Raw genomic sequence first — 144,179 nt, forward strand, 5'->3', positions numbered from 1 at the left:
TGCCAGAACGCAACGGTGACAACTATAAACAAGTGTGGAAGCAAGAAAAAACTTAGGATAAAATAACTTGCCCTCACTAAAATCACATTGTGGCAAGAGACACTTGCAATAAGAGGGTGAAATCGAAAGTTTGGTTAAAATTTTTTGGAGCCAAATCGCCAGCAATAAACTTTGCTTAAAATTGCTTAAACACTGAAAATTTACGGTCAACAGAAGAACTAATAGCTGGTCAACGCTCGATTGAACGCTATAGTCCCTGCTATCCCGGAGGCAGGGACTAATAATGGCTTTCAACTTTAATACATTGCTCCATTTGTTATATATATTTGACCCATATTTAATAATAGCCAAAGAATTTAATAGATGGTTATTTAAACCATAATTTTAATAATAGTATTTTTGCTATTATTTATTTATTATTATTTTTATTTTAATATCTTTGTTTTGTCTTTTGTGCAGGGCTAGGAGGCCATTGTTGGAGTGCCACGTGTCAGTGACTTATTGGTCAATCAGTTACCACATAAGCATAATGGGCCTTATTTCCCTGTGTAACTTGCAAACTTCCGACGACGATATGTTGCTCATACAGATTCGGATTTGAGTACTGTCGACGCCACCAGATTCAGAATGACGAGATATAGAACTTAAAATTAGTTTCGTTGATATTTGAAGACCAATTTTTTAGCCTCTCTAGAGTGACTTTTCATTCTGGGTCTTTTTGGAGCCACCTGGATTAGTAGTTGCAAGGAGCAGTGTGAGATCAATGAGACAAAATGGTTGAAATTCCAAGCCCACCTGAAAGACATTGTTTATAGTTGAGCTATGCAAAGTTATATTGTCATCATTTAGAAATGTTAGTCGTAAACTTTCAATTCCACACCTATAAACAATGCACCAACACATATCTTGTACGCTCAGTTGCAAGCGAAGTGATAGTTCTGTGAATCAACCTGATTTCATTTCTTTGAAGCCAGATTCAATCTATTTCAAATGTTATTTTTTGACTAAATAGTTTGAGACTTATTTCTATTATGTTGTGCGTATATGAAAATGCAACATGGAAATGGATAGTGTTATTCAGCCATAGTTTTGTGGTAATGTTCATAGAAAACTGGTTTTTGGCAATGCAATGATCCTACAAGTTTTCCGAATGTTGAAAGTTTTGTTAGATTATTGTAGAGTTTACAATCAAAGCTTTTGTTGTACAAAAAAACTCATAATGGTTTTGGAATGTTAGTTTTTAGCTTAACGCAAAAATATAGAAACCATACGAACTTATAAATTGTTACATAATTTACTTATTTAAGTGAACATAGCTTATTTAATATCTAGATAACGTGATAAAGGAAAAAATGCATTCAAGTCATAAATTGACATCTAGGATCTCAAATTATTTTTGCAAAGTAAAAGTCCACCAATAACAAGACAAATCTACATAGGAAATGTGTTGAATATGCGTTAATTCAGTGAATAATTGTGGAAAAGATTTTTATTTATTGGAAAAAGAGATTTAGTTAATGAAAATAGGATGTGGTTTACGATATTAATAAAATAGTATACTGATATTGATTTTTAAAGCATGTAAGATGGATTAATCATGAAACATAATCATGTCAATTGGATTATGTTAAATTGGAATTTAAGTAAAACGTATATGTTTTAAAGTAACAGATTTCACAAAAATCTTTTCTGATTCAAGATCAGACAAATCAGTGCTATGCACATTAATCAATAATATATATTCGTTTCAGACCTTAGATGTCAATTCATGATTTAGCTGACTTATTGCCTCTGACGCATTATATATACACATGTTTCCTGTAAAAGCAATTTGTTACTATTCATTTTATCCTAGACTTGTTAGTAAGTTATAGGAATTTGACTTTCTTTGTTTTTATGAAATTGTTAAGTGTTTTAAGGCTTTGCTTCATAATTTGTCTATTGTATTTTTCATTTGTTACTAACAACAAAGAAATGACCCAAAGAAACAATGACTAGAGCACAAAGAAGAGGTACATGTAGGGAGCCAAGATATCTTAATGCTTAATAAAGATATTTTAATGCTAATGGATAAAATACTAGAACTTCAACAAATGCTTAGGTGTCTCGAAGATGGACTAGATGTTGTAGGAATGTTGTCAGAAGAACTCTTTCAAAACACGAACATATGAATCAGTTCTATATTCTGGCAGCATAATGAAGTAGAAGAGTTGATGTCCAAAAACAATGGTTAATTAGTAAAGAAATCGTTATCAATTTTGACTATTTTGCTGAACCAATTTTGAAATTCAGTATATGCTAAAGGTTGTGTATTGTAATATTCTTGATAGAGTTAAAGCAAAAAAACATATTAGACTATTTTGGATTACAGATATATGTATAATTGCAATATGTTTTATAAGTTATATCATAATCTTGGTTATTAGATTTATAAATTCATTTCAACTTTGTATGACAACAAATTATTTAGATATTTGTTTAAATATTTTATGGAATAACTGTTTAAATAGAAAAATATACTAGACTGGTCGAGACTATAAACAAATAAAACCATGATTTTAAAGTCATGTCACTGAAAACTACACCATAACTAACTTGTAATATTACTTGAGTAATTATAGAACTTGCAATTTTGATAAATTAAGAAAAGAATGTAATAAATTAGACTACAAGAAAGCAAAAAACGACATAGCATAGTACAAAACATAGAGCCAGAACAAAAATAGTTCATCATATTACGTTTTTGTACAATGTCATACTAGTATTTGCATTGGTAGAAGAAATAGTCTTGTTTTCCCTGATGATTACATTGATAATATTGTTCCCATGAGTATCAGATCCCAGATATCGAGTAAAATGAACGAGTCATTAAAAAAAAAAACAATTCTTGAACAAAAAACTTGGAGGCAATGTTAGGATTCTTGGCAATGCAAATAGCGATTATTGTACCATTACCAAATTTTTTAACAACGTAAACAAAGAAACTTGTCATTGTATACATACATCTACATTTTGATGGTATGTCGTAAATGTGCCATTCGTCTCGTAGTTGGTCAATATTTCAATAACATTTGTTTTTTCTACACAGTATTGGTCATAGGAATTTTGTCATTGTGTAGGTAATACTCTTTCCAATTCGACGCCCCTCAGAATACATTGTATTTCAGTCCCATCACTTGCATGTGTGATGCAGTTTAAGCGATGAAAATAAAGAAAGCGAGAGACCTGCTTGCAAGCGCTGCAATAAAGCATAGTTTTGTTCATAGTTCTAACAATTGTAATTGGAGTACTTCATCTAGCTCATACAGTCTCGAATGGATTCATGTATACGCTAATCACTCTTAGGTATCCTTGGAAATACTATAAAATTAATATAGCAAATATATGCTTAGTAACATAAAATCAAATGGCTTTTTTATTTCTTATTCTTTATCTATGTTTATTTAAACAATATGATATATAGCTTACCGTGCATATTCATTGGGTGTTGCCTAGTGCCCAAAATTTTAAAGCCCCGAAAGTTAGTTCAATTGGTCGAGTTCCCATTACTAAAATACCTCGGCAATGGGAGGTCACGTATTCAATTCTCCTCGACACCCTCAAGCTTAGGCCCTGCTAGTAAGATAATGAGATATGATCCCTTGGGATAATATACTGAGATTTTCCTCAAGAAAAATAAATTATAATTAACAATGTTTATTTATTTATAAATCTAGTTCCAAAACATAAATTTAAATATACTTTTAAAGTAAACTTATATCTTTTCACTTTTAAGTTTATTTGTAATTTTTTTAAACAAAAATATATTATTATTATTATTGACATATAGTATAATTAACAATGTTTTTTATTTATAATTCTAATTACAAAACATAAATTTAAATATACTTTAAAGTAAACTTATATTTTTTCACTTTTAAATTTATTTGTAATTTTTTTAAAGTAAATTTTTGTTATTCTTATTGATATATGGTAAAATTAACAATATTTGTAATTCTAACTCCAAAACATAAATTTAAATATATTTTAAAGTAGATTTATATTTCTTCACTTTTAAATTTTTATTATTCTTATTAACATATCGTAAAATTAACCATATTTTAATTTTTTCAAGTACATTTTTGTTACTATTATTAACCTATAATAAAATTAACAATACTTTTATGTTTAATTCCAATTCAAATAACATAAATTAAAATTAAATTAAATTAAAATCTTTTTTATTTTTCAATTTTTAATATCTCCCATGTCAAGATGGAAAACACCTTTCAATCCAATAGGGAAAAAAGTAATGAATATTTTTTTATATTTTTGAATTATTAATGTAATTATATAATTGTTTTTTATTAGATGACAAATAACAAAAAAATATTACTCTATTCACAGTTGACTCGCTCACTAAGGAGATTTATAACACATGGAAATGTTATCACGGGACAATAAAAAATAATAATTACATATGCAAATATCTATATGACCAAAAAAATTATTAAACAAAAAATCACCATATTTGAAAAACAAATCGATCTATCAAGCATAGAGAGGGATCAAATTTATTAAGGGGTTATTTTTTTTTATCATTTAATATGAAGGGATTAATACAAGACATAGAATTTAATGATTAAAAAGTTACACATTGAGAAATTTGATTTCTCTTAGTGTTGATAGATATGTGTTTAAGATGAATCTATGCTATTAAACTATCAAAATCTTAACATACAGTTGTATCCTTATGTATATGGTTATTTGAAACAAATTTCATATTTTAAAGGGGGTAGAATTTCACTTTTGTGAAAAGTCTTTATATCTTAAATTGTAGTGTATATTCTTAGTCAATCAAAAGTAATATAAATTTACACTCAAGGACCAAAATGTGGTTTTAAGATAAATAATATCGCTAAAAACCCATCAATTATAATTATTGTTAAAATTGTGCTTAAATGGTGGGGGAGACAGGAGTGGGAGGGGCCTTATTTAACCCTGATAAAGAAATTGTGTTTAAATAAGCCTGGGTCTTGGTTCAGTGACCAATAACCAATCTGAGTTTCTCATCAAGTGGAAGGATCTGGAAATAACTATATTAAATAAATTTGACAAATTATTGGTTTGTGGTGATTCTTTGATGTCATAAAGCAAGTTATTAAGGAAAAAAAATTGGTGTGCTATGAGGATTCTCCCATTCTACAAAGGAACTCATTATTAGTTACCCAATTCGATCACCTGGAATTCATATGTGTGTATAGACACTTAAACATAGTGGTGAATAGGTTGGCCAAAAATGTATCCTCTCTTGGCCAAGGTATTATAGAAATAAATCAAAGATCAGCTAAATATGTTCTTATTCCCTAAGTATGTGTTGAAAATAGCAACAAGAAATGATAAAAATAGAATCCAGAATATTCCAATTTTAATTTGTCCTTGAATTAAAATTGTGAATTAAATTCGAATTTAGTCTCATCGATTGCTTGAAAAATAATTAATTAATTCATCTTGAGTTAATTAGTTGGAGAAATTCAAGTTAGAAGTCTTTGTGAAGTCATGCAACAGTTATCCCTTAAATTAAGGAGATTATCCCTTAATTAAGGAGATAAGATTGAGTTGTAATTAGTTAGCTCAGTTTACTGAGTTAAGTCCAGTTAAATTAGTTCCAAACTATTTGAGGAACTAATTGTGAGTTCAGTCAGTTAATGCATGCATGCATCCAACTAGTGTACTCTAGATAACTGAAGATTCTCTCATCAAAAACTCATGCATGTCTATTTAGAGAAAGACCCAGTTGAGCTAAATGTCAAGGACAGGTTACTATCAGTTGCATGAGTTTTCCTATAAAGGAAACTCATCCATGTAGAAGGAATAAGGTTCCTTAAGGATTGCACAATTTTGCAGGGTGTGAGATCAGTGTTACACTTGGTAATAGTAGGATCACCCGGGAGAAACAACGCAAGGAAATAGGAGGCTTGGAGGGCAGAGGAGAAGGTTTGTGAGAAGCCTTGTTTTCCTGTGAGCATCCAGGAGGATTGTACTGAGGGCTGGCTAGCCGTGAGAGCTAAGGCTTTGTGTAATCTTGATGTATTTCCACCTTGTATAATAATACAAATAGTGGGGTTTTTAGCTGAGGCTTTCCCCTGAGTATTCTTTTGTGTTTCATGTGCATTTATTCTTCTTCTGGTTATATGTGTTCAGCTCGATCTTTAAGCTTCCACAAGTTTGATAGTAGAAGTAGATTATTGTATTTTGCTTTGGTATATTGCATTATCGAGTTAATCTACAGTCAGATTTTCTACATAGATCTCAGAGGTAGATTTGTAGAGAATTTGCAGGAAATTATACATGGTATCGGAGCCAAGTTTATCAGAGCTGTGGATAGTATACTGAGAAGAGAATTTGAAGTTTGAAGTTCGGGGTTGCAGGTGAAAATCGAATTCATCTCATACTTCAAGGTTGGTCAATGGCGTTCTATGGCTTGAGACTCGAGTATTCCTTAGATGGAAAATCAAATTACATAGCATGGAATGATCGCATGGAGGCTGTATAAGAAGACAACGGCTTGAAGGATTTCATTGATCAAGATATCCCAAAGCTAGGTTCAACTAATGCACAAGAGTTGGCTGAATGGAATAAGTGTGTGGCGAGGGCGAGACTGATCATCCTTGAGGAAGTTCGAGACCATATTGTCTCGAGTCTCCATGGGAAGGATACTCCATATTCAATGTGGAAGACATTGAAGGACCTCTATCAGAACAGTAGTGACCAGAGGAAATTGGCGCTCAAGGACAAGCTTCGAATAATCAAGATGGAGAATGACGATACTATTTCCACATATCTGAACAAGCTCACCACTTGAAGAGATGAGCTTAGCATTGTGGGAATAACTACTGCCGATGATGATATGGTGAGCCTCACTCTCCTTGGCCTTCTAAAGAGCTGGAATAGCTACCAGGACTCTGTGAATGGAAGGGAGAAACTACCAGATTGGGAACAACTGTGGTCGAATCTCATGTAGGAGGAGATCAAGAGGAGAATTCGAGATGGTTCTTCATCCAAGGATGATGATGAAGAAAATTTGGTCTTAGTAAGTAAGGCAAGGAAAGGGAAGGGGAAGGATTCCCATTCCGAATTGAATTCTTCTCCTGGAGGGAAGAAGGGTGACAAGTCTAAAGTGAGATGCTTTAATTGTCACGAGATGGGACATTATGCAATTAATTGCCCATCAAAGAAGTCCAAGAAGGGATCCTCGGAAGGATCGGAAGATGAGGCATTAGCCTCTCAGTTCGAAATGGACTTCACCCTCATCGCATGCATGGTGTCATTGATGATGGGTTGTGGTTGGTATCTTGACAGTGTAGCCTCATTCCACATGACCGGTGATAAAAGTTTATTCAGTGCCTTAGAGGAGAAAGACCTCAATATGCGCATAGAGACGGGTGACGACGAAAGGTATAGTGTTTCAGGAGTGGGCACAGTTGCTTTTCAGAGGGAGCATGGAGCTCCTATCACCTTGACAGATGTGAAGTATGTGCCTAGACTGAAGAAGAACTTGGTATCGGTCGCGATGTTGGAGGACAAAGGCTACGATGTTGTTTTTAGTAAGGGAAAGGTTTTCTTTAGACACATAACCATGAGACAAGTGAAACAGATCAGTTCACGAGTCAAGAACCTGTATTCTCTTAAGGTTCAAGATGCATGCAAAGCCTTGAGGAGCAAGGCAAATGTTAGAGACTTGGTGGTTGAGAGGGAGAGTAAATTACCTCTCAACATGTAGTCCTAGAAGAAGTCTCAGACAATTGTGGAGGAGCCACAATTGGAGAAGCGGGTAGAGGGATCACATGTAGCCATACCTCCAGGTGGGAGGTGGGGCGATGTGAAGTGATAGTCCCAAGAAGGCTGAAATTGGGCAGGGTCCATTGAGAGGTTTTATCTTATGGATCGTACCTTGATACGGGAGCCCAAAGTACATAGGAGCGGGAGGAATCAGTGGGATTGATATAGTCAAAGATCAAAGTGACAGAGGCTAGAGCAGTCAGATACTGAAGAGCATAGAGAAGGATTGAAAACAGTGCAGAAATGCAGAGTCAATAGAAGCATAGAGTTTTTAGTCGACAGAGGCAATAGTAATAAGAGACTTTGATGACAGAGGTATCATTCTGATTTAGGTTGGATGTTTCTTTTCTATTTTTGGAGTTGTTGGAGCAGAAACACTAGAGAGAAGTGTTGCATGCATAACATTCCAAAGGTTCACGATTTGGATTGAGTTGAATTCCTTTCTTGTTGAGAGGGAGTGTTGAAAATAGCAATAAGAAATGATAAAAATAGAATCCAGAATATTTCAATTTTAATTTGTCCTTATATTAAAATTGTGAATTAAATTCAAATTCAGTCTCACCAACTACTTGAAAAATAATTAATTAATTCATCTTGAGTTAATTAGTTGGAGAAATTCAAGTTAGAAGTCTTTCTGAAGTCATGCAACAGTTATCCCTTAAATTAAGGAGATTATCCCTTAATTAAGGAGATAAGATTGAGTTGTAATTAGTTAGCGCAGTTTACTGAGTTAAGTCCAGTTAAATTAGTTCCAAATTATTTGAGGAACTAATTGTGAGTTCAGTCAGTTAATGCATGCATGCATCCAACTAGTGTACTCCAGATAATTGAAGATTCTCTCATCAGAAACTCATGCATGTCTATTTAGAGAAAGACCTAGTTGAGCTAAATTTCAAGGATAGGTTACTATCAATTGCATGAGTTTTCCTATAAAGGGAACTCATCCATGCAGAAGGAATAAGGTTCCTAGAGGATTGCACAGTTTTACAGGGTGTGAGATCAGTGTGAGTGACTAGTGTTACACTTGGTAATAGTAGGATCACCCAAGAGAAACAATGCAAGGAAATAGGAGGCTTGGAGGGCAGAGGAGAAGGTTTGTGATAAGCCTTGTTTGCTTGTGAGCATCCAACAGGATTGTATTGAGAGATGGCTAGCTGTGAGAGCTAAGGCTTTGTGTAATCTTGATGTATTTCCACCTTGTATGATAATACAGATAGTGGGATTTTTAGCTAAGGCTTTCCCCTGAGTATTCTTCTGTGTTTCATGTCTATTGATTCTTCTTCTTTTTATATGTGTTCAACTCGATCTTTAAGCTTCCGCAAGTTTGATAGTAGAAGTAGATTATTGTATTTTTCTTTGGTATATTGCATTATCGAGTTAATCTACAATCATATTTTCTACATAGATCTCAGAGGTAGATTTGTAGAGAATTTGCAGGAAATTCTATAGTATGTTCAATATTTCAAAGTGGATCACAGTCTATCTAGAAATTTAATTCACCACAGATTGAGGTTGCTCACATAACACTTTTATCATCTTCTGGTACATATATTGAGATTGATGGACATGGTGGTTCGGAAGTCTCTCTCTCTTCGGCCTTGAAAATTGAAATTCCCTCTTAGCTGGCACATTCCTTACAAAAAGTGGAAGACTCTCATGAAATTTTGTTGTTTGAGATGGTACTTGTATTGAATTTGTCTGTTGCAAGAGTTAGTGGTTTCTAATGTGGAAAATATGGTATTGTTATCGAGGAGAGGGATGAAATTATTAACGTCATCATGCATCCCCCATCAACAATCTTCTCACCACCCTTCTGAAGACTATAGTTTGATTATGGATTAATTGATTTTGTCTGGTGTATGGAACTACTTCTAGTTGTATTATATAATCGATGAGTGAGCTATTATGGGCTACTATGGGATATTGTACCTTCTCAGTGAATGGTTTACTTTGGTTGGTTCTTTTTCTAATTTCTCTCTGTGGTTTTTTTTGGAAATGGTCGAGCCTCCACACCCCTTAATGTTGGACAATGACAAATCGATGCTAGACAAAATTTTGGATGTGACAAAAGCTTTGCTGGAGGCTAGGTAAAGGCATGACGACATGATGGAAAAGAAACATCAATTATTCCAACTTCTTTGGGAAGAAAAGCTCTTTATTCACCTTAGTAACATGGAACAAAATTTGAATAACATGGAGAAAAAATTGAATGGGTTACATAGGAGATTCTTTCACTCAATGCTTGGGTAACAATGCTAGAAAATTTCATCACTGGAAGTTTTCATCTTGGTTCAGGTGGTGACGGCCCCAGTGCTACTTCTACGTAGAAAAATTCTCATCACCTATGTGAAGATGGTCCTCTGGGAAATGGTTGCAATTGATGGCTTCTTTTTTTGGTTCTTGGAAATCCTCTTTTCATTTTATGTTCCCCTTCAAATGTTGTTTGATCCTTGGAACTCTTTGCCACGTTTATAGCTGTAATGTTTTTTTTAATAGCTTGAATGAAAGTGCTAGTGATGGCTTTTTGAATGCTTGGATTGCCAAACATATCATAAATCAAGTCTCATAATGCTAGGTAAGAGTTTTGGCCCATAAAAAATTGTGCTTAAATAGTATCCTAAAAAAACATCACATAATTATTGCTAAAATTATGCTTAATGGGGTTATGTGTTTTTTAAAGTAACATTTAACCATAATTTTATACATGAAACCAAATATCACATAATTGTAATTTAACATCTTACTTAGAAAAATATTATTATCTTTAAAACAACATAAAAAATATATCTCTACAAATATCGTCTTTATAATTACCAAAATTATGCTTAATAGAGTTATGTGCTTTTGCACTAAGAAACACATTCCAAAATTATGCTTAATAGAGTTATGTGCTTTTGCACTAAGAAACACATTCTGCAGCGTAGTATGAGGAAGATGTGTTATTTCTTTTATGCTCAACGTCGAGTTGACACATGCCCATTTTAAAATAAAAATAAATTATTCTGTAAATAAAAATATTATGTCGGCTATAATAAAAAAATAAAAATAAATATACATGTTTGATTACTTTTAATTAAAATCATTATAAAACATCAATAATCATATTCTCACTATCCTCATTAGACTCATTATTGATATTACAACCTAGTACTAAGGAGATATAAAAATATTTCACTGTTTCTCTCAACCATAAAGAAAATATTTCTATATCCATATGAAGTCACATAATTTTATATCAGATTTAAAGAGAGATAAAGTAATTTAAAGTAAAAAAAAAGTCTTTTATTTTCACTTTTGCGTGTTAAAAATGTATAATATTAAATGTTTCAGGAGTTAAACAAATTATTTGAATATTAATTTCAACTAATTTATTACGCATAGAGGCACATTTTATATACCATTACGAGGGAGATGTGTATTTCCTTCTGTGTTCAACCTCGAGTTGGTACATGTTCATTTTAAAATAAAACTAAAATATTCTCTTAGAAATAAAAATACTATGTCGACTATAGCCAATATAGATCCATCTTAACCACGGATCAAGCAATTGTTGATAAGGATCAAATTTCTTGAAGTGCAAACCACTTTTATAGTACAAAAATTGAAAAAAGGTTTGCACCTTGAGAGTTTTGATCCCTCTTGATGCTTGATAGATCTATGGTTAAGATGGATCTTTAGTGGTAATAAATTAAAACTCTTGCTAAATCTACGGATCTATCGATATAATAACTCTTCATTAATTGTAAATAAACCTTGGATTATAAACTAATTTTGATTTTGTTAGGGTGACTGTTGTGATGAAGAAAATATCATGTGGTCAAGACGTTTGGGGAAGAGGTGGCACCTGGTCGAAGGAGAAGTGCATGAGATTCATATCATCTAAAAAAATTTTAGGTCAAAGAGTCCACACAATGACAAAATTTATAAAAATGTCTCTAAATTTTGCAAAACTCAAGAAAATATGAATCATAAGCCATGGTGTATGTTGTCAGTATAGATCCATAATAACTACATATTTATCAGGCACCGAGAGGGATCAAATCTCTCAAAGTGAATTTTTTCTTTCAATTTTTACACTCTAAAAGTGGGTTTCACCCCGAGAATTTTGATCCCTCTTGAAACTTGCTAGATCTATGATTAGGATGGATCCATTCTGGTTTGATAATAATTGTATACAAAAACCAAATACCATCAATTATGATTTAACCTCTTAATTTTTTTTTATTAATTAAAACACACACACACACACACACATATATAGATATATATTTATAATTTATAATTATCTTAACTTTTATATAGTTTTCATGCATTCTAAAATGTATACTTGATTATATTTATGCACATGGTGCTTTTGTGCATAACTTGCAAGTAATGCTTCCATCCGTATTATAGATTGTTAATTGTTGTGAATTTCTAGGTTAGCTATTTTTAGTAAATCAAATTCACTTCTATTAGATCTAGTTGGTGATCTATTCATATATATGTAACCATTGTTTGATCAATAAAATTGAGCATGATTTGTATTTGTTGTGTAATTATGTTTGCTCTCTCATTTTCTAAGTTGGTATTAGAGTTGGTTCAACCCTGACTCTCTCTCGAGAGGGGTTGTGATCTTGCCGATTTCACAAGTTTAAATCCTCTATATACATAGGGTAGGGGAGTGGTTTATGTATTGTTTATGTGAAAGATTGTGTATTTTTATATAGTTGAATTGAAGAAGGAATCATTGTCTTATTGTGACCTATTATGGATAGTGTGAAGTTGTTGCGAGTGACGAATCTATGTATGGAACTACTCAGCGTGTTTCTTTTGTTGTTGTGGGTGTTGAGCATATCATATCAGATAGCCAGAGAGAATTATGGAAAAATGGGTTGGTTATTTTGCAACACTGAGGTCTTTGTGTGGCTCTTGCAGCATTGGGATATGCGTAGATTTGTTTTTTGGAGTATGTATATGAAGTTGTATGAAATCTCAGTGTAAAGGTGTGACATATCTTATTTATTACATATATGATATGATCTAATAAAACTTTTTGGTATGGGTTTGTCATTTATTATGTGGTTTGGGTTGCAGTTTTCTTATGTTGTAGTATGCTATTATTATTATTGAAGTGTGAAAAGATCAAATGAAGAACCATCGAATGAACATAGTAATATAATTAAACTAGTGGTTCTTGATGTTCTTCGGTGTCGAAACAACACTTCATTGGTTTGTTATACAACCTATTATATGTCGGTGGTACTTGTTGTTCTTAATTGCTTCAAGAACATCTATTATAGATTATCCTTATGTGTTTGTAAGTGTGTATATGAAAAATGATCAAGTTGTATGATTGACTTCTAAATACGCTCATAACCTAAACCACCCACCTATATAACTGTCAAAATTGTAGATCAATCCATTTTGATAAATGGAAGTAAGTCCATAGGGTAATTCAGTGTCGAGACTATTTTTCAGGGTGGTCAAGAATATTCGATCCTATAAATACACCAATGATGATTAGAAGCAGTTGTGTCTTAAATGGATCAAGTAGTAGCTCAAAGTTGGTGGGTGAAGAAAGAGCATTGTCTATGAGATTCCAAAGTGGGTGTAAGTGCTAATGAAGACCAACCAGACAAATATAAATATTTCTGTTATAGTTTGTGAGTTTAATATCTAACATGTAAGAACTAAGGGAGGGGCTTAGAAGTAATGTTTCCATGTGTGTTACATGTATATTACATGCTAGTAATTGTTGTTAATTTCTAGGTTACCTCTTTTTAGTAATCAAATCCACTTTTATTGGATCTAGTTAGTGATATATTCCTACATATGTAACCATTGTTTGATCAGTAAAATTGAGTGCGATTTGTGTTTGGTGTGTAACTATGTTTTCTCTCTCATTTTCTAAGTGCATATGTCTATGACTTCCATGCATTCTAAAATGTATGGTTGATTATATTTATGCACATCGTGCATTAGTGCATATGTGTATGACGTTCAATCACATTTGAGAATTTTCTATATGAAGAAGTTTATTTGTTTTCAACTTCTTTCATCATAATACAAATACATATATCTTAGGGAGTTATGGACTTGATTTCAAAAGTGAATAATTTAGGAAAGTTGAAGTGTTTAGGGTTTATGGTTTAGGAAAATCATCTAATTCCAAGAAAAGTTGATAGGATGTAAATGATTCTTCATTTATGAAATGTCTAACTTTATTAAATTGATTGAATTAAATTTTTGTCACTTTTTCAAAGGGGTATCTTTATCTTGAATGCAAATTTTGGGAATATCTTGGAATTTGACCGACAGGGAGCAAAATCAATTGTTTAACCTTGCTCATGTTTATCAAAATTTAGAATATTCTCAGAATATGTAGTGAATATAAATCAAGTACTTTAAAAATGTAACAACTATGAGCAAAAAGAATTAGTTTTTACTTACCCGTTGAAAATAAAATTAAAATGAAGTACTATAATCTATGAAAGAAATCTATTAAAATGAAGTACTATCATCCACGATAGAAATCTACAATGAACTAGTGAAATTTTGAAGAGCCATTAATGCTGAAATTGCTTAGAAATTAAGATTTTATATATAAATTAACGTTAAAGCTAAATAGAAAATATGACCATTTAAAAAAAAACATTATTTCATCAATAAATATATTTAAAAATTATAAAATTTATTAATACTTTCATAAAATTTTATACTAGCTCAGAGACTTGATCGATTCTTAGTAAAGGAATCCTCGACATAAGCCATACCTTATTCATACAATGGGTTGGGACATGATGTATATCTGATCATCACCCTGTCTATTTGGAGATGACTGGCAACATTAACAAGCCAAAGGCTCCCTTTAAGTTTAATGTGAGTTGGTTGAAGGAGGAGGAGTTCTGAGAATTGGTTCGGGATACATGGCAATCGTGCTCCTTTGAGGGAGAGCTTTTAGCAGCCAAGAAATTCGTTGAAAAGTTCCGATGGCTCAAGAGGAAGACTATAGAGTGGGTAAGGCATAAGAAGATGAAGGGTGAGGAATCACTTAAACAAATCAAAACAAAATTGGAGCTTTTAAAATAGCCTGATGATGGATGTTACGATTTTGTTGAAGTTAAACTTTAGGTTATGCGATTGGAAGTGGCAAGAATAATACTATTAGAAGTTAGAGAGGAAGCATGGAGGCTTAAGAGCAAAGCGATTTGGTTACAGACTGGAGATGATAATATTTTTTTTTTCAAGAATATGCCAAGGGTAGGAAGCCCATTAACACCATCTGGTCGTTGGAAGATTAAAATGGTGATCATATTTCTAAGTATAAGGACCTAGCTGATTTGGGGACTTGGCATTTTATATCAGTCTTCTCGACCCCTTGACATTCCACATTAGCTAAAATCATGCGTGTTACTAGACTCTTCCCCCATTTTTTTTAATGATGATAACAATAGAGAGCTTATGGCTCAGATCACTTTGGGATAATTGGAAGGGACTCTATGATGGTTTAAGAAAGACAAAATTCTTGGGCCGAATGGTTGGCTAGTTGAATTTACTTGGGTTTCTATGAGCTGATTAGGCGAGATTTATTGAAGGTCATTTAGTAATGTAAAACCTCAAGGAGAATGTATGATGCTTTCAACACAACCTTCATTGTCTTCACACCTAAGACTGATGACCCAAAATCATTCAATGAATTCATTTTTGGTATGTAATTGTATTTACAAAATCATAGCTAAAACCATTACCGACAGGATTCAAACCATCCTCTCCTATCACATTACTTATGAGAAATTTGCCTTCTTGAATAACAGACAAATACATGAGGCAATTAGAGTTTCACAAGAAGGATTACATAGCTTGAAATAAAAAAATGGAAAGGTATGATACTAAATATTGAATTATCGAAAGCTTTCAATAAGGAAAATTGGTTGTATATCCGGATGTTGCTCATGCACTTGGGATTCAACATTAATTTTATCAGCTGGATTATGTGTTGTATCTCTTCCATCACTTTTGCATTATTAATCAATAGTGCAACATCATATTTCTTCCATACTACATGAGGTTTATGTCAAGGATGTCCTCTCTCACCTCTACTCTTTCTCTTGATCATGGAAGGACTTAGAAAAATGGTTAGGGAGGCCAAGAGGAGGAGGAAGATGAATGGTGCTCTGGTGGCACATAACATCAATTTAACTCACCCGCTCTTTGTTGACAACGTCCTCATATTATTGGATGGCTCTTGTGATGATATTGATGCGTTACAAGGGATCCTTGATTTATTTTTTAAATCCACTGGAATGGAAGCTAATCATCTGAAATATACTCTATCAGATATAGGTTACTCTCATGCAGAGATCACTTATACACTTGAAAAAATTACATTCCAGCATATCAACCTCGAAGAGGGCCTTAAATATTTGGGATTTCATCAAAATTCTAATGAGTATAAGAAAGTAGACTGGATGTGGCTAATAACCAGAATTGAAAATGGGTTCAATTCATGGAGTCATAGGTGGTTATCGCGAGCTGGTAGACTTGTTCTCATCAAGTCTATATTAGAAGCCATATCTGTGTATTGGATGTCATTATCATGGATTCCCAAGGAACCCTGAGTGAAATACAAAAATGTTGTTGTAGGTTCTTATGGAGGGGGATAAAGGAGGGAAGAACTTTTGCATGCGTTAGATGAGATAGGATTTCCCTACCCAAAAATTGGGGAGGATGGGCTATCAAAATGCCTTTTGCTTCTCATAGGCATTTTCTGCTAAGAGTGATTGGAGATTACTATCCACAAATAATTTATGGATTTAGATGATCACACATAAATATATACATCCTCTCTCTGTCAATCAATGGATACATCTACAGAACAAGAGTTGAATCAACATCTCTATGATATGGAAAACCATTCTTGATACATTTCACATCATTGGTTCTAGTCTTGCATGAAAAATTGGCTCAGGATCACATGTCCTAATAGGTACTAACCCATGGTTGGGTAGTAATGGTCAGCATATTCTGCCTCTGGATCTGGTGGCTTATTTGGTTGAACACGACAAGCTCATGATTGACTAGATTGCAGATCAAGAGAACACCACGACCTGGGGTTAGAGTTGGATGTCAACCCGGTATATAAATATCCCTGTTCAATGGCACCAATCTTGGAGAGAATATATCAGATCCTTTTCCTCCTTCCACATAAGGCTGCATGACAGGGGGGATGAGCTCCTTTAAACTCACTCAAAGAGGGTTTATTATACTCCAAAGGAAGGCTATCTATTCATTCAAGTGGATAAAGAACCAGAGGAGCACAAGTGGTGGTGGAAGCATTCTTGGAAGTTGAAGAGCCTTGGTAAAACCATACACTTCATTTGGTGTCTCCTAAAAAAAAAAGTACCTATGGGCGATAATCTCATGAAGAGGTCATTCCATAAACCTTCCTAGCACTCTATCATTGTGATGAAGAATTAGTTGATCATATGTTCATTTCCTGTCATTTCTTTGTCTCTCTTTGGAATCTTATATATCAAGATTTAAATATCAACATCAGGTGGATAGTGATTCTTTTAATGCTTCCTGGAATAGTTGGTGGAATGAGGCCTCCCATGACAAACTAAAAAATATACTTCTATTGGTCTATTAGGGTATATGGCTTGGTTGAAATCTCATCCTAAACTTATCAGTGCTTAGATCCTAGCTATCTATATTGTTTTACCTATTGAGGAGATAAGGAACAAACCTCACATTTTCCTACTTGAAAACATCGATCATACCTTCCCTTGGGCATATTTCGATGGCTCAACAAAAAATGGGAAATGTGGTGGAGGGGAATTTTCATATGTCAATAATGATCATTATTTCAAATTACAATATGGTCTGGGCCCTGACATGAATAATTTATCCGAATTATATAGTTTAAATATATTTCTATTATTCGTGCACGAAAAGGGGTGCCAACAACTTCTAGTCTTCGGTGACTCTCGTGTTGTTATTGATTGGTTCAATCTTCATTCTACATGCCACATTCACACACTCAAGACATTAATGGAGGATGTTCTCATGATAAAAACTAATCCGAATTTAAACAAAAATGCAACAAGTTACAGATATAACCATAAATAAAAAGATGCAGCAGAAATAACACTTCATTTCATTAATATCAAACACTGAAATATGCTTACAAATAGAATGGAAATAAGACTAGCTCGGGCGATGGTAGCTTATCTCTAAGAAGAGATGTGGCAGCTAGATGCCTCTGAACAATGTTACAATGAGGCTTAAGGGCCTATTTATTATTGGAAAACATGAGAAAACCCTAAACAACCAAAACCTTAACCCTAGGAGATGTAATGCCAAGAGTTTGTAGGCCTCGTTGGGGTTAGTTGGGCAGCCAACTTCCGAGGGTCATAACATGGTCATATTATCTTCATTTGATACGTATGATACTTTGTTGGAAAGGTATCTCTGAGTAATACAAGTTTTTTTGCAAGCACTTGCCTACGGCGATGGGCTTCCTGCAGACCTCAAAAAACACCGTTTAGGGGGTCAAAACTGCTCTGAAGGTTCAAGACTCGAAAAACTGCTAAAAATAGTAAATGCTGAAATAAACAAGGAAATAAAAGAAACTGATAGGAGGTATACATGGGATAGTTGGGTGGCCACCAATATCCACCTGGATCATTCCTCCCCCCTTAGGAAGAAATAGTCCCCATTGCGTGCAAAGCCTCCATGAGGTGAGAAAATTTATGTTGAACCTGGTCCCTGGTGAGCCACTTGCCTTGGTGCAGGAGTTAACCAACTTTGACAACCTAATATAGTTGGATATTTTGCTGGCAAGTGTTCTTGACCTGTGTGTCCATAATCTGATTAGTTGTGGCCTATTCCATGTAGTCTGGATTTAACTCTATTAGTGTGAGCTATTCTGCAATCTCTAATGTGTCTAGTACTGGTGGGAAGTATGGTCGAAGGTGGTCCACAGTGAACATTAGGTGAAAACCAAGGAATGGGGGAATGCTAAGCTCAAAATAATTGTCTCCTAGAATCTTGGTAATGGTGTAAGGACCATATCAGAGTGGTATGAGCTTCCGACGGGCTCCGGTAAGGCGTTCTTTCTGTAAATACAACCAGACTTTATCGCCCACCTAAAACTTTTGTGGCACCCAATGTTGATCATGTCGCTGCTTGTACTTGGAATTTGACTTCCCTAGAATGTCGTGAACCTATTGGCGAATGTGTTGGATGCGTTCAATAAATCTAGTCGCTTTATCTGCCTAAGAGGATTTTGTCTGTGTAGTTGCCTAAGGTATGGCAACATCAATCAGACACAATGATTGAAATCCTAGGCCCACTTGAAAGGGACTCCGACCAGTCGATCTATGGAGAGATCTATTATAATTGTGTTGCACATATGGAAGATTCTCATCCCATGTTCGAGGATTCTTAGAGTTGTCCATGAGAAGTATGTGCACTATCATCCTGTTGATGACCTCCGTCTAGCCATCAATCTGGGGATGGAAGGCAGTCGAATTGGTGAGCTTGGTGTCCAATAGTGTCTAGAGGATTGACCTGAATGTACTTAGGAACCTGCTATCCCGATCTGATATAATGGTTTGCAGGATCCAAAAATGTACCCATACTTGTTCAAAGAAGACTTCGACACTATCCTCTATTGTGATACTCTTCTTGTAGGCTTTCAATACAATATCTTAGAAAAGCTGTCCATGACCACAAATACAGTCATTACCATGTTTGGTAGAAGGGAGGCTAGACATATAGTCCATGGAGATGGATTCTCACAAATGGTTGGGAGTAGGCAGAGGAGTGTACATTCCTTGCTTCTTGATAGATGGCTTGACGATGGCATGGGCAATGCCGGATCTGATATATTTCCCAACATCTAATCAGAGTTTGGGCCAATAGAAGTACTTTTGTAGTAAAACCACAATTTTCTCCCCCACAAAGTGTCCTACGATCTGACTATAGTGTGCCTCCCAAATCAGTTTGGCACACTTTCTGGAAGGAACACAAATGTGGTCCAGGTAGCATAATAATGCGTCATGGAGGTGGAAATCAGGAACTTTCTTCCCATCTTTTGGCATCTGGTATGTGGAGGTGAAATGTGGATGATTTTTGTATAGTTGTGGCCATCCAAAGGTCTCGTGACCACAAGAGTTGAGAACAATAGATAGTGATGCAATTGGGGGCCGACTAAGGCAATCTGCAACATGATTGGTGCTGCCCATTTTGTATTTAATTTTCAAGTGGAATTGTTGTAGATATGTAGACCACCTCTGATGACAATCGTTCGACAACTTCCCCTATGTCTATACAAAATAAAGAGGTCAGTGATCTGTGTGGATGATCGTCTCCTTCCCCAGAATGTAGTGCTTCCACTGTCAGCAAGCCTCCACAATGGAATACATTTCTTTATCATAGGTGGGGTACTTCGAATTGTATGGGAAAGTGTCTCTATCTGATAGGCCACTGGAGGCTCGTGTTGGGTGAGGACTGCACCAATAGTCTGAGGTGTCTGTCTCGATTTCAAATGGTTGTTGCAAGTCTGGCAGCGTGAGTACTGGTGCAAAGCATATTTAGCGCTTCAAATCAACGTACGACTTCTATTGTGACTTAGACCAGGAAAACGTTTCTTTCACCCCGCCCTTAGTAATATAACTCAAAGGCAAGTGATATGCGAGAATCCCAACATGAACCTCTGATAACAATTTTCAAGGCCCAAAAAGCGGTGAAGCTCCGTTAGAGTGGTCGGGGCTCACCAATCCCGAATGACTTGGATCTTGGTCGGGTCCACATACACACCACACTCATCTATGATATACCACAAATATTGGACCTGGTTCATGCCAAAGGTAAATTTCTTGAAGTTGGCACACCGTTTGTGCTGCCGAAGGGTTTGAAAGACTTGTCGAATGTGTTGCAAGTGTTCTTCCCAACTCTTGATGAAGATGAGGATGTTTTCTAGATAAACCACCATGAACGAGTTGGTGAAGGGCCACAAGATGTCATCCATTAGCCTCATAAAAGTAGCGGGGGAATTTGTCAACTCAAAGGGCATAACCAACCATTCAAAAAGGCATTCCTTGGATTTAAAGGTATTCTTCCATACATTTGTGGGCTCTATTCGAACCTGGTGATAACCAGACTTCAGATCGATCTTACTGAAATACTTGGCCCCCTTGAGTTGGTCCAACAGGTCATCAATCTGTGGGATTGGATACCTATTCCTGATAGTGATTTTGTTTAATGCTTGATAATTAATCCAGAGCCTCCAGGTTCTGTCCTTCTTTTGTACCAGTACAATCGAGCTCCCACAAGGTGAACAACTTGGCTGGGTGTGGAATTTTTGCAGCAACTCCTGGATTTTCCGCTTGATATTTTCATTTTCTAGAATGGAGCAGTGATATATCGACCCGTTGGGCAAAGGTGCTCCGAGAGTCAGATCCATTGAATGCTTGAGCTAAAAATGCAAGGTACCCCTATGGGTGAGGAGAAGATTCCCAGTAATCTTCCACGACCGCATCCACCTACTTCTACAACTTGGAGGAACCGTTACCGGGGGCTATGGACATGGCTACGACCTTCCCCTTACTTTGAGAGTGAATCAAAATAAAACAAATTCCATCGTCGCATTCCTTTGTTGCTTAAGGGATTCTTCGTGCAATATTTTGACAGAATCTCCTGCCCCCTCATCTTTCTTTTCTTCCACCATGGGAAGTCGTCAGGATTTTCAAGGATGGTCTTGCAAAGGTTCAACCATTTCAATCCCTAACTCCTTATATCCCGACCTCGTTGGAGACATGCAAATAAAAACAAAGAACGAGCAGACCACTCCGATACCACTGAATCGACTTTAAACATGAATGAAACAAATTATAGATATAACCATAAACAAAAAGATGCAGTAAAAATAACACTTTACTTCATTAATATCAAATACTGAAATATGCTTACAAACAGAATGGAAATAAGACTAGCTTGGGCGATGGTAGCTTATCTCTAAGAAGAGATATGGCAGCTACATGACTCTGAATTGTGTTACAATGAGGCTTAAGGGCCTATTTATTATTGGAAAGCATGAGAAAACCCTAAACAACTAAAACCCTAACCCCAGGAGATGTAACACCAAGAGTTTATGGGCCCCGTTGGGGTTAGTTGGGCCGCCAACTTCCCGGGGCCATAACTTGGTCATATTATCTTTGTTTGGTGCGTATGATACCTTGTTGGAAATGTCTCTCCGAGTTTTACAGGCTTTGTCATAGGCCCATGGCAATGGCCGTGGGCTTGCTGCGGACCTCAACAAAATGTCATTTAGCGGGTAAAAACTGCTCCGGAAGTTCAAGACCCAAAAAACTACTAAAAATAGTAAATGCTGAAATAAACAAGGAAACAAGAGAAACTGACTGGAGGTCTAGTTGGGATAGGTGGGTGTCCACCAATATCCACTTAGATCATTCCTCCCCCCTTGGGAAGCAATGGTCCCCATTGCGTGAAGAGCCTCCATGAGGTGAGGAAATTTCTATTGAACCTGGTCCCTGGTGAGCCACTTGCCTTGGTGAAGGAGTTGGCCAAATTTTACAACCCGATATAGTTGGATCTTTTGCTGGCAAGTGTTCTTGACCCATGTGTCCATAATCCGATTAGTTTTGGCTAGTTCCATGCAGTTTGGATTTAACTTTGTTGGTGTGAGTTGTTCAGAAATGTTTGATGTGTCTAGTAATGGTGGGAAGTATGGTCAAAGGCAATCCACATTGAGCACTAGGTGTAGACCAAGGAAAGGGAGAATTTTGAGCCCAAAAGAATTGTCTCCGATAACCTTGGTAATGGTGTAAGGACCATATCAGAGTGGTCTGAGCTTTCGATGGGCTCCAGTAAGGTGTTCTTTTTGCAAATGCAACCAGAGTTTGTCAGCCACCTGAAACTTGTGTGGCACTCGATGTTGATCATGTCACTACTTGTACTTGGCATTTAACTTCTCCAGGATGTCGTGAAACTACTGGCGGATGTGTTGGATGTGTTCAATAAATCTGGTCGCTTTATCTGCCTCAGAGGATTCTGTCTATGTAGTTGCCTGAGGCATGACAACATCAATCAGACACAATAGTTGAAATCCTAGACCCACTTGAAAGGGACTGTGACCAGTCGAGCTATGGAGAGCTCTATTATAACTGTGCTGCACATATGGAAGACTCTCATCCCAGGTTCTATGATGCTTGGAGTTGTACATTCGGAGTATGTGCATTATCATCTTGTTGACGACCTCTGTCTAGCCATCAGTCTGGGGATGAAAAGCAGTCAACTTGTGAGCTTAGTGTCCAATAGTGTCTAGAGGCTTGACCAGAATGTTCTCAGGAACCTGCAATCCTGATCTCATATAATGTTATGCGGGATCCCAAAGTGTACCCATACTTGTTCAAAGAAGATATTGGTAGTGTCCTCTACTGTGATACTCTTTTTGCAGGCTGCCAAATATAGCCATCTTAGAAAATCTATCCACGAACATAAATACAGAGTCATTACCATGTTTGGTAGAAGGGAGGCCAAAAATATAGTCCATGGAGATGGATTCCCACAGCTGGCTGGGATTAGGTAGAGGAGTGTACATGAATTGCTTCTTGATAAATGGCTTGGCGATGACAGAGGCAGTGCATGATCTGATATATTTCCTAACATCCAATTGGAGTTTGGGTCAATAGAAGTACTTTTGTAGTACAACCAAAGTTTTCTCCACGCCAAAGTGTCTTGCGATTCAACTGTAATGCGCCTCCCAAATTAGTTTGGCATGCTCACTTGAAGGAACAAAATGTGGCCCACATAGCATAATAATAATGTTCTGGAGGTGGAAATCAAGAAATTTCTTCCCATCTATTAGCATTCGGTATGTGGAGTTGAACTCTGGATCATTTTTGTATAGTTGTGGCCATCTAGAGGTCTCATGACCACATGAGTTGAGAGTAGTAGTAAGTGCTACCACTGGGGGCTGATTGAGGCAGTCTGCAAAATTATTAGTGCTTCCCTTTTTGTAATGAATGTTCAAGTGGAAATTTTATAGATATGTAGACCACTTATGATGACGATCGTTATGCAATTTCCCCTATGTTTATATAATGAAGGTGTCGATGATCAGTGTGGATGACCATCTCCCCCAAAATGTAGTGCTTCCACTGTCGGCAAACCTACACAATGGAATGCATTTCGTTATCCTAGGTGGGGTAGTTCCGAATTATATAGGAAAGTGTCTCACTATGATAGACCATTGGATTCCCATGGTGGGTGAGGACTACACCAATAAAATAGTCTGAGGCGCCTGTCTCAATTTCAAATGGCTGTTGCAGGTCTAGCAGTGTGAGTATCGGTGTAGAGTGGAGGTGGCGCTTCAAATCAACAAATGCCTTCTGTTGGGACTCAAACTAGATTTTTTTTCTTTCCCCCCACCTTTAGTAATCTAACTCAAAGGCCAAGTGATATGGGAGAATTCCAACATGAACCTCCAATAGAAATTTGCAAGGCCCAAAAAGCTGTGAAGCTCCGTTATAGTGGTCAGGGCTGGCCAATCTTGAATGACTTGGATCTTGGTCGGGTCCACATACACACCACACTAATCTATGAGGTACCCCAAGTATTGGACCTGGCTCATGCCAAAGGTGCATTTCTCCAAGTTGGCACACTGTTTGTGCTTTCAAATGTTTCAAGGACCTACCGGATGTGTTGCAAGTGTTCTTCCCAACTATTGCTGAAGATGAGGATGTTGTCTATATAAAACACCACGAATGATTTAGTGAAGGGCCATATGATGTCATCTATTAGCCTCATAAGAGTAGCGGGGGGCATTTGTCAATCCAAAGGGCATAACCAACCATTCAAAAGGCCTTCCTTGGATTTAAAGGCAATATTCCATACATCTGTGGGCTCTATTGGAACTTGGTGATAACCAGAGTTTAGATTGATCTTACTGAAATACTTGGCCCCCTTGAGTTGGTCCAGCAGGTCATCAATCCGTGGGATTGGAAACCTGTTCCTAACAATTATTTTGTTTAATTCCCGATTATCAATGCATAACCTGCAAGTTCCATCCTTCTTTTGTACTAGTACAATTGGGCTTCCACAAGGTGAGGAACTTGGTCGGATGTGCCATTTTTGCAAAAAATCCTCAATTTTCCACTTGATCTCTTCATTTTCCAAAATGCAGTGGCAATATATTGGACTGTTGGGCAGAGGTGCTCCAGGAGTCAGATCAATTGAATGCTTGACCTAACAATGCAAGGGTACCCTTGTGGGTGAGGAGAATATGTCCCTATATTCATCTATAACTGCATCCACATGCTTATGATGCTTGGAGGAACCCTTCCCGAGATCCATGGACGTGGCTGTGACCTTCCCCTTACTTTGAGATCAAATCAAAAAGAAAAAAAAAAAACCGAGTCTGGGAGATGACCATACTGCATTGCTTAACAGAGATCAAAGAGATGGTGGTAGGTGGGGTTACCTCGGGTATCCTGTATAACTTGGTACCAAAATAAATAATAACAGAGTGAGCTCTAGATTCATACACAACATGTTTCTTCCATAAGTATGGTTGTCCTAATAATACATCACAAACTTCAAGATGAGCAACATCACACACCTCATCCATGAAGGGCTTGATGCTGTAGGGAAGGCGACACTGCTGGCTGACACGAAGATCTCATCCTTGGTGAAGCCACCTGATGGTGTACGACTATGGATGTGCTGTAGTTGGTATGCCCATCCGCTTCATGACCTCTGTTGAAATGAGGTTCATTTGGTTGCTATTGTCGACAATGAAATGCAATGGAGAACCCTTCACCCACATCTCTGGGTGGAATAGGCACTCCCCCTCTGATGGATCTTCAGGTTCAATATTTTGGATCTTGGTGGTGGCCACAGTGGCACTGGGCTCCACATCAATGATATGCTTCCCTTTTTCATTCCCCTTTTCAGGTTTTGACTCAGGATCAAAACAGTCGTCGGACTCAGAGGCCTTCAGCTCGACCACCAGTGACTACTTGGCTCGACACACTTGTGTTGTGAGTGGAGCTCTTAAGGCACTCACACCACTTTCTAGTGTCATTATTTGTCTTCGTGGCATTGTTATTTTCTTGTGGCTTCGATGGGTTATCATGAGTTGCCCTGCCTTAGCTTTGCCCTTCGCTCTGCAGTTTGGGGGAGCCTTTCCCTTGCTTTGGATTCACAGATCTAAAGTATCTCTTTTTGTGTTTAAGATTTTTCTCAATCTTGAGAGTGTATTCGTATGTCGTGCTAAGCGAGGAGATGTCCAGGAACTCCATCTCATCCTGGATGTACCTATGTAGGAAGTCGCGGTACTTGAGTACCTAATGTTTCTTAGATTCTGTTAGCCTTGTTGGCATTTGGCCCAAAAATGAATCCAAATATGCTCTTTAAGTCTTCAAAAGATAGCAAAATCCTACCAAATATCAAAATCAGTGTAGGAGAAGAACCCTTGGAATGGCAGAAAAGCACTATCAGGAGGTAGAAAACCAGAGAAAACCAAGTACCAGAGGCATACACAGAGAAATGCACAGCAGCTGTCAGATCTGGCTGATCAACGGCCCAGATCTAATCGACAAATCACAATCGGCCAACACAGAGGAGGACTTAAGGTTGGGCGGAAGACACCCCCGATCAACGATCTCTGATTGGCGGGTCGCAATTGGCGGATTAGGGGCGGACCATGTGGAACTTGCGATGGTGATCAATGATCCAATGTGGATTGTCAATCAAGCGCGTAGATCGACGGCCCACATCGCATCGCAGGATCGTTATCAGAGATTAAGAAGGAGCACTCACCATGGGCCTGGGGCATGAGCGACATGTGATTGCAATCAATCACATTGGCGGATTGCAATCGGGGAAACATTATGGAGCAAGTCCAAAGTGACTTGCGATATGTGATAAGACTCGGACCCGAAAGGGTTCGTGAAGGGAAATGCATAAAATTTGAAATCTGCAGAAAATCCAATTTTAATACATTTTCACAGCTTTTCGTTACTTAATAAAATACAAAGGGAACCTTGGAGCAGCGCCAATGCGATAAGACCCGGACTCGAAAGGGTTCGGGAATGAAAATATATAATATTTTTAGGTCCGCCAAAGCCATTTTTTCATGTATTTCTAGTGTTTTTAACATATTTCCAAATACAAAGGGAAGACTGAGAATGGGCCATCAGCAACTTGTGGTAGCGATAAGGATGGGCTTGATAGGGGAATAGATAGTGTTTAAGGAATTTGTGAGTCTGAAATAAAAAGAGCTTGGCGGGAGTTTACAATATGGTAGCATTTCTATGTGTAAAACAAAAAAGGGGCCATTGCAGGGATTTCATAGGTCCGATAACCATTCCATCACAGAGTAGAGGCCGGGAAACAATTGTCAGGAGACAAAGGCCGGAAAGGGAAAAAAAGGGCCACAACACGATGCAGCTCGAAACATAAGCGATCATGGAGCATCAACAATGCAACACAACCAAAACAAATGGAACGATCATGGAGCATTGCTGGCACGAGCGAGCTCCTAGACAGTGTAGCCAACCACCAGAATGCAGTTACTCTGCTGTCAGAAGAATAAACCTCCGAGCCCATGCATGCCTGGTCAGGGCATCAAGTTGTTAAAGACAGAAAAGATAGATTAAGAGACTCCGAGCCTTTGAGAGCTCAGGAGCATTGTAAAAGGCCTATAAAGGGCTGAAAGTTAAATGTATGAAGGGTTCAACTTCTGTAGTCTGTGGATATTCTGTTCCTTGCAGCATCTCATCTTCATTCTAGTAATACAAGCTTCTTTTGTTATTACATGTTCAATATCCATTTCCCTTCTATTCTAAGCTTGCACTTAGATAGTCTATTCACGATTTCTTCTATGTCTAATGCCAGATAACTGTCATCTTATCTCTACATTGATGAATTGGATTTGCAATTGAATAGGTTATTCATGATTTCTTCTGTGTCTAATGCCAGATAAATGTCATCTTATCTTTGCGTTGATAAATTAGATTTGCAAGCTTCATTTACTTCCTGTAGCTATCCATTCATATATGTTTATGTTTGCATCTGCCGATACAGTCAGTATTCTCCATCTATCCATTGAATCTATAAACTATTGAGCATTAGTGGTCTAAAGCTTTGTCAAGCTGAGGGTGTTCATGCATGTCTGGAGTGAAAACAGAGCTGAAACGGTTATCTGGCTTGATCCAAACCTTCATCCATTTCAATAGTTCTAAGAACAATATTGAAGATTATATGTTACCAGGCATCTCCGAGCTGCAACCTAGGAGAGTTTCCTGGAGTGATAACATAATTGGCGCCGTTGCTGGGGAGAGGAGACTGAAGCTCAACTTCCTTGGGAGTCGACACAGATCCAACTTTGATGATAGACAAAGTTTGGGCACATTTTTGGTTGTAATCATCTATCTGGCGACTCTACTGAAGGACGAATCTCTTGGCGACTCCATTTCATAGTATCTGATCCGAAAAAAAATCATCAAAGAAAGAAAGGTATTGGATAAAGGAGCACCAGGTTTAGGTAAATCTAAACAATATTCTATATCTCTTCAAGAAAATCTTGTAATAGAACAAATACATGTTGAGAGTATACCTTCTAATACTAGCAGCGAAGAAAAAATCTCATAGATTCATAAATCTCCTTATTCTTTAGGTTCTCCTTTTGTTGTAAGCCCAAAGGAAACCTTGCCTCCTATCCATCATAATCCTTTAGTCTTGTCAGTCACTCCTCAGCTCTCTATCATTCAGACTGCCAGTACCCATATAGCCACCACAACTATGGCAGGACCACAAGCGCCTACCAAAATGGAAAGAATCATAGCTGCTAGATATGGACCTCTAGTACTACCCACTCCTTTGAATGCCATGCATACTGGAGAATATCAGAAGTATAGGCCTAAGTTCACTGGGATTGAAGGTGTTACAGAAGAGGAACATCTTGAATCATTCTATAGCTATGCTGATAACTTGGACATTAGTGAATATGATGTCTGGATGAGAGTCTTTGTCCAAAGCTTAGATGGAGAGGCTAGAAAATGGTTCAGAGAACTAACCCTAAGATCTATAGTAGATATTGAGGCTTTAGATGATGCATTCCTAAAGAATTGGGGGGATAAGAAGGATCTACTCTACTAACACACCGAGTTTGGCAACTTAAAGAGGGAAAATGGTGAGTTGTTGTCTGATTTTAATAAGAGGTTTAACTGCATGTACGACAAGATACCAGTTGAAGTAAAACCCACCACTACCTCTGCTAGACTCATTTATGCCAGTGCCTTTGATTCTGACTTCTTTTTACTGTTGAGGGAGAGGTGATGTGCTACTTTGGCTGATATGCAGGACGCAATCTTGGAAGTAGAATCAAACATCATGGATGCAGAAAAGATCAAGGGAAATGTTGATAGAAGGAGACAAAGAGGCGAATCTTCATCATCGTCTGATCCCAAGATAGATCAAATGACCAAGACGATAGAGTCATTAGGCTTTGAGATCTCCAAATTAAAGGTTGAGCAACACCTCGGGAAAGGAAGGGTTCCTAATACCTTTGCTCCTAGAAATCCAAATTCATATACAAGAGCTAATGAGCAGTTGCAGATTTTGCAAAGAAGTAAAGATGCCCCTGAAGACCAAAGGGTGAAGACCCCTTTCTAGAACATAGTCATGGAAGAGGATCAGTTTGAAGAAGATGATGAGATCCATTGTATGGAAGACAAAGGAAATGCCTCCTTTTTTACCTTAGCTGCCTATGAAAAGTCATTATTCAATGACCAGATCAGCCAAGAGTGGGACGGTGAAGCTGTTCTACAAACTGAAGATCAACACAGATATAATCTGAGGTCAAAGATGAATAATGCCAAGGAAACTCCTGTTCAAAGAGCTGTTGTCCCTGCAGTACAACAAGCTAATAAGAAGAAGCGACCAACAGTTGATCCTATCATCCTCAAAGCTCTAGCCCACGAGGTAAGAGGCCCTGACAAGTCTCCTTCTCCTTTCAGTTTTGAATCAGAAATCCAGAAGCTAAGAATACCTATACCTCTGATTGAACTAGTGAAGAATGAGTCCTTCAAGAAATCTATCCTCGAGGCCCTTGAGCCTAAAGCCATCTAAGCCTCCACCAACTATGTAAATCTGCAAGATGACAAACCAGCTATTATTCTCAGCCTAATGATTTAAAATTTTGAAGACAGCTCCCCATCATTCTATGTCTCTCTGACTATTCATGACAAAATCCTTCACAATTACCTTCTGGACACTGGAGCCAGCCATAATCTAATGCCCAAGGCTATCATGGATGAGTTGGGTCTTGACATTACCAAGCCTTATCATGACCTATTTTCTTTTGACTCTAGAAAAGTGAAATGTTTGGGATTAATCAAGGATCTAGCCATCACCTTGTCTTAGTTGCCCATGAAAAGCATGATGATGGATATTGTGGTAGCAAATGTACCCCACAAGTTTGGCATGTTGCTTTCCAGAGGCTGGATCAAGAGATTAGGTGGAACATTGCAAAATGATCTGTCCTATGCTACTGTCCCAGTTTTTGGAGGTGAAAATAGGAGATTGTACAGAGAGGCTCAGTTGGCTTATATCATCAGTGATGAGAAGAATCCCACTAATCATCCCATCTACGCTGTCGACACTGATTTTGGAGCCTGTCTTCTTCATATTGAAGAATCCTAGTTGGCCTCCACACAGCTTAAAAACCCAGTTTGCCATATCACAGAGGAAGAATGTAAAGCCCCACTTAAATCTTATCCTACAAATTTTGTTAATATTTACATTATCTGAAAATATTGAGAAATATTGGTCTAATATAAATTTATGATTTCCATTATTCAAATTGCCCACTTACCTTCTCAAATTGAATATTATGTAGGATATGGTCTCCTTTCATTATTTCAAAATATATGTATTCATGTCACATTCCCCAATGTACCCTCACATTTACTTGGGAGAAGACATAGTCCTCTCCATCTTATCATCAATATATATTTATTCATTTCACATTCCCCAATGTACCCTCACATTTACTAAGGAGAAGACATGGTCCTCTCCATGTAATTACACTTCACATTTCCAAATGTACTTTTCAGATTTACTTGGGAGAAGACATGATCCTTTCCCATTAAATTCTCAATTTTATATTCATGTCACAATTCCAAATGTACTCCTAGCTTACTTGGGAGAAGAGAAGTCAACTAAGGATGGATGAGAAGTTAATAACATTAATGAGAGGTGGTTGAGGAAAGAGGGTATAAAAAGGGAAGGGGGAAGGAATAAAAGGGGGGTGTTGGAGTCTTGCTTAGGATTGTGGGGGTTGGTTGTGATTGTTTGGCCTTGTTATGATTTTGGGAGACCTTGGAAACCTATGGAGGTTTCTTGGGTTTGAGAGGAGGAAAGTATCATTATCTAGTTTTGCACATTCTTCTTGAGGACACACTATATCTGGTTGGACTTGGGCATGGAGGGCTAGGAAACCTGTGGAGGTTTCCTGGGCTAGGAATTTATTTCCTAGTTGGCTGGGAGGTAAATCCGGTTGGGTCGGTCAGAAGGAGCGTTCAGCTAGAGCTATAAGACAAAGGTATCATCATCAACCGCCGGAACAGGTATTTTTCCATGGACTACTCTTGTTAAGTTGATATCAATGGAATGCTCACCATAATTTATGTTGATTATAATGTAAATGACGAAATTTTATTTGTTTAAAAGTCATGTAAGTAAGTAAGTTATCACCTCTTATCACATTTAATTCAGAAAAATTAGATCCATTAGCAGACCCTAGGATAGGGTTCTTACACATGGTATCAGAGCTTTGGTTCAAAACCTGGACCCAAAGCCCACTAAACCCCAAAGACCGCTAGAAGGAGGGCTTGAACCTCTGACCTTGTAGCTGTTAAGCTGTTTCGGTTAACAACCTTTACCCATCAGCATCGCTGCCATGGAGTCAAATTCCTGCTCCTTGATGTCAATTTTCATACGTACTTCATTGAATATGAGTATTGTGAGGGAACGATGGTTATCTTTATTAATGAGATAATTGTAGGGGTCAAACAAAATTTGTTCCGAACTATGAAGTTCACGTGATAATTCGTATGGACACAAACCTTGAATTCTGCAATGCTAATCAAATCTTCAATGTCAGTTCCCAATTTTACATGGACCTTACGATTTTGGTAATAACAAACGGGAGACTTGCAAATTGAGTGACATACATTATTTTCGCTAACATTCTATTGTGTACAAGAACAATAGAGAGATCTGTTGTGTTCCTTTCACACTGAGAAGAACTTGCACCTTCAGAGATGTGCGCAGATTATTCGCACTGTATCCCGTTAGATGGATGGGATATATTACTTTGTTTACAATTAATCCAGCCTTGAGATTCTGCGCATTGACTTGCGCGAGGGGTGCTATTATTTTCCCCACAACTTGGTAGTATTTGGTTGACCTGTGATTCGTAGTAACATTTCATCTTTCGGTAGCAAACCAATTTTTTTTTAAAGAGCACAAACTACTATTTTTACTTTATTAACATTAACCAGGTTTCAATAGAGCATGTACAATGTGCTCAACTACATGCACTCTCTTTACTTACTTTATAACCACTCAACTCTGGCTAGTTATTTGGTCTTTCTTGCAAAGACTTGGTGGATCATATTTACTGAACACCCTGTAGGCTGATATAAGGGAGAGAAGAATGAAACATAACAGAGCCAAAAAACTTAAAACCAGAGAGGCTTCTACTCTGTTGCAAAATCTTCCATAGTAAGGGCATAGTTCAGACCATGTGATCTGCTCATCTCCCTTATATGCCAGATACAGTACTTCGGTCACTGAAGCTCCAGCTCCCAGCATCAAGTATGTAAATGCCTGATCAAAAGCAAAAACAAACCATGCCCCGGAAAGACTGCGGGACCTACGAACAACAGAATCAAATATCGAGAGGACAGAGTACGCAGCACATATCCCATTTGCATAAGCCAAATACCTGAAAGCACCAACATGTTTATACTCGACAGTTCCATAATCGTTTCCCTGCTTGCTCTTAAGCATAAGTGCAAGAGCTGAAATGCAAAATCCAACAGGTAGAAACCGCAAAGCCGTCTCGATCCATTTCTTTTGTGCTGTTGATCCAAAAATTAATTCGATCTCTTCTTCTTTTTCTGCTCCCATCTCAGCACTCATAACTCCATTCTTCGCCATCTTCAGTTAGCTACCCCAAACAAATCCACCCCCTGGTTCTTCCTTCCGTTGGAACAATTTTCCACCATTGCTGTGCTGGGTAAATAATTTGTTGCAGTCAAGTTTTTCTATAGATTGAAAGTATTTTTTTGGGCAGTCTGCCCTTTGTTTCTGCAATTGCTTCTGAATATGAAAAAAAAAAATTCAACACATCTCCCCAATTTTCCTTCTAAGTCTCTGTTGGGTGGTTCTATTAGGGGACCTCGCTCTGAAGTCATTAGTTGCCCAACCTTTTTACTCGGTTCTCAGGAAAAAAAAGATCCTTTCATTGCTAAGGTGAATAAGATGTAATCCACCTTTGACTGTAACAAATTTACTAACTGTAGGATTGTATTTCACAGAATTTTGGATGAACTGACCATACAAATCTCTCCCAATATCCATATTTCCTGGAAACTATATGAGAGATACTGATATGGGTTGCCCTCCTGACCTAGGTTGGCAGTGGGAGTAAGTTTCTTTATTGTACTTGATGTAGTTTCTTGTAATTTTGTATTACAAGACTCATGTTTCCACAAAGAAAAGGAGAAAAAAATTGGAAACAAAATTAATGTAGTGTTCTATGGTATTTACATCTCTTGGATTGAATGATGTCTATTTTCCCTATACCAAGTATCACTGGCCATGATCGAAGTAACAGGGCTCACCAATTACTCAGGAAGCTCACCAACTTCACTCATTTCGCTGGAATATTGTAAAGCTTTTCCAAAACTTGGCATGACTTGGTGAAATTTAGTCAAACTCGCTAGACTTCTGATACTCGCCAGACATGGTCAAGCTTGCTCAAGAATCAGTCAAAACTGTAGTGATTTTTTTTTTCTATTTGTAATTTCGATTCTCTTATCTAGTTTGTGCTTTGAGTTTATACTACTTAAGAGCAATTTAAGAATATGGCTATAATTTCAAAAATTGAGAACAGATAAAATACAAAATGAATATTACCAAAATTAAAGAATACACATAAAAGATAAAAAATACCAGCGCTAAAAATATTTTGGTGCCATATGAAGGAGAAAATAGAAACACTGTTGAGCTGTGATACACAATGAAATGGAAATATTATTCTCATGCGATACGCCACAAATATGGAAACTTTGCTTCCGTGTGATACATCATGAAAATAGACACTTTAATATAATACAAAACACTGAAGATAGTTTATTTCTTGACATTCAATACGCTACAAAGATAGAAAATTTTGTGGTCATGGCAAAAGTAAGTTCAAGTGCGATACTCACAAGAGGCAAGTTGGCAAGTGTCTTCGGAATACAAAAAAACTAAGGAGGGGGCTGGAGCTTATGTTCTAGAATAGAATGCCCTTTAATGTGAATTTGGTCACCAGGATTTTGAATGACACTGCTCATTTTATGCCCTCAATCCACATTCTCTGATTTATGTGCTCTTCAATTGACCCCTAGATTAATGTACACTGCTTTCCATACTGTTAATGTTAACTTTTAAGGTTTTGATTTTAAATATCCCTCAGAGAGTGGAAACTAACAAGTGAGTTAAGGGAGGCTGGATAAATAAATATATCCAAAATTTTTATAATAATAAAAACAATTTTAAAATTATTACTCACGAGTTGAAGATGCAACATTGTCTTGGAGTACGTCCTAAAACTGCTTCTGCTTGGCTAAGAGCTCGTCTTCCTCAACATACGAACACAAGTACAACCACTAGTGCCAAAGTAGGTATTTCATGCATGTCTACAATGTTTTCAGAGGGGTCGTAAATCTAGAAACAATTTTTTTTTTTTTTTTTATTAACACATAAGTATGATTCTAGGAGCTTTGGAGACTTCATCGCTTCCATTCCTTATTTAGTACGCAGAAGATATCAATTATTAATTTTCTATTATTTAATAAAGGAAAAATCATAGGAATGGGTATTAGACTCCAATTTCATTTATTTTAAATATATACCATGTAAGATTTGAAAATTTTGTTGCCACTGAATAGCACTGTACAGTTGTTAATATCACCGGTTCCCTCATCCTTTTATCTTAATTTTTCTGTTTATTTATCAAAAATAAATAAATGCAAAAACATAAATTTTATTCCTCTAGTACTATAATATGATGGGGACTCATGGAAGGATATAGAAAGTTATCAATACTACATTCTCTTGTTGTAAATCATATATGGAAAACCTAATGGGATGAAACACGTAGAAGGAAAGATGAGGGAGAGTCAACTCCCAAATTTTTATTTTTATTTTTATTTTTATTTTTTTATTTTATTTATTTTTTATTTTTATAGGGAAAACTCCTTTCTAGAAGAAAATACTCTTGTGAATGTTTTATAATCTTCTCTTCACCCTCTTGGAGTTGGAGCTGGGTTAGGGTTTTTCCACTTTGTGCAATAAAATATTAGTTCACATAATCAATGACTACTAAAATACCTTGGTAAACACGAATGTAGATATCTATGACCCCCAATTGGGGCCCACTTTAGACATTCATAAATGAAGAAAATCGTTTTCTGTAGCCCTTACTCAGTTTCAAGTTTTTGCATGAAGTTTAATGCCCAAACCCAATATTACATGTAGCTGAGATAAATGTTAAACATACATTCTGTGAAAATTTTTGAATCTAACACATCAGAACCTTTACTGCATTTTCTGGTTTACTATCTCCTACTTGTTCTTTGCATAAACAAAGTTATTTAAATGCATAAATATCGAAGTAAACACAAATGCAGCCTTCCCAAAATAAACAGATCAACGTGTTCTAAAGTTAAATTTTGTGGCGAAGAAGTAACTTGCATAACTTGAATTGATCTATTGCTTAGGGTTCTCTATGGACTATCTAGAATGTGGTAGAAAATGTTAGGAATAATGCTAATAAGTCTTAGATATCACGCAGATTTTGAACAAATCAAAATGGTGAAAACACGAAGGAACCAAGGGCTTGGAGAGTCTTCACAAGGACCTCCTTCAAATAACCCATTACCTTCACCAGAATTGACTCTCATCCTGCGTTCCTTGGAAGCAATTAATGAAACCTTAAGAGGACGCCAAACAAATGAAATGGAAGGGGAACACCCTTCATCAGGGTTAGGGAACCCCGAGGGATCTAGAGATTATGATAGAAGACCTCCGGTTGAGGACATTACTAGAGAGCTCCAGAAGATTAAACTCCCAGAATTTGCAGGAGGTCGTGCCAGTGAGCATGCAGAAGCCTGGTTAGAGGGGATGGGAAGGTGTTTCGCACTAAGGGATTACAATTCCAATTCCAAAGCCAAAATAGCAATATTCCAACTCAGAGATAGTGCTTTGAATTGGTGGGGTAACTTGGAGCGTCAACTACACCTCACTCCAGACACAGTTACTTGGGAATTGTTTGAGGAGAGGTTTAGGAAGAAGTACCTACCAGCATATTATGAAGAACAACAGGTAGGAGCCTTCCATGCCCTGATATAGGGAGGTCGTACTGTAGAAGAATATGAAATTCGATTTATGGAATTGGTCAAGTATGTTTCCTACATGGATACTGATCAGTGCCAAGCGGATCGTTTTATGTATGGATTGAGACCTAAGATTAGGGCAATGGTACGGATGTGGAAACCATCCTCAGTTGCAGAAGCTGTAGAACAGGCTCGTTATGTCGAAGAACACCTAGATTTAAAGGGTGAAGGCAAAGCCATCTTTCCACGTCAAACAGGGTTTATGGGGAAGGCCCCTCGTACCTTCCCAAGGGGGGAAAGTCGGAGGCCACCACCATATGGAAACAGGGTTATACCTAGAACACCAACAGTAGGAATTTCCATGGTTTCTAGTGCAACTTCACCCACAGCTTCAAGGGCGCGTACAAATCAAAGTCATAGGCGAGGAACAACAAGTGGGGGTAGGGGTTCCAGGGGAAGAAACTCTTTCCAAAGAACTCCACATCATTCGGTTCAAGGTCCACCACGCATCACTTGTTGGGGATGCGGAGGACCTCATTACCAGCGGGACTGCCCAGAGTTTCGAACCAGTAACAACAGAAGAGAGGGAAAAGAACCAATGAGGGAAGCAGGTAGCCACCACCGAATCTATGCCGCAGTTGACAATCAGCAAGTTGAACACCAGTCTGCCATAGTAGAAACCTCAGGTATGATAAACAAAGTAAAAGTTAAAATTTTGTTTGACTCTGGTGCTACAGATAGTTTCATTTCACCAGTTGCATTAGAAAAATGTGGGTTGGCAACCTATGAGCACGATGACTTTAAACAAGTCGAGATGGCTTCTGGAATAAAACAAGCAATAGGGCCTAGTGTTGACCAATGTTAGGTAAACCTCGGGGTGTGTATGACTAAGTTAAAGGCATACGTCACAGAATTGGGAACGTATGATGTAATTGTTGGAATGGACTGGCTAGAAGCTCATCGAGCTTTGGTAGACTGTTTCAAGAAGAAGGTGATCTGTTTAGATGATGAAGGTAGGCCAATTGAGATTTGTGGAATCAAGAGGGGAGTGTCCCTACGATTCATATCCATGATGAAGGTAAAACGTTGTCTCAGACAAGGTTGCAAACTGTATTTGGTCAAGACTGTAAGTGACCAGAAAGGACCTTCCCTGGATCAACATCTAGTTTTGGCTGAATTCAAGGATGTTTTTCCAGAGGAATTGCCTGGATTACCTCCTGTAAGAGAGATTGATTTCACCATTGATCTAAAACCAGGTGCAGAACCAATATCTAAGACACCCTATAGGATGACAACTCCAGAACTTTGTGAGTTGCAGATGCAGTTAAAGGAGCTCTTAGACTTGGGATTGATCAGACCTAGTATTTCCCCTTGGGGTGCACCAGTAATTTTTGTCAAGAAGAAGGATGGTTCCCTACGCCTATTCATAGATTATAGAGACTTAAACAGAGCCACGATAAAGAATAGGTACCCAATACCTCGAATAGATGACTTATTTGATCAAATGAAGGGCGCAACGGTCTTCTCAAAAATCGATCTACGATCTGGGTACCACCAATTGAGGATAAAGGAGGAAGACATCTCAAAAACTGCATTTCGAACTCGATTTGGGCACTATGAGTTCGTAGTTGTTCCATTCGGTTTAACTAATGCACCAGCAGTATTCATGAGCCTCATGAATGGTGTGTTCAGGAAGTATTTGGACCAATTCGTGCAAGTCTTCCTTGATGACATTCTTATATATTCCAAGAATGAAAAGGATCATGAAAAGCACCTAAGGGTAGTATTGACTTGTTTAAGGGAAAATCAATTGTATGGGAAATTGTCAAAGTGTTCCTTCTTTCAGAAGAAAGTCCATTACCTTGGGCACATCATTTCAGGAGAAGGGATTTCAGTTGACCCGGAAAAGGTGAAGGCCATAATGGATTTGCCAGTACCAAAAAATGCCCATGAGGTACGTAGTTTTATGGGGCTAGCTAGGTATTATCGCAGGTTTGTGGAAGGGTTTTCAAGGATTGCAAAACCCATCACCACATTACAGCAAAAGGGGGTTAGGTATGAATGGACAAATGAATGTGGCACTGCATTCACAGAGCTGAAGAGGTTACTAACTAGTGCACCGATCCTTCAAGTACCAGACATGAGAAAAGACTTCACTGTCTGCACCGATGCTTTGACGCAGGGATTGGGTGCAGTATTGATGCAAGAAGGCGGAGTAATAGCTTACGCTTCTAGAAAATTGAAGAAGCATGAAGAGTTATATGCTACCCACGACTTAGAATTGGCAGCAGTGATGTTAGCCTTGAAGCTATGGAGACACTACCTCATTGGGAGAAGATTTGAGTTAAGAACAGGTCATCAAAGCCTAAAGCATCTCTTCATTCAAAAGGATTTGAACGCCAGACAAAGGCGATGGAGCGAATTCATGAGTGAGTATGATTTTGAAATCTCATACATCAAGGGAAAGGAGAATGTAGTGGCGGATGCACTAAGCAGGAGGCCACGAACTTTCTCCCTAGTAGCCTTAAAGGTAAATTTAAGGGAGCGGATATTAGAGAAACTCTTTGAAGATAGTTGGTATTTAAAAGTCATCTCAGCTATCCAAAATGGGAAACAGATAGAACCAAAGTTTGAAGGATATGTCCTTGAACCAGATGGGCTATTGAGATTCCAAGGGAGAATGTACGTACCTAAGGAAGGGGGTATAAGAGAAACCATCCTCGGAGAGTCTCATAGAGCACTCTATTGTGCACATCCTGGGGTAAAGAAGATGTACGCAGACGCAAGGAAACTCTTCTTTTGGGCAGGCATGAAGCATGACATAGTCCAGTTTGTCGCCAAATGTCTTGAATGTCAGCGAGTGAAGGCTGATCATCGCCATCTAGCAGGACTCCTACAACCTCATGACATCCCTACATCTAAATGGGAAGTAATTTCCGTGGATTTTGTGGTGGGTTTGCCACTCACTTCCCAGAGGCACAATGTTATATTGGTTATAGTTGATAAATTGACCAAAAGTTCCCATTTCATCCCAGTAAGGGACACTTACGATGTTACGGATGTGGCGCGAGTGTTTGTCAATGAAGTTATCCGACTGCACGGATTGCCCACAAAGATCATTTCTGATAGAGACTCCCGATTTACATCTAGGTTTTGGACAAGTTTGCAGTCAGCACTGGGAACTCAGTTAAACCTAAGCACTGCATATCATCCAGAAACAGATGGGCAGACCGAAAGAGTAAATCAGGTTTTGGAGGACATGCTTAGGATGTACGTCATGGATAATCAGACTCAGTGGGAGAGGTACTTACCATTGGTAGAGTTTGCCTATAATAACAGTTATCACAGTTCAATCGGGATGCCTCCTTATCAAGCTCTATATGGAAGACCTTGCAGGACGCCATTGAGTTGGGAAAAGTTGGAGGACCGAGTGATAGTTGGCCCGGAATTAGTTCAAGAAATGGAGGAGCAGGTAAAGCAGGTTTGGCAAAGGTTAAAGGAAGCACAGGATAGACAGAAGAGTTATGCTGATTCACATAGGATTGATCGCAGTTATGAAGTAGGGGACCAAGTTTTTATTCGTATCCAGCCCAACAAAAGCACCATCCGGTTTGGGAAGGGGACGAAATTGTCACCTCGGTTCGTAGGACCTTTTAGGATCAAGGAGAAGATTGGACCAGTTGCCTATCGTCTTGTACTGCCGCCCCATTTGCATAAAACTCATGATGTTTTTCATGTATCAGTTTTACGACATTATGTTTCTGATGAATCTCACAAACTGGATTGGCAGGACTTGCAGGTCTTGGACATGGGAACCGTAATGGTAGAACCATTACGCATATTGGACCGTAGGGTTCGACAGCTCAGACGTCGCACGGTGGACCAAGTTAAGGTCCAGTGGGACAAGTATAGCCCAGAATCTGCTACCTGGGAGGATGCAGAGACTATGCATCGTGACTACCCCTCACTTTTTGAGCATCTGTGATGCCTATTTTGACTTAGATAGCTACCTATGTTAAGATCCTATTTCCATGTTATTTATGTATGAACATTATGTAATATTGATGCATTTGGTTGACACATAAAACTACTTATATGAATCAATTGATAGATTTGATATTAATGATAGAAATGGTTGATGTATGGACTACATGTATGACTCACTTAGTGATGGACTATCTAGTGCGTAACTTATCAGAATTACTTTGGTTCATATATAGCTCAAGTGGATATGATTTATTTAAATGAATGACTTAGCGAGAATTCCTAGATTGACACATGGATACTAGACTTAGTAATGTGATGATTATATGTCTTGTTGTTATATAAATGCATGAATGAGAGGCTAACCCGCAGGGGAAAAGAACTATGTGATAGCCAAGAGGGAAGGATGAGACATCTCATGAGGAAGGTATAATGTACATTATTTTACTTCATTGGTATCTACTTGATATGCACTCTTATGACACGAGAAAAAAATGCAAATGACAGGTGGCAAGACGACCTGACTGGATTATTCGATGACAAGTCCAACCATCTCTGTAGTGTGGTCCATGCTCTGAAGGAGGGGTGGAGGTGTTTCCCACCGTGTATCCTCCGAAACCTGGAATCGTGGGGAGGACAGCTGAACGCTCCCCCTAGACGTGTGATGACGATTTCCAGATTCCTGCTGGGGAAAGTTTGGTCGAGGCATTCGACGCTTCCACCATGTCGGTTTTATCAGTGGTCAGTATGGCCTTTGCCACTGATAAGGCAGCAGAGGATGGATAGGGCGAGAACGGAAGTAGGCCAGGGTGGATAGGAAGATATAGATCAGTTGGAGACTCTTGATGGGAAGTAATTTCATTGTCTGACTTATCGAATTTTAATGCTATAACTCTCTCTGGTTTGCTATGCTTTCAAACTCCTTGTATCTTTTCATTCTAACTTCGGGACGAAGTTTTCTGAAGGAGGGGTGTATGTAAAGCCCCACTTAAATCTTATCCTACAAATTTTGTTAATATTTACATTATCTGAAAATATTGAGAAATATTGGTCTAATATAAATTTATGATTTCCATTATTCAAATTCCCCACTTACCTTCTCAAATTGAATATTATGTAGGATATGGTCTCCTTTCATTATTTCAAAATATATGTATTCATGTCACATTCCCCAATGTACCCTCACATTTACTTGGGAGAAGACATAGTCCTCTCCATCTTATCATCAATATATATTTATTCATTTCACATTCCCCAATGTACCCTCACATTTACTAAGGAGAAGACATGGTCCTCTCCATGTAAGTACATTTCACATTCCCCAATGTACCCTCACATTTACTTGGGAGAAGACATAGTCCTCTCCATCTTATCATCAATATATATTTATTCATTTCACATTCCCCAATGTACCTCACATTTACTAAGGAGAAGACATGGTCCTCTCCATGTAATTACACTTCACATTTCCAAATGTACTTTTCAGATTTACTTGGGAGAAGACATGATCCTTTCCCATTAAATTCTCAATTTTATATTCATGTCACAATTCCAAATGTACTCCTAGCTTACTTGGGAGAAGAGAAGTCAAATAAGGATGGATGAGAAGTTAATAACATTAATGAGAGGTGGTTGAGGAAAGAGGGTATAAAAAGGGAAGGGGGAAGGAAGAAAAGGGGGGTGTTGGAGTCTTGCTTAGGATTGTGGGGGTTGGTTGTGATTGTTTGGCCTTGTTATGATTTTGGGAGACCTTGGAAACCTGTGGAGGTTTCTTGGGTTTGAGAGGAGGAAAGTATCATTATCTAGTTTTGCACATTCTTCTTGAGGACACACTATATCTGGTTGGACTTGGGCACGGAGGGCTAGGAAACCTGTGGAGGTTTCCTGGGCTAGGAATTTATTTCCTAGTTGGCTGGGAGGTAAATCCGGTTGGGTCGGTCAGAAGGAGCGTTCAGCTAGAGCTATAAGACAAAGGTATCATCATCAACCGCCGGAACAGGTATTTTTCCATGGACTACTCTTGTTAGGTTGATATCAATGGAATGCTCACCATAATTTATGTTGATTATAATGTAAATGACGAAATTTTATTTGTTTAAAAGCCGTGTAAGTAAGTAAGTTATCACCTCTTATCGCATTTAATTCAGAAAAATTAGATCCATTAGCAGACCCTAGGATAGGGTTCTTACAAAGAAGGCCCACAGATTTGGGACATGTTCTTTGATGGAGCTTGCTTTAAGGAAGCTGTAGGGGCAGGTGTAGTCCTTGTGTCCCCCACACAAGAATGCATTCATTTATTTTTCAAATTAACTTTTCAGGTCACAAATAACATAGCAGAGTACGAAGCCTTGATGTTGGGCTTAAATCCTGCTAAATAAATGGGCATCAAAGGCCTGAAAGTGTTTGGAGACGCAGACCTTATCATTCAGCAGGTCAACAAAACTTTCCAAGCAAAGCATCCAAGGCTGAAAGCATACAGAGATAAGGTGAAATATGGACCATCTCTGCCTGACAATGTCAACTACTGGAAAGTTTTTGAAAATGATGATGAAATTAATAGGCTTTTACAAGTCTTTGATGAATTTTCTGAAATTCATCAGAAGAAGATCAAAGAAACCTTTGATAGAAAGGTAAAATGGGACAATTTTCAGTTTTGTGACTGGGTTCTCAAATGGGATGCGTTGAAGGAAAAGAAGGGCAACCATGGTAAATTTGATGCCTTATGGACAGGTCCGTTTGTCATCGCTCAAGTTCAGATGAGCAACATTTTTATTTTGCACAGTCTGGAAGGAGGAGATGTGTTTGGTAGCCTAGTAAATGGGCGGTTCTTCGAACTTTATTTCATTTAAGGCTTTAAAGCCTTGGTATTGTGAATATGTTTTTTTCAGTTTTTATTTTGTTGCAAAATAGACTCCATGCCCAATGGAACACTAGGAGGAAGATTTGATTTTGGTTTTACAGGAAAGGCATTGTTTTGTGTTCTTGAAACCTCACAGGGAGGCTTTCATCCCCAGAAGGAGCCAGTGTTAGCCTTGTTGGCATTTGGCCCAAAAATGAATCTAAATATGCTCTTTAAGTCTTCAAAAGACAGCAAAATCTTGCCAAAGATCAAAACCAGTGCAGGAGAAGAACCCTTGGAATGGCGGAAAAGCACTATCGGGAGGTAGAAAACCAAAGAAAATAGTGAAAAACCAAGTACCGGAGGCATACATAGAGAAATTCACAGCAGCCATCAGATCTGGCCAATCAACGACCCAGATCTAATCAGAAAATCACAATCGGCCAACACAGAGGAGGACTTAAGGTTGGATAGAAGACACCCCCGATCAATGATCTTCGATCAACGGGTCGCAATCGGCGGAGGCAATAGGCAGATTAGGGGCAGACCGTGTGGAACTTGTGATGGCGATCAGCGATGCAACGTGGACCGTCAATCAAGCGCGCAGATCGACGGCCCACGTCGCATCGCAGGATTGTTATCGGAGATTAAGAAGGAGCGCTCATCATGGGCCCAGGGCATGAGCGACATGCGATTGCAATCAATTGCATCGGAGAATAGCAATCGGGGAAAAATTATGGAGCAGGACCAAAGTGACTTGCGATATGTGATAAGACGCGGACCCGAAAGGGTTCGTGAAGGGAAATGCATAAAATTTGAAATCCGTAGAAAAGCAAATTTTAATACATTTTCGCAGTTTTTCGTTACTTAACGAAATAAAAAGAGAACCTTGGAGCAGTGCCGATGCGATAAGACCCGAACCCGAAAGGGTTCGCGAATGAAAATATATAATATTTTCAGGTCTGCCAAAGCCATTTTTTCATGTATTTCCATTGTTTTTAACATATTTCCAAATACAATGGGAAGACTGGGAACGAGCCATCAGTGACTTGCGATAGCGATAAGGATGGGCCCGATGGGGGAATAGACAGTGTTTAAGGACTTTTTGGGTCCGAAATAAAAAGAGCTTGGTGGGAGTTTACAATATGGCAACATTTCTTTGTGTAAAACAGAAAAGGGGCAGTTGCAGGGATTTCATAGGCCCGATAGCCATTCCATCACAGAGTAGAGGTCGGGAAACAGTTGCTGGGGGATAGAAGTCGGAAAGGGAAAAAAAGGGCCACAACACGATGCAGCCTGTAACAGAAGCGATCATGGAGCATCAATAATGCAACACAACCAAAACAAACAGAACAATCATGGAGCATCGCTGACACGAGCGAGCTCCCAGACAGCACAGCGAACCACCAGAATGCAGTTACTTTGCTGTCAGAAGAAGAAACCTCTGAGCTCATGCATGCCTGGTCAGGGAATAAAGTTGTTAAAGACAGAAAGGATAGATTAAGACACTCCGAGCCTTTGAGAGCTTAGGAGCATTTTAAAATGCCTATAAAGGGCTGAAAGTTAAATGTATGAAGGGTTCAACTTCTGGAGACTGTGGATATTTTGTTCCTTGCAACATCTCATCTTCATTCCAGTAATACAAGCTTTTTTTGTTGTTACATGTTTAATATCCATTTCCCTTCTGTTCTAAGCTTGCACTTGGATAGTCTATTCATGATTTCTTCTGTGTCTAATGCCAGATAACTGTCATCTTATCTCTGCATTGATGAATTGGATTTGCAAGCTTCATTTACTTCCTATAGCTAGCCATCCATATATGTTTATGTATGCATCTGCCAGTACAGTCAGTATTCTCCATCTATCCATTGAATCTATAAACTATTGAGCATTGGTGGTCTAAAGCCTTGTCAAGCTAAGGGTGTTCATGCATGTCTAGAGTGAAAACAGAGTTGAAACGGTTATCTGGCTTGATCCAAACCTTCATCCATTCCAATAGTTCCAAGAACAATATTGAAGATTATATGTTACCAGACATCTCCGAGCTGCAACCTAGGAGAGTTTCCTGGAGTGATAACAGATTCCTTGATGCCCAACTTCATGCGAAGTGTATGAAAAACATTGGTAAAATCCGCACGTCTTGGTCCCTTCCCTGTCGTAGTGTGGTCCAATTTATGTATTTATCCTCATAGCTCCTGAAAGGGTAGTACTTCTCCTTGATGGCGTCCCGGAATTAATCCCAAGTGGGTGCAATCGAAAATAATGAGGGTGTACTTTCATCCTTCTACTCACAGTAGGTTTCCCACCAACCCTTGACGTGGAGGGCATCTTTGAGAAGAGAAAATTAATCTTTTCCTGACTGGAAAAATCATGAATAGAAAAATATCCTTCTAGCAAATTTAACCATTTATCTACAGCGTCTGCATCTATCTGACCCTCAAATATGGGGATGTCAAAGTTAACTTGTACCTTAAAGGGTGTGGTACTTCTAGAGTAACTGCTCAAAGTAGATGCGTCGCCCCTCGGTAGCGCTGAAGGATTTGGGCAAAGTTGTCCATCATCATGTTCCTTTGTCGCTCAAGGGATTCTTCAAGCAATATTTTGATAAGATCTCCTGTGGACCTCTTCTTATTTTTCTTCCGCCATGGAGGCTGTTGGGATTTGCAAAGCTGATCTTGCAAAGGTTCAACTAGCTCAAGCCCTAACTCCTTATATCTCGACCTTGTTGGGGACATGCAAAGAAAAACAGAGAACGAGCAGATCGCTCTGATACCACTGATCCAAATTTAAACAGGAACACAACAAATTACAGATATAACCATAAACAAAAAGATGCAGCATAAATAACACTTCATTTCATTAATATCAAATACTGAAATATGCTTACAAACAGAATGGAAATAAGACTAGCTCAGGCAATGGTAGCTTATCTCTAAGAAGAGATGTGGTGGCTACATGCTTTTGAACCATGTTACACTGAGGCTCAAGGGCTTATTTATTATTGGAAAACATGAGAAAAACCTAAACAACCAAAACCCTAACCCAAGGAGATGTAACGCTAAGAGCTTATGGGCCCCATTGGGGTTAGTTGGGCAACCAACTTCCTAAGGTCATAACTTGGTCATATTATCTCTGTTTGACATGTACGATACCTTGCTGGAAAGGTCTCTCCGAGTACTAAAATGTAGTTAGTAATAGAGAGTTGATATTTATCTTAAATGTAGTTATGTCCTGTTTGGTTTTCAATTTAATTATAAAAACTACATGTTCACATATACTATGCTTTTCTTGTTATATATATATTTTAAATGTATATAAGTTTAGTTGATATAATAATACTAAAAGTATTTATTTAATTTTTATGATTTTTTTAAAATTTTGGCAACATGACATGTATCATGAAATAATGAAATAAGAGTCTAGATGGTTATGATGAATTGATGTTTATTGACATTTATCAACCATTTAATTTATATAATTACAATTGTTTTGTTTTATGTTTATAAAATATATTTTAAATATTCAATATAATAACATTACCCTTCTTTTTTGATATTATTATAAAAAAACAAAATTATTAGATAAACCAATATATTTCTTAATCTTGTTAACCTATTATCTTTCTTAATCTTGCTTTCAAGGTTTTTAATGATGTTTTCCAATTTTATTTGTTTCAAAATGTAATGTCTTTGTTGGAATTTGGTTGTCATTAATGTCAACCCAAGCAGCACCTAGAAAAATCTTGCATTTAATGATTAGTGTGTTCGGTTTCAATACCTCTTCATTTGATTCTCCTCATTGTGTCGATTCCAAAAATAAGTCGCACACCACATAACTTTTCATGGTTGAAAAGATATGTCTGGTCAAATTGGAGCCCTATGTGTGGTTATGGTCCCCAAATTAAAATTCTAATAATAGCCTGGTGAATGATCATATTTTGGATTAAAGATGGCATTAATATTAAAAAATATTTTAGTCTTTTCGGGCTTTGAGATACCCATTCAATCCTTCTTCAAGTAATAAAAAGTGTGGTTATGGCCCCCAAATTAAAATTCTAATAGTAGCTTGGTGAATGATCATATTTTGGATTAAAGATGGCATTAATATTAAAAAATGTTTTAATCTTTATGGGCTTTGAGATACCCCATTCAATCCTTCAAGTAATAAAAAAACCACTTGAAGTCGGTCCCAAAGGGCATTTTAGTTTTGGCATCAAAATTTTCATTTTTGAAAATTGAAAGTTCATTCTTTTTATTAACATGACAGGTCGGCTCCAGGTTTGAAGGGCGTGTCACCCGCCCCCGCCTTATGTACCCGTTTGCCAATTATATATAGGAGCTCGTTTCACCTTTAGATAACATCAATTGAAATCAAATAGTCTGAATTTTGAATTTGTTTGTGTTTTTTTCCTTTGTTATTGATCATGGTGACTTATAGCTCCAACATAGCCCTAAGCTTCGGTGTATGGAAATATCAAAGTTGAGCAAGAAAATTGCAAGATATATTTTCTGTATCAAGGACCTAACTCTTAATGAAGACTGATTGCCCTGCTGACGATATGAGAATGTTCTGGTGCATGTGCATGGAGTCTCTCACTATTTTTGGGATTATTTTGTTGACCTGGGTCGACTTCCCAAGGCCACAAGAAATTGTTTCCCCTTGATTTGATCTAGCCATTGATCACTGTGGTATAGCATGGATCAAAATATACACGTGAACTTAGATTTTCTGCAATGACTTTCACAGCTAGTCGTTGATCACTATGGTATGGCATGGGTTAAAAGGTGTACATGACCCTTGAATTTCTGCAATGACTTTTGCGGTGGTATTTATATTTGGGGACCGAAAAATTAGGCCTGAAAATCCAGATCACCTGTAGCCTCCCATGCATTTTAAAAATTAAAGCTACCAATGATTTCATCACCACATCTTGTTGAATATCATTATTAAAAAATTTGATTTGTGATGTTTGAATCACATGTAAATGGTTGCAATAAAAAATAATTGTTTGCCTAGAGATAGATGAACCTCGTGTGAGTCATAAGTGGGATGAGTTTTGGTGTGGTTGCAGATCTAGTCTGATTACGAGCAATTAAAAGGGCATTGCCAGAACCCCTGTTTTTATATTAATGATTTGATCAAAGATAATGACATATCCAATTTGTTCCTTTGTTCTTGTACAATATTTAACGAGCACAATCCCTAGCCTGGGAAATTAATTTATAATTATTCTGCTTTGGATAATGTACTGGTGCAGCAACCTGTGATCCGACTTTTTATTAGTCTCTACTTTGGATATCATGTTCTAGATTTCTGAGTGTGAACTGTCAGGTGGGATGAGGGCATGCAAGCGATTGACAAGGTGATGGACGCAGTTTGTAGGTATTTGTGTTGAATCAATCAAGATGAGGGCATGCAAGCGATTGACAAGGTGATGGACGCAGTTCGTAGGTATTTGTGTTGAATCAATCAAGATAGAAGTGATATGTGATATTGCATCATGTTTTAGATCTATGGTCAAGTTTATGTTCTCCTCAACTTGTGTGAGTCTTTCTGTTACTTATTCCACTACGAAGTTGTTAATCAATGCTATGTTGCTCCGGAAGGATATGATGTATGTATAACGGTTATTGTTTTTTTAATTAATCTAGAATGTAGGAAACCTTCTGATAAATTACCCTGTTCAAGTTTTTTCATTAGATGTTGAAGGTCGAATTGGATCATATATTGTTTGTCATTTATCTTGATGCATTTGGAGTGTAAAAAGTGGATGAATTAGCTCACGAACCATTTTTACAGGTGGGACCTGGTTTGGGGAAACGAGGTCTGAAACCTTCCAGGAGCATTTTAAGGCATCAAACGATGTTTTTTGGGGGTAAAACTTTACTGCTATAGCACATAACCTTTTCATGTTCTTTGACATCCAAAGACCTTTCCAACGACGTAAGAACATGCAAAATTTTAGGGGCTAATATTTGCAGGTGGGCTAATTTTCCATGATTTTTCCACAAAAAAGATTCACCAATTTCCATTTTTTATAAAATTGATTCGCCTAAATTTTACAATGCAAAATTATTGAACCTTAAAAATCGCCAACATTATATAGAGACTATATATAAAATCATTATAAATTTGTAAAATTTTATAAATTTGAATGGTTTACAAATATATCAATAAACATTTTATAGTTTGCATATCAGGGACTAGTGAGATTCACTAATGTTTTTCAACTTCAAGATAATTTTCCATCCTTAAAATTTTCCCTGTGCAAGAAGCGTGTCAATCGTAGGTTGCATGCAAAAGTTATGCCATTTAGAAGTTGGCCTTCCTATTTTCACATCTATAGCTCGGGAGGATGCCGCGTCATCCCCCATTATTCATGGAAAAGGGGCAAGCCACATGTTTGTGATGTAAAAGACTCCAGAAGAGTTTATATTGTAACTCTAGTTAAAAGTTGATGTAGTCAAACTTAACCACTAGTAGGCTATTAGGTTGTGTTATAACTAAGCCACTAGGAGGAAGAGGCATTCCATTCTTTTGAGAGAATTTTGTTCCATAATTGAGCAAAGATAGTCAGTAAAGATAAGAGGTAGAACACACAAAGAGGATTTATGAATCGTAGCAGCCCACGGGCCACATGCATTACTTCTTTGTACCTGTAGCCATATTTCCAAATGAAAAAAGAGAGCAAAGCGACCTCACCTCCTAGCTGGGTTTTCTCCCGAAATGGTTTCCCAACGAGCATATCTTGTGTCTTATGTGTGTGTGAGATTATTTTGTCATTCTCTAATTTTCTGCATAATTTATATTCGCATCCATGCACTAATTGCAATTAAATCCACATATATTAAAGTTTAATAAACTGTAATAATGTAAAATTTCAGTATTTTAATATATTATTATCAGATCTGTTGTGACGAATTGTCGAATGGAATATCTACAACATTTTACAGATCATTTGGTATCAAAGCAGTTTTCTTTGGGTATTTTGTGGACAATGCAGGGATCTAGATCTGCGAGGCCTAAAATCGTAGAACCCTAATCCTGGGTGACGAATCTGTAAACGAACCTCGTAATCCTATAGAGGTGAGGCTTTCGCAGCTCGAACAAGAAGTCACGGATATAAACCATAATGTAAACCTCCTCATGAAGGCCCTAAGAAACAAGCTAGGGATATTTGGAGAAGATGGGGGTTCGATGATCCAGATTTAAACAACAATGCAACAAATTACAGAGATAACTATAAACACAGATATGCAGCGGAAATAATACTTCATTTCATTAATGTAAAACATTGAGATATGCTTACAAATAGAAAATGGAAATAAACAGCTAGGGCGATGGTAGCTTATCTCTGAGAAGAGATGTAGTGGCTACATGCCTTTGAACTGTGTTACAATGAGGCTTGAAGGCCTATTTATTGTTGAGAAACAATGGAAAACCCTTAACATTCCAAAACCTAACCCTAAAAGAAGAAACGCCAAACTGTGGGCCTCGTTTGGGTAAATTGGTACATCAGCTTCCCAGGGTCGTAACTTTGGCATACGATCTCCGTTTGACGCGTACAATAGCTCGTTAGAAAGATCTATCTGAGCACTACAACTTTGGGAAGGGCAACACTAGTCCATGGACCTATGTTGCCCCCATATTTCCCAAAATAGTAAGTTGTGCTATAATTAAGGAAACTGGAAATGTTGGGAGAAACAATGGTGGGGGTCTAGGTGGACTTGGCAGGTGGCCACCAATATCCACCTGGATCATTTGAATGTAGAGGAAAATTTGAACGAGGATCAGAAGATCGAGGAGAAACAAAGAACAAAACTGAAGAAAGAACCCGGAAAAGTTCAACCTAGTTCGAGTGCCATGAATCAATCCCTATTCAAAATGGAAGCAAAAGTTTATATCAAGTTCTACCATGTCGATATTGACGCTATGAAGCTGAACCACTAATTGCAAGAACTAGAAGTTTGTTTCAACGTCTATCAGATTGAGGAATGGAAAAAGATCTCATTCACGCAGCTGAAATTAGAGGGACATGCACTAATTTGGTGGGAGAGCCACATGGAAACCCTGAGCTTGAAGGGAGAACCTCTAATGACTAAGCGGGAGGATTTAAAAACCCTCATTAAGTCATAGTTTTATCCCATTGGGTATGTGGAGGACTAGTGGATCCGATAGCATTACTTCAGGCAAAAGTCAGGCCAAAGCATGTAAAAGTACACCACATAATTCAAAAATATGGCTATAATGTTGGGTATCTCTCCAAAGAAACCATATATTCTTCTGAAGTATTTGAGAGGTCTGCACTGCCATCTGCGTTAGCAAGTGATGTTGTTCAAGACCAAATCGTTGGACGAGGCTTGTGTACAGGCACAGTACATGGAGAACATAAGCCTGAAAAGAGCACAATCAAGTGGATCGAAGCAAAAGGAGCAAAAAGAACCTTCTAAGGAGGGGAAGAAGAAGTAACAAGTTTGAGTCAAAGAAGAAGATACATGGAAAACCGCCTTCAAACTAGGCAAGGTTTGTTTGAGTGGTTAGTTATGCCATTTTCCCTATGTAATGCAGCAATTATGTTTATGAGATTAATGGATGATATACTGCGCCTTTTATAGATTCATTTGTTATTGTCTATTTGGATAATATACCAGTATATAGTGCTACATGGGAGGAGCATATTTCACATTTGACGAAGGTGCTGGTAACGTTGAAGAAGCACTAGCTGCTAGCAAATATCAAGAAGTGCAAGTTTGCACATCAGTCTTTAGTGTATATGGGATATGTGATCGATAGAGAAGAGTTGAAGATAGATCCTTCCAAGATGGAGGCTATCATGAAATGGTTGGTGCCTACTAATGTTTCTAAGGTTAGAAGTTTCATTGGGGCAGCACAGTGCCTGAGGAAATTCATAGCCTCATTTTCAGCGGTAGTAGCACCGCTCCACCCTATAACAACAAGTGACAAGAGTTTCTAGTGGGGAAAAGGTGAGCATAAGGCTTTCGAGGAGCTAAAGAAGAAGACCAGTCAAGCACCAATTCTGGCATTACTAAAATTGCAGGGTCCCTTTGAAGTGGAGACAAATGTGAGTTGGTATGCTATGGGAGTTGTCTTGATGCAAGAAGGAAGACCCATTTTCTACCATTCTGAATTATTTCATGGGGTAGTTCTTAACTACCCTACCTACGATAAGGAGATCTATGCCATGGTGCAAGTTATGAAGAAGTGGAAGCACTATCTAATAGGAAAGGAGACAACAATCCACACTGATCACCAGCCATTACAATACTTACAGGCCTAGAGTAAATATTGAGATGATGTAAGTTCATTGAGATATAATTTAGCACTTATTTTACCAATGAAAAATTTAAAACCATTGTGAAGAAATATTGATTTTTTAGAATGGGCAATTTCTACTAAGAAGAAAGGCTAGATACAAATTATTTTTTCCTCATTTTAGGCGTCCTATGTAGTTTGATGAAGGGAATTTAATTTTATTTTTTTTAGATGTATGATATGGTGGCATTCAAAATGTATGATGTATTCTTATTCCCATTTGTATTCCTTGTTATTGGTGATTATCTCATTTAGGAAATTATCTATAATTGTTGTAAATCAAGACAATGTATTATTAATCTGCATCAAGTTGAACTCGGCCCAAAGGATGACAAATTAGAAGATTCTTACTATTGTTGTATATTGGTTGCTTCAATAGTAGGTTTTGGATGACACTATTTTCTTAAATTGATCTTTGCTTAATGTACCACAACTAGTTGCCATAATTTCTTTCGCATTCTACATATACATGTGTGGAGTAACTCAGAAACAATATAGTGCCCCATCTCCATGGAGTCTCATAGTTTGTCTATACATATCAAACATGCCATGGTTCCATATGCACACTTTTCTTAGCAATGAGAAATGAGGTTTTCTTGTCACCTACAAAATAAGATGTAGCAGTTATTCAAAGAATGGTTCTTATATTGCCAACAATGGAAACTTTTATAGTTCTACATCATCTAATGGTCCCTCATATGCATAGAGCTTTTGTCTGTACTCTCTAGTATGGTATTATCCTAATGTTACATTTACATATACTCTCTGGTCTGATCATCATTTGGAAATCATTTACCTAGGTTTTATCTTTTCATCATTATTTAATAGTAAACCATAAAATGTAGTCAATGACCCAAAAACAAAGAACCAAATTAAATAATTTTAATATTGAACCAAAAAAATCTAGTCCATAACCCATTTTTTTTAATGGAAATTAAATAGTTTTGGAAGAACAAGGGTGAGACTACTGCAAATTGATTCCAAACACCAAAATATTTTCCACAAATCAAAGAGAGATTTTTAGAGGAGTTGGGATAGTTGGGATTTGAAAAACATTTAATTCATTAGAAATATAGTTAATGTTATTATAATAATTTTTACAATTTAATTAAAATCAAATGAAAAAAAAAGTATCTCATTATGAACATTTTTCCTTCCAATTTTTACCTAATATAATAAAATAATAAATTATAGAAAACAATTATATTTTTCCATAAAAACATGTGAGTAAACAAGTGTACCTTGATGGCTTGTCCTTAAGTTCGCTTCCCCACTATGACATCGTAAGCCTTGACTGAGTTGGTCCTCTTGTAGAAGCTAGCTTCTCCCTCTATGGATCTAGCAGGTATACTGTGTCGATTATCCATGGAGACAAAGCTTCTCATTTGTTTCCTTTTATGATGATGATGCTTGTGCCTATTACTTTTCTCCACGGGTATTACTTTTCTCCACATGTCTTAGGATCAAGACCCCAAAACATCTTTTTATTTACCTCTTATTCCTCTCTTTTTTCTTATATAAATAATTAGATTATGATGAAAAGTAACCGATGGAAAATATAGTATTTAACAAAGTATAAAATATTTTTAAAGATTTTAATTTTAAATGATTTAAAAATAAAGAAATCACAACACCTATTTAAAAATCATGCATGAATATAGCAACAATATCTAGCAATAATAACATAAAATATACTACACAGTTATCCATATTGAAATAATTAGTTTTGCAAAGTTAAATATTATAAATTGCATTGGTCAATTTTGTTTTATCAACATTTAATGAAATGATTGATTTTATCAATAATGTCCATTTGTGAGTTTTCTATGTTGTTGGTACATACAACAACAACCATTGAACTATCTAAATGTGATACTTTTTCATGTGTCTCTTAGCCCTTAAGCAACTCTGATTGGAAAAAGCATTTTCAGGTTGTGGAAAAAGTGAGAAAGGGTTGTTGAGGATAACACCATAAATTGAAAATATTAAAAGAGAAATATTATTTATATTTTTCAAATTTTATTTTATGATGTAATCATGGTTGTTATCTAAAGTTTTGATATCACTTTGATGGCTAGACAAGGAAACCATACAATAATATAATAGATCAAACCGTTACTTTGTATAATCAAAATAAGTAAATTAATTATTGAAAATAAATCATTAAATAAACTCAAAATTATTAATAATGATGTTAATAAGCATTTATATTTTTTAATAGGGTTTTAGAATTATAAAAAATTATTAGGTGGATGGGAGGGATTTAAACTCCATAAAATAATGTAGAATACTATTAGTATTATGCACAAATAAAAAGTTGAAATTTACCTCCAAAATAACTGAGCCTTTTTTTTCCTTTCAATTAAATAAATTAATTAAAAAAAATGCCACATTACCAAGTGTTATGGTTTTTTGGAACATATGCTATTGATAATCCATGGTATTGTAACAAAGCATATTTGCAAACATGGTAAAGTGAGGGTGGATTTCTATGGTTAAGAATCTTATTACATGTTTTTGTAAATGTATAATAATAATAATTTTTTAAAATTAATTTATAATTAATGAGATGCTATGTCTCATTGAACTTTATGACCCAAAGAACATTGTTCCAATCAGAAAACGTCCAAGGAAAATACATAAAAAAGAAGTTGACTACAAAATTTGAGTGGAACCCTAGCAACTTTTTACTAATATTGTCTTTAACACAATCTTCTTCTAAAACATTACCTTCATGACAATGATCTTTGGTTGCACCGAGAGAAGTGAAGTGCACTCTCAAATTGAATGTGAGTGAGTTATATAACATAACATAGCACTAATAAACAAAAATAAAGATCGCTAATGTAAAATTGGATAAAACACTACCTCAAAGAAAATGAAGAAAGAAAATAAAAAAGAAAAAAGTATTAAAAAAATCCACAATAATAAAAGAATATCTCAACTTGGATCTTTCCAGCATTGAAAAGTTTGCATTTTGTTCTTTTAATCCTTTTTTATGGTTGATAGATCTAAAGTTCAAAGTTAATATGAGTCTATGTTGGTGCCAAAACAAGTGCTCCATCACCATTCAATTAAAAGAAGAAAAAAAAAATGCATAATGGTTGTTTTGTCAATAAAAAATAAAATCTCATGTGCTCTTTTTAAATTATTTCTTATTTTATTTCACATATTCATAAATTATTTCCCAGATTGATGTCCCACTAAGTCTATGAGAAAATGCGCTACAAAATCAATCTACTAATTTATGAAGTCGTCTACAAGGCGGAGGAATTGCTTAGACGGCCAAAAATGGCTGGGCAAAAAAATTTCAAAAAATCTTGTAGACGTAGTGTTTGAATCATGTTTTTTTGGTGGAAATGGATTCAGGGCTATCAAAAACGTCTAAGACAACTAAAATTAAGAATTTTGACAACTTTTATTTGGATTTACAAAAATACCTACCAGATTTTTTCAAAATATGACTGGAATTTCCATAAGTTTCCAAGCAAAAAGACACATAATTTTCTTTATTTTTTTTTTTAATTCCTCACAAAATTCCAATCTGAAACCTAAAACTCCGAGCGGTGGTGCACAGGTGTTACTTAGACGAAAAGATCAGGTGTAAAAATATGTGATCAGCTGTAAGGTGTCAGGTCATATGCACAAATATCAGATCATACTTAAAATATGAGGTCATACGTTACCAGATGTCAAGAGTGGAATAAGATGTAGACAAAAATCTGAGGTGAACAAGGCTTTAAAATTGACGCCCATATGCACGTTTTCACGGTTTTTACTAGTAAAATACAGTTTAATTTAAAATAAACATGTCATTATCAACTTGCTAATAATTTTTAAAAGCGTCATAATGACTGGCATATCATAAAATGACCAGTTTCAATTATATATACAATACATATATATTTTATATATTTGTAATGATCCTATTGAAGATTTGTAACCATCGTATTCAAGATTATTGACCCGGTGCTCAAGTGTTACGAGTCAATCAAATCAAAATGATGTGAATACATAGTGGTTAAGAGAAACGGTCTCCAGATATTTGTACTATGTATGGATTTTGATGTACAAGCATAGTCTGGCTCTAATGAAATGCATTTCTTAGAGAGGAATGGCTTAGACCTTTTTCACTGTGTAATGCCAAAAAAGATCGGGTGAAAGCCGCTCGTTTTACAAAAATTTAAAGCAAAGTTCAAAATCATTTGTTTCAGCACTGGCAAGTGAAACCGGCGGTGAAATTTTTTCCTTAATAGTGAACAAAATCACAAGATTTAAACAAGTTTGTTCAAGATTCAAAGTTGGTAACGGACATCGGCTATGGTATTCATTCAACTTCTTCACAAACGTAGGTATGTCATCTCATTCAACTTCTTCACAAAAGCAGGGATGTCATCTTAGATTCCCTTGTTAGAAATGTCGTTGTTGCTTGAACAATCATAAAAACTATTCCTCGATTAAAGAGCTATAGATGTGGTTTATATTTTAATTTCCCGATTGCTCTGCCCTTCTGATAATGAGGATTTTTTATTTGGGGAATGTTTAGTTTTCTATGGATATTTATATGTAGTTGTGAAAGCATGATTAAAATTTCAGGAATGCATATACTTTCAATTCCATAATTACTTCTCTTTTTAAAAGCCATTGATTGTTTTGAGTTTAGAGGTGTGATGGTTAAGATACAGTTATAGAATTAAAGTACGAAGCTCATGGTGTGAAATAAAAACACTAAAGTTTAAAGGAGCAACCCACAACTCTATGTCTTTGACTTGCACACAAACAACTAAGATTATGGATAGGAGTGTTAGCTTGACTACAATGTCGAACAAGAGTCTATGAGTGTTGAATAACTTAACTAACCCTGATTTGTTTTCCCATTGTTGTTGATTTTTTCTCACTCATCATTACCAGAACCAATCTATTTACTACAAACACATTGGATACATTTACAATTGAGGCAAAATCTTAAATTTGCACATGAGCTGCTCTTTAGTCAACCAACACTTTCTCCACCCTCCTTCAGGTGGTGTGGCTCACTTTGTTACTGCTGCTTGCTTAGAGGTGGGTACCCCTGTTATTGGATATTGAAATGGTGGATATGCAACCAATTACTCTAATGGCACTTAAATTGTGGCTTTTGAACCTTGGGAGATGTGGGGGAATATAGTGGAAAAGGAGAAATTTGGTAACCCACATGTGCGTGCTTAGCTTCTTCACCTGTAGATCCATGTACCAGCATAGGATGATATAAGCAGAGTCACTGAGAAGAGATTCATGATCTTAAATTTGAACCATAGATCCTTGTAACATTTCAGAATGATAAAAGAGGAATCCTGATAACATTTCAAGATGATAAAAAGGGAATCATTGAGCATAGATTTGAACAATGATTATTAGATTTGAATTTTAAACTGATAATTACAAGATTTGAATTTTGAACCATAAGACAATAGGCTTGACTCTTGAGGACACAAAAACTTATGTCTCAGAGGGAAACCAAGGTAAAATGATTTGACACACTATTAGATTTCATAGGCAAGCAAAACAAAGGCACGCCTGAGCATACCTTCATTACATTTGATTCAATAAGTCACCTATCATGCAAAAATGACAATAATCCTAGTCTCTCATTGCGTACTCTCTTAATGAAACCTCGTATTCACTTAAATAAAACTGATAGAAATAATTATTAAAAGTCGAATGACGGGCCATTTAAAAATAAAACTGTCATAAAAAATTTCCCTTATGGGCAAGGGGACCCGTCAAATTTAACCCCTGGGTGAACTGATTAAAATATAAAACCTATCGGACCAAATATTACTAAAATTTGTTTTCAAGTTATCCCAAATGCCGCAAACACTGCAAGTCCATTATTTTTGGAAATAACTTGAGCAAACCTTAAACACAAATAAATTCGAACCTTTTTTTCCAGAAGAAAAAGCAATATAGATTATATTAAGTCAATATAAAGAGCTACAATTGGAAGCATATGAAAGGGACTTTGAGAGGATATCAAGTCAAAATAGAGATGGATCATGTAGATAGGATGTCATATAGCACAAATCTCAGAGTATGATGGATTCAGAAGAGGAAACATATGATACTAGATGGGCTGGAGATGTACATATACTTAGACATTAAGTCAAAATAGAGGGAACAGATGTATTAGGCCTGTATGCCTGAGATTGCTTCAAAGCTAGTGCAGATACATTGCAAAATGGCAGAGAAGGGAGTCTTGGAATCTCTAAAGATTTTATGGTTCCGCCATTTCCAAGCATACCATATCATGATAACAAGAAGGGGACGCCTTGTCGCGCATTGAGAGCACCACCAATGGAAGGCTGCATGAACAAAATCAAAGACATTGTGAGGGAAATAAAAAAAAAATGGCAAGATCATACCAGATTTTCTGTGAAGAGTTGCACTGAAAGAACATGTGTAAGTTGGTCTCTTCTTCAGACTCGCACATCGAGCATCTGCTGGGGCCATGCCAGCTCCTTTTCCTAAGATTGTCCCAAGAAAGATTTCGGTTGTTAAAAACCAGCCAGGCAAAAAGGATCATTCTAGGAGCGCAGCCTTTCCAAAATACCACCGGGAAAATAAGAGGAGAGTTCAAAGCCTTTGAGCAAATGAAGGCAGAGTAAATATCTTTTACTCTAGGAGCCGCCGAACTGTTTGAAAAGGACCAAGAAAGATGGTCAGAAGTGCCTTCGCGAACAACCCGCTGTCTTGTAATGCGACTTTGATCTGATTCCATGTAGAGTGGAGATCAACCGGTAGTCCAATGTCGATTGCATCCTTCCACGTGGGGGAGAGGCCATTCCAATCTAAGATGAGTTTGTCCCACGAGAAGACACCCATTCTGTGTAAGATGAATAGAAGATCTTCTGGGAAGGAAAAATTGCGACTGCAAGCAATAGGATTGAGGCCAATAATGATCTTGTTTCCGAAGTGAAACCTCCATCTTAAATTTGACAGGTAGAAATTTTCTATTTTCCTGAAGCTTAGCCAGATAGCCGATCCAGATTTGATACCAATTGCTTCGTTTCTATACCAGAATTCAAGGCATTTGCCTTTCATGTATTTCTATCTGATAGTCTCGCTCCATGGACCATCCCCGTAGATCCCCCACCAGAGTGATTTGCAAAGGAGAGCCTTGCCAAAATTCCTTAGATCCTTTAAGCCCCAGCCGCCCATGTTCTTTCGCATAGAAATTCTGTCCATTCTGGATAGATGAAACTTCTTCTGTTCCGAAGACCCACCCCAAATAAAGTTTGCCGATATCGAGGTCATCTGGTTGATTATCCTTACAGGAAGAAAGAAAAGGTGAGCCCAATAAACTGCCATATGCATTAAAACAGTTTGAGAGAGGGTGACCCTGCCTGCCATGGAGAGACTCCTGAATTCCCACGGTGATATTTTTTTGAAAAATCTGTCATTCAGCCAAAGCCAGTCAAGTTTGGAATAGCCTTTTGCTTTAAGGCTGAAGCCTAGATATTTAAGGGCATGCTTGAGCGAAAAGTATTCTATACCAAAGCGCTGGGAAATCCATTCTACCGTCTGTAAGTCGACATCGCCTCTTTCGCTTGTTGCCCATAGAAGCCAATTGTAGGCAAGGATGGTTGATTCAAGAAGTTAAAACTGATTCCGATATCAGGGCGTTGGTTTCTGATATATTTTGTTTTAATAATTATTAAAACATTTAGATTAAAACAAAAAATATCAACTTTTAATCATTAATGATGTTTAAATTAAAATGCAACATATCCCTTCTTTTTTAATTTAAGTAATTTTGTTTATAGTATAGCGTTCGTTGCTCATATTTGTTTTACTTAATCCAACTTCTAAACGGAATATGATGCTTTCGTTTTTTGAATAGGCTGGTGGCTACCTATAAAGTTGGGTAATTACTTTTTATTTTTGGTAGTTACTTTTTCATTTTGGTGAGGAAAACCAAATTGGATCAATATCTTTAAACCGGGGTTCATTTGACTTAAAGTGGTGACATGGGAGGGTAGGCAAATGATGTATTGTTAAAAGATAATGGATTTTTTTTTAAATATATTTATGTGCAGAGATATATTTATGTTGGAAAAAGGTTTTAGATTTTAGAGTTATTATTATTATTATTTGTATATTTAAAATTTAATTAAAAAAATATTTTTCATTGTTATAATTTAGTTTAACTAAAAATTGTAATTGAATTTATTAAGTTGTTGTGATTGAATTTATTAAGCTATTTGTATTTGATAAGTGGAGACTTGTGATTATTTATGTTATTAAAAAGTTTTTTTAGCTACATATTTAAGTTTCAATTCTAAGATTCGAATTCTTTCCAACTCTATTTTCATAGTTGTCCTTTTTGTTATCCGAAGTGCATGACATAGCGGCTGGGGCGGATGGCTTTCGCTCCCCCCAGCCGCGATCGAATCCTGCGGCGGTTGGTTGTGGACCCCGCGTATCTGCTGGCTTCGGCCTACGACGGTTATGCTGTAAACATTTTGCGTTGGTTATCTGCTGGCTTCGGCCTATGATGCTTCGGCCTATGATTTGTAACGGCTATGCCGTAATATTCTGAATTCTGCTGGCTTCGGCCATATGTTGTAAATATCTGCTGGCCTAGGCCATATGTTGATTTTCCCTCTGAAAAAAAAAACTTATCAATGTTCATTAGTCATTTAAGTTATATAGTTGGGCTAGTTAATAAATTTTGTATCAAAATATTCTTTAAGTATATTTTATCTCACTCAAAATGGTGACACTAAAAGAGAGGGAAATGATATTGTATAAAAAGATAATGATTTTTATTCTCTAAGCAATGTCCCATTGTTTTCTTTTTTCTCTAAATATATTTAATAAATTTTATATTAAAAATATTAAATAATAAAATGTATATATAATATTGGTATAGGTTATTATTATTGTATAAATAACAGTTATGAGGATTCGAATACCGCACAAAATAAATCTTCATTTAACAGCAAAGCAGATCTCCTAGGCCAAACTTCTTCTCCAACTATCTTTCAAAGGACAAACACAATAGACCGCGAAGCTAAGACACCAATGTCCCAAGAACCAGAAGAGATGAAGAAGATGCAAGATAAAGGAAGTTGGAAGACCGTAGAGAAAAAAAAGAAAGCTACAGCACCAATCTCACCAAGAAAGACGAGGAGCTAGACAATTAAAAACTAAGAAAATTATAATTCTGATAGACCAATTTAGTCTCAGTGGACGTTAACCACTATCATCATCATCATCATCATAAATACTTTTTGTTTAAAATTTAGTTGAAAATTAATTTTTTTTTTATTAGAATCATATATAACAATTATTGAAATTATACACTATGTAATAAGAGTTGCTTTTGAAGATCCTAAATTTATTATCTTAATTAAAAATGCAAATTTAACAAAACAAAATTATAACTCCAACAATTCTTTTATCAACCTATTTGATAATAATAATCCAAATCATAAAATGTTTAAATTTTTTTAAAAGAGGAATTAAAATTATTGTAGTGAAGCATATTCTTAAATATGTAATAAAACAAAATATACAATTTTATTATTGATGTTCAATGAAAGTAATAATTATAAAAATATTATCTGTAACTTTATTGTTCATTAATTTAAGATATCAAAATATTCCTAACATAGCATTTATAACATATTGTTAATATAATTATAAGTTAACAATTCATAGATACATTCTATATAATTTAAGATGACCTTAGATTTCTAAGGGCACGATACTAATTTAAGAATTGATAAATGGATTCTATGCATTTTATAAAAAATTAATTAGGTGTAAACTAGTTGGTTTGTGTAGAGTATAGTTTTTATTAGATATTAAATTTAAATTTTATGGGGAGGGGTGCACTATTGGTGCCAATTGTTGGGGTATCAAGAACATTGGGGAAGATTATTCTCTCATCTAACAAGAATATTGTTCTTCCATCCGACATTGGTTCAACATTTTGTTAGAGTATTAATCCCGATGCATGTTCCCATGACGGCTAGTCAACAACAGTCTGTGGGGAAATAAGAGTCGACATGAGTCAGTGAGAGTTGTAGAAATATAAATGACAGTGGACGAATTCACTATTGAATCTCAGGCTGAGATTATGTATAAATAAACATATGTTGAATGTAATTGATTAGCTCTCTTAGAGAGTCTTAAAGCTCACTTTGTGAGTTTCAACATGGTATCAGAGCTATGTTCGAGTAAGCTCTGGAGCGGTGGTTAAACAGGGTGCAGCGTGGAGGAGCTGTTTGGCCTGCACTTGGAGGACATCGATCAATTTCTCCTCCCAGGGATAAATTTGGGCTTGTTTGCTGTAAATACTTCTCTTGTCCTTTGTTGATTTGGAGAACTAGTGGTAGAGATTGGGATAGTGAAATTCCGGTTAACAAGCTCGATGGTTATGACTGGGAAATCTATACTTCAGGTTGTTGTAGACTTAACTGATTGCTTTCGTTGTTGGTATATTCATCTTGATCAGTGGTTTTGAGCACATAAGATGATTCAGTATTTGAGACTAATAATTTCATTGGGTTGAGATTTTCTTCTGCATCTTTTGTGATCTGCAAGGTATTTTCTACAGCTTTGTTTCCCCCAATCAAACTCAGACAAGATGTGGAGTTTGCCCTATTGTTGAGCGCAACGTAGAGGCAACAAAGGTCGTGTGAGATGTTGCAGGGTTGTGTGAACCCCAAGTTCCCGGTGTGTTGGAGTAAGGCCAAGTAGAGAGTCGCCACTATGTGTGGAGATATTGTCAACATGGAGAGCGATATAGTTCTATATGAGAGTGGGAGAAGTGCACTGGTTTGTGCGCACCCTACGTTGTGTATTGGAGCCTCAAGAGCCACTTCTCTATTTACCGAGCTATCGTGGAGCAAGCCAACCAGAGTGCAAGTGTGATCTTGCAGTGGTGTTGTTAAGTCTTGTGTAGAGGCTTTTGTGGAAGCTTCCATAGAATGTAGTGATTATGGAGGAGAAGAGGGGCTGCCTAGAGGGGAAGAGGGGTTGCCTAGAAGAGCAGAGGGGCTTCTTGGAGAAGCGACAAATGTAGAGTGGTGTTTCTTTGTTTGGCGCCTGCTATGTTGACGTTAGTGCTGGTTTAATACGATGTTGGAGAGCCAATCTATCACCTTGCTCCCAAGAGGCGTCATATTATGGGTGTTGAGCTCCATTGTGGCTTAGAGATGAAGGTCTAGTGAAAATCTGAGGAAGTAGACTGCCCTTTGGTGAAGTTTATTGATAGTTTCCTACTTGTTGGTCACTGAGTGCGCCTGAGGAAGCCAAGTAGAAGAGGCGTTGAGCCTTGCGTTGCTCAAGTGTTGCGATGATCAGTGAGCGTATGCTGTGATGCCTGTGTGGCGTAGATCGCAGAGAGTTTCCAGTGGAGTGTTGGCAGGTGGGAGTGTTTACAACCGAGTTTCCGCTGAAGAAGGTTGTGCTGATCGTGACGACTATGTGGCGTAGGAGTTTCCATTGGAGTGTTGGTGGATAGGAGTGTCTGTAATCGAGTGTCCGCTGAAGAGGGTTGTGCCGACCATGACACATGTGTGGCATAGATCACAAAGAGTTTCCAGTGGAGTGTTGGCAGATAGAAGTGTCTGCAATTGAGTGTCCGCTGAAGAGGGTTGTGCCGATCATAACACTTGTGTGGCGCAAAGAGTTTCGAGTGGAGTGTTGGCAGATAGGAGTGTCTGTAACCGAGTGTCTGCTGAAGAAATTTGTGCCGATCATGACACCTGTGTGGCACATATAGTTTCCAGTGGAGTGTTGGCAGAAAGAAATGTCTACAATTGAGTGTCTGCTGAAGAGGGTTGTGTCGACCGTGATGCTTGTGTGGCGTAGATCGCAGAGAGTTTCCAGTGGAGTGTTGGAAGATAGGAGTGTCTCCAACTGAGTGTTCGCTAAAGAGCGTTGTGCCGACCATGACGCATGTGTGGCGTAGATTGTAGAGAGTTTCCAATGGAGTGTTGGCAAATAGGAGTGTCTGCAACACCGTGTTCGTTGAAGAGAGTTGTGCCGAGTGAAACCACCAACAAAATATGAAATCCCCCTTCTCACATTTTTTTATGTATTGTTGTAAGCCCTAGCTGAGACTAAGACCAACATGCACCTTAAATTTTAGGTCGTTGTGATTAAGGGGAGGAATGTTAATCTTGACACCTGTTCCCATGACTGCGATTCAATGGAAGTCTACAGGGAACTAAGAATCGATAGGAGTCAGTGAGAGTTGTTGAAATATAAATGACAGTCGGAAGATTCACTATTGAATTGCCGGTTGAGATTCACTATTGAATCTCTGGTTGAGATTATGTATAAATAAATAGATGTTGAATGTAATTGATAAGCTCTCTTAGAGAGTCTTCAAGCTCACTTTGTGAGTTTCAACACATTTGTGAAATATCATTGTTCCATCTAATACTTAAATTGTTTTACCATCCAATATTAAAGTTAGAAGGGAGAAAAATATATAAATCATCATCCAACATTTGGGAAAGATCATTCTTATATCCAAGATTTAAATTGTTCTACCATCCAACATTAAAATTAGAAAGAAAAACAAAACATAAATCACATATGGCTCATCTTCATTTTTTATTTATTTACAAAATATTAATAACTATTTTTGTTTTTCCTAATAAATAATAAAATTTTAAAAATTATAACTTAATGGAAGTCTAGTTAAATGAAAAGAGAATCCAATTAGTGAAAAAGGTGACCATTCTCCAAGTGTGTTGAAACCATAGTTACCAAATTCAGTCTAATTGACCAAAAAAAGGCGAAAATTCGGGTGTTTGATTCAGTGCAACGATTAATACGCTAATTCGAAGTTTGGTATGGATGTTCGAGTTCAAGCATGGGCAGATTAAATTCAAATTCAGATAACAGAAAAATCAGGCATGGTATGGATGTTTAGTTTTTGGGTGGATAACAGAAAAATCTTTTCATTGTTTATTAGCATGTATGTGTTTTGCTAAGCACAATGCCTCTAAGAACCCAATCAGGGTAGACGAATCTTGTGTGGCAACTAATTGTTAACGAGGTAATAATTTTTTTTAACCTCTTTTTTTATATGAAAAAAGCGTTATATTTAGTCTCAAAATAGTTACATTTGCTTCATGACGAAGCTTCCGAAACAACTACATATCGGTGATAGTAACAGGTGCATTGCAGTGAGCATGCAATCATACAAATATTCATCCCTATAACTAGTCCATGTAGCAAAATCATGGCCTATAATATATAGAAGTTATCAGAAAGATCTAATGTACTAGATAACATCATGCATGGTTGATAATAGACAATGTATGGAATTCTGAAATGTTGCAACTAGTTACTAATAGACAGAAATTGACAAAGAAGGTCCATCATATAACCAAAAAAGAAGAAATATGTCTCGGTGAGTAGTTTTATCCTAGTAGTGGCAACACCCAACCTCCATGAAAGTGTCTTCCATATTGATCTCAATGTGTAAGCCATCCAATTTGTCCAGAATGCCTTTTTTGGAGAGATTGTCCGCTTCTAGATTGAACTCCTTGCTAATATGTTGAATCAAGGAGAGATGGAGTGAACTCCAGAGTGATGTGATTTGTTGTAACCAACCTTGAAGTGTGGACTTGTATATGGTAGCCTGGCCGTAGACATAATCAATGATGACCTTGGAGAACCAGCCTTGAAGTGTGGGCTTGTATATGGTAGCCTGGTCGTGGACATAATCAATGATGACCTTGGAGTCCCCGAATATGTGAATAGTAGGAATATTTAGGAAATTAGCAAACCAGAGTAGGCCCCATAATGTCATTGCCTCTGCCTTTGTATTAGTGCCTTTACCCGCACCCTAGTGAACATGATATGCCTGCTCAGGTGAAAATAGGATCAAGAAACCGCATCTGCATGTGCTGCTTTGTGATGCACTGTCAAAAAACCCTGCAGGGTATATGATATCTTGGTCTGTTTTTGTTTTTTTAGACTTTTTAGTATTCATGCCCATTTGTAGTTCATATGAGAGTGTGCTTCTGATTCTTTCTGTCACCAATGCATTGTTTTCTCTGTAGTTGTTGAAGATAATGTTGTTCCTCCATCTCCAGATCTCCCAAAGGAAAATAGGAGGAATATAGCGCCAGGTAATGTGTTGCTGACTCCACCATTCAAGGCAGTTAGACATGCAAGTGAATTGTGGGAGTTGGAGACCATATATGGCAGCCAAATTTTTCCAAATTTTAGAAGCAATAGGACACATAATGAATAAATGCCAATTTTCTTCTTCTGCACTCCTGTAAAGAACGCAAATCCCAGGACCAGACCAATTTCTTTTTTGAAGGTTTGCCCATGTCAAATTTTTATTTCTCCAAACTAACCAGAGAAAAAGAGTGTTTTTTGTAGGGATGTGGGAATTCCAAAATTTAGAAAACCAACATACCTCAGGATGTATGGCATCCCAATAGCAGATTTGGTGATATGCATCCGCCACCATGATGTTATCACCCTTCATTTTTCCCCTCCATACAATCGAATCTCTTTCCGCATCTCTGTGAATCCCTGTCAGTTGTAGTTGTGTGCAGATCTTTTCCCAATCCTCTACGTTCTGTCCAAACAGTGCCAGCTCTGCAGAGCGTTTCCAAAATTTGTTTATAGGCATGTATGTGTTTGCTAAACACATTGCCTCTAAGCACCCAATCAGGTGGTCGAATCTTGTTTGGTAACTAATTTTAACCAGGTAAATTTTCTATTTTTAAATTTAGGTATTTCTTGACAGGATTTAGAAAGAAAATCCAAAAAGCAAGAATTTTAGCCTGAACCATGAATTTCTGAAATATTTGAAATATTGGAGCCTAAACTGTACATTTAAAAAGCCCACAAAATCTGAAAAGCAAGAATTTTAGCTTGAACCATAAATTTCTGAAATATTTGAAATATTGGAGCCTAAACTGATGATGATGATGGTGGTGGTTAATGTCCACTAAGACCAAATTGGTCTATCGGACCTATAATTTTCTTAGTTCTTAATTTTCTGGCTTCTCGTCTTTCTTGGTGAGATTGGCGCTATAGCTTTCTTTTTTTCCTCTGCAATCTTCCAACTTCCTTTATCTTACATCTCCTTCATCTCTTCTGGTTCTTGGGACATTGGTGTCTTAGCTTCGCGATCTGTTGTGTTTGTCTTTTTGAAGATAGTCGGAGAAGAAGTTTGGTCTGGGAGATTTGCTTTGCTGTTAAATGAAGATTTATTTTGTGCGGTATTCGAATCCTCATAATTGTTGATGCTTGAGGGGTTCTCGAGTTCACTTTTTTGTTGTTGGGCGGGGCTTTCCCCCTACTTGTCTTGAGAGTTGTTTCTTTCTTGCTTGATTTCTTACGATTCAGAGTTTTCTGGAGAGTGTTCTTCCTTGATGACAACGTAATGTTCTTTTTGTGCTCCTTCCCACCATGTAAATCTGTGGTGATTCTTTCTAGCAAAATTTTTTTAGGAGGCTTTTGGGCAATTTTTGGCTAGATGGCCTGTCTCAAAGCAGGATTGACATCTGAAGAGGACACTTTCATAATCGAGTTTCTGGTTCCACACATAATCTTTACTTGTTAGGTTTATTTCAGCTGGGAATCCGATGTTGAAGTCCATTTCCACACAGATGCGTGCATAAGTGGTTTTGGCATATTCCTTCGTTTCTGGGCACTTGCAATAAAATTTCCTAATTGCATTTCCAATGGCTTTAGCGAGGAGAAATTCCAGAGATGCAAGGGTATGTTTGGCAATCTCACCTAAACTGGTGCTGAGGTTATGATTGTTTTTGAGGGATCGAATGATGGGTTCCATGGCTTCATGAATAGGCCTGAGTTTTCCCAGAACCAAGGGCCAGAAACTAGAATGCATTGTCTGCGTTTAGGGTTTTCAAAATCTACTATAAAGAAACCCCTAGCACAGGGGTAGATATTAATTTCATCAGAAATGACAGGCTTCCATATCTTCGAGATCCAATTGTGGAGAGCTGTCAGCCGCAGCAAAAAACCATTGAACCATCAGATTAGGGCACTTTCAGAAAAATTCAAAGCCTCATCGAGTGAGGCCTGGACCACCTGGACAGTGGGAGCTGGGGCTTCACTGACGATATGGACAAGAGCTTGCCCCCCAGAGGCGGACAGAACTGAGCCAACAACTATCTTGGCGAAGCTGGGAGCCATCTGGATTAAGGCCGATCGATGATTCCCAAGCTTATGTATGGCCCAATCTGAAAACTCGTACACGATCAACCGAAAGTGCAAGGGTTTGAGTTGCACGCCCTACTCTCGCATCAATATTTAGATAAAACACGTATTCAAAACCCTAGCAGGCACTCGATTTGGAAGACGTGAGGGCTCCAGGTTCGATCTTAAACAGATCCCATTATTTTGCCCCAAGGAGAACTCAGATCGAATCTCGCAAATTTTCTCGCCAGAAAAAACTAAAATCCACCGGGGCTTCGACTATAAAACACTAATATGGAAGACTCTGGAGTGGATTTCACCCGTCTGAAGCGAATTAGAATCAAAGTAGATACCCTTCAGGATAAAAAATTGCAGGAGATTCGAGCAGAACTTGAGAACGGGCAGAAAGAAGTCGAGTGGCTGCTTACACAGGTGAGGCTGAGGCAAAGAGGCTTGGAACATGAAATCAATTCCAGCAATGAACACCAAGAAGCAGCACCCATCAAGAAACGCGAGGCAGCCGAATCGGCAGACACAGAAGATCAATCAGAGCTGAATCATGCAGCCCCCATCAAGAAACGCGACGCAGCTGAATCGGACGCAGCCGAATCGGTACAGGTGCATGTAGCACCCATCAGAATTATACAGGTTCTATAGAAAACATGTTCTATAAAAAATAATTGATTTTGAGTTTAGAAATATATTTATAAAAAATCTAAATAAATAAGATTAGAATTTTTAATTTTTTATATGTATTTTTATTAATAGTTTTAAATAAAATAAGAGAGAATTGGAAGAAAAAAGAAAATGCGATTTTTTTTAATAAATTATAGTTTTCACATGGTTTATATTAATTAACAATTTCAAAATGAATAAAGAAAAAAACACAGAAAACATATATATATATATATATATAAATTCAAATTTTTACATTATCAAATTGAATTCAAATCCGTATTCAAACTTGGTAACTATAGTTAAACTCAAAAGCAATAAGAATCACATGGAAGAATAAAGTAAAGTATAAATATAGAAAAATCCCACCAATGAAACAACACAATAAAGAAAATATTAAAAAACAAAATGGAAAAGGAGCATTCACGATTCATTGCCGTTGTATGATATATGTTGCCTCCTCATTCTCGTAGCTCGTTGTTATCCTTCCTATGTGTTTCCAAAGGCTTATGTAAGAAATTACTTGAGCAAGAAAATTAAGGTGGTTAGAAACATATTACAAAGATTGATAAAAATGTAATCTACTTCCAGGGATGAACATATTAAAGTATAAAATTGGAGAGAAATCTAAGAGCCGTAGTTTCACTGTTTTAAGTTTAGGAAGTTTTTTTGGTATATATGTATATGTGGAAATATATATATATATATATATATATATATATATATAATCTATCCTTTTATATAAGAAATATAAAAAGGTTAGAAATATAAAAAGGTTAGGGACATATTACAAAGATCGATAAAAATTCTACTTCACGGGAAGAACATATTAAAATGTAATCTACTTCCGGGGATGAACACATTAAAGTATAAAAGTGGAGAGAAAGTTTTAAGTTTTGGAGTGTTTTTTTTGGGTATATATCTATATAATACATATATTCAAACATTGATAAAAATGTAATCTACTTCAAGGGAAGAACATATGAAAGTATAAAAGTCGGTAGAGATCTAAGAGCTATAGTTTCACTGTTTTAAGTTTAAGAGGTGTTTTTTTGGTATATATAAAATTAAATTTTGTTGAAATTAGTAGTTTTATTGGTAAATGTTTGAATTTTTTTTTATCTTATTTATGTATGGTGTTGTTTATAAGGTTATAATTTTATTTGGAGGCTGAAATTTTTGTTAGAATTTGGTGATTTTTTTTCAAAAAATTTAATTCTAAGAAGGTTTGAATCATTTCTTAATGGTGGAAATAAATTCAACAGCATCTAAAATCCATAAAACACTCAAAATCCATTTCCAAAGATTTTTACTAAATTTTTTTAAAAATCCTGTAAAATTTTCCATTATTATTAGACAAAATTATAACATCCATAAACTATGTATTTAAACCTGATTTTAAATTTAAATGATATGTCAACTAAAGTTATCTTACCAAATTGAAATAAAAACTCTAATGGTTAGAAAACGCCCGAAATCTATAACAACCCGTGGTAGGTAGACAAACTCAAATTGGTTGTGCGCAGTTCCCGTTAGGGTGGTTATTTATTTTTGCCAAAAATAATTTCAAAAAATTTAGTGGGAGTTTTTTTTAAATTGTTTTTTAACGGTCTAAATGGGTTTAACAATATAAAATATTTGTGGGTTATTTAAAATTTTGATGTTTCGACAGTTATAATTTTGACTTCCAAAAAAATTGGCTACATATATATTTTTAATCAAAATCATATAAAATTATATTTATAATTTTAATTTTTAAAAATTTCCACCAAATTTTAATTAAAATCATACTAAAAATTCTATAATTTTCATTGTTAATCTAAGCGCATCTAAACTTCCCCTCAGCCCCTTTTGTAAATCTATGACGAGAGATGGCGTTAACACCAAAGCGACCGGTCTGGGTCAAAGCGAGTAAATGCGGCGAAGAACTGATCAAAGCAGAGGTCACGAGCTTCATTACGCGAGTGGCACGGAATGGACTGGGCGTTGTGCTCGGGAGTCTGGGGTGGCAGCGGGCACGACGCCGAAGGTGGCAGTAGGCACGGTGCTGATACCTTCAGAATTTTGTCGATGCCAACTGCACCCGGGCTACGTGCCTCCATCTGTTCGAAAGATCTCCCATGCCAATAAATTCGATTAGCCCTTTTTTACTCCAAAATTTATGTCCCCCATCATTATTTCAGTGAATTTTTTTTAACTTTTGCAAAGTGAAATCCATGAACATAGGGCATTACTGCTATGTTGTTTTTTCTGTCAATTTTGAGGCAGCCCAAGTTTTTGACATGGACATACATGGACATACACGGATATACCCACCTTCATTAAGATAAAACCACTAATAGTGGCCTATTGGGCGTTTTGTGGGATTATGATTGATGATATATGGATGGATGTGAGGTTGTTTAGGGGTTTGATGCGGACATGATTGTTTTAGGTTTAAATTTCACGAGAAAGAACTAAGGGTAAGAGTGATTTAGAAAATAGGTATTTAAACTTTATCAAGTTTTACTCAATTTTAGTAATAATATTTTTCAAGTACATAAATCGTTTTTCTCTTTCATATTAAAATTTATGGCGTTTACCAAAGGGATTTGTGTGCAAACCAAAACATTGTTTTTTAATACACTTATTTGTCTTTCATGCGTTGGGCTTCATTGATTTGTTTTTTAATACACTTACTTGTCTTTCATGCGTTGGGCTTGAATGATTGCGATCAAATAGTTATTAAATGTTTTCCAACTTTGTATAATATAGACTACAATCTAGCATCATTACATTCGTTCTCTAACAAAAATATATCACAATATCTATGTTAATGTAAATTTTGCTCCGAGTACCAACAAAAAAACAAAACATGTATCATCAATGAGTGCGCAAGTTTTATGATTCTATATGATATTGATATTTCTCGATTTTTTCAGAGTCACATATTTATAAGCGGAGAATTTGATTTCGCTTAATGCCTTAAAAACTTTTTCTGCAACCTGGTTTTGTTCTTTGAAAATGTGGGCGAAAGAAATATTTTGGAATGTCTTCTTGATCCGAGTGGAAAGTGACATCCACTCATGGTATTCATCCACCCATGAAATTTACCAATGGTATTTATCCATCCATGGAATTTACCCATGATATTATAAGTGGCATCCACTTATGGTATTTACCCATAGTATTGTAACTCACGGTATTCATCCACCTATGGTGTTATTCACCCATGGTATTTATCCACACATAGAATTGTAAGTAGCATCCACTTATGGTATTCATTCACCCATGGTATTTACCCACCCATGGAATTTACCTCGGTATTGTAATTAAAAAATACTATAAGTAACAAGTCACATTTTGTAAAAGGACAGATTTTCTACCACAATGTAGCTTTTACAATTATTCTTTATTTTAATAAAAAGTTTCTTAGTGGTTTTATTTACTGTGTATTCTCATCTTTTTTTGGCATTTCAAATTTTCAGATCTTGGGGGCCTCCCTCTAAGATCTGGATCAGTGGTATCAGAGCAAGTTACGACTCCATGAGAATGAGGGTTTGAAGCACAATGATGGATTAAAAACAAAATGACAAACTTCAACAAGCTTCATGTAGGTGCCACGACCTCCACAAAGCATTTTAGAAGGTACAAAATAGCTCACTTGACTGAATTTTCTATTAGCTCAAATGGGTTTTACGGAATTTGATTTCATTTCCCGGTTTGAGAGATATGAGCAATTATAGTTACATATGTCCAGACCATTGCGCGACTGTGCATACCATGAGTTCATGAATCATTTTCTCACTCCACATGTCATCAAAGTTCAAGTGTCTTATATCAATGGAAATATCTCTTCAATACCTCAAATGGGTCTTTGATGGAATTTGATTTCATCACTTATAGCAAAAGTTATCAACAAAGTTGCAGCAAGAGGTTTATTTCTAGAAAAAAAATAATGTGAAAGAAGCCTTTACAACATCTCATTGGATAAGAGAACCTACTAGAAAAGCCACCATAATTTTACGAAGCAGACTGATAAGCATCACGATTATTGGTCACCCACAAACCTAAGGTTATCGGTCAACTGCACAAAACCCTTTTCATCAAAGTCTATTTGCTAGGTCACATGTTGTTAGTATCACAGTTGGTCACACACATTATAGGGTATCTTTATACTCAGGTCTTCATTTGTCATAGTTATGGGTCATCCACAAATCCATGCTTCATCAAAATCCATTTGCTAGGCCGCACACTGTTAGTATCACAGTTAGTCACAAGCATTACATGGTATCTCTATTATCGAATCTTCGTTTATCATGGTTATTGGTTAACCACACAAAACCCTTCTCCTCAGTGGCTCTTCATATTCAACAAAGGCTTCTCAGGAGGGAACTTCATGCTATGGGGATCATTGCTTCTTAAGGACAGAGGAATGATCTGAATGGAAAGTGGCATCCACTCATGGTATTCATCCACCCATGGTATTTATCCACCCATAGAATTTACCCATGGTATTGTAAGTAGCATCCACCTATGGCATTCATTCACCCATGGAATTTACTTGTGGTATTGTAACTAAAAAATTCTATAAGTAGCAATTCACATTTTGTAAAAGGACAGATTGTCCACCATAATGTAGCTTTTACAATTATTATTTATTTTAATAAAAAGTTTCTTGGTGGTTTTGTTTACTGTGTATTCTCATATTTTTCTGGCATTTCAATTTTTTAGATCTTGGTGGCCTCCCCCCAGGATCCATATCACTTCTCCAGGGTTCTAATACGTCGCATTCAATTTGTAAAAGAAGGCATATTGAAATTTGAAAGCCCTAGTACCGAGTTAATGATTCCTTTTGAATCACCATACACATTAAGCTCTTCAATACCCAACCATTTCGCACAAATAAGGACTCCCCACAAAGCAATAAGTTTGGCAGGACTATTGGTACTAACGCCACCAGAAATGATTATACCTACCAGGCCATAATACAATATAAGCACCGCATCAAGATATCCTTTGTGTAGAAGCCCTGTAAAAAAAACCAATAGGAAAACTATGCCACACCTAATTATACTGGAACAATATCTTAACTTGAAGCTTCTTTCTAGGGCCAATCTATTCAAAATATGAAACAATCTTCACAATTTCTCCTCTCACATTTGCCACATTCTGATCAAAGATCTTGGAATTACGACATCTCCATATGCCCCATAAAATATAAAATGGCAAAGTACAATATTACTTGTATGTTCCAAACTAGTGTGAGATACATTCCTCAATTGAGATCTTAACCCAAAACACATCAGGATTGAGTAATTGAACGATCCCACACTACACCGAGGTCATTGTTGCAAAGTGTAACTAGTGTTAGTGTTCATAATGTATAAAATGTAATTTTTACCATCGATTATATTTATTATTATTATTTATTTCTAGTCAAAAAATGTTCTTCATACTTATATGGCCAATTAAGTCAAAAGAGAATTATTTTTAAGTCAAAAGAAATATATTTGAATCAAGTCCCATTTGGACTTTTGAAAGAAAAATAAAATGATTTTTTTGTTGAGTCAAAGTCCACCAAAAATGTCAAGTTGACCCTCCTTAGGAACAAGTCCACCTAGGCCTATAAGAGCCACCCATTCGATCTCCTAGACATATATATATATATATAGGACACTTCGAACACTTTGGAGAACATTTGATTATCATCATCATACATATCTTGTGCACCTAATTAGTGGAGAAAAGGACAAAGAGGAAGGAGACTATTTGTAGGACGAAGAAGAAGGAGAAGAACCACAATTTTTATGTGACCATTGCAGGCCCAAATTTTCAGGGGCTGAAATTACAGGGCCAAAATTTCAGGAGTTAACTAGATTTGGGATAGTTTGACCATATTTTACTTTAATATTGGAGGTGACTTGAAGGAGGGATTGGAATTGAAATTTTGATGACAATTTTGGGTCTTGATCTTAGTCTTGGATATCTCATTTTGATCTGATTCTATATGAGAAAGATTTTTGGTTTTTCCCCTCGTGGGGTTTTACCTTAGCTTGTAGCCTAATTTTTGGTGTCTCTTGCCTTCTGTGCATTATGTTCTATATGTTTTGCTATTGTGTTATTTCTCAATGACATAAATAAACAAGTAAAAACTAAGAAAATAATTATGCATATCGGTCACAAGTAATTACCATGATAAGAAATTCTATCATTTGACATAATTTCAACATTGTATCAGAGTTATGGTAAAGGCAAGAGCACCATCAAAAGAAATATATGCCTATGGAAGAATAAAGGGCTAAACCTTCTCAAGCATACCTGTGAATTAAGGAAACAAGTTTGAAGTTATATCCTTGCTACAAATCTATCTCTATGGAATCTCGTGGAGTGGTCTCAAAACTCAGTGAAGAATGACTTGAAGAAGACCATATATATCATGTTCATATACCTCAATTAGAGTAAGAAACACTTATCATCAATTGTCTATACAAAGTAGGAAGGTGGCCGAAGAATAGAAAAGATAGGAATAATCTCGCTTAATCAAAAGGAATAGTTTAAGTTTGTAGCATATATTCGAATATTTGTGGTAGATTGATAGAAGTCCACAACTCCTATACGAACTTAGTGATGGCATGATCAAATTCAGAGGTTTATATATCCTAGCTCTGTGATGGTAGTGATGAAAGTTCAAGATACTAATATGTGGACTACATCCAGAGTTGAGGCAAAATATGTAAAGAAGGTCCATACCCTCATTGCTATCTGAAATTTGTTGCTAAGTTATTTTTTGTGTGTTATATATCATTTTGGGATTCAACTACATTAAGTAAGTCATTCATCTATGACCATTTCCATGAGAAGTAGTCGTAACTGACTAATTTCTCATGATTTTTGAATAGTTCACTTAGCACTCATTGCATCGGGTGATGCTCACAGGGGTGAAGAAGTGGGATTGAAACTAGTGAAATGAATCACATAGCGTTAATCATCACTTTCGAGGCTTGCACTCGATAACCAGGACTTCCTGAGAGGTCACCCATCCTAGATCGCCTCTGGCTCAAGCACACTTAATTGTGGATTTTTTCCCCACAATCAAGCTCACTTAGCTTGCTACCCCATTTGCAAAACCTTAGCAAGTATTGTGTCTCATGAACCATTCAAGTAGAGTTCCCTTCACTCTTTTGAATTTAAGTATTGAGGGCTTTTCGCAGTGCATTATATTATATATCATTTTGGGATTCAACTGCATTAAGTAAGTCATTCATCTATGACCATTTCCATTGGAGGTAGTCATAACTCCACAGTTAAGCGCGCTTGAGCCAGAGGCGATCTAGGATGGGTGACCTCCCGGGAAGTCCTAGTTACCGGGTGCACGACCCAGAAGTGATGATTGACGCTATGTGATTCATTTCACTAGTTTCAATCCCATTTCTTCACCCCTGTGAGCATCACCCGATGCAATGAGTGCTAAGTGAACTATTCAAAAATCATGAGAAATTAGTCAGTTACGACTACCTCTCATGGAAATGGTCATAGATGAATGACTTACTTAATGCAATTGAATCCCAAAATGATATATAATATAATGCACTGCGAAAACCCCTCAATACTTAGAAAAAGAATAAAAAAAATAAAAAAAATTGTGGTTTGTATGATTACTAGGCTAAGCCTAAAAGAATTCTGGACCAAGACCTAGTTCAAGACCTTTGTTGTGAAAATCATAAGCAAAAGATATGTGACTTGTGTAAGTCTGAAGCTTGTACTTGTGCATGTGATCCGAACTCTATCCCATACCAAAGATCCAAGACAATGATTATCTAGAAAAAGGTTCAAATTTTTGCATCTACACCATTGATATATACATACATCTAATCTAGATAGAGAAGATAAGATGACATGTTTGAGACAATAATTCGAGGCTTATGAAGATATATATATATATATATATATATATATATATATATATATATATATATATATATATATATATATAAGAAAAAAACATACAAGCCATTCATGCAAAGAGAATAAAATTCCGAAGCATAGACGAATCTCTGTGATCTTAAGGATGAATCATCTCTACTCTATGAAGATATGATTCTCCGAGGCACAAATTTCTCTATTATATTCAAATATTTGAAGCACTGTTCATACGATCAAGGCACAGACTCTATGACAACATCTATGATGACAATGAACTACACAAAGCATCCAAAATTTTCTAAGTAGTAAAATGATTAATTTATCTATGGAAAGGAATAAAATATGAATCATTTGTTTCCTTGAAAGGTTGAGATTAAAACTCTATGATGTTTTCAATATTATTTTTCTAAGTCTTAACCAAAAAAAGAATATAGTATCATCCCTTACTTAAGATCCTAGTTGATGAAGAAAGGTTTTGTATAAAAGAAGACATTCATGTAACATATGACTTATCCATATCTGAAATATATGAAGTACACAAGAAAGATAGGAAGGTAATCTGAACATTCCTAGTAATCTGAACTTCTCCTTGATTCTAGCACTACAAATATGAGGTATTCGAGCCATCTATGACATAATATATCCAAGGCATTCGAACTACAACTTTACTCCTAATATGGATATGCAAATTTATGATATACTTCATTTCAGTAGCATATGACATAATACTGTGTTATAGTTTGAACAATCTTATGGTCAAGCATGATGAAGAGTATTTGCGAATTGTGGAGAATAACAAGAATTTTGATTCAAATGATGATGGCCAATTGATAATTTGCAATATCTCCCATGACATAAGAAATACGAGCTCTCTTTATGAAATGAGTTTGAGAAACAACTTTGATATCCTTCCTTTACATAAACAAAAGATGTAATACACCATGAAGTTGACCTATCTAATATTGAAGCCTGACAGAGGATATTACAAGAAATGGTGGTTTGATAGCCTAAAGTATGAGGTATCTCTGTTGAAGGATGATAATCTCTATTAGGATGGATAAGGTAAGATTGGAAGAGGTACGTATAATCTTTCTTCATCTGGAATTAATGACCTATGTCAATTATAGTAATGCTAATGATCTAGTGCTCCCTTGAAATATAGTAATGCCTTATGAAAGGGGCTATGTAGATATATTTTAGAAACCATTAATATGTTAGCATTTGAAGTTTGTCCTTGCATACAAGGATTAGGTTTATGAAATTAATAAGTGAAATGAATTCCATCTCACGTATAGAGAGCTTGTTAATGACATTTCTAGGGTTTGCATTAGTCTGCTTGTAGAATTTGCAATTCTTAAATGGCATATAAATATTCTAGGGTTTGTAAACCCTAGTAGAGGTTTGAATTAGAAAACCATAGGAATAAAACCCTTAGTAATTGTTTCCATTGTAAAAATAAAAACTTAGTTTTTGAGAATGAGAGGAATAACATCATGTTGATGTGAGGACGAGGTTGATGAAAAGGCACAAGGTTAAAAGGGAGATGACCTTCTTCAAAATATAAGTACTCTACATCTCCTTGATTACTACTATTACTATTATCTTTGTAATTTTCCTTTTGTTATTTCATAGTATTTAATAAAGATTGCAGGTCAAGACAAGATATATCTAAGCTTGACTAACATATGGAAGAATTAGAAGAACGTAACAAGGCAAAAAGACGAGAAGTAAGTAGTTTGAAGAAGTCGATCAACTACCTCAATTGTAAAGAGGGAGCTCTAATTGATTCAATTTAGGAACACATTGACTAGGTTGACAACACTGATAGAAATACAACTAATGATTGGGAGCTGATATGATTTCTTGGAAAACTGTGGTGGTAGAATTCCATTGCAATACAAAGAAAGAAGATGTGAAGGCTTGAAGGTGTTTTATGGACTACTTGATGACGTATTGGTTTCTATTATGATATTGATAAAGGCTACACAAAGATTGTTAGAGAACCACGAAGGTCGAATTTATTTATGATTCGTAACGTGATGCAAGATGAAGTCATGAAGCAACAACATATCCCCATTGACGAAGCAAATAACCAATTTTTTGATGATGTTCCTTCTATGGAAAGGATGGGTATTTTTGAGACAAGCTTAAGTTTGTGGATATCTCCTCCCTGGTTGAGAGGGAGTGAGGGTGGACAGCTTATTCTCCATGTGTCATGTACTATGGCCACGACTAACATTCATAAGCCTAATAAATGCACCAGTAGGGAGAATGGTGGATTGGATAAGCATTTGGCACTGATATTCTTTAAGGATTTGTGCTTTGACTAGGACTAACCACCATAAGTCAAGTATACTATTCCAAGATAAAAATAGTCTTGAAGATCGATATTTCCAGGTGTCAAATATTGTGACCATGGATTGGGAAATAGTCTTGTGAGGACATACTTGGTGAACATTCGGATGAGGTATGTACCTGAGAGGCTGTGGTGTCCAAATTTATGCTTCCCAACATTGTGCTCTAATTTAACGAAGAGATAGAGCTTGAAAGTCAAGGCCTTGCTATTTTTACATTACTGGTTATGCTGATGAAAAATCATCATTGATGCTTATCAATTTGTTATGAAACTAGCTCAAGAAAAGATAGAAAAGAAAGATCAACGCCTTAGAATTCAGCCTCTTCGAGGGGGCAACCTCCTTTACATTACATAAATGAACAATTCTTGGATGATACAAATGACAAAACCTCCTTTCTATATATAGGAGTCTAAGGAGTCACAATATAATCCAGCCGACCTAACAATAATAATATAAAGCCACAAAAATAACAATAGAGGGATTCTATGGGGCACAGAAATAACAATATGGGGGTAATAGGGGCACAACAATATAAATAAGGGGTATAACTACAATAGTAATGGGGTAATCACTAGTATTATAGGGACCCAACATGCCCCTCTCCTTCAAAAAAGTGTTGTCCTCAACGCTTGAGTAGTTCTGGATACTTCTGCATAAAATTTTCATCCTCCCATGTGGAATCTTCAGCAGATAAGTTCTTCCACTTGATAAGATACTCTGAAATTGATCGATTTCGTAGCTGTCGAGTTCTTGTTTCTGTGACTTCTTCCGGTTCCAATATAATTTTTCCTTCCTCGTCAAGTTCTGGCAATATTGTTTGAACTGGGAGCTTGTCGCCTATAACCTTCTTTAAACATGAAACATGGAAAACTGGGTGCAATCGAGAAGCTGCAGGAAGCTCCAATTTGTATGCCATAGTACCAATCTTTTGCAACACCTTGTACGGACCATAATACTTTGGTGATAATTTATTATCCTTCTTAGCTTGCTTTAGGGACATTTGCTTATATGGTTGTAGCCGTAGGAATACCCAATCACCTACATCAAAACTTCTTTCACTGCGATGTTGATCTGCCTGTTGTTTCATTCTGTTTTGTGCCAACACGAGGTTATCCTTTAAGAGTTGGAGGACTTGTTGTTGATGTTCGATGTGATGTTCCACTGCCTGAACCTTAGAATTTTCTCTTAAATATGATGTGATGGATGGTGGTTGGTACCCATAAAGTGCCATAAATGGGGTCATTTTTGTTGATGTATGGAAGGAAGTGTTATACCACCATTCAGCCAGAGGCAACCATTTGACCCATTGTGTCTGTTTATCAGATACAAAGCAACGAAGATATCCTTCCAAACATTTGTTTACTATCTCAGTTTGCCCATCAGATTGAGGATGATAAGATGAGCTATGAGCTAACTGAGTACCAAGACAAGAAAATAATTTTGTCCAAAAATTTCCAGTGAAAATGGGATCTCTGTCACTTACAATAATCTTTGGGTTTCCATGTAGCTTTTGAACTGTTTCCATAAATGCAGTAGAAACTGTACTGGCTTTAAATGGATGTGATAATGCACAAAAGTGTGCATACTTGGTAAGTCTGTCAACTACCACCATGATGACACTCTTTCCCTCAGATTTGGGTAAACCTGTGATAAAATCCATTGAAACCTCCTCCCAACGTTGGCTTGGAATGGATAAAGGTTGTAATAGACCCGGTGTCTTAATTGTTTCAACTTTATTTTGTTGGCAAACCAAACATTCCGCCACAAACTTTTGAATATCTGATTTAAGGCCATCCCAAAAAAATTCCTTCTTAACCCTGTGGTAAGTTTTTAAAAATCCTAAGTGCCCTCCTAAGGGAGAAGTGTGCAATTCCATAAGAATCTTTTGTTTTAGCTGGGAATTCTTACAGAGGTATAAGCGATCTTTGTACCATAACGAATCATTTTTCCAGCTAAATAGTACTGGAATCTTGTTGTAGCTTTCGAATAAGTGCCCACACTTCTTCGTCATTCTTCCATTCCTCCTTTGCTTTGTTTATCCAATCTGGTTGGATAATAGAAATGGCACACAACAATGCTTCCATATCCTCATCCTTTCTTGAGAGTGCATCTGCCACCACATTTTGCTTCCCTTTTTTGTAGATGATTTCAAAGTCATAACCCAACATCTTTGTGACCCACTTTTGTTGCTCTTCAGAGGATAATCTTTGTTCTAAAAAGTATTTAAGGCTATCATGATCTGTTTTTACCTTGAAGTGTCTTCCCATTAGGTAGGGTCACCATTTCTTAAGTGCATGGAGTATTGCCAACATTTCCTTCTCATAAATAGCTTTGCTTAAAAACTTTCCCTTGATTGGACGACTTTCAAAAGCAATGGGTCTTTCATCTTGCATTAGAACAACACCAATTCCATTTCCTGAAGCATCACATTCCACAATAAAGGTTTTTGTGAAGTCTGGTGTAGCTAAGACCGGTGCTTGGCACATTGCCTCTTTAAGATGTTTAAAGGCCTTTGTTGCTTTCGGAGTCCATGAAAATGAATCTTTCTTCAATAATGTTGTTAGAGGTGCTGCTATTCTCCCATAATTCTTAACGAACTTGCGATAATACCCTGTCAACCCAAGAAATCCTCGCAGATGCTTTATGGATGTGGGGATTTTCCATTCCTTAATGGCTTTAATTTTGCTAGGGTCTACCTTAACTCCTTCATGAGATACAATATGACCCAAATATTCCACCTCCTGGACTCCAAAGAAACATTTGGATCTTTTTGCATATAATTGTTTCTCCTCCAATAGTTGTAGCACCTTGTCAACATGTTCAACATGATCCTTCCAAGACTTGCTGTAGATTAGTATATCATCAAAAAATACTAACACAAATTTTCTAAGGAATGGTTTGAAAATTGAATTCATCAAACCTTGAAATGTTGAAGGTGCATTGGTAAGGCCAAAAGGCATGACCAAAAATTCATAATGACCCTCATGAGTTCTAAATGTTGTTTTCGGAATGTCTTCAATCTTCATTCTGATTTGATGATATCCCGAACGAAGATCCAACTTGGTGAAGTAAATTGATCCATGCAATTCATCCAGTAATTCATCAATGACAGGAATGGGGAACTTATCTTTAATAGTGAGCTTGTTGAGCTCCCTATAATCTGGACACATGCGCCATGATCCATCCTTCTTGTGCACCAATACTACTGGAGCTGAGAAAGAACTTTGACTCGGTTGAATTATACCAGCCTCTAGCATTTCTGCAACCATACGTTCAATTTCACTTTTTTGGACATAGGGATATCTGTACGGCCTGATGTTTGGAGGAACACTTCCTGGAATCAGATGAATAGCATGATCATGATCACGCATAGGTGGGAGACCTTTGGGAGTCTCAAATACCTTGGAATGATTGTCCAGGACTTTTTGGAGATCTGGAGAAATAGATGATTCCAATGTGGAAACATCTAGCGAACATAATTGTGCAATTACACCTCTTTGCTCCTTTTTTAGAAGCTTTGTCATGCCATTAGAGCTGATTATCTTTCCTGGTTTCCCTGCAATACCCCTTAATTCAACTTCCTTTCCTTCCACAGAAAATTTCATGAAAAGTTCTTGAAAATTAAAAGCTATTGTACCCAAGGATTGTAGCCATTGGACTCCTAGTACAACATCAGCACCTCCCATTGGAATGGAAAGCATTGGGCTAGTCAATACATATTCTCCCATGGATAGCTTGATATTATGGCACTTTCCAGAACAATTTATTGTTCCTCCATTTGCAATCATCACTTGACACTCTGGTGCTGGATATAGGAAGCAATTCAATTCTTTTGCTACCCTACAATGAATAAAATTGTGGGTGCTTCCTGAATCAATCAACACTATTACCTTTTTCTTCTTGATTTGTCCTTCTATCTTGATGGTTTGAGGAGTGGTAATTCCCGCCAATGCATTACAAGATATGGTCGGATTTATTTGTTCTTCATCTAGGCTTTGTTCCTAGAATATATCCTCTTCTTTTGACCTTTCTTGCTCCTTTTCTTCTTCCTCTTCACAATCTATGTAGAATAATTTCTTCTCAGCACACTTATGACTTTTTGTGTTTGCTATCACAATTGTAACAAAGCCCTTTTGCTCTTTTCTCTTGCAATTGTTGTGGTGTCAACCTTGTAGGTTGTGGAAGACTATGGGCAACAACACTTCTGTCTTTATAGTTGTGAATGGTATGCTTCCTAGTTGCCATAATTTTTCTTTCCATTTTTCTTGCTAACCTGAATGCCTTCTCTAATGAATCAGGTTCCCAAAGGCGCACATCATGTTGGATATTATCCTTTAAAGACCCTATGAACACATCAATCCTATGCTCCTCTGGAATATCTTTTACCCTTATGTTCAATTTTTGGAACTCCTCAATGTGCTCCATTATTGAACCCTTTTGTTTGAGACTTATCAATTGGCTAAAAAAAGTGTTGCTTTTTGTATCCTCATAATGTGCTATCAATTCTTCCGTAAAAATTGCCCAAGTGATAAATTGTTTACGAGAACAAAGCCATTGATACCATACAAACTGATTTGGTTCCAAATATAAAGTTGCCATACGTACCTTTTGTGTGTTTTGCACATTATTGAGATCGAAGAATTGCTCCATCTGTAATATCCATGTGGCGGGATCCTTGCCATCAAACTTCCTCATATCGATTTTTGGAACATGGTGAGTCTTCGATCCAACATTAGAGTCTATGGAATCATGATTAACATTTCTTTTGTTCTCATCATGAGTTTCCTTTAGTACTCTTTCACCCTTAGTGACCATTTCTTGTAGCAACTTATTCATATTTATCTTCAATTCTTCCATCTTATCATCCATGCCATCAATTTTAGCGCCCATGCCATTCACCTTAGCTTCCATGCCATCCATCTTAGCTTCTACGCCTTTCTTTAAATAGTCCATCTTAGCTTCTACATCTTTCTTTAAACCATCCATCTTAGATTCTGTTCCTTTTTGTGCAAGGGACAGTTGTTGCACTTGGTCTTGTAATTTTGATATATCATGTTGCATTTCTTCCTCTTCTTCATGAGTCATGCTAGAGCTTTCAGGTTCCTTACTAGGTGTTTGCATTTTCTTTCCTCGGGGCATCAGTTATCGATAATAATGCTCTACTATGCCCTTTGAATTTCTTCAAAATAAATTTTCAAACCAAGCTTAAGCAAAAATTTAAAAAAATCTACACACCTTTTTTCACTTTGTAGGAGCTTGATATTGCCTCTGATGTATCTCTGTACTTTCCAATCATCTAGTTCTGAAATTGTGACTTGTAGTAGCTCTCTATGTCCTCTTTCCAATGCCACCAGTCTGATCCAAATTGGATTCTCCAAGAAAGAGTTATGCACAATCTCCCAAGATGACCTGATTATAGACCTTTCCAGAAGAGTGAACTTGTATGAAGTGCCACGTGTACAATTTTCAACCTTTGGTTCTGAAACAGATATAAAAGAAACTACAGTCCGTCCTCTTTCTATACCTTCTTACAAAATTTCAATCCGATCCCTAGAGAGAAAGTTATGACGATTTTTCCTAGGTCACCTGTTTTGAATGTAATTCAGGAGTTTGCAAAAATACCAACTTCCTCAGAGCATATCTCCGCAAATATCGCGCGAAAAGATCTGAAATTCGGATCCAAGGTTCAGCACGATTTCTTCTCAAATGGGTTTTTTTTGCGACTTCTGAAACATCACAGAAAAAAAGTTATAGCAAAAATTCCACGATGACCTGTTTGGAGCAGTGAAACCCTAGAATCCAAAGCTCTGATACCAAATGTTATGAAACCAGCTCAAGAAAAGATAGAAAAGAAAGATCAACGCCTTAGAATTCAGCCTCTTCGAGGGGGAAACCTCCTTTACTTTACATAAATGAACAATTCTTGGATGATACAAATGACAAAACCTCCTTTCTATATATAGGAGTCTAAGGAGTCACAATATAATCCAGCCGACCTAACAATAATAATATAAAGCCACAAAAATAACAATAGAGGGATTCTATGGGGCACAGAAATAACAATATGGGGGTAATAGGGGCACAACAATATAAATAAGGGGTATAACTACAATAGTAATGGGGTAATCACTAGTATTATAGGGACCCAACACAATTTGGATCCTTTCTTATATGAATATTTCAACTTGAGATTGTCCTGTTGAGTAATTATGAATACCTCCCTAGTTAAAAGGGAGTGTTGAAAATTGTAACTAGTATCGGTCTTCATATTGTAATAAAACGTATTTTTTATCATCGATTATATTTATTATTATTATTTGATTTCTAGTCAAAGCATGCTCTTCATGCTTATAGGGTCAATTGAGTCAAAAAATAATTATTTTTAAGTTAAAATAAATATATTAAAATCAAGTCCAATTTGGACTTTCGAAAGAAAAATGTTTTTTTTATTGAGTCAAAGTCCACCCAAAATGTCAAGTCAACCCTCCTTGGGAACAAGTCGGCCTGGGCCTCCAAGTGCCACCAATTAAACCTCCTGGACAGATTTATATAGAGGACATTTCAATCACTTTGGAGCACATTCGATTATCATCGTCATACATATCTTCTGCACCTAATTAATGGAGAAAAGAGTGAAGAAGAATGATATTATTTGCGGGACAAAGAAGAAGGAGAAGAACCAAATTTTTTTTTGTAACCATTACAAACTCGAAATTTTAGGGGCCAAAATTACAGAGCTGAAATTTCAGGAGTTGACTAGATTTTGGACAGTTTGACCATGTTTGACTTTGACATTGGAGGTGACTTGAAGGATTGATTGGACTTGAAATTTTGATGGCAATTTTGGGTCTTGGTCTTCGTCTTAGATATCTCATTTTGATCTGATTCTATAAGAGAAGGATTTTTGGGTTTTCCCCCTTATGGGGTTTTACCCTGGCGTGGAACCTAATTTATGATGTCTCTTTTCATTTTTGCATTATCTCTCTATGTTTTTCTATTGTGTAATTACTTGATGACATAAATAAACAAATAAAACTAAGAAAATAATACATATTACTCACAAGTAATTACCATGATAAGAAATTCTATCATCTAACTGTATTTCAATAGTCACGAATGGGAAAGTAAGGAATAGATGACCCACATCCTCAAAGTCAGACATACAATTTAATAACTAAGTGGTAAACATATTCACATGATTTCTTGCAAAAGAAACACCTACCGGGTCCTTGGAAAACCCTTCTGCAAATATTATCCGAAGTAAGGATTGTGTTCTTCAACACAAGCCAACCAAAGATCTTAATTTTCAATGGCATATTCCATTTCCATATTGACCTGTACCAACAAAAAGAAACAAAATATAGAGGATTCTAAGACATGAAGTTTCCTTTATCGATATTTTTCCATGTACTGATATGCCACCCCATCGAATGGAATCAGGAACCACTTGGATTGAGATACCATCCATATATAACTTTTTTATATAATCCTTCTAAATATCAACTTATTAGCCCTCTAAACCGGACTCCACAACATGTTTCCAAGACGAGGCTTAGTGATCTATATCCACCGGTAAGTGAATCTGATGGATGTGCTTGATTCCCATACCTGATATATGGTATATGATATTGATAGGAAACATATGGTCACCAATGAAACCACAAATTGGATCCAATCCAACCTCGACTCTTGTGCCAATCCCAATTTCCTAGCTTAGATTGTCGAAGAACCATTTCTTGATTCTCATCAGATGTTGCACACTGATATAAATCTGTAATCCATGAAAGATGTGGGATTTGAACTCTTCAGAATGAGGGATATGAATGTTGCATTAATAACCCCCAATGTTTTCATAATCTTCTTGAATCCTTAACCATATGCAACTAATCTATACCCATGATATCGAAGAAATGAGTGAAGATCTCAACCGTCGAACCATCTACACTGGGACACTTGTCTCCATCGAAAGACTTTAGAACATCAGAGAACTCTTGGATTGTTGTTGGCTTTCCCACAAATGCATCCTCTACTTCCGGGAAGATATGTGGAAAGAATTGGATGCATTCTAATTGGTTGTTAAAATCTACCTATGAGCAAGCACAATAAAAGTTCCCAAAGAAGCTTATGGCCTCTCTGTGAATATCATCCAATTTGTATAACTTTTGACCTGCAACATTTGTAATTATATATATATATATATATATATATATATATATATATATATATATATATATATATATATATATATATAGTAAAAAGAAATGCCTTCTATGGGGAGAGCGGAAGCCTGGGGTCCCTCAGCTAGGGAAGATCCTCTTTCAGAGTTTTTTCAAAACTCCCTCTCCTTGCATAAGCTGGTTGATGCAAACTTGCAAAAACTTAAGCCTACCTGGAGGAATCGAAGGACGGGGGAGGGCCGGATTGCAAAGAGGTTGGATAGATTTCTCTTAAGTGAGGACCTTGCTTCCAGAGCCCCGATGTTTAGACAGTGGATTGGCGAAGGAGGAAATTCGGATCACTTCCCTATCTTGTTTGAACTTGCCACACCCCCAAAAAAGCCAGCAGCCCCTTTCAAATTCAACGCTGCTTGGATGCAGGAGGAATCTTTCAAGAAGCTCTTCAATGAAACATGGCAACATCCAAATAGGGAGGCATTGGAAGACAAGGCCTTCCTGTTCATGGAAAACCTGAAAAGACTGAAGAAGGCCACAATAGAATGGGCGAAAAAAAGGAAGAAGGATCAAAATGAAGCCCTATTCAATATTGATAGGGAACTTGGGGGCCTTGAAAACCCCGCCGTACCTGGATACGAATCACAGGAATCAAAAGATAGGATTATGAATCTAGAAAAGCAGAGAAGCAAAATTTTATTGGACAAAGAAGAGGAATGGAGGCAGAAGAGCAGGGCGGTATGGTTGTTGGCCGGAGACGAAAATACAAAATTCTTTCACAACTACGCAAAAGGCAGAAAGACTATGAATACTATATGGAAACTAAAAGATGAAGAAGGAAGAGAGGCAAATTCGTTTGAATCACTTTCTTCTTTGGGGAGGAACCATTTTCAAAATCTTTTTTCTGAACAGAGAGGGACTTCGCTAGCGGAAATAATCAGAACAACGTTAAGCTTCCCCAGATATGTAGAAGAAGAAGAAGCAGAAGGGTTACATGAGGAGGTTACTCTGGAGGAAGTGGAGAAGGTAATAAAATCCATGGCAAAAAATAAAAGCCCTGGCCCTGATGGTTGGCCAATAGACTTTTTCCAACAGTTTTTTGAGCAGATAGGCTCAGAAATTACGGAGGTGGTGGAAGAATCCAGAAGGAAGGGTCAGATATATTCTCCTTTAAACGCCACTTTTATTGCCCTCATTCCAAAAAAGGATGATCCGGAATCCTTTGAAGATTTCAGACCTATCTCATTATGCAATTGTGTCTACAAGATCATAGCAAAAACTATAGCAGCTCGTCTTAAACCAATTCTGTCCAGATGTATCTCAAATGAACAGTTTGGGTTTTTGGATGGCCGACAGATCCACGAAGCTATAGGAGTGGCCCAGGAGACAATTCACAGTGTTAAGTTGTTGAAAAAGAAAGGAGCTGTGGTAAAAATTGATCTATCAAAAGCTTATGACAGAATCAGCTGGACCTACATCCGGTTGTTGTTGACCCACCTGGGCTTCAAAATAGATTTTATAAACTGGGTAATGGGTTGCATCAGTAGTGTCAGTTTCGCAGTGCTCATTAATGGGGCAGCCTCTCCTTTTTTCAAAGGGAAAAGGGGATTAAGGCAAGGATGCCCCCTGTCCCCTCTGTTGTTTCTCCTAGTAGCTGAAGGTTTAAGTCAGCTACTGTTAAAATCAAAAAGAGAAGGATCAATAAAAGGGCTGGAGGTGGCAGGAAACCTTTTCATCACACATCTCCTGTTTGTTGATGATATACTCCTTTTTTGCAATGGAAGTCTGAATGAATTCAAAAAGATAAAGGAGGTTCTAGAGCTGTTCATGAGGGCAACTGGTATGCTTGTAAACTATAGAAAATCTCAGCTTATAACAGAAGGCCTAACTAGGCGAGAGATTAGCCAGCTTGTGGCCATTCTCCCTCTAGAGACTTCAAAACTGGGGGACCCCTTTAAATACTTGGGGTTTTGGCTGAAGCCTGACAATTACAAAAAGCAAGACTGGTCATGGCTAGTAGCAAAGATAGAAGCCATAATTACTCACTGGAGCTTCAGATGGCTTTCTAGAGCGGGGAGATTAACTCTGATAAAATCAGTCCTTCTGGCCACTCCTGTCTTCTGGGCCTCTTTGTCATGGGTACCCAAGGGGATCCTGGGAAAAATAAGAAGAATTTGCAGTCGATTCCTATGGGCAGGAGCAAAGGAGGAATCTGTTTTACCATGGATCGCCTGGGACAAATTGGCAAGACCCAAGGAATGGGGAGGATGGGGCATAAAAGATTTGAATGCCTTTACAGCATCCCTGGCAGCAAAATCAGGGTGGAGAATTGTAAAGCTCGAAAATCTATGGTCAAAAATTGTAAAAAGGAAATACATTGATCCATCCCCTTTGGAAGACTGGATCAGAAACCCGGAGAAAAAGGGTGGAAAGGTGTCCACCATTTGGAAAGCAACGATTGAGGCCTTCAAAGTTATTGAACAAGGACTGTCTTGGAAGGTTGGAAATGGGGAAAATATTCGAATCGGAAGGGACCCATGGGTGGGGTGCAGTGAGAATTATGCACTATCCCCAGGCCTGATAAGACACCTTGCTTCAAAAGGCATTGTTTATTTAAAACAGGTGGAAAAGATAGGTGCTTCATCTATATGGGGTCAAGCATGGAAGTCGGGCGAAGAACTGAATATCCACCCTCGCTGGTGGGATGAATGGGAGGCTTTCAAGATAGAACTCTCCAGGACAAATGTAAGAATAAAGGATGAACCAGACCAGTTGATTTGGGCCTATGCGGACACCGGAAGTTATTCTCCAAAATTTGGATACAAATTTCTCATGTCCAAAAAAGGATGGGGTGATCCGGAATGGTGGGAAAAATCGCTATGGAAGTTAAAATGCCCAGCAAAGGCAAAATTATTTTTCTGGTGCATCCTTAAAAAGAAAGCCCCAACCTGGGACATTCTCCAATCCAGACACAAACAAGGTCCAGGGAGGTGTGCTTTATGCAAAAATGATTTGGAAACTGCGGATCATCTTTTCATTGAATGCCCAACAGCAAAAAAAGTATGGTCTGAAGTGTCAAAGCATATGAATTTAACTATCAAATGGGAAGGGCAGTCTCTAGCAGAAGCATGGCAAAATTGGTGGAACAAAATTTCTGATAAGAAGTTAAGGAATATGCCTCCCATCATCTGTTGGGGAATTTGGATAGCCAGGAACAGAAACATTTTTCAGGAGAAAGAAACAGAGGCAGTCCAAATTATGAATCGGTGTTTATCCATATATTCAATTATCCCGGATGCTGAGGATGAGAGGCAACCTCGGAAAGTGGCAGAGGAGCAAATTAAGGAAGGGGTTCCCTGGGCATATTTTGATGGTGCCTCCCAGGAAAATAAAGCTGGTGCAGGATTTGTTATACATTTAAACAATACCCATACTATTAAAGCATCCATCGGACTGGGAAGTGGATCAAATAATTTTGCTGAATTATCTGCCCTCAAATATCTCTTATGCTGGTTGATTCATAAAAACACCCTCACAGTACAAATTTTTGGAGACTCACTAAATGTAATCAATTGGTTAAATGGACGTAGCAGATGCCAAAATTATGTATTACAACCTTTATTTGAAGAAATTCAGAATCTGAAAATGTCTTTTAATTCCTTGTCCATTCATCATATTTACAGGGAGCGAAATGATATGGCAGACAAACTTTCTAAAGACGGTATTGAACAAGCTGTGGGCAGCTGGAGAATAAGGGAGGAAGTGAATGGAGAAAGCTACGTCTCGGACCAGCCTCCATATGCAGAAAATCTCTAACAGAAACCAGTGGATCAACATACTCTTTTTGGTTTTTTTGTTATTATAAAATACTGCTGAAATAGTATTTATGGTTTTTACAGTCGATTATGGGTGCGAGGTATATGTTTCCCTTTTGGATGCCTTATGATACAGCCAGCACAAAACAGGAAACAGGATGGACACATGAAAATCAAAGGAAGTAAATGACAGATCGTTGGAGAATTGATCTCTTCTCGGGAAGAGAAGTTTCACTCTTTTTTGAACAATTTGTGCAAACAAAACTGTTATAACAGCAATAGAGCTGTGTATGTACATGCAACTTTTTATAATATAAAAAGTTCATTTTTTTCTTTGGAAAAAAAAAGAAAAAGAAATGCCTAATTTAATATTATTAAAGAAAGTACAATTACATGCTTCTGTGCTAGGATATAATACCAAAATTAACAACAAAAAACCCAAACATAAATTGAAAACATAAACTGTCTGTTGTGCTATCATCCACTAAAAGTTCATCCAATGTTTAGAAGAGCTTAGATACAAAAAGACAAGGAAGAAAAAAAGCAAGTAACATATGCTAGTCCTATCTAAGAGATTAGAATAGTGCCAAAGTCAAATCTGGAATCTCGGTTGTATACAGCATAAAGTATGACTCCAAGAGATGCTAAAATGCCTCTTTTGGAGAGTAAGTCAGCGATGAGGTTCTGCTCCCTATATATATGATTGAAATCAATGCACTGAAATACATTAATCAGGATACGAATGCGCTTCATCCAATAGGTCAAAAGATGAGGTTGGAAACATGACAATCCCTTTATCCAATCAATGCATCCTTTAGAGTCCCTGAAAATATGCAGATTGGAAATGTTGAGCCAACTAGCAGTGAATAACAACCCCATAGTGCGATGATTTCCGCTCTATTATTGGATCCGGAACCACCCTACCACAAAAAGTGATAAAACTTGTTAGGTTCAATAGCAATGAGTACACCACATCCACATAGTCCAGATTTACATGCCCGATCGAAAAATCCCATTGGATATTCATTTCAAATGTCTTGCACTATGACCTATCTAGATTTTTTAGTTTTTCAATTTGCGTCATGGGTAACATTTGTAATATACCATATGGTATTTGGCCTCGTACGCTGAGAGGGAAAGTGGCTATTTTTTTTGGTCTTCTTATCACCAACCTTAGTCCAGGTTGCATGACTCTTGAGATGCCACTCAACCTCCCGTGATTGTAATATTTTTCTTCTGCGAGACTCTGAAGCCATTTTTTGAAAATGTTTATCCGAAGAGAGGAAATCCGGGGCATTAGGGTTATTAATACAGGTCATTTCCTCTTTAATTCATCCAATTGTCGCCTTGGATTCCTTTTTTTTCATGCACCCAACATCTCACCACCTTTTAAATAATTTTGAGCTTAAGAACAAGCGAATCCATGCATGATGAGCCGAAAGTTTGGGCACCAGATTCCATGTTTTAAGAACCAATTATTGAAAATCAGAATGCTGTAGCAAGTGTGGTTGAACTTGAAGGGGAGGCGCCACAAAATATGATCGATCGACCATTGGAGGATAATAGGAGCCGAATAATTCCAAGATCTCATATACCCGAACTTTTCCAAAAGATTTTTGTGAACCAGAAATGGATCTAATCTCTTTGCTATTTTCTCTGACCCCAAGCGACCATTATTCCAAGTTGGGGAGAGAGGATCTGAGACGATATCCGCCAAGTTATTTGTCTCGAAGAGCTCTTGAAAAAATGAACCCAACGGATTGAGCTTTCATCCGTCTCCCCATCATTCGGCCCTAGATACTATGAGCTTAAGATCTCTGGCTAAAATCACACAGCCAATCTTCAAGATGCCACATGCATCCAATTTCTTCCAAAAATCCATTCGACCACAATATGGAGCATACATATTGATAATGTGGAACCAGTGGTTTGACCCCCGAGCAAAACCGGTTAGAAGAATGCCTGAGGTGAACAATTTTAAATAAATATGTACAAGATCACAAATTTAATATATAAAATTTGTCTAATTCAAATATTTCAGGATTTATTTAGGAACACGTTTTAAATAGATAATAAACCATCATTTTTTGGCAAAATATAAAAACAAAACATAGAGAAGTTAATGGATGCCTTTATAACATTTAAATGGCTTATTATTAAAAGATAATATTTTTTTTCCTAAATTTATAGGAAAATTTTTAAGTCTAAATATTCACAAGGGACTAAATTTCCATATTTTTTCCCAATTTCTTTTCGCGAACTCTCATTTTTCCAAAACGATTCACCAAAATTTTATAGTATAAAATCATTTTATCTTAAAAATCCCCAAAATTTTATAGAGACTAATATGAAATAATTAGAAATTTGAAAATGTTTATAACAATATCACAAAAAATTTATGGATTTCATATTAAAGACTAGTAAGATTCTCCAAGTTTTCTAAACTTTATAATAAATTTTCATCCTTAAAATTTTCTTTAATTGCTTAGTTAAAATGACAATTTTTTAAGAGTTTAATATTTTCCAAATCCCAAATAGAGTCCAAAGGTATAGAAAATCATAACATGACAAAATGTTACAAAAGATCATACCATAACAAAATGTAACATTTTATATTGAACATTTATATTTTCATTTGGAGTTAAATCATATATAAAAATATTAATTTTTTTTATTTATAATATAATAAAATTAATTTAATTGTAAGGTTATGTCCAAGTTAGACATTAAATTAATGTATGAAACCCCCTTTATTATGGGAGAAGGGACTTACCTCCATGGAGATATTTGAATATTAAAGTCTATGAAGGTGTACATACGTGATCCCTTTGGGTTTGAACCTATGACCTCTTAGAATGAAACACATGCTTTTAACCATTAAGCACGACCAAACTCTAAATTAATTTAAAAATATTATAATTTTTAGAAATTAATATATAAATATAAATATTGTTAGTATTAGTTTTAAAAGTACTGGTAAATTTATTATATTAATATTTCTAGTTAAAGACACAATTTCCATACAACTATACAAAATTGGAGAAATCTAAGCTAGATCTATCATTCAGGTCCAATTTACTAGAGTTTTAAAACATTGGGAGGTATAAATCCTCCCAAAAGTGCCTAATAGCATACAACGCCTAACTTACATAAGAAAATATTTATTTATTTACAACTCTGCCATCACTCATACTTTCTTTATTCAAAATTTCTTCATTTTTTGCATTTAACACAGGTGCATCCAAGTCAAGGATCTCTAAGTTGTTGTGGCTCGTGAAGTGGCCTGAGGAAGTAGAATCTAGATGAACAAGGTATAGATTATACAACAATTACTCCATCTGATGTGGAATTATTTTTATCTCATCATCTCTTCTCCAGAATTAGGTGTTATGCTCCAACAATTGTTCTATTGCAAAGATCAAGATTATAATAATTTGATTATGCCAAAGATAGAGTTGCTAAATTTCAATCTGCATTTTTTCTATCTCCCATTTCCAATCTCGAGGCCCTACATTCCTGCCCATATTTCTTTATGCCATGTTATAAAATAAATTTATGAAAGTGAACCCAAGGGACAATAGTGTTGAAGATCGAGTCGCTCCAATCATTAACCCCTACCAACCTCTAGGGTCAAACTCCCACTAGAAGGTTGACCAAACCACAGGCATTGCCCAACGGAGAAGAACACCAATGTCTAGTGAGGGATGAACTTCAAACCTCAAACAATGTCACACTCAAGGGTTATAGAAGTGACACAATGACTGGCTGTTGATTCCATATACAAGGTTTCTTGAGAATAAAATTCCCTAAAACTCCCAACAAAATCTTCCCTAAGGCCATCGAAAAATAGAGCAGTAACTTACATGCGTAGACTTTAAATTAACACCATTATTAAATGCTTCAAACCTCACCCCTAAATTTACCTTTATGTGTGTTTATCCTTGCATTATGTCAGATAAATGCTATATAATTCAAAAGATAGTGGAGTTAAGAAAGGACGTCATCCCAATTCACAACTCTTCTAAACAATTCAACCCTTCCCACAATTTCTCCAACCAACACACCATTCCAACATAGATTAGGGTGTCATTCCATAGTTTCCATTGAACCCATGCTACTCTCCCATGATTAAACTTCTCCCATAAAATTGAGGATTCCATTTGGGTGTTGTCACCATCGTGAAAATCCATAATACTTTCTCTCTTCATCATAATCATGGCCTGATTATGGTCCATTTCTTATGCTTGCAAGGAGATCGCACATTTCCAACTACGAGTGATACATATGACAGGGACACATGGTACACCAATCTACCTAGTTTTATAACCACCATAAACATATTATGAGATTTGGAAAATAAACCTCTTGCTTATTAACGATCAAAGACCCAACATCCAGGTCTGAGTTCTTTTGTTGGCTGCTAGATATGCATGTCCCTTAATACATGACAAGGACAGATGGTACACCATTCTACCTAGTTTTATAACCACCATAAACATATTATGAGATTTGAAAAATAAACCTCTTGCTTATTAGTCCCTGCCTCCGGCATAGCAGGGACTATAGCAATCGATCGATCATTTGACCGCTTATTAATTGATCAGTTGACCCTGTTTTTTTTGGTTTTCTTGTATTTTAAACAAAGTTTGATCTTAACAATTTTATTGACCTAAATTTTATCCAAAGTTTTAAGACTGAAAGCATTCTACCTCTTATTATAGGCTTCACGTGGCTCGATGCAAGAAAATTGCGACAATACCATTTTATCCAAAGTTTAGCTAGCCAATATACTTCGAGGCCCTTTCGAGGTCCTTTCCACATGTTTATCAAGGCCCTTCTACATGGCTATTAGCATGCACGACCCCTTCCACATGGATATTAGCATGCAATTCTGGTATGGTAAAAGATAGTCGACGTAGGAGGCTCAAGCAGAAACTAGGGCCACCCATTCACTATTTTGTCGCCGCCTGCCCAGAAGAGTCTGCAAGATTTCAATTCCAGCCTTTGGACGTGCTCTGTTATCTACACGCATGAGTCTGCAAGATTTCAATTCCATCCTTTTGACGTAGTTCATAGCTAGTTGCACCAGAGAAAGGCAATGGCATTGTAGTCTGCGACCTGACAGACCTGGTATGTATCAGACTATCTTTATGTATTTGGGCAAGGTAATAATTAAGATTAATAAGTTTGAATGAAAAAAACACTCTAAATTTTTCTGAGAATCTTTGAGTATCTCTTATCTATGTAAATAATAGCCCTGAATTTGACCACTGGGAAAAAACATCAGTGCAGAGAATACAAAATAACAGTGTACATGCGTTAAACGCTCGAAGTCATACATACATTTCAAGATTGTTAAAATATTTTAAATGCTTATTACCTGACGTTGCTCTGGCTCATGCCCATTCCAAAAGACATATGTCTGAATAACATCTATTCCTCTATCTTTAGAATTGGCAATAAGATCGGGCCACATCTGTTTAATAACATGCAAAAAATTTAAGCAAATTGTACAGTTAACAATAAACAGAAACATAACTAAAATAATACCAAATGCAATACAAACCTCTGGGGTGCTTTAGGGGTAATGTATGGACCCAGAAATTAATAACGTACACTGTCCATTGATTAGCAAAGCTCTCCCATCATAGCTAACACTTGTTGTTGCATCCACTTTACAGTGAAATATAGAAAATATGCAAATACACAGTAAAATTACAAACAAAAAACATCTGATAATCTCCATCGGATTCCTTTGTTATTAAAATTTTTGTAAAGCTCCCTGGTTAATGCATTGCTGGTGAATGATTTGGTATTTAAGCTGCCACAACCCTCCTTTAATGTACTGCACTTGGATTGCAAGAGATAAGTCTATTAATTTGGATTGCAGACATACTGCTGAATTATATATGAGTTAACAGATTTAAGATTTTTGTGGGAACAGTTGTTGGAGTGTAGATTTTTCAGACAATTTTCTACAGTATTCATCTTTCAAAAAAGTCAACGGATTTGAAATCCTGAATAGAATTACATCAGTGTAGAGAATACAAAATAATAGTGTACATGCATTAAACGCCGTAAGAGGCAAAGCCCTCCAAATTATCAAAGGAGGAAAAGAACATCAAATATATTCAAAAGAGGCTATTGCCCTTAAACAAATACATAGACTACCCAGAACCCGAAATGCACCTGTGACATTGCCTGGGAGCACCAACGGAGACTGAAACCAAATGAGTAGCAAGCCGAGTATCAAGGCATGCCAGGGCAGCGAGAATTCCCATGGAATTAGCAAGAGTTGACAACATAAGAGGCTGGTAAGGCCAAAACAATGAAAACAAATACGTCGGAGATCTTACCCTGAAGCAAAACCCTAATGGTTTGAGCTTGCATGTCCATCTCTTTTGCAAAACATGAACCGAGTAAAAATACCACAATAAGAATAGGATAACATAGTGATACTAAAGAAAGCATCTTGATATTTCTATTTTCAGATCCATGTGCTCCAATACTTAGAAAGAACCAGTTTGCTGTCAATACATATTGATAGAACAAAATGACAAAGTGGTATTCAAGACAACATCTTGAGATTTCTACATTCAAATCCATATGATCCATATTTAGAAAGAATCAATTCGATGTCAATATAAATCAAAAGAAGAAAATGAACCATTTTCTAAGATGAAATTGATACACCTCCTGATGTAAGAAAATTTCTAAACCTCACAGACGTTCAATGTCTGTAATCAACCTACAAAATGAAGTCAACTCCTGCAGCTTCGTAGAGTAACTTGATGGCATAAGTTGATATTTTTCAGCGTTCTGGGTAGCAGAGTGCGCCAACACAACTTCACAAAGCTGCACACATTGATGCCAAGTCGACTGATCCAAAGATCATTTCCTTACATCCCATCTAATGGAGGGTGTGAGGGTGTGCATAGTGGCGATGTATAAATACGAACAAGTGTTTACAATGTTAAAACATGCCAAGGATATAAATACTTTGAGAACCACGTCAACGCGTCAAATTATGCAAGCCTCATATAATGTAATTAATTTCGTATAAATAAATTTGTGGGCCCATCTCTTGGCCACTCGTCCAGAGCGTTGATATCATGTCCTTCCTCATGTAGTCGTGTAGTCATGCTTCTCGCTTCTGTGATAGAGCCAAGGACATGATATCAACGCTTGGAGCCATCAACTACTAGCCAAAGGTGCATTGTTGATCAAGGACGCTCAATCCTTAGAGTCCTTGGCTTATATATTCTTCCTCTTTTGCTTTGTTTATAAATATGTTTCCATATATAAAATGTATCAAACAAGAAGATGCTTTAAACAAGTCTGATCACAATCTTGTGAAAACAGAGCACATTGACAAAATTTTCAAGAATTTGACTGCTACTAAGACAACAAATGGACTACTTTCCTTGGTGAAGTTTTTAAAGGTCCAACACCAGCAACAAGGTTTGGCACAAGCAATAGACATATCAAAGTAAGGCTAGTTAATGTTTTGTGAAGTCTGTCATTCGAAGCAAATTAGCATAGTGAAGGTGGAATGATGTTACAAGCTCAAATGTATTACAAAATGGAAAGGGATCACAAGGTTAGGTTGCAGTGCAAGAAGGGTCTGTATGCCTTTAGATAGAGTGAAATTATTGTTTTGGGTGAAAGCATGGCACGGTTCGTTTACAAGTGGTATCACGAGGATGGGTTTTAAGACACAAGTATGGCAAGGGTAGGTTGTGGAAAACAAAGAAATATGACTAGAGGCTCCAAAATGAAAAAGTTTGATGAATCTACTGCATTTTCTGTTATATTATTTTGATTACACTTAATTACCTCCTGCAATGTTGTTACCTTACATGCAATACTTGGTGATTATTAAGTTAATGGTATGTTGATCATGGACATTCGAGCCTAGATTTAGTAGATTTTGGATTTCAACAGATCGACTCTAGACAGAGCAAACATCAACAACTTCTTGCACATGAAGAAGCAAGCAGCTGCCACACCAGGATACTCCCACAACTTTTAAGTCTGACAGCATTGAGTGACAAAAACAACAGCAATCCAAAGGTTAACTGGTATTTCTTTTTCTCTGGTTTAATAGTTTTTTTGGAGATACTTTTAGAACAGAAAAACTGTTTATGTTTAAACCTGAAATATATTTTCGTTCTAATACAGTTATCCCTGATGACTCCATGTCAAAATATTGTACTCCTGCAAATGTTCTGTTATTTTTACCAGGCTTCTCTCAGAATGCGAGTAGCAAGTGCTGCAGCCTTTAAGTTTCAGAAATTTGTCTCTATAGATCAATCTACCGATAAAAGTCTGCTCAAGCTAGACCCAAGGGGTTATTGTTGATTAGGAATGTACACCATATGTCTTCACTTGCATCTTTTGACGTTACTGCAATTCTGGCTACATTAATGCAGCTGCACTCACTGTCTCTTGCATCTATATGGCTTTTGTATTATATAAGTAAAAAATAATTTGATTTTCCAAAACGAAATAGAAAAGCTGTGACGTCAAAGATACTCTTATGATTGTAGTTAAGTTTCAGTTCTTTGTTGATAGGTTATTTTCTTTCTACATAAATTATTCTCTGTAGGCATATTGTGCGTATTACTCAAACTTCACTTCTTGAGTGCTCTGAGTCACTTCAGTAATTGTCTGACATGCTTTCTGATGACAGGAGATCAGCGGTAGGAATCTGCCTGAACAGGAGTAGTCGTCTTGTCAGGTTTATCCTGTTGCAAGTTCCTGTACGCCTTCCTTTATGAAGGTTTGACAGCCCAGCAAGGTTTGAGATATCTCATGTTCTGCAATCAGTATCAACTCAGATATCAATTCTGATTTTTTTTTTTTTTTTTTTTTTTTTTCAGTGAGATAACTACGCGTAGTCTTCTACCGTTTATGGCTCTTCTGTGTTTGAAATTTGCAATGAAATGGCTCTTTTACAACTGGCGACCGCGTTTTGTTTGTGCTGGATAGCTGGTGCGGCTTATGCAATCGATGGTAGCTGGCAATCAGCGCATGCTACTTTGTACGGTGGCAGTGATGCTTCGGGCACAATGAGTAAGTCTACCGTGCGAGAAAACTGTTGGAAGTTTATGAGAATAGTTATAAGCTCAAAAACATTACATTGAATTTGGTGGTTTCGCTATTTTTCTGAACTTTAATACCATATATTACCTTAGTAATTGCATAGTGTAATTTTTGACAGATGGTGCCTGTGGCTACGATAATTTGTATAGCCAAGGGTACGATTGGAATTGGTCAAACAAATATGGAAGTGTAATTCATACAAGTGTAATTCATGCACGCAGGTCTGTTCGAACCGTATTACATCTGGTAAACATGCATGTTGATGTATTTCACTGTGGACGAGTGGTTGACAGATGGGCTCACTTAGTGAGTTTCTCAATCCCGGTAAACATGCATGTTGATGTATTTCACTGTGGACGAGTGGTTGACAGATGGGCTCACTTAGTGAGTTTCTCAATCCCGACAGGGACTACCGCTACAACAGTGGCTCTCTTGTTAACAATCAAAGATCCAACATCTAGGTCTGAGTTCTTTTGTTGGCCGTTAGATATGCATCTTGATTATTTTATGTAAGAACATGGAAAACCAAATAGTCCTCCACGGGCTATATTTTTTTTTGAGAAGGGAGATGATTATTTTATGGTCTCCAAAAATAATTAATTTCTGAATATTTAGTGCGTTAACTTGGATTATACTTTGTAAAAGATCATATTATATTTAGTCTAAAGTAAAATTAAGTTTCAGTTGACCTAGTTTTGAACCTATAACTTCTTAGGAGGAAACACATGCTTTTAACCATTAAGCCCACTCAACCTATATATATTTGTTTATTTAAATAAACAAGAAGCAATTTCTGTACTCCAAAAAATATAACTTTTGAGGAACATAAAATATTCTCATTAATTTTAAAATTTAATACAAAACTTTTTCTACAAAATTTCCAAAGCATTGGATTTCCCAATTAGCAAATCCTTGATGCAACTGGAACAAGGTTATGGACCAATATGATGTATAAGGGAATATAAATTAATGATAATTCTTAACTAATGAGAACAAAGTATAAATATAAAACATATATTTTTTTCCATCTTGTATGGATGTTATGAAATATTTTTATATAAAATATAAAGTATAAATAATTTTAAGAATTATAATTATTGAAAAATTTATAATTATATTAATTTTATATTTTTTTGGTTAAAATATATAAAATATTGGTTATAATCTATATATATTATAGATTAAAAAAATGGATTTATTTATTTATATATATGTGGATGGTTTAGTACGTAATATGAGTTCTGAGATGACTAGCATGTTTAACTTGTGGTTTGAGTAGCTGTGACAAATCAACATTTTTATTAATAAAATATTAATATAATAAAAAATATAATAAAATTTTTAATTGTCAAAAAATATATATATATCTCTCTCTCTCTCTCTCTCTCTCTATATATATATATATATATATATAGATAAGAGATACCAAAAAAAGGAAAGATATTTTAGAAATAATTGTAAGGGTTCATTCATTGAAACCAGATACATTGAAAAAGGTAAAAAAAAAATAAAAAATTTGAATTTGTTATGATTTGATGATGATGATGATGATGATGATGATAGTGGTTAACGTCCACTGAGACCAAATTGGTCTATCGGACCTATAATTTTCTTAGTTTTTAATTGTCTGGCTCCTTGTCTTTCTTGGCGAGATTGATGCTGTAGCCTTCTTTTTTTCTCTACGGTCTTCCAACTTCCTGTTTCTTGCATCTCCTTCATCTCTTCTGGTTCTTGGGACATTGGTGTCTTAGCTTCACGATCTATTGTGTTCGTCCTCTTGAAGATAGACAGAGAAGAAGTTTGGTTTAGGAGATCTACTTTGCTGTTAAATGACGATTTATTTTGTGCGGTATCCGAATCCTCATAACTGTTGATGCTTGAGGGGTTGTCAAGTTCACTTTTTTGTTGCTGGGCGAGGCTTTCTCCCTGCTTGTCTTGAGAGTTGTTTCTTTCTTGTGATTCAGAGTTTTCTCTAGAGTATTCTTCTTTGATGACAGTGTAGTGTTCTTTTTGTGCTCCTTCCCACCATGTAGATCTGTGGTGGTTTTTTCTAGCAGAATTTTTCTGGGAGGCTTTTGGGCAATTTTTGGCTAGATGGCCCGTCTCAAAGCAGGATCGACATCTGAAGAGGACACTTTCATAATCGAGTTTCTGGTTCCACACATAGTCTTTACTTGTTAGGTTTATTTCAGCTGGGAATCCGGCGCTGAAGTCCATTTCCACACAGATGCGTGCATAGGTGGTTCTGGCATATTCCTCTGTTTCTGGGCACCTGCAATGAAATTTCCCAATTGCATTTCCAATGGCTTTTAGCGAGGAGAGATTCCAGAGATGCAAGGGTAGGCTTGGCAATCTCACCCAAATTGGTGCTGAAGTTATGACTGCGGTTGAGGGATCGAATGATGGGTTCCATGGCTTCATGAATAGGCTTGAGTTTTCCCAAAACCAAGGGCCGGAATCTAGAATACATTGCCTGCTTTCAGGATTTTGAAAATCTACTATAAAGAAACCCCTAGCACAGGGGTAGATATTAATTTCATCAGAAATGACAGGCTTCCATACCTCCGAGATCCAATTGTGGAGAGTTGTCAACCGCAGCCAAAAACCATTAAATTGGTAGATTAGGGCACTTTCGGAAAACTTCAAAGCCTCATCGAGTGAGGCCTGGACCACCTGGACAGTGGGAGCTGGGGCTTCACTGACGATATGCGCAGGAGCTTGCCCTCCAGAAGCGGACGGAACTGAGCCAACAACTATTTTCGCAAAGCTGGGAGCCATATTTGCCCGTAGAAAGCCGAGACCCAGTCGCAGAGAAATAAGGCAGAAGATTAGATCTAGATCTAGCCGCAGAGGATTAGATCTAGAACCCAGCCGCAAAGAAGATTAGATCTAGATCTAGATCTAGCAGCAGAAGATTGGATCTAGAACCCAACAGGAAAAATAAATCACCGACTTTCGCTTCATGAACCACTCGATCCGGGATGCCCACGTCAAAAAAAGACTTGCTCACAGATCTATTTTCGCAGATCTGAGATCGGTGATCATTATGGAGAATGCTGAACGTAGTCTTCAAAAAAAATAAAAAATAGCGCAGATCTGAGAATCGCAGCCGCAGAAGGAAAAGGTTATGATTAATAATTGAAAATTTTATAATAATATTAATTTATATTTTTTTGGTTAAAAAATATAAAAATTTGTTATAATTTATATATATTATAGATTAAAAAAAAAAAATATATATATATATATATATATATAATAATGTAAATTTTGAGGTGATTGACATTTGTATTTGTGGTTTTAGTAGGTGAGAGTTAGGGGCATTTAAGTTTTTAAAAGATTTAAATCACTTAGGGATAACACTAAGTTTGGGCTACATCGTCTTTAGCATAACAAGATTTTTACCTATAACACTGACCTTTACACTACAAAATACTTTAATAAAGTACCTATCATCAATCACTATATGCCTAATAAACAAAACCAATAATTTTAATATTAAAATATTTACTAATTTTTTTTAATTATGCAGATATTAAAAAGTTATATATATATAGATAGATATAAATAATTGTAAAGATCCATTCATTGAAACTATATATATTGAAAAAGGAAAAAACCTTGAATTTGTTATGATTTATGTTACTCAACTTAAATATAAGTAGACACATAAAGAAACTATATATATTGAAAAAGGAAAAAACATTGAATTTGTTATGATTTATGATATAGTGGCTTGGTTACTCAACCTAAATATAAGTAGACACATAAAGATGGTGCGTGGCACACAATACATTATGCATGAGTGGTCTAAGTGATATACAACCTGAAGGAATTCTCGTGGATATAAATTTCCACATGGGTTAAGTTTGTCGAATGGAGAGGTTTGTCAACATAAAACATATTAATATATTATTAATTTGAAATTAAATATAAAGTAGACACAAAATAAAATAAATCAATTTTATATAATATAAAATTCTTATAAAGTTCAATTTTATGATTTAAATTTTGAATTTTATATTGAAGAAACACATAAACGTCCCTTCCACATTAAATATTTGTATTAATAAGCAACATATGTAAATTCTTTCGCATCGAACAACCTTAATGTCATGTTTATATTATTATTTTAATACTTAATTTTTAAAATTAATAATATAGCTTTTAAAAGTGATATCTATATTGTCGTTTTAACATTTTTTAATGTTTTAAATTTATAATATAATCTTTAAAATATTAATATTTTAATACTGGTGAGATTTGTGATGGTGAGATTTGTGATGATGAAGAGCGCTAGGGTTTTCACCGGTTTCACATCTTTTGCTGTCGCCGTCAAGCATGAGCTCGGCTTTGAGGCTTTTGATAGCGACATGTTTGGAGAGCCACCATTTAGGCGCGAGTCTAGTCATGGCAATGGCTGCTACGAACTTTTCCTGCAGTTGTTTTGGCCTCTCTTAAGATCTGTCATACCTAAAGTCGTTTGAGTTATTTTTGAGGAAAGTTTTAAAAATAGAAAGGTCTGTGCGGGACTTTTATCTTGCGAAGTTTCGAAGACAAAGATCTACACAAATGATCTGGCTATTGTTGAACAAGGCCACCATGGGCATTGATCCGTTCTATATCTCCACAGATCTGTAGGATTCTGTTCGGATCTCCATTAAAACACTGAAGAATATTTTTCTCGCCGACTTGGATTTATGGCTATATGTCTGGTGCGGCGCAGATCTGATGTGTGATAGGGAAGGATGATCCATCAAGTTTTTTATTCACGTTTCGAAAGCTCTGGAACTAGATCGCTACATTGCACAACTGTTTGATGGTCTAGGGCGGAGGATTTTGTTCCAGACCCACTCCAAATATATGATTTGGACTCCTCATTTTCCTACCCAGAGGAAAAATTTTCAGGATACAAATGTGGATCGGGAGGAGTGTTTTCAATTTTTGTTTTTTTGAAATCCCTAAAGGGAAATCATTCTTTTTCGGGGTTTAAAACTTAAATCCAGTGAAAGATTTGAAAGAGAAGGTTCAGAAAAATTTGGGTATTCCCGCTTATATACAAAATATGATCTATGAAGGAAGATCACTACAAGATGTTATCTAGTTGAACTATTATGGCATCCAATATAATTCCACTATTATCATAAATTTAAGGTTGCAAGATGGTACTCGAGGACTAAATATCCCAGTTGCTAGAATTACTTGTAGTCTAACCTCGTTCAAGGATGCCGTGAAAGGGAAAGCAACTATACTGCATGAACAATTTGCAAATCCGACAATCCCAGCTCTTTACATGGTTGGACAGAGGGAAAAGTTTCCAAATATGTCAGTAAATTTGCTAGAGGTAAGTGGTTTTTTTACAATCCTCTAAGCCAGGATTTTAATCTGTATATTTAATAGTGTCTGGCCAAGTCAAAAGATCTACATCAATAGGTTTTTTTCTAATTAGGTGATATTTATTTGTGCTTGAAGGTGTTTTTTGTGGTATAGTTTGATAATCAAGAAGGTTTGGATTATGTTTTAAATGAGGGACCATGGTTTTGGGGTAGGGAGCGCCTCTTTGTAACTCCATGGTTTTTGAATTTTGATGCTACAACAATGGTGCTTACAAAAATGTCAATATGGGTGAGACTTCACAAGCTCCCTTTCCCTTTTTGGCACCACAAAGTCTTAAGAGGGTATTGGAAACACATTGGGGTGGTTCGTGAAGATAGATCGAGAAAGAATGGAAAAATGTATTTTTACCTTTGCTAGGATTTGCTTAGAGATGGACCTTAGTAAAAGTATTCAAGATTTTAAGTGAAATCAATTGTTAGATTTTGAAAATATGGCTTTCAAGTGCCGGATTTGTCTTTAAACAAGGATTTACAAAATACTTTCCCTAAAGGGAAAAAAAGACAGGAAAAAACCCAAAAGCCAAAGGGGTGGCAATTTCTAGATGGGCATTTTTCAAAATATGAAGATGAAGAAATGGAAGAGAATAATAAAAAAGCAGAAGAACAAAATCAACAAGGTTCACAAGTGAAGGAGTGAAAAGAAGCAAAATGATCCCTTAAGTTCTGCTGAGAAAGTCAATGATCTAGTAGTGATCCAAGTTCTAAAAAAACAAAAAGAGGAAACATGCAATAATCAAGGAGCAACCAGATCAAAGTTATGAATTCGATCAAGAAGTGCAATTAAAATCTGAAGGAGAAGAAATGACAATAGCAATTGCCAACCCAAAATCTAGGGGTTCGCAAAACCTTAAAAAAAAGAAAAAAAAAAAAGAATAAAAGGGAGAAGAGTCACTTTATCTAGATAATTGTAATTTTGGTTTAGACAATTTTGCTTGTTATGAGGGTAAACGGTAAGCACACAGAATATGTAATTTTATTTTTTAATAGAATTACAATTTTTTTATTTGGAAAAAATAATAATATTTTAATACTTTTCATTTTATGGATACTATTTAAAATGATTCAGCTTCCTAAAATTTGTAATTAACTTTAAACAGGTGTAATTTGGAGCGTTTCTCTTTAGTACCTCATCTTATGCAAAAAGTAATTAAACTTTGCTAATATGTCTAATTTTATATTTCACATTTCTAATTGTTTAATAAATTTACAGTTTTTAAATAGTTATAATAATTATTATAGTTTGGCTTTTCATTATTAAAGTGATAGTAATAAAATGATTATTAATTCTATTACTTAAGTTTTCTGTTAATTTATTATTATTGTTTTAAAAAATCACATTACATTAAGTGATTTATTAGTAATTTTTTAAGAAAAACATAAATATGTAAAGTAAATTAAATTGTGTTTTTGAATATAAAATAGAAATTCTTATGGCTAAAATATTTGAATAGTGTGTTTCTTAATATAAGTAAAGAAGATGTATAATTTTTTTTATAATTAATATGAAGTTTACACATGAGGTTTTAAGATTAAACTTAAATTCATGTTATCTCTAGATTCATCACACATAAAAAATGATTAAAATTTGAGGAAATGTTTGTACATGTAAAGACTTAATCCCTCACAATACATAGTAGTTAAAACATTTACATGAAGTGTTTCTTAACATGCCACATATGTGTAATTTCTTTTATTATAAACATGGAGTTGATAGATAACATATATTAATAACTAACATAGATCTTCGTATTTAATTTAGAATCAAAATTTGATAAAAAAAAATTTGCACCTCTATTAATTTTATCATTCTATATGCATGAAAATTTTAAAATAAATTTACAATTAATGCATTATAATAATGATGGGTAATGCTTTTAATATTTAAAGTAGAGTCGTTCTATGTGCATGAAAGTTTTAAAGTAAATTTACAATTAATGCATTTTTATAATGATGGGTAAGGCTTTTAATATTTAAAGTAGAGTTAACAGATAGCATATGTATGAGAGAGACTTAGATACGGTTCTCATTAAGACAAATGTTTTATATATATATATATATATTATTCCTTTTAAGGACTTTAAACTTTAAATAACTTTTTGAAAACATTTCTCATATTAAATATAAAAACATTAAAAAAACAACATAAAAATAAAAAATTAAATTGTTTTTTATATATAATAAAAAGTATAATTAAACATGATTTATAATAATTTAATACTCCAATAAAATTATGATTAAAATGATTTAAAATAACCTAATAATCTATTTATATTAGAATTTTATAAATCTATCAAACTATATAAAAACACATCCAGCATACTGATATGGATAGTACAATGGTTTTGTATGACATTATTGGTGTAGTATGTTATAAATATATTTAATGAAGTGAATGATCACGAGAATCAAAACTCATCTAACTATAAATAAACTAGCATTTGCACAAAAATGGTGCAAAGACATGCCAATAGAAGTGTAGATGAATGTAGAGTGATGCAGAGGTAGCATTGAAGGAAACAAGGACTGAGATGTGGAAGGCTTAAAGAATCAGGAGGCTAAACTATTGCTAATGTAGAGCTTTCCAAGTGGGTAAAAGTGCATTATAGAATTTGCAAAATATCATATTTCTATCACCGAACTAAAAATTAGAAACACATTACTTTGACTAGTTTAAATAAATAAATATTTACTCTCTAAACAAATAACAAACATAGAAAATCCAATATTTACTCTTGAAACCCTTTATTGGGAAAATCAACACCTAATAGATACAAATAAAAAACATATGAAATCCAATATTTACTCTTGAAATCCTTTATTGGGAAAATCAATGCTAAATAGATACCTATTATTTCCTTGGTTACTTGGCCAATCTAGCCACATTGATACCAACTCTTATTCTATGTTCCAACATCAATCTCTTCCAAAAAGCACTTCACAAACGGGCTCTACACTAATCCATAGATACATTTATTGCAAAGGAACTTCACAAACCAGCTCTACACTAAACCATAGATACATATATAGAAAAGTGGAAACTTCCAATCACAACAAAGTATTTATTTTCATCTCTATTGTATTCAATCCTTCATAAAGTTTTCTATATTTAGAATACAAATACAACACCCCCACCAAGTACAACACTCCACCATCTATGATAAGCTTGGTCCACACACAAGAGCAAGAGAGCATGGCTCCTCATAGCTGTCAACTTACACCACACAATGATATCCCTTGAACATACACATGTATATTAAACATTTTATCTTGACCTTTCATCACTACATCTTTGATAAGTTTGATCAACACATGGAAGCTTACACCACACAATGCTATCATTTGATAGCGAAATATATATTGAACATGTTCTCTTAAAAATAACATATAGAGAGAAAGAAACTAGTGGTAGTGCTACCACAACACATATATAACAGACCATGGTATAATACAAAAACACTCAATAGTCTGTGGCACACCACAAAATAATAATGGCTTGCTAAAAAAGAATGAGTGAGTGGGATGGTATGGTATGGCAATGAAGCTAGAGATGCCGGGGGAAACTTCCAAATATCTCTACTAAAGGTAGCACAAATTTTGGAATATACATTTGACAACTGAAAAAGGTATATAGAAAACCTATGTCAAATGTATTGAAAAATAGATTTGCGAGTTTAAGGATGAGAAATGCCAAAAAATACAACTTCAAAACATCCATCTTAAGCCAGGTCAACTTTTAAAATATTCATTTAATCATTGAAAATGGTATTTAGGAAAAACATATCTAGTTTATTGAAAAACAGACTTTTAAATTCATATTTTGCAAGAGATTACCGTAAATTGCAAAGTTAAATTCCTCCCCAACACCCCTCACCCCACCCTAACACTTATAAGCTTTGGCCCTCTAGTGAATGTGTTTTCCTAAAGTCATTTGAGGTCAATAGAGAAGAGGGAATTTCTTAATGATGTACTTCATGTTTGGTAACGATTCTAGAATCTAAAATCTAATATTCAAAGATCTTAAGCCCCAAATTAATTTGGAAAAAAATGAATTCTACCTCCCACTATTGGTTAAATTGTTCATCAATATTACAAAACTTGTCTTCTAAGTTTCCTAAAACTTATCCAGAATATTTTGCCTCATCATGCAACATCTGTCTCATAGTCAAACCTTTTCACTAGATGATGACTGAAGAGATTTTAAACTGGAATATGATGATTTTCAACCACAATCCAGAGGGTAGAATAATTTTCTTACCACTCAATTTGTAAAAGAGCTGGTTGAATGTTTTTCCCTTATTCTCATTTTAAATTTTATGAGGAAAATTGTGAAGGACTATCATGACTTGAAGTTCCTTTCTGGAATCATTGACCTTTTTTTATAGCTATTTACTAGAATAATTTCCCAAGTCCATACTGACTTGCAAGTCAAAGACAAGTCATGATCCAAAAAATTCAAAATAACTCAGAGGAAATTCATACTTGCATAGACCAAATTTGACTAAGGTTAGATGAGTTTGATTCAATGGCAGTACGACTCACTAACCTACCTATAATAACCAGAAATTGCATCATTTTTTCCAGAATATGTGTGAAGATTTTCCTAGGCCTTCTCAACCTCTTATCTCGTCTGCCTTTCCAAGCTCTTCCCTGAGTAGAGTCTGGTAACACAAGTTGACATACCCTGACCAAGGGAACCCACCTTCATTTAATGGATACCTTTCATATACCATCTGAAGCACCACCGTTTTGAGAAGGAACTTAGTTCAGGTTCATCAGATCTCTGAATATATTATAAGTGGACTTTTTATAATAGATAAACCTTGTCTTGATGCAGTCGAAGGTGGCTCATCGCAAGTAATCAAATGGATTTTTTTTTTCATTTATAAAAATAGGCATTTCTTGTATTTCATAATTCATGGGATGGAATTGATTGCTGGGCGGGGATACTGACTTGGATGCTCAGCTCTGATACTTGGCTTTGACACTTATATTTGGTACTCTCTACTTGGCTACATACATAAAGGATTATGTGACATTTAGAAGGTGTTTCAAATGGTGAAATGTTTCCATAGAAGGGAAACCAAAAAAGTCACCAAAATATTATGGGTGTTATTGAGAATTATTGGACTTTCTGTTTTCCTAGGATTTACTTTCCATTAAGGTTGTGATATTGCACCAAGAGTCATATTCCACAATCCATGCGAGGGAGGGGAGGAGACCATCAATTCTTTGCAGTGTGTGGACCCTTGTATGCATTTCTTAAAAAACTAAATAAATAAAACAGTGGAAGGCAAAAATACATGACTGGTACTACTGCGACCTAAATTAATAAAATCTTGAATTTCATTTAGATATGAATTATATTCATTACAATGAATAGGGAAAGAAATAAAATTTTGAAAGCTTAGTTCCATAAAACAATCAATGCAGAGAAGAACATGAGGTTTGGGTGGAGTGATGAACTAAGATTTATCTGAAGAAAAGTGAATCTCCTTCTATTATGACCAATTTTCCCAACATGTAATTTAACCTAGCAAAGGCTTCACTTTTGTTTTATTAATAGTGTTAACATTGTTTTAATCATTCTACAAATTATTTATGGTATGTCAATAAAATTTATGGTTTTTAAGGAATTCCAAAAGTAGCCCATTGGTAGTTCTCCAGGGTCAACAACAAACTGCCATATAACTGATATTGAAACTGGAAAATCTCTGAGCCCATGGTCTCCATTTGCAGTATCAATAGTTCCTTGTGATAAGGATTGAAATGACAGTTAACGCCAATGAGCTTGGCAGTATAGCAATTTGAGGAATTTCATAACACTTGGTGTATAACAGATCCAGGGTTAAGATGGATCTATGTTAGCATAGAGCTACACTCAAATATCTATCTTGTTGGGAGGTAGATTAATGAAGAAAACAACAAGAAGCTCTTACAAAGCCCATAATTTGGTGGTAGCAATAGGAAGAAATTTTGACCTATCTTGACCTGGCATGGCAGTTAGATCATGAATTTGATTTTGTTATGTTTTCCCCCTTTAAAAGGGATATTCATCATAAACTATTGTTCTAGACTTGTGCATATCATTTATTTATTTTCTCTTAAAATCTCAAATAATGAAACAAGCCTACCTATGATCGCAATCTCAATAGACGACCTCAAAACCATATTAGATATAGAAAATTTTTCTAATTTATGCCAAATATATTTTATTTCCTACAGATATCAATAGATGCATCATCAGCCAGGGATTCCCATGTGAGCTATTGTTACATTAAGATTCATGCAACAACAAAAGGAACATATTTTATTGCTAGCATAAATAAATTTACGTGTGTTAAGACTTTGTTCAATATAAGCCATAATGACTATTAAGAAAAGTTTTGTGAGTTGAAACACGTAAGGAATCTAACATGAATGCACATGGTAGATACAACTAAAGAGAAATTAACACCATCCCTAGCATATTCACTTACATTTATGTATTTCTCTTGAAAATGGCCTTGCAAAGTATTATGTGGGTTGATCCCCTGCATTTGAAATCCTAGACTTTGCATGGTTTGCATGACATGATCACCTTGGAGTTCACATTGATGTATCCTATCACCATCCATAACTTTTTGAGGCTGACTAAAGGTGAGATCTCTTTGAAACATTGCTTGTTGATTGGTGGGCTACATACCTGGGAACCTTGGCAGCTGGTTGTCAATTTCCATCCTCTGATAAACTGAAGGCTGTGGAAAACTGTGATTATTCATGTGGATGTTCAATTTTGTAGCTCCGTCGAAACTTGGTACATAGCTTGCCCGATTATGTTCAAAGTCCATTGGTTGAGCAACACCTTTCACTTCCTGAGAAGTTGATTCCTGTGAAGATATATCTGAGGCATTACCTCCATGAGAAAGTCATTGTTGTTGTAAGTAACTTGCTTGTCCATTAGTAGACTGAGCCTGATTTTGAAAGCCAACTTGCTGAGAAACACCTAGGAGTACCTGGCCAAATTGCTTGCTAGAAAAGTTTAGCTTCCTCAATTCTGGTTGGAAGCCTTGTTGCTGCCCACATAGTGCAGACTGATTATTCTCTCTCTGAGACATCACATCTCAATTATTCTGTTGTGGCATCCCAAATATTTCATGAGAATTTTGGGAACTGCCCCATAGGTGCTTATCATAGCCATATTGCTGGATTATACTATTCTCTATGTTACTGGCCTGTGAGCGATGTACTTGGCTAACAAAACATTGGCACTGACTAGGGGAAGAACTCTGAAATTCCTGTCAAGAAATTTGAGCACTTGGCGTGGTATTTCTAGACCACTCATTGGAAGGCATCAAAATATCATTATGCTGAACAACCTATGGCTAAGGAGGCATCGCGGCACTCGACGCCATTCCCACATTCATCGAATTATGTGAAGTGGATTCAAGAAGAGGCGAGAACTAGGAATTTATATTCGAAGATACAGATAGGTTCAAGATACCGAGATCCATAGAAGATGATGGACTTGTTGGAAAAATTAATCCCAACCACCATGTTTAACACAACACCATCCATACTTGTCAGATGAATTTTGTAGGTTGCGATTTTGTTTGTAGGTGGAAGCACTGAAAGTCTGAGCAGAACTACATCTATGACCATTCCGCAACACAATAGAGAGTTTAAGGAATTTAATGAATTTTGATAAATACGTATGGGCAAGCATTCACTCTGCGACTGTTACCCACACTCCACAACACCTGCAAGTTCAAAAAACCATTTATTATGTAAAATTGCCCATGCTGTGTATTAATGTTTTCTTTGTCATGAATTAATGAGTCAAATGTATGTTTTGTATAAATATGAATGTAAAATTCATTTGCAAGGTTGAGCGAGAGAGAGGGTGAAAGTCTCAGAGGAGAAGATAAAATCATATAGCGAATTTTGGTGGGTGCGTGAAAACAACAGTCACTGTGTTTTATTGTGTGTTACTTCGCAACCCCAGTGAAGCATAAATCACAGTAAGATATTTCTTTTTTTACTTGGAGAAACAACCTCCAATTTATCATGCAAACGTATTTTCCTATGTTTTGAAATATAATCAAAAGTATGTTATTTTGCGACGTGGTATTAAACTTTCACAAGCAGATTTATCGCAACCATTTTTCTTTTATTCAGTTTTTCTACAATGAGTTCTGTGTTTTAATCAAGCCTCTGTGTAGTTGCAATTTCCTTGCCGCAACTGAAGGCTTGCCTTGCCGCAACTATTTTTGAGCCATAATCCTCCTTACTACCCTTGTAATATTTTCTTACATGGTATCAGAGTAGGTTAAAATTTGTTAGTGAAAAAACAAGTGTTTTTTACTAGTAATTAAAAATTGTTTTGAGGGAAGATTTTTGAAGTGTATTTACCAGCAGGTAGAAAGTTTCTTTTCTCAGAAATGGAAACATCAAGCACAAGAATTATTAATCCTCAGATACCTTAGTTTAATGGAAAAAATTATGATTATTGGGTTATTACAATGAAGGCCCTGTTTTCGTCTCAAGACATTTGGGATTTGGTGGAGAATGATTTTCAAGAACCAACAGATGCAGCAGCATACAATGCCTTGTCTCAAGCAGAAAGGGATTTGTTGAGGGACAACAAGAAGAAGGATGCAAAATCCATCTTCTACATTTTTCAAGCAGTTCATGAAAGTATTTTCCCAAGGGTTGCAACAACAACGAAGTCCAAGCAAGCATGGGACACCCTCCAGAAAACCTACCAAGGCATTGCAAAAGTGAAGACATCAAAGCTACAAATGCTAAGGAGAGACTTTGAGACACTTTGTATGAAAGAGTTTGAGAATGTATACTCATTTTTACACATGTAACCAGGCTGGTTACTCAAATCAGGTCTCATGGTGAGACACTTAAGGAAAGGAGAATAGTTGAGAAAGTTTTGAGAAGTTTTCCAGCAAGGTTTGATGCCATTGTTGTGACTATAGAAGAGACAAAGGATCTCTCATAGTTATCGGTGGGAGAGCTTCATGCATCATTGACTTCTCATGAACATAGGCTAAATAGAGCAACAAGCTCCTGATTGGAGTACGCCTTCAAGACAAAAGTTTCATTTGGTCAAGGTTGAGGAAGAGGAAGATCATATGCTAGAGGAAGAGGAAGAAGTCCACACAGAGGTGGAAGAAGAAGCCCTTCAAGCTCAAGTGGAAGGGGCAACAATAAAAATCCAAGTCAAGGCCCAAGCCAAAATCAAGCACAAGGTCAGAGGTATGATAAATCTCAAGTCTAATGTCATTACTGTAAGAAGTATGGTCATTATGCAAATGAATGTAGAAAGAAGCAATATAACATTAGTAACAAACCAAGTGTAAATTTCACAAAGAAAAATCATAACCATGATAACATGTTTTTAGCTTGTAATGTAGCACAAGAAAAACAAAGTGATATATGGTATCTAGATTCAGGGTGTAGCAACCACATGTCAGGGAACATAGAAATGTTTTCCAATCTAGATGAAAGTGTGAAATCTGAAGTGACATTAGGGACTGATAGCAAAGTCTCTGTCATGGGCAAAGGAAGAGTTAATATCCTAACAAAGAAGGGGGAGAAGAAGTACATCTTAGATGTTTACTTTGTCCTTGGTTTGAAGCATAACCTCATAAGCATTGGACAACTCATGCAAAAGGGCTATAATGTCTTTTTCAAGAATGATGAGTGCACAATTTTGGATAAGCCTCCATGTAGACAATTGATTGCAAAGTTCATATGACAAACAATAGAATGTTTCCCTTAAAGATAAGATTAGATTTGAAGGAAGAAGGTGCACAAGCACAATTATCAATGAACTCACAAGAGGATGGAAGAAAAGATGCAACTGTCACAAAAGTAAACTTTCAAGCAGAGGTCAAAGATGAAAATTGGTTATGGCATTTGAGATTTGGACATCTCAACTTTGGAGGTTTGAATTTTCTACATAGAAAAGGCCTAGTGAAGGGATTGCCACTCATAGAAAAACCAGACAACCTATGTGAAGGATGCATTTTGGGCAAGCAACATAAAGAGACATTTTCAGCAGGAAAGTCAGTAAGGGAAAAGGCGCCTTTGGAGATTGTCCACTTAGATTTATGTGGACCAATGCAGACACTATCAATTGGTGTCAACCATTATTTATTGACCTTCATAGATGACTACACAAGGAAGACATGGGTCTATCTCCTAAAAAAGAAAAGTGAAGTGTTTGAGTGCTTTCGTCAATACAAAGCTCTTGTTGAGAAGAAAAGTGGACACTACATCAAAGTCCTTAGGACTGACAGAGGTGGCAAATACATCTCAAATGATTTCCTACATTTTTGTAGGGAGCATGGAATTCACAAGAAATTTACAACAAGGTATACACCTTAGCAAAATGGTGTAGTAGAAAGGAAGAATAAGACCATTATGGAAATGAAAAGGAGTATGTTGAAGGCAAAGAATTTGCCAAATGATTATTGGGCTGAAGTTGTCGCTTGTGTAGCGTATATCATGAATAGATGTCCAACCAAAAGCGTCTAGAATGTGGTTCCTAAAGAGGCTTGGAGTGGAAGAAAGCATAGTGTCACTCACATGAGAGTCTTTGGATGTGTGGTGTATGCACATGTCCTAGATGAGTTGAGGAAGAAGTTGGACAACAAGGGGGAGATATGCATATATGTTGGATATAGTGATGAATCCAAGGCATACAAGCTCTACAATCCCTCAACCAAGAAAGTCATAATCAGCATAGATGTGTAGTTCATAGTAGAGGAAGCATGGGATAGAAGTTTAGAGAAGATAGTCAATGTGAAAGCATATATACCACATGAGGACAAAGAGGAATTAACAACAACAAGTAATTCCTCAACAATGACTCCCTCTACTCCTATTCAAGTGCAACAAAGAAAGCAACAAAAAACACCATTAACAAATAATAGGACAATGTCATGCAGTGAAGAAAGTGCTTCTCCAAGCATGCCGAAAAGGGCAACACCAAGTGACATATCAAGCCCATCTTCAGCGAGCACAAGAAGACCAAATCTCAAAAATTTAAATGAGATTTATGAGCAAGAAGAAGTTGATAGTAGTGTTGGTCTGAATTCCTTATTTGCATTATTGTGTCGTGTGGATGACCCAATCAATTTTGAGGATGCAGTCAAAGAAGAAAAATGGGTTGCGACAATGGAGGAAGAAATATAAGCAATAAAAAAGAATGACACATGAGAGTTAGTGAACCTTCCACAAGGAAAATAAGTCATTGGAGTGAAGTGGGTCTATAAGACCAAGAGAAACATTGATGGTAAGATTGAGATGCATAAAGCAAGGCTAGTTGTCAAAGGATACAAGAAGCAACATGGAAGAGATTATTTAGAGACGTTTGCGCCAGCCGCGAGGATGGAGATAGTTCATATAGTTGTGGAAATTGTTGCGCAATATAAATGGAAAGTGTATTAAATGGATGTAAAATCAACGTTCTTGAATGGAGTGTTGAAAGAGGAAGTGTATGCTGCACAACCACCTGGTTATGAGATAGAAGGCCAAAAAGAGAGTATCCATTGAGGAAATCTCTTTATGGGTTGAAGCAAGCACCGCGTGCATGACGTAGCAGGATAGAGGCTTACTTGTTGGACAATGGTTTCGACAAATGTGACGGTGAGCCTACTCTCTACATCAAAGAGAGTGATGGTAAGATTCTTATTGTTGTCTTATATGTCGATGATTTGATTTTTATAGCCAGTGATGATTTCCTCATTGCTAGTTTCAAAAAAGTCATGAAAAGTGAATTTGAAATGATTGACTTGTGGTTGTTAAGATATTTTTTTGGCATAGAAGTGAAGCAAATAGAAAATGACATTTTTATTTCTCAAGAAAAGTATGTGGCAGACATTTTGGAGAGGTTTAAAATGCAGATCCCGCATAACTCCAACTGTCATGGGGTTGAAGTTGAGTAAAGAAGATTGCAGCCGCAATGTCAATTCGACATTATACAAAAGTATGATAGGCAACTTGATGTATTTGACCGCCACTAGGCCAGATATAGTGTATGCAGTGAGTTTGGTGTCGAGGTTCATGGAGACACCCAAGGAAACACATTGGCAAGCAATGAAAATGATTCTAAGGTATGTCAACGAGACAAAACAGTATGGTATTTTGTACACCACAACAAATGATTTTAGATTGGTTGGTTACACTGACAATGATTGGGCAGGAAGTGTCGATGACAGAAAGAGCACGTCATGATATGTTTTTCATTTAGGTTCTAGAGCCATTTCATGGGCCTCCGAGAAGCAGCCAATAGTGTCATTGTCAACAGCAGAAGCTAAATATTTCGCTTCAATAGCAACAATGTGTCAGGAAATTTGGATGAGAACGACGTTAAGGGATCTTCACCATGACCAAGAGGGAATGACAACTATTTTCTGTGACAACACTTCCGGAATTGCATTGTCAAAGAATTATGTCTTTCACAAAAGGACCAAGCATATTGATGATAAATATAATTTTATTAAAGAGTTGATTAACAATGATGAAATTGTGTTGTAGCATTGCAGGTCACATGAACAATTTGTTGATATTTTCACAAAGCCATTGGCACTTGAAAGTTTTGTTTATCTGAGAGATTGTTTGAGAATTTTCAATGGCGAAAGTTGTGATTAAGGGGGAGTGTTGGAAATATTAATCCCAACCACCGAGTTTAACACACTGACAACAACCATACTTGTCAGATGAATTTATTTTGCAGGTTGCGATTTTGTTTGCAAGTGGAAGGACTGAAAGTCTGAGCAAAAGTACATTGTTGACCATTTTGCAACACAACAGAGAGTTTAAGGCATTTAATGAAATTTGGTAAATACGTATGGGTAAGCATTCACTTTGCGAATGTTACCCACACTCCACAACACCTCTAAGTTCAGAAAACCATTTATTATGTAAAATAGCCCATGATGTGTGTTTGGTCAATTTAGAGTGTCCTAAATTGCTATATTAATTGTCAATCTGGGAGTCGTAAACTATTGAAGTGTGGCACACTATATGTGCAAGATAACCTATTTCTTACCTTTTATCATTTTTATTTTTTATTTTTTAATTTTGTTTTGGGGGTTTTTATCTTCGTTTATTTGCCAATGTGAAATGGAAATTCTATCCCTGAGTTTTAGGATTACTCTAAAAGACAAGTATGGATATAAACTTTCAAGGCAATTATGTCCTTTATAATGATTTCCAAAACTTTAAACTTCAGAGGGTCTTAGAACGTACTAATGATGAAATTAATTCCTAAAAGAAAATGAAAATGTGCCATTATTCTAATCAAACAAACAGTGAACTATTGATCATGAAACAATTATCCCTGCTGCTGTCTAAATACAAAAGAAATGAATTAAGCTACTGCACTCAAAGAAATCCAAAAATTGCAAATAAAGTAAAGCTAAAATCAAATTACATCAATTCATAGTCTGACCCCTCGCCAGTTAGTCTAGCTATGGCTTTCGGAGGTAATCATCAACAACTTGAGAAATCTGATATTTAATTGCAGAAAAGTAAAACTAAAATCAAATCACATCAATTCATAGTTTGACCCCTCGCCAGTTAGTCCAGCTATGACTTTCGGAGGTAATCATCAACAACTTGAGCAATCTGATATCTAATTGCAGAAAAGTAAACTAAAATCAAATCACATCAATTCATAGTCTGACCCCTCGCCAGGTAGTCTAAGCTATGGCTTTCGGAGGTAATCATCAATAACTTGAGCAATCTGATATCTACACTGTCTAACGAAGCAAATGAATTAAACTGAAATCAACAAAGCAGAACTGGAATTAAAAGCTAAGAAAAGCAAGTCAGCAAAAAGATTGATTCCATGTCATTAGTTTTTGCAAAAGGAAATGTATGAAATGCCCGGGCCTACTGTAATCTGGAACATGCACACTGATTAGCGTTAACAACAATGTACAAAGCATGTAAAATTATGAACAAGAATGAAGCATTAGTACCATAGTAAATGAAATATACATAAGTGAATAACTATGGCATATTTTCAATAAACATAAGGAAACACAACATGAAACTGTACAACAATAAGAAACGAAACCTTGGCGTGTGCAGGGGCCCTCTGCACAACCTCGGACAACAACTATCAATCAAGAATTACACTTCACGCAATCATGTAGAAGCAGAGTCTTCTCATATATTTCAAAACGCAGTCACAATAATGAAACTAGTGTCATGGCACAGTGGGCTTTTTATCAGCAAAATTACATTCAAAAGACTAACCACTATGCGTATAGAAACACACTATTTATAACAAAAGGTTACATAACTGTTTTCCTATAAACTACGCTGACAGAGGACACGTAAACGACAAAGTCCATGGATTTAGCATCATGGCCGCCGAGATTATGCAATCTATTGAAAACGGCTTGTTGGATTCACATCTTAGGCAGCCTACAAGTGTCAACGTGCCTCCAGAGATCTAGAAATGGCCACGAAAATCTTTCACGTGCTTGGAAACAGAGTCCTGTTGCCGTAGGACTCTTCTGTTTGACCACCGCTTGACCATCGTTGACCACCGCCTCCCCTGATGAATCTGACTGAGCCAATAGGACTCAGTCCATGTCCAAGTCATTTCCAACTTGCCCATGTGGCTCGCTTTGCCTGATGACACTTGCAATGTAGACTTTAACAAAAACAACTGCGAAAGTGACAGGATTCCACAGCTCAATGAGCAAAAATCTAGTTCAAACAACAGACACAAAACATAGTTAAAAAAAACAACTTTAAATGCTCTTTTATGATTAATACGCAATGATGTTTATAGCTTAGGAGGTCTAGGTGAATGGAAAGAGTCTAGGAAAGTGTATAGGAAAGATGCAAGTTTAGGGCTCAACAATGTGTATTAATGTTTTCTCTGTCATGAATTAATGAGTCAAATGCGTGTTTTGTATCATTTGGAGGTTGAACGAGAAAAAGGGTGAAAGTCTGAGAGGAGAAAAGAAAATCGTGGAGTGAATTTTGAGAGGAGAAAACAAAGTTGTGGAGTGAATTTTGGTGGGTGCATGAAAACAACAGTTACTGTGTTTTACTATGTGTTACTCCATAACCCTGGTGAAGCATAAATTGCAGTAAGATATTTCTTGTTTACTTGGAGCAACAACCTCCAATTTATCATGTGAATGTATTTTCCTATGTTTTGAAATATAATCAAAAGTATGTTATGTTGCGATGTGGTCTTAAACTTTCACAAGTAGATTTACAGCAACCATTTTGATTTTACTCTGTTTATTTTGGTGGGCATGCAAGTTTTACTGTGTGTTACTCCACAACCGCATAAATTGCAGTAAGATCTTTCTTGTTTTACTTGGAGCAACAACCTCCAATTTATCATGTGAATGTATTTTTCTATGTTTTGAAATATAATCAAACTACGTGGTCTTAAACTTTCACAAGTAGATTTACCACAACCATTTTGATTTTACTCTATTTATTTTGGTGGGCGGGTGAAAACAACACTACGTTTTACTGTGTGTTACTCTACAACCCTAGTGAAACATAAATTACACTAAGATCGTTATTGTTTTACTTGGAGCAACAACCTCTAATTTATCATGTGAATGTATTTTCCTATGTTTTGAAATATAATCAAAAGTATGTTATGTTGCGATGTGGTCTTAACCATTTTGATTTTACTCTGTTTTTTTGCTATGAATTTTGTGTTTTAATTAAGCCTCTGTGTAGTTGTGATCTTCTTTCTGCAACTGAAGGCTTGCCTTGCCACCACTGATTTCTGAGCTAGACTCGACTCCTCTCATATGCCCTTATGAAATTTTCTAACAAAACTAGAATTCAAATCAAGCATCAAGAAACTATCATTGCTCATAGCCCTATGGGGGTTGAATTGTAGGAAACATTTCTTCGAAGCTACAACATATCCAATAATGCAGTGTCGTTCAACCCCTCCATATTTAAAAGATATGCCCCAAATAAAAAAAAAAACAAACAAAATCCACCAAATCAAGTCCTCTAAAATCTCATTTTCTGGCTCATCACACTACGGAAGTCTCCCTTCCCCAAACTCTAGCCAGATTAAATCTCCAAATTTGTCCTCAATTCGTAACCGAAACCACTATGCCCTTCATTAATAAAACAAAAATCACCGAGGCTAACCCTTCATGCAAATAATTTACTGAAATCCATAATTTTCACTACTAATTGCAACTTTGATCAAAAGGAAAGCAAATGCTCATGGTTTCAGAGACAAGGCACTCACAATGAGGATGTTAATGCTAAGCCCAGATCAAGAGTTCGAAACCCCATGAAACGTTTTAGGCCCAGAAACAACATGCCAGACTCTAAAACTTTTTAAGTCATAAACGATCTGGCGTTCACATCAAACACAAGCATTTCAGAAAATTTCAAAACCTGGCCTCAAAAGGAAGCCAATTATAGGGATACAAAAGCCATTAATCACTTGATTAAGCTATCCCCTGGCCACACTCCACCACTTCTTCTTCGTCCTTCTGTGTAAGGCCTTCGGGAGATGAACGCGATGGACACCGGCGAGTCGTGCACGAGAGCGGGCGCGCGGGCGGGCGCACGGGCGCGCGGAGGAAATGTGCGACGGGTGCGACACTTTGTGCGGAGGAAATGCGACGATATATGCGACGTTGGGGAAACACTTATGCGACTAAGTGTTGGACGACCGTGTATATATATGCGATGTAAAATATATGAAAGCCGACATGTTAATGAAGACACATGGGCGTGTGTTAGTGGTTTTGGGGGTCGGCCATGGGGCTGCACACCCCATGTAAACCCACGTAGACATGGTATAAGTAAAAGGAGCTTGAGCTCATTTGTTCATCATCGAATCATCACTTCTACGCACAAGTGAGGGGTAAAACTGCGCAAGAGAAAGAGGAGCTGCGCATAACTCATGCGCATGCTAGTTAAGTGCAGTTTTGGTTATTCTTGTGCCGGGTGAGGTGTAGGCAAGGGTGCCGGGGTTCGGTTTGGATGCAGATTTGTGCAGGACTTGGTAGAGAGGAATAAGTGGCTCGGGTGAGCACTTCTCTTTGTGCAAGGGTGCACATGATTGTAAAAGTAGGTTGCTTATATTTGTAAATTTGTCTAAGTGTGAGACTTGGTTCGGCCAAGACACACTTGTGTTGTAAATCTGATATTTTAATAAAATTGTCGGGCAGACTCACTTTACGGGGAGTTGCCCCTCCCCTTTATACTTTTTGCAATTGTTATTGTTCTCGGTATAATTGCATGAAGATAATGAATGAGTATGGGCTTCATTAAGTATAAAGGATAATTGCATCTTACTTAGTTGCGAAACACAAGCTAAGTATGTTAATGTGAAAGTAGGCGTAGTCCACGAATGTTAGTATTGGTGAAAATAAAGCGTTCGGTGGTGCCGCACCTTGCTACAAGTGGTTGGAAGACTACCACAGGTGTATGGGCATGACAGTTGGTATCAGAGCAGGTCTGAAGACTTGGAGAAGTCTTGCAGGAAGCTGGGTGAAGCAAGTGTGCATGCACTTGGAAATTTGACAAGTGATATTGAGACTTGGACAAGGTTCAGGTGTTGAAGCATTTGAAGGTAGTTTCAAGACTCGGTTTGAGCAGGGTTGCTCGTGACAGTGGAAGCAGGTTTAGCAGAGGTGAAGCTTAGTGCTTAGACCAAGCTAAATGACAAGGCATGGCAAGTTTGGGAGAAGGTGAAGGGAAGCTCTTGCTTACCTTATACAAGTTGAAGAGGTTGAAAGAAGGGAATCCCCGGATTCGAGAGGAGTTTGCAGTCTTGGAAAGGAATGTTGAAGAAGAGCTTCTTCAACTTGGTTGGACAATGGAGCAAGATGAAGTTGCAGATTGTGCTAACAAGGAAGAGGAAGCCGTGATAGTTGAAGATGTTGCAGACATGACTATGATGGAGGATGAACTTGAGGATGATCAAGTTGGACCAGGATCGTGTAGTTTGCAGACATGGATGGATGAGGAAGAGCCTCATGATGATGAAGTAAGTATTGATACTTGTGTTTCATTTGGGCATTTGGTGGATGGACCATATGCAGGTAGAGGCAAAGCCAGTTTTCCTATGCTAGGGAGGATCTTACCATGGATGACTATGATGGAGCCTTGTATGGAAAAGCAAGGATTGTCGATTGTTGCAAGACTTGTTGGGGTTGTTTGTGACCTTATGATAGAAGGTACAAAGGCCCTTGACAGGGGTGGAACTTGATGATCGTTGCGGATGAATGGGTCATGCTTTAGCCATATGGAAGATTGGCTAAGTGCCCAGCATGACTCATGGATAGTTGAGGAGGGCACACACTTGTGATGTTTTGGGTGGACTTCTCATGGCCGAGACCAAGAGATAGTCTTGGTGGACACTTTGGTGGAGGAGCTATGATGGAGGGACTCATGACATGATGATATGGTTGAGTGACCGAGTTCACTAGACTGAAGATTGCGACTTGGATGAGGATGACCGATTGTTGTGGTAGGTCTACTTTGTTGGACTAGATGGACAACTTAGTCATGGACATCAGGTTGGAGGCATGGAGCATGGCAGTCTTATGCAGGGACATTGTGTGGGAGCACTTGTAGAGGTGTCATGGACATCCAAGGAAGAGTGCCAAGGTAGGGATGTTGTGCAGATGGATTTGCTAATGTGACATGGAGACTTATTACTTATGAGCCTATGGAGAGGTTGTACACTCATGTGCAACAAGACCATGGACTTGGATGGAGTTGTGAGCAAACTATGGAGCATTCCTACTACATGGAGATGTTGGTTGGAGATGACTCATGGAGCTCATGATGACATGAGATTGTTGTGACTTTTAGGGACTTCATACATGGTGGACTTAGAGGATTTGATGCATTGAGGAGCTGAGGTCGAGGGACTTTGATGCAGTATGGGATGCATACTTTCAAAGTACATGTATGGGCATGGCTTGGAAGAGTGACTTGATGTGGAGGATCGATATGAGACACTTTGAAGTGATGGAGTTACAATGATGGTGATGATGCCTTGACTTGGGCATGGGTTGAGCCGAGACTCAACTACTTTGACACATGGATAGATGAGACAAGTGCATACTTGTTTCTATGGCAGACTTGAGGGATGACACATTGTAGATATGATGGAGATTGCTTCATGGACCTAGATGTGGCACATCGATAGTCGGTTTGAGGAGATGATCTCTTCACATGGAGAAGACACACATGATGATGTTGTATAGATGTGGCTGATTTCATGTAGCACATTGACACCAAACATCATGGACAACATGTTGCAGATGAGGTGGATGGAGTTCCATGGACCTGAGCATCGATTATGAAGATAGATTCTTGATGAGTCAAGGATGTGGCAGGATGTTTTGAGAAACAACTGATGGTGGCATGAGGATGTTCACTCTCATGGTTTGAGTGTGACAGTTGGACTGGCCATCCGACTAGTTCAAACATGGGGTCGCGAAGTGTACAGAGATGTGTTAGCATTATGTTGGAGTATCATGGCAGCAATTCACATGAGGACAGATGATGAAGGCAGGAGGTCAGTAATCGTGGATCAAGATGACATCTAGTGGAGTGCATACCGTGGAGGTGCATACCTTGGTATGGTGAGCTTGGTGGCAGTTGGTCACTAAGTCGAGGCATGATGGAGATGAGGCTCTACATATGTTGCAAGGATGTTTGCTTTGTGTAGAGGAGTCAACATCGTGGATGATGATGATCTTGGTGGATGGCTACCGGGATGGTATGTTGTCGAGGACGACAACGATTTCAGGTGGAGGAGGATGTAAGGCCTTCGGGATATGAACGTGACGGACACCGGCGAGTCGTGCATGAGAGCGGGCGCGCGGGCGGGCGCACAGGCGCGCGGAGGAAATGTGCGACGGGTGCGACACTTTGTGCGGAGGAAATGCGACGATATATGCGACGTTGGGGAAACACTTATGCGACTAAGTGTTGGACGACCGTGTATATATATGCGATGTAAAATATTGTTAATGAAGCCACATGGGCGTGTGTTAGTGGTTTTGGGGGTCGGCCATGGGGCTACACACCCCATGTAAACCCACGTAGACATGGTATAAGTAAAAGGAGCTTGAGCTCATTTGTTCATCATTGAATCATCACTTCTACGCACAAGTGAGGGGTAAAACTGTGCAAGAGAAAGAGGAGCTACGCATAACTCATGCGCATGCTAGTTAAGTGTAGTTTTGTTATTTTGTGCCGGGTGAGGTGTAGGCAAGGGTGTCGGGGTTCGGTTTGGATGCAGATTTGTGCAGGACTTGGTAGAGAGGAATAAGTGGCTCGGGTGAGCACTTCTCTTTGTGCAAGGGTGCACATGATTGTAAAAGCAGGTTGCTTATCTTTGTAAATTTGTCTAAGTGTGAGGCTTGGTTCGGCCAAGACACACTTGTGTTGTAAATTTGATATTTTAATAAAATTGTCGGGCAGACTCACATTACGGGGAGTTGCCCCTCCCCTTTATACTTGTTGCAATTGTTATTGTTCTCGGTATAATTGCATGATGATAATGAATGAGTATGGGCTTCATTAAGTATAAAGGATAATTGCATCTTACTTAGTTGCGAAACACAAGCTAAGTATGTTAATGTGAAAGTAGGCGTAGTCCACGAATGTTAGTATTGGTGAAAAGAAAGCGTTCGGTGGTGCCGCACCTTGCTACAAGCGGTTGGAAGACTACCGCAGGTGTACGGGCGTGACATTCTGGGCCCAATCCTCCCTCCAACAAACAAAACTACTGGCCGAGCTTCCACGAAAAATCTTGTTAATTTATTTTTTATATAATGGAATCCTGACGTTGGGCTAAAATGCTAGTGGTGAATCTATTGGAAGAAAGTGGTGAATCTATTGGAAGAAATCATTGCTTGAAATCCAAAGCCCCTATAAATGATTCCTGAAATTCGAAGCCCCTTCACCCTCTTTGCCTTCCCCAATGGATAGACTCCGATTTGAGACTGTGACAGAACCTGCACAAATTTTGTTTGCCAGGCTACCTACCTATTTAATGAATGGTTTCCCAACAAAAAGGAATGATGGGAAACAACAAGTGTGAGCATATATAGTTGCCGAATGACTGGAAACAAGAAAGGTGAACCATAATAATTATTATAGTATTAACTTCAGCATCGTGAGGTGGAGAAATTGTTTGGAGTATCAAAAGTGACTTGAATTTCCCCATTTTTTTTTTTTTTAATTTTGTAGTAGCAATGTTTGATTAATAATTTTGATGGTGGAAATGGATTCAGCGCCATCAAAAATTTCTAGGACACCCAAAATATTGATGTTTGACAGCTATAACTTAAATTTACAAAAATCCCTGCCAAATTTTATCAAAAACTTGCTAGAATTTTCATGTTTTCCAGAGAAAAAAAACAGTCCAATTAAACTATGACATTAACTTTTACAAGCTAAAAGAGGCGTGCATACTTAGTCCGGTTAAACTATGACATTAACTTTTAAAAGCTAAAAGAGGCGTGCATACTTTTCTTGTGTCATGAATGAGGTGAATATGCTTAAAGATGATATAGCACAAAATGAATGAAGTGGATATGGTTAAGGATGATATAACACAAAGTAAAACATGTCCATCCCATCTAATGTCATATTCTGAACGATAAAATACGTAAAATTTAATATATTAGTTACATATTATTATTATTATTATTTTAAAAATACAATTTAAACCACATAAAAATTATCAAATCTATATTATAACTAATCAAAGTATTTAAAAAATATATATTTAAAAAAAATTAAAAAATAAAAATAAATTTGAAAAGTTTATATCAATACAAATCTATCATAAACATTATAAACTTAATATTATATGCGTATAATAAATTGTATTTTATAGAGTTCAGGCTTCTGTGATCCATATCAAGTTTGTGAGAGATTTTTCGGCGAAAATCACATGGAATACCATTTGTCGACGCATTTCGAACCAACTAGTGTGGTTCATCGTTAGTCCTGACGATGAACCACACTAGTTGGTTGAAACGCGTCGACAAATGGTATTCCATGTGATTTTCGCTGAAAAATCTCTCACAAAATTGTATTTTTTTTGGATTTCAAAAACGAACTTCAGAAGGAAACTTCAGGAAAAAATGATATCGAAACATAAACCCGTGCATTGCATCAGGTATGTTCTCTTTGGTTCCTCTTGCCATCAACTTCATGCCCACTCCTCAAGTCCCTCCAAATAGGAGGAGACAATAATGAAGGCCATCGCCGTGCCGCTCCAGGCTCGAAGCTCGTGACCTATGCTTTGACTATATATTTTCGCAAGTTATGAGTTGGTCACAAACAAACAAAAGATGATAATTTTATGTTGGGTCCCTATAATACTAGTGATTACCCCATTACTGTTGTAGTTATACCCCTTATTTATATTGTTGTGCCCCTATTACCCCCATATTGTTATTTCTGTGCCCCATAGAATCCCTCTATTGTTATTTTTGTGGCTTTATATTATTATTGTTAGGTCGGCTGGATTATATTGTGACTCCTTAGACTCCTATATATAGAAAGGAGGTTTTGTCATTTGTATCATCCAAGAATTGTTCATTTATGTAATGTAAAGGAGGTTGCCCCCTCGAAGAGGCTGAATTCTAAGGCGTGGATCTCTCTTTTCTATCTTTTTGTGAGTTGGTTTCATAACATTTGGTATCAGAGCTTTGGATTCTAGGGTTTCGCTGCTCCAAACAGGCCATCGTGGAATTTTCGCTATAACTTTTGTTCTGTGATGTTTCAGAAGTCGTAAAAAAAACCCATTTGAGAAGAATTGGCGCTGAACCTTGGGTCCAAATTTTAGAGCTTTTTGCGTGATAGTTTCGGAGATATGATCTGAGGAAGTTGGCCTTTTTGCAGACTCCTGAATTACATTCAAAACAGGTGACCTGGGGAAAATCGTCATAACTCTCTCTCTGAGGATCGGATTGAAATTTCGTAAAAAGGTACAGAAAGAGGACGGACTGTAGTTTCTTGTGTGTGTGTTTCAGATTCAAAGGTTGAAACAGTGACTCGTGGCACGTCGTACAAGTTCGCTCTACTGAACCAGTCTAAAAGCAAGTCACTGTGGGAGATTTCACATAACTTTCCTTGGAGAATCCAATTTGGCTCAGACTTGTGGCATTGGAAAGAGGACACAGAAGGCTACTACAGGTAGCAATTTCAGAACTGGATGATCCGAAATTACAGAGATACATCAGATTCAATATCAGGCTTCTATAAAGTGAAAAAAGGTGTGTAGTTTTTTGTTTAAATTTTTGTGTAAGCTTGGTTTAACGGAATTCAAAGGGCATAGTAAAGCATTATTATCGGTAACTGATGCCCCGAGGAAAGAAAATGCAAACACCTAGTAAGGAACCTGAAAGCTCTAGCATGACTCATGAAGAAGAAGAAGAAATGCTACATGATATATCAAAATTACAAGAACAAGTGCAACAAATGTCACGCTCACAAAAGCTAACAGAAGCTAAGATAAGTGGCGTGGAATCTAAGATAAAGGGCATGGAAGCTAAGATGGATGATTCGAAGATAGATTTGAAGAGAGACATGGCAGATTTGAAGACAGATTTGAAGACAGACATGGCAGATTTGAAGACAAATTTGACAAATTTTCTACAAGAAATACTTACTAATGGTGAAAAGGTTGTAAAGGAAACTCATGATGTGAACAAAAGTAATGTTAATCATGATTCCATAGACGCTAATGTTGGATCGAAGACCCACCATATTCCAAAAATCGATATGAGGAAGTTTGATGGCAAGGATCCCGCCACATGGATATTACAGATGGAGCAGTTCTTCGATCTCAATAATGTGCAAAACACACAAAAGGTACGTATGGCAACTGCATATTTGGAACCAAATCAGTTTGTATGGTATCAATGGCTTTGCTCTCGTAAAAAATTTATCACTTGGGCAATTTTTACGGAAGAATTGATAGCACATTATGAAGATACAAAAAGCAACACTTTTTTTAGCCAATTGATAAGTCTCAAACAAAAGGGTTCAGTAATGGAGCACATTGAGGAGTTCCAAAAATTGAACATAAGGGTAAAAGATATTCCAGAGGAGCATAGGATTGATGTGTTCATAGGGTCTTTAAAGGATAATATCCAACATGATGTTCGCCTTTGGGAACCTGATTCATTAGAGAAGGCATTCAGGTTAGCAAGAAAAATGGAAAGCAAAATTATGGCTAGGAAGCATACCATTCACAACTATAAAGACGGAAGTGTTGTTCCCATAGTCTTCCACAACCTACAAGGTTGACACCACAACAATTGGAAGAAAAAAGAGCAAAAGGGCTTTGTTACAATTGTGATAGCAAATACACAAAAGGTCATAAGTGTGCTGAGAAGAAATTATTCTACATAGATTGTGAAGAGGAAGAAGAAAAGGAGCAAGAAAGGTCAAAAGAAGAGGATATACTCCAGGAACAAAGCCTAGATGAAGAACAAATAAATCCGACCATATCTTGTAATGCATTGGCGGGAATTACCACTCCTCAAACCATCAAGATAGAAGGACAAATCAAGAAGAAAAAGGTAATAGTGTTGATTGATTCAGGAAGCACCCACAATTTTATTCATTGTAGGGTAGCAAAAGAATTGAATTGCTTCCTATATCCAGCACCAGAGTGTCAAGTGATGATTGCAAATGGAGGAACAATAAATTGCTCTGGAAAGTGCCATAATATCAAGCTATCCATGGGAGAATATGTATTGACTAGCCCAATGCTTTCCATTCCAATGGGAGGTGCTGATGTTGTACTAGGAGTCCAATGGCTACAATCCTTGGGTACAATAGCTTTTAATTTTCAAGAACTTTTCATGAAATTTTCTGTGGAAGGAAAGGAAGTTGAATTAAGGGGTATTGCAGGGAAACCAGGAAAGATAATCAGCTCTAATGGCATGACAAAGCTTCTAAAAAAGGAGCAAAGAGGTGTAATTGCACAATTATGTTCACTAGATGTTTCCACATTGGAATCATCTATTTCTCCAGATCTCCAAAAAGTCCTGGACAATCATTCCAAGGTATTTGAGACTCCCAAAGGTCTCCCACCTATGCGTGATCATGATCATGCTATTCATCTGATTCCAGGAAGTGTTCCTCCAAACATCAGGCCATACAGATATCCCTATGTCCAAAAAAGTGAAATTGAACGTATGGTTGCAGAAATGCTAGAGGCTGGTATAATTCAACCGAGTCAAAGTTCTTTCTCAGCTCCAGTAGTATTGGTGCACAAGAAGGATGGATCATGGCGCATGTGTCCAGATTATAGGGAGCTCAACAAGCTCACTATTAAAGATAAGTTCCCCATTCCTGTCATTGATGAATTACTGGATGAATTGCATGGATCAATTTACTTCACCAAGTTGGATCTTCGTTCGGGATATCATCAAATCAGAATGAAGGTTGAAGACATTCCGAAAATGGCATTTAGAACTCATGAGGGTCATTATGAATTTTTGGTCATGCCTTTTGGCCTTACCAATGCACCTTCAACATTTCAAGGTTTGATGAATTCAATTTTCAAACCATTCCTTAGAAAATTTGTGTTAGTATTTTTTGATGATATACTAATCTACAACAAGTCTTGGAAGGATCATGTTGAACATGTTGACAGGGTGCTACAACTATTGGAGGAGAAACAATTATATGCAAAAAGATCCAAATGTTTCTTTGGAGTCCAGGAGGTGGAATATTTGGGTCATATTGTATCTCATGAAGGAGTTAAGGTAGACCCTAGCAAAATTAAAGCCATTAAGGAATGGAAAATCCCCACATCCATAAAGCATCTGCGAGGATTTCTTGGGTTGACAGGGTATTATCGCAAGTTCGTTAAGAATTATGGGAGAATAGCAGCACCTCTAACAACATTATTGAAGAAAGATTCATTTTCATGGACTCCGGAAGCAACAAAGGCCTTTGAACATCTTAAAGAGGCAATGTGCCAAGCACCGGTCTTAGCTACACCAGACTTCACAAAAACCTTTATTGTGGAATGTGATGCTTCAGGAAATGGAATTGGTGCTGTTATAATGCAAGATGAAAGACCCATTGCTTTTGAAAGTCATCCAATCAAGGGAAAGTTTTTAAGCAAAGCTATTTATGAGAAGGAAATGTTGGCAATACTCCATGCACTTAAGAAATGGCGACCCTACCTAATGGGAAGACACTTCAAGGTAAAAACGGATCATGATAGCCTTAAATACTTTTTAGAACAAAGATTATCCTCTGAAGAGCAACAAAAGTGGGTCACAAAGATGTTGGGTTATGACTTTGAAATCATCTACAAAAAAGGGAAGCAAAATGTGGTGGCAGATGCACTCTCAAGAAAGGATGAGGATGTGGAAGCATTGTTGTGTGCCATTTCTATTATCCAACCAGATTGGATAAACGAAGCAAGGGAGGAATGGAAGAATGACGAAGAAGTGTGGGCACTTATTCGAAAGCTACAACAAGATTCCAGTACTTCTGATACATTTAGCTGGCAAAATGATTCGTTATGGTACAAAGATCGCTTATACCTCTGTAAGAATTCCCAGCTAAAACAAAAGATTCTTATGGAATTGCACACTTCTCCCTTAGGAGGGCACTCAGGATTTTTAAAAACTTACCACAGGGTTAAGAAGGAATTTTTTTGGGATGGCCTTAAATCAGATATTCAAAAGTTTGTGGCGGAATGTTTGGTTTTCCAACAAAATAAAGTTGAAACAATTAAGACACCAGGTCTATTACAACCTTTATCCATTCCAAGCCAACGTTGGGAGGAGGTTTCAATGGATTTTATCACAGGTTTACCCAAGTCTGAGGGAAAGAGTGTCATCATGGTGGTAGTTGACAGACTTACCAAGTATGCACACTTTTGTGCATTATCACATCCATTTAAAGCCAGTACAGTTTCTACTGCATTTATGGAAACAGTTCAAAAGCTACATGGAAACCCAAAGATTATTGTAAGTGACAGAGATCCCATTTTCACTGGAAATTTTTGGACAGAATTATTTTCTTGTCTTGGTACTCAGTTAGCTCATAGCTCATCTTATCATCCTCAATCTGATGGGCAAACTGAGATAGTAAACAAATGTTTGGAAGGATATCTTCGTTGCTTTGTATATGATAAACAGACACAATGGGTCAAATGGTTGCCTCTGGCTGAATGGTGGTATAACACTTCCTTCCATACAGCAACAAAAATGACCCCATTTATGGCACTTTATGGGTATCAACCACCATCCATCACATCATATTTAAGAGAAAATTCTAAGGTTCAGGCAGTGGAACATCACATAGAACATCAACAACAAGTCCTCCAACTCTTAAAGGATAACCTCGTGTTGGCACAAAATAGAATGAAACAACAGGCAGATCAACATCGCAGTGAAAGAAGTTTTGATGTAGGTGATTGGGTATTCCTACGGTTGCAAGGCTGCAACCATATAAGCAAATGTCCCTAAAGCAAGCTAAGAAGGATAATAAATTATCACCAAAGTATTATGGTCCGTACAAGGTGTTGCAAAAGATTGGTACTATGGCATACAAATTGGAGCTTCCTGCAGCTTCTCGATTACACCCAGTTTTCCATGTTTCATGTTTAAAGAAGGTTATAGGCGACAAGCTCCCAGTTCAAACAATATTGCCAGAACTTGACGAGGAAGGAAAAATTATATTGGAACCGGAAGCAGTCACAGAAACAAGAACTCGACAGCTACGAAATCGATCAATTTTAGAGTATCTTATCAAGTGGAAGAAGTTATCCGCTGAAGATTCCACATGGGAGGATGAGAATTTTATGCAGAAGTATCCAGAACTACTCAAGCGTTGAGGACAACACTTTTTTGAAGGAGAGGGGCATGTTGGGTCCCTATAATACTAGTGATTACCCCATTACTATTGTAGTTATACCCCTTATTTATATTGTTGTGCCCCTATTACCCCCATATTGTTATTTCTGTGCCCCATAGAATCCCTCTATTGTTATTTTTGTGGCTTTATATTATTATTGTTAGGTCGGCTGGATTATATTGTGACTCCTTAGACTCCTATATATAGAAAGGAGGTTTTGTCATTTGTATCATCCAAGAATTGTTCATTTATGTAATGTAAAGGAGGTTGCCCCCTCGAAGAGGCTGAATTCTAAGGCGTGGATCTCTCTTTTCTATCTTTTTGTGAGCTGGTTTCATAACATTTTATTATGTGATTTATAATTTGTTTTGTACCATATTGCTCTTAATTTATAAGAAAATTATTGCGCAAAAAGTTTCATTCTACAATGTAGCCAGAGGGGATGTGTAAGTATGTCATATTTCCAATAAAATAATAATAATAAAAAATTTAGTATTGGTACAAAACAAAAAATGAAAATAGTTATATAGATAAAAAATTACAATACAATTTAATACAAAGAATTGAAAACCTTGTTCCAAAATATTTTAATATATTTTTTAATTAAATATTTGTAAAATTAAAACCATATCTTATGAATATATTTAAATCTTTAAAGACAAATATTTTCACACCAAAGTTGTAATATTTGAAAATATTATTTTGATATAGTTTTATTATGATTTTATTAGCATGCCATGTTAATTATTAAATCTAATTTATGAGAGATTTTTCGGCATAAATCAAATGATATTTCATTTGTCCACGCATTTCGAACCAACCAGTGTGGTTCATCGTCAGGACAAGTTGAAGAGTCAGATCCAGCATTGCATGTTAAATAGTCCCAGCAGAACCTCCAATGGCCATAATCCTAGACCAGGCAATGACTATAATGACTAATGGCTATATATGACTAGGGACAGTTAGACGGACCAGGGGTATAAAAACAAGTTAATATCATAGCTAGTTAGTTATATTATTATTAAACTAAAAGTCAAAGGGACAAATAATTATCCTACGGGTTTATATATATATATATATATATATATATATATATAATAATATATATATATAATTTAAAATTTAAAAAAATTATTAAGTAGATAGTTAGTTATAAAAAGTATTAACTAATTAATAAAAATATATAATATAAATATTAGAATAAGTCAAGTGATAGAAAAATAAGATTTAAATATTCATATTTAATTAATTGTCAAATTAACCTAGAGGTATTTAAGTAATTTAATTGTTTATATGAATTTACCTAAAGGTCTTTACTATTTTATGAAAATTTTAATTTATAAATAAATAAATAAATAAATATTATTTATTTTTTATTTTTGGCTCAGAAGATGGGTGTTCTCAATACCCTTGCTACTCATGCCCTAAGGATCTCTGATGATAAGAGCTTCGAGAGGGAGAAATCCCATCTCCTCAATGTCTTTGTCGAGAATGGTTATAGTAGATTCTTGGGTCAGAAAGCTTTCCTCAAAGCTGCCAAGAATTCACTAACTAAAAGAGAACCGAAGGAGTGGATTCCAAGTGTCCATCTTCCATATGTTCAGGGGACCACTAATAAGATTGCAAGGATTCTTAAAAAGCATAATGTTCCCGCAACCTTTAGGCCCCTTAACACCATTCATAGGTCCCTCAGATCAGTGAAGGATCCGATCGACCCTAAAGATATGAAAGGGGTATATATTATCCCTTGTTCCTGTGGGACCCCCTATATTGGTGAGACTGGTCGCTCCATTAATCAAAGGATTAGTGAGTATGCAGCTGACATCAAACACATGAGAACCAAGTCTTCCGCTTTAGTTGAACATGCGGAAAGAACCAAACATCATGTGTGTATTGAGGAGGCTAGTGTGATTGCTAGAGTTTCCCAATTCCATCATCGGAAATTTAGGGAAGCCCTTGAGATTGAAAAAAGGCCGAGCAATCTCAATAGAGAAGATGGCTGGAAGATTAGTGGTTGCTGGGTCTCAACACTCTCTTCCTAGTCATTTTCTTCCCTTCCTCCCCTCCCTCGTTTTTTGGCTTGTTCGTGTCCCCTTTTTTTTTTTAATCAATTTAATCATATGTTAATTTTAACAATTAAGATAAATGATTAATTATACTATTTTCTTTCCAGCCCATGGCTTAGTCTATCATTATATTTTTGTTTATCTATCTATCTATCTATCTATCTATATCTATATCTATATATATATATATATATATATATATATATATATATATATATATATATATATATAGATGAAAATAAAAAATAAAAATAAATAAATAAAAAATAAATAAATAAATATTTATTTATTTATAAATTAAAATTTTCATAAAATAGTAAATACCTTTAGGTAAATTCATATAAACAATTAAATTACTAAATACCTCTAGATTAAGTTGACAATTAATTAAATATGAATATTTAAATCTGATTTTTCTATCACTTGACTTATTCTAATATTTATATTAATTAGTTAATACTTTTTATAACTAACTATCTGCTTAATAATTTTTTAAAATTAATTTATTATTATATATATATATATATATATATATATATTTAAACCCCTAGGTTAATTATTTGTCCCTTTGACTTTTAGTTTAATAATAATATAGCTAACTAGCTATGATATTAACTTGTTTTTATACCCCTGGTCCGTCTAATTGTCCCCCAGTCATATATAACCGTTAGTCATTATAGTCGTTGCCTGGTCTAGGATTATAACCGTTGGAGGTTCTGCTGGGACTATGTAACATGCAATGCTGGATCTGATTCTTTAACTTGTCCTAACGATGAACCACACTGGTTGGTTCAAAACGCGTGGACAAATGAAATATCATGTGATTTACTCCAAAAAATCTCTCATAAATTTGATATGGATCACAGAATCCTCAATTCAACCATTAAATCTAATATTAATATAAATAATAATAATAATATTATTATAATAATTATTAAATCTAATATTAATATTAATACGTTATAACAATAATATTATTAAATTTATGAATATATTAAAATCTTTAAAAACAAATATTTTTACGTCAAATTTGTAATATTTGAAAATATTAATTTGATATAGTTTTATTATGAATTTTATTAGAATGTCATGTAAAAGGCATCATTAAATCTAATATTATTATTATTATAATATTATTAAATCTAATTAATATTAATATTATTAAATTTAATAATTTTGGATTAATAATTTGAGAAAATGTTTTCATCTTGAGGGATACATCTAGAGTTAGACAAATCTATGCTGGTATTTATAATTTTGATAATATTTATTGATTTGTGATAACTCTTCTCTTAGTAATGTTTTAAGACATTCTTCATATGAAAATATTTTTAAGTAATAATAATCATATATATATATATATATATCTATATATATATATATATATATATATATATCAGATGTCTCCTCCTAGCGTATGTGTGCATAGTAGCTTGATAAAATTTGAACAGAAACCGTGGCCTTACTAACAAAACGCCTTACTAACAAAACCCTTTCTCAACCGATTGTGTTATTGGGACTCAACTATATATACTTTATTCTCATAAATATTATTCTTTATTAATATTTTTCCATTTTTAACACGTATTTATATATGTTTATACATTCGACCACACACACACACACACACACATATATATTTTTCCATGAATATTATTCTATATTAATATTTTTCCGTTTTAATTATTAGATGATGAGAATTTAATCTAAGTTGATAAAATATATGTTTTATATGTATTTATTGTTTAAAAAATATATTATTATTATTATTATGTATAAATAATTATTAAAATTAATTTCAAATTGATATATATATTTTTTTAAATTAGTAAAAATACTCTAATAATAATAATAATAATATTTTGCAAATTACATTAATAAAAAATAATAATATTCATCATATATTTAAGTTAACCTTGACTATATCAAGCACTTTGTTGACGGTGCTGGACCCTCCAACATGTCAGGGGATCTCCTCGGTAAGAAGTCTCAAATAGACCTCAAACCGTTTGGTGTAGGAGTACTAGCAGTGGGGTAGTACAATATCGCCTTGGCCATGGTTGCGTGCATAGGTGAGTAAGATGTCCCTGTTGGTGGTAAGGGTGTGACATGCACAACAATTCAAGGGAGGTGCATGAAGGAGTCTAACACACGTAACGGGGATATGAGTGTGCCCCTTAGAAACCTGTGACAACACGCGACTTAAAAGGGAACACACAAAAGAGATACATCACAAGCTAGAAAAGAAGGTTAGCCAATGATCCAAAGTGATGGTTAAACCAACAACACATCTTGATAAGATTCATACAAACATATAGAAAAGTCCATACATACATGTGTAAACAACAAATACATATATCGTTAGAGTAACCAAGATAGCTGAAATACAATAACAACATGTACATGAAATGTGCTAGCTCTATTATATTAAGAAAGTGAAAGCTCCAATCATACATACAACTATGACCAACCACTAGTCCGAACAACGGAACATTACAATCGCTGCCACCTGCTCCTCCAAAGAGATATACTAGCTCTGCACTGTGGAGAAGCCAAGGCTCGTTACAATACACTCCAAGCTTTCTCTAAGACACACCTATAAGAAGCTTGGATCCCAAAAGCATGTACAATGAGTTATGAGGTTCTATCAATAGCAAAGGTGGGGTGACCCTTGACATTCTCCTTTGTGACTCTTCACCTACCCTCATGACTCTTCAACTACTACATGATTGTCACATTCTACTATCGACACTTGGTCTTTCACTTTTACAAGATGTTACATTACAATCTGCACATGTACCCATGTGAGAAAAAATAGGCTTGAGAAATCCATGCAAGATACTACTAAGATTTAGATAGCTATGTGAAGACCAACTCTTTGACATCCTTGTGATGATCGATGGTGGCAAACTAATGCTAAGCTTGGTAGCCTGTGATGGTGTCCACGTGCTCAATGGTAACATCCTACTGAAAGCAAAATCTCGCCTCCGTTGCATTCGGGTACATTGATTTGGCACCTCTGTCCAACTTGTCTGATAACATGCGCATCATAGTCTTGAGTGCAGTCAGACCAACAACATACTGATGCATAGTGTCTACGTTGATCTCCAAGTTTGTGCTGGTGGCTATGCACATCAACTCATCAAAGTACATGTCCATCTCCAATCGGACTTGGTTCTTTGACTTCACCTCAGTGCGTGCGCACAATGACATCCATGCTTCTGAACACCCGTGCATGTGAAGCCTGCAAACTAGTGATGAACTACGGGAGTTCCTTATAGTTCTGGATCTGACTCTAGATGCGTGCCTTCAACTATACTGCCTTGGGCTTCATCATCTTTGGCAAGTGCAATGGGGCTCCTTTGTACCTCATTATCCATGTTTGCATGCGATTGACAACATTTTGCAGATTTGAAAAGATGCGTGTTCTCCTAGCATAGCGCTGCTGCCAACTGTTGAGATGGACAACTAACTTATGCATGATACCAAATATAGAATACAACATCTGCATGATTGTCTCAAGGGATGATACTTCATCCAATATCACTTTCTTCAACTCTGCTCTGGTGGATGTTGTAACCTTTTCTCCTCCCTGCTTGGCCACTTGTAACTCCTTAGCCATGTGCTCGTTCTTTGCTATCAAGAATCGAACACTCAAGATGGTGGCATCGACATATGCTCTGGTAGAATCGACCAATGTTGTTGGATGCTTGCGCACATTGGATACGATCACTAGTTCTTCAAACTGCACAGGAGATATGTGAACATCCAGAGTGGGAACTCTGGGCGACTACAAAAATCTGCGTTGCAACTCGTTGAAAGATATGCTGTGCATCTCCACTTCTAAATTGTCTTCAAGGATCTCTGTGTCTCCTTGATCGCTTGGGACTTGCTCTTCTTTCGGATCTTGTGAAGCTGGTGGAGTGACCTCTTGGTTCCGAGGAATGAGGTGAATATCCTGATATGAAGCTGGATGCACCCTATTCGTATCCATCTGTTCAAGCATTTGTTTAATCTCTTGAGCTAAGTCCTGCTCCTACAACTACTCACCCTGTCTGCTTTGTGCTAGTTGCTCAGATGAGTCTGTAACCTGTATGGCCACAGTTTCATTAATATGTGCATGCTACGCCTTCTGTTGTGTCTGTCCCTACCACGCTTGCTTCTCTCTTCTGCGCATCTCCTGTTCTTCCTGGAGTTGTTGCATCAACTCTTGCAACTCGTTTTCTGTTTCCTCCATCCTCCATTTCTCTCTTTACCTTTGTGCGTTCCTCCTGTCGTGATGTCGCCTCAGCTTCAATATCCAAAGCTTCTTTCATCACGAGTGGATCTTCTTTGAACTTGCAACTTTGTTTTGCCTCTGCACTGTCAACAACCTTTCTATTTCCTTTGTCACGCGCATGTCTGCTACCCTCTACCACTACTAATGATGGTTCTCTCTGAGATGCTACTTCCCTTTGCTTTGCTAACCATTCCACAGCTATTCCGATCATTTTATTGATCCTAGATAACTTGTGACAATATCTCCATGGGTTTTCCTCAAGCCAATGACATGCCCCTGGATCCAAGGAAATTTCTCTCTCACACATTGGTCCTTTACCAAGAAATGCAGGTCATACAGATTGAAACTTCTGGTGCCGAAGGTGAATCTCTTGAACTCCTCTATTTCGGTCTTAGTATGTTTGAGATTCCATATCTTGTACAACCTGCTCCACAAAGGAAGTGTGAACCAAGGTGCCTTATTCTTCCTGTGCAATTTAGTTGATAGCCTTTTCGAGATGTGAAACGGCACTTCTTGCATGACGAGCTTGTCCATGGAAAACTTTGGTAAAGCGTGCAGAGGTTTCTCCGTGCTATACATCTGTATGAAAGTTCTAAGGGGTAAGGCATGCCAATCTACTATGTCGATCAATGCCTCCATCGTTGCCTCTGACATGCAAGGTTGATCCCGCTCAAATATCATTTTGTACACCAGGGTGACAAAGTGGTTTGACAACTATGTGATAACTCCGCAGAAGCTACATTTAGAGAACAATCTGCAATAACTGTGCACAAAGGTTGATCAGGAGCTCATGACCAAGTGTCATAAAATGGTAAAAAATGAAAGTGCTCAAAACTGGTTTGAACCTAAACGACTGGATAGAGCTCATCTTCCTGATTCTGGCACCGTGAACAGTGCGGAAAACGGTCGCTGTATGAGAAAGTTATGCCAAAAAGAAGAATTGTCCAATAACATTAAAATTTTGAATTTTTTCAAAAAAATTTAAAATAGAATATTCCTTGGAATATTCTATTCTGGGCAGCGAATGGAAAGCTGCAACATGGCAAGCCCGGAGGCTGCCATGTGGCCCAGGGTGACATCAGCATTATGTTGGCGCATTGTTAAAATTTTGGTCGGAGAGTGGAATTGAACACAAGACCTCCCGCAGAACAGGCCTAAATCTTACCACTGCGCTACGTAAGTGGGACGTGTTGTGTTGGCCTGAGTGACTTTATTTGAACGTTAAAATTTATTTGGGCGGGGCATGAAGGGGACCAGCCTCTGAGGGCCAGCCCCCATATTATATGACCGTCACCCAAAAACCAGGGGCATAACCCATAACTATCGGTGGATGTTGGTAGCGGTTTATACGTGGTCACATCCGTTAATCCCGGTTTAAGTGCAGTTCAACGGATAGTTAGCCCGAACAGTCCGGCATGAAATCCAACAGCAAATTGCCAATCCGAATGTTTGGTCACATGCACGGAGTTAACTAACAGTCCTGATGGCGGAGGGAGCGCTCCAAAAATGGCAGAATTGCCTATTTGTTGGGGTTATCTGGCAGTTAGCCAGTTTTATCTAGAGTTTTTCTAGGGCAGACTGGAGAAACTTTAATGAGCCATAAATTTGGCTAGGAAAGTCCTTTTTGGACGAATTTTTTTTGATTTTGGGGCTCTTCGACCTTTTGAAGCCATTGGCATAGGTTTCACAGCCATATGAGGTCATTTGCAGGTGATTTTGCTTCGTGGAAGTTCCAGGATCCACCAAGGCCAAATCAGTTTGGGAGTTGCATTGGGAATTGTGCAGCCAGTGAATGTGGAACAAAGGTCATTCCTGAAGTTTTTCAGCATTCTGAATCCATTTCTACAACTCGTTTTTCCTGTTGAGGCATTCTTCTCATTGTTTAGCTTCAGGGAAGCTTTCAGGGCCACCAGGGCCATTTCAGTGCTTGAGCTGTTTGGGGGCTATGTTCATCCATTTTTGGTGATTCAAAAGCCTATGTCTGCTATTTTCGACCTTTTGAATCTAATGGCAGAGGTTTGAGATCCAATTGAGGTCGTCTTCACCTCGAAATTCTCCATTCAAGATTAAAGGGCCACCAGGGCCAATTGGGGAAAGTACTGTATAAGGTACAATTTCACTGATTAGTGTTTGGAAAAGAGCATGTTTAGCTAATTCCTATCTTCTGATTCTGTATTTACAATCAGATCTGTCTTTCAAGACACTCATATTCTTGTATTAGCCTTTGTAGCAGTTTTAATACAAGAGGACAAGCCTAGTTTGAGAGGCTTGGTCCAACAGATGTAGCCCAGAAGGGGTGAACTACTTTATCATTTTGATGTCTTTATTTGCTGAAGATGATATGCTAAACAAAACTGATATAAAGTGTTAAACAAAAAATATACATAACTTGCATACACACATAATCACCTATTCAGCTGCAAAAAGTTATTTGTCTTATTCCGCAAGACATCAAACTTCAAGTATGTGTATGTCAAAGACTTCTAAGTGTTTACTTCATTATTTCTTTAGGCAGAGCCTGTAGAGGGCCAGGTAGCCTCTGGAACTCATCCTCTCTTTAGAGGTGACATGTCCGGTGAATGCCCCTATAGTCTATCTCTGTATAAGAAATAAGAAGTTTTCACATTTTCAAAGGTCACTTGGAGTGTATAGCTCATATTGCAATTATGGGAAATGGATACCTTGCACCCTTAAACAAGTACATTCCATTTTTAGATCAGATGGTATCAGAGCACTAGGTTCGCTTGACTGACATCACTAGCTTGATTGTGTAGCTTGAAAGGTGTCTTAAACTGTGTTGAAGATTGACTGCTTTATTATTCTGCAAACTACTTGTTGTTTGAGTTTGCTGAAGCTCTTTTGTTCATTTTTATAATGACAACTTCCATAAGTGAGTTCTCAAAATCATCCTCCTTCACAAGATTCTTTGATGAAGGCTTGAAGCAAGAATTTTTCATCATGATGAATATGGTGAGAGAAATGTATGAGGATGAAAGAAAGAGCTCTAGACTTCAAGAGCAGTTGAATTCCATGAGGGAAGAGAATCAGTTGCTTTCTGACCAATTACAGGAAATGGAAGGCCAACTTCATATTGCAAACATGAATCTGTAAAGGATGCATGAGTTGGAGACACAACTCCTTATTGCCAAAGAAGCCTTAGCCAAGTATCAGCTTGAAGACGAGGTAAACAATTCTAGTTTGTCTTCAAATTCTTATAAGAATGTTTATGTTGGTTCTTTTGAGAAACATACTAGAGGCATAGGGTCCAAGTTGATGTCCAAAATGGGATATGAAGGAAAAGGATTGGGCAAACATGCACAGGGTATAGTTGAGCCAATAATGGTTGAGGTAAGGCCTAAGAATTTGGGTCTTGGCTATGGACAATCTTATGGAGAAAGTTCCAAAGCAGCCATGAAGGCAATTGAAACAGTTCCTAGAAGGAGTTTCATTTCAAGTTCTCTATCTCAAGGTTGTAAAGGTTGTATCCTTGAGGAATGCAATAGTTTGAAACATACCTTGCAAGAAGAAGGTGTGCATAAGAATGCACTTGAACAAGAGAATTGTGAAAGCTCTAAAACCATTGAAGGGATTGATGGTGTTCCAAAAGGAGCTTCTTCTTCATTTGATTCACCTCCTCATGAAGGTAATGAAGGTGAAAGAGAAAGGTATAAA

The 144,179-nt window shown here is 36.6% G+C and overlaps 1 protein-coding gene across 1 annotated transcript; it reads right to left on the bottom strand.

Moving 5' to 3' along the window:
- Positions 1-32,379: 32,379 nt before the first annotated feature.
- On the bottom strand, positions 32,380-33,114 carry LOC149138322 (CASP-like protein 2A3). The gene has a single exon (XM_089449793.1). It carries the CDS (start codon positions 33,055-33,057, stop codon positions 32,461-32,463), a length of 597 nt encoding a protein of 198 aa, XP_089305919.1. The 5' UTR covers positions 33,058-33,114; the 3' UTR covers positions 32,380-32,460.
- Positions 33,115-144,179: the final 111,065 nt, after the last annotated feature.

This window comes from Pinus tabuliformis, chromosome X (genome assembly GCF_031772625.1).
Source record: "Pinus tabuliformis cultivar Carrire ecotype Pingquan chromosome X, CPIR1, whole genome shotgun sequence".
Lineage (NCBI taxonomy): Eukaryota > Viridiplantae > Streptophyta > Pinopsida > Pinales > Pinaceae > Pinus > Pinus tabuliformis.

Coding starts and splice junctions, on each gene's coding strand:
- LOC149138322 (XM_089449793.1), bottom strand. CDS start 33,057: ATGGCGAAGAATGGAGTTATGAGTGCTGAGATGGGAGCAGAAAAAGAA.